The sequence below is a fragment of the Crassostrea angulata genome, chromosome 2 (assembly GCF_025612915.1).
Source record: "Crassostrea angulata isolate pt1a10 chromosome 2, ASM2561291v2, whole genome shotgun sequence".
Taxonomy (NCBI): domain Eukaryota; kingdom Metazoa; phylum Mollusca; class Bivalvia; order Ostreida; family Ostreidae; genus Magallana; species Magallana angulata.
In genome coordinates, this window is record NC_069112.1 from 25,628,558 (window position 1) to 25,760,770 (window position 132,213).

Below are 132,213 nucleotides of genomic sequence, written 5' to 3' on the forward strand. Positions count from 1 at the left end.
TAACAACTAAACTAGATCCACCAGAACATGTACATATGGTTGTACCTCTTATCATTTATCAGTTGTTTAATGATTTCATATGAATGTTTATTTTTTGTTGCGTTCCATAACAAGTTTTTGGCATGCCATACTTCGTATACATGTAGCGAGTAAATCATGGTAAACAATGTTGATTTGTTGTTAATGGCTTTTTGTTAATTAATTTGGCAGAACAAATTAATTAATATAGTATAAAGAATGTTGCCTTCTTCGTAGCAATATTGACGTCATAAACATATCGATCTGCCAGACATTCTTTTTGGATTTTATGCAACTTAATTTCATTTTAAAGGTCAGATGACCGTGATTTTTCTAAGATTGATAACAAAAAATTAAATAATTACAGCAAATGAATTTAAAAACTACCCAATATACATGCAGATAAACTTGGTTTCGTGAGGTTTATTTTCATACATTGCAAAGTAATTCAACATTATATGCTTGAAATGCCCTTTTTCGTAGGCTAATTTAAAAATGTTCACACCTTTTTTAACCGTTTTAATAATTTTACAAAAGTGATTAACACACGTATCAATATATTGTGGAATTATCATTATTCGTGGGGGACCAATATTTATTGCTTTCGTGGGTTACCCTTGCACATGAATTTACATCTTAACGAACGTATTTACAGGCATTTGTTTAGTATTAACTTACAAAATAAAAAAAATTGCTACCGAGAAAATTACGTCCTCACGACCCAGGAAAATGTTGGCTACCCACGGACATTGACCCCCCCCCCCTAGAATAAATATGATTCCACAGCATTTGACGTTACGTAAAACTAAGACAATTTATATTTCTTTTATTTAGCAAATCCGACTCAAATCGTATGCTTGATTAAAAGGTTCACTCTGTTGTATATTTTATACCCCCCCCCTCCCCCCTGGATAATGCACAGGAAATATGTATCAATTGATCTGAACTCTAATATTGAGATCGCATATAAAGATGTTGATTTCAATATTCAAAGAATTTTAAAAATGAAACTTAGTTAGAGTCGAATTTTTATGTTTTAATGATCTTAAAGAATAAAATAATCAGAGCAAGACAATGTTAATTTGCAACATGTATTGATTTTCTTTAAAATCATTAAAAAATGCTTATCACCTGCCATTAATCAAGTAACATTTCATGAGGTAAACGTTGAGAATAATAACAATAATAGGCACAAAAAAGGTTATCTTTTTAGTTTACAACGAACGCTCACTTTTGCATCAGCACAAATTTGGTTTAGTATATAACAAAGACAAAAAATGTCTATTGCATTTTTTAACAACAAAAATCGTTAAGTGTCAAAATAGAGTTTAAAAATCAGCCACTGAAGGTTTTAAGGGTAATGTTAAGTCGTTACTTCGAAAAACGTTATGTTTGTAAAATATAACAACAAACACACAATATACAGGGGAAAAAAACCGCTTACCTTTTCGTTAAACTTCTAAGAATATCGATTCATTTCTATCTCTTATCGTTTTTTGGGGGTGCCTATGTTTATTGTAACAACGCGATAACTTTCGTTAAATCTTGGCTGCAAAGGTATTTTGTAAAGGTAAGCATGTGCATTGGTTAATACTTTTAAAGAATGTAGTAGGTTCTGTGATAAAATAATCAATCCAACAGACCTGCAAGGGATTTATTAACACCCAACACTCTAAAACTCATATTCTGGTTCTCCCAAAAAAAGCGTAGACAGAACACAGAACTAAAATTCTGTTCATTGTAATTCATTAGACTTTTATGTTTTGTTCAATGACCCTTTGGTAAACAGTACTGAAAAATTTAAATCTCTACCATATATCTTTATTGAGAAAATGAATAATTAGTAGCAACAAGTTTTGCAAGGCGGCGCAATTTGCGATGTCGAAAACTTCCAGTCAATACGGTGTTGCTAACCCCCCCACATCGTTTACGATCACGGCATATGCGTTTTATTTTCGAAAATGTCTTGGGGAAAATTTTCTTTGGAAATGTACTCCAAGCGCACATTCAATATGAACTTTTCATGTGATTTTTAAAATTAAATTTTCTAGGTACAAACGATGTTACGATCTATCGACTTTAAAGTTACCCTGCATTACTTTTTGTCTTACGTCTGTTTTATTTGTCATTAAGCATTTTTACGTCCATTTCTTTCGGTCGGAGTTTTTTTTTTTCACTTATTGTCATCATAATCGTTCGAATATGTTCCATGTTGTTAGACTACTAAATAAATTCACAAAATGCATTTCTACGTAATCAACTTATTATGAAATAATATTTTTTTTAATTTAAGTTTTTATCATTTCAGAAGTACTTTTCCACGCATTTTTCATTTCAATTTGTTGAATTTAACTTTTCGTTTTTGGCATTGCTCCGCATGTCAAATTTAGAGGGAAGCGTATTAGGGCCGCAGCAGTATTTTTTATTAATTTGTTATAACAAATAAGTAATTTATTATAACAGATAATCAATTTGTTTCATCAAATTAGTGATTTGACAATTGTGATTACAGATTAGTAATTCGTTATAACAGATTATCAATTTGCTATAACAAATTATTAATGTTATAACAAATAAGTTATTTGTTATATCATATAAGTCATTTGATATAACAAATTATATATTTGTTATTACAAGTTATCAATGTGTTATAACAAATTATTTATTAGTTAAATCAAATTATCAATGGCATATCAAAAGCACAGAAGTATAATAGAATTGCACAAAAATCTCAAAGCGTTGAATTTTTTAATTATTTTTGATAAATTGAAATGGAATGCTCTATGATATTATCAATAAATTAATAATATTATAATAAATAATAATAGCAAAGTACTAATTGGTTATAACAATGTGCCAATCTGTTGTAACAAAATTATAATTTGTCATGACAAATTAACAATTTGCTATAACAAATTGATTAGTTGTTATAACAAATTATTAATTAATATTGCTGCGGCCCTAATACATTTCCGTAAATTTATGAAATAGCATACTTTCATTTCACTAATTTAAACTCAAACAATATTTGACTATAAAATATAACTTAAATGCAAATTACTTGAACCCTTTTTGGCACAAGTTTGTTTCATCTTTCTATGTCCTAGATTAACAGAATAACACCCCTTGCAATTGTCTACGCTGTTTTGGGACAATCCTCGTAAAAATATTAAAGAGATGATTGCATTTCAATATATACAACTACCAATATTTGTAGAATGTTTTTGAGGTTTGCAAATGTATTATATGTTTTTTTCTCGGATATATCTCTCCTGTTTTTTAATTGCAATTGACAATGCTTTGAAAATCAAAAGATGATTTGGATTTTATATGCACAATATCTTAAAACGTCAAAACTCTTTTTTTACCGGTTTATGATCAGGATTTAAAATCAAATACATAGAGTCTGTTTATTAGCTTTATTAGAATTTTTTTTTTTATTTCTCAAAAATACGCCGGTTTCTACTTCTAAATAAATTTAATGTTTTCAATCTTACGATGGGGGTGATATTATCAATCTCTTTTCTTAAAAGTATATTGTTAATACAGTTCTGCTAATAAATACAATTTTTTTCAGAATAGCATATTGTATATTCAGTTCTGCCAATGAATAAACAATTGTCATTCACGAACAACAAACAACAGTCGCACATGTTTTAAGAGGCCACATGTAAGAAAATGGCATACTGGTTGTTTAAGACAGGTGGTCTTTTATTCCAGGTTTCAAATTAATGAAGAACAAGAGGCCCATGGGCCACATCGCTCACCTGAGGAACAATAGGTATGATAAAATCAGCTTAATGGAGTCATAATACAAACTATCTGGACAATGTACAACAATACATGTAGATCCTGTATAAATAAAATCCATTTTCCCCTAGATATTCTTATGTTTATAAGCATTAGTCCCTTTTCTAACAGGATGATTATATAGTCATATCATATGTTGAGTATTGCAGTTCTCAAAAAGATCCTTAACAATAGTTTATATATGGGATATAAACTACATCATCCTCTGAACCTTCTCGTGAGGCCAACGAATTGTCCTGGGGCCAAAGTCTAAACAATTATAAAGAACCATCTGGCTGATTAATTTCTGAGAAGATTTTTAAAGATTTACCCTATATATTCCTTTGTTAAGCTTTGACCCCCCATTGTGGCCCAACCCTACCCCTGGGGATCATGATTTTCACAACTTTGAATCTACACTACCTGAGGATGCTTTCACACAAGTTTCAGCTTTCCTGACTGATTAGTTTCTGAGAAGAAGATTTTTAAAGAGTTACTCTGTTTATTCCTATGTAAAACATCGACCTCCCATTGTGGCCCAAACCTACCCCCAGGCTTATGATTTTCACAAATTTGAATCTACATTACCTGATGATGCTTCCACAAAAGTTTCAGCTTTCCTGGCTGATTAGTTTCTGAAAAGAAGATTTTTAAAGATTTACTCTATATAATCATATGTTAAACTTCGACCCCCCCCCCCCCCCATTGTGGCCCCACCCTACCCCCCCCCCCCCAGTGGTTATTATTTTCACGACTTTAAAACAACTTTGAATCTACACTACCTGAAGATGCTTCCACACAAGTTTCAGCTTTGCTGGGTAATTAGTTTATGAGAAGAAGATTTTTAAAGATTTACTCTATATTCCTTCGTTAAACTTCGATCCCCCATTGTGACCCCACCCTACCCCCGGGGGTCATGATTTTCACAACTTTGAGTTTACACTACCTGAGAATGCATCCACACAAGTGTCGGCTTTCCTGGCCGATTAGTTTCTGAGAAGGATTTTTAAAGATTAACTCTATATATATTCCTTTGTTAACTTTGATCTCCCATTGTGGCCCCACCCTACCCCCTGGGGTCATGATTTTCACAAATTTGAATCTACATTACCTGATGATGCTTTCACACAAGTTTTAGCTTTCCTGGCTGATTAGTTTCTGAGAAGAAGAGTTTTAAAGATTTACTCTATATATTCATTTGTTAAACTTCGACCCACCATTGTGGCCCCACCCTCAGGTGAGCTAAACAGGTTAAGTTTTCAATACAATAAGTTGTTAAAGTTGGTTTCTTGAAGAACAGACTTTGAAAATTTTCTTAATAAATATTGACAATTTTTTTACTTTTTTAATCTTTAGTTTTTAAGATATGTGTACAAACATAGAATTGTAAGCAAATCTCTTTATCTTGCCTATAATTCGAAGCTTAACACTTAAATATGGTTAGTAAATAGAAATTGTAAACAATTAAACACAAGAAACATGCACTTAATGTATAACAAATAAAGAACACAATTCATTTTTTCGAAATGAATCATATATATACATGTATATACCTACATATTTCCGTCAGCGATATCAAACTCTATTTAAACTGAATAAACTCGAAAAAATGCCGATCATCTCAACAAAACCTATTGCATTAATCTATCATTACGCAAAAGATAATGCCGAATTACCGATAGAATGAATTGTATTTCAGTATGTACCTACCCCTACATCAGATTTTGCTTAATTTGCGCAGGTAAACAGTTAACTGTTTGATTTACCGAAGTCTCTGTTTGATTTAATACGTAAAAATCACGAAATACAGACGATAGTTTCCAGGTTACAAAGCATAAATAATGAAAACGAAACGAAAATCAGAACAAGCGAATACCAACGTCATGTGTAAAAACTGTCAACGCATTGAAATATTTAGCCTCAATTTACTTCACAATATCGGCACCAATATATTTTGCATGTTTCAAAATTTCCCTTCATACGCGAACTGTTGCACAACAAGCAAATTCATCATAGTCAGATCGACCCTTTTTCATATGTCATGGCTGCTTTAAACAAAGAACCTCGTTTTAGAAGTATGGAATACGAGTCTAGGTAAAATGGGTATGCAAACCCGGGCCGTGGCAAAATAAAAGCCGGGGCAGATCGGCAATCGTCAATTCCAAATACGCATTATTTTGCAGCAATATTTACAGCGAATACAAATATACTAGTCCATCAAATATCCTGAAATTTTATTGAGATTGGCAGATTAATAACTGCCAATCTTTTGTTTTGCCCTGGCCAAGTCTTGCCTACCCATTTTACCGGATGCCGAGCCCGAAGCTATTAAACTGATTGAAACACGCCTTTCCTTTATTATTATTTTCGTAATAAGTCAGATTTGAAACAGAATTGCCCCTTAATTTTTGAAATTTATATTTTCCTTCCTATAAGGATAATATATGCTAAACTACGTTGAATTTGCCTCGGTAGTTCTTGAGAAGAAGATTTTTAAAAATGCACCCCCCTTTTTCTACAATTTCAAGGTTTTCTCCGCTTTGAAAACAGATCGGACTTTTATTTCTGCAATTTATATTCGCCCTCCCATAAAGATGCTTGGTGCCAAATTTGGTTGAAATTGGATAAGCGGTTTTAGAGAAGAAGTTCAAAATGTAAAAAAATTACGGACGGACAGACGGACGACGGACAAAATGTGATCAGAATAGCTCACTTGAGCTTTCAGCTCAGGTGAGTTAAAAACCATCGAGTACATTCATGTTTGCCCTATTGCACAGATTTGTTTATAGCAACTTTAATGGCGGCCTACACAGAGATGGGGAGTGCACTGTTCGGGTTGCTGAATAAACAGTTTATAGTAATTTTAAATGACCGTTTTATTTCAATTTATCTATCAAGGGATTAAGATCAAAATATTTTTTAGCGAAATACGCCCGAACAAAAATGTTCAGTTGATTAAATGTGCTAAACAAACAGAAGTAGCGTTTCCGTACAAAGGCTATGTACTGAACTACGATAGCCAATGTTTTACCTCTTAAAACAAAGTGTCAAAATTCCATTAGGATGTATAATAAGCACCCCTTTATTTATCTGATAGAAATTATCAAGCAAAAAAGTGCGTATTTTCGTGAAGTTGCTGTACAAGTTAAGTTGTTAAGCGCAAGACTGGCCGTTTAATAACTTTTTAATGACGTATTTAAATGCAGATATATAAACAACACAAAAATGGTGTTATAATCAATTATCTAATTAAATCCTTGCAAACTTCAAATAACAGATTCGATTATTTGTCATTAACTCATTATCAGCTTTCGAAGTTAAATTTTTTTTTCGATACGGGGTCACATGTCAGAAGTCAGAAGTCATGTCACAAAAGATACAAAATGGCCGTTACAACCAGGCATGTTGAAACCACGGGACCTCAAAACACTGGCCGCTGGCCGCGTTAGACAAGTGGCCGCTTAAATAAGTTAAACATATAGTGAAAACGAAACGGGTGGGATAAAAACTGGCCGTTAATGCTAGTGGCCGCTGATTAAAGGTGGCCGTAACAGCAGGTGCGACTGTAATACTATACAGCGTTAATAACAATTGTCATAATACTGTAACGTGTCATCATATAAAAAGAAGTACAAAAATGCATCACAACATTATACAGATACATTAATATAATGAGAAATAAAAATCATTTTTACCCAAAATATTATTATCAATACTATTATTATTAATGTACATGTAGCTGCTGTGAGAATATGAAAAAAAAATAAAGAGACAAAAAGTCCCATTTTCTCCATTTTAAGCAAAAGTTCAACGCAAGTAAATAAAAACATTCATGTTAATTTTTAAAAAATTACAACAGTAAAACATGCATGAATTACATTAACTTATAATCATTTTTTTATAAAACGACTCAAACTGACAGTTTTACATATTTATTGTTTTTTTTTTATATTTAAGTTTAGCAGAATATATGAAAGTAATTGTAAGCAATGCTGCATTTTTTTATTCGTTATATGTGGTTTTACCACCATATTGTTTGGTTCTTTTTTGCAATAAATGACCTAATTTGAACGTTTATCATATTTACAAATAGTTGATTAGATATGCAGTGTTATTTTCAGATGTATATTGTGAAAGTGTATGCTATTAAGATTTATTTTTTCTTTAGGTTTAGCAAATATATCCCTATAATTCAAAACAAATTAAAATATGTATTACTGTCGGTCTATCCAAGGTAATCCCTGTCTGAAAATATGGTGTAATAATTTATTGCTATATTTTTTTTTCTTATGGCACCTCGACCTTACTGATTTGTTGACGTTGTCTAGCAAACTTAATTATATGATCGATGAGGACCTCTCTCATCTATTAAGTTATTTCAGAAAAATATTTCGAAATGTCATTGTTATAATACAATCAATGACAATAATTCTTAAATTCTGGTTAAATCAATGTTGGTTTGGAGGGGTTTTTTTCTCTAGCGAATTAACTTTGTATAAAAATTTTGTTTTCAAAATTACAAATTGTTGAATTGAAAGATTAAAGGGACTTTGACACGATTTAAGATCAAAAATTTTATTTTTATTTTTTATGTATTAAATGGTTTACTTGTGCATTTTAAATGATTGACCTAAATATTGAATGTTAAAGTCAAGTTACAAGCGAGATACAGAGGTAAGAATTGATTGTTATGTAAACAAAGCTCGAGTCTTATAGCTGTTTACAAAAATGTAATGTAGAGAATTACCATGTCATGGACAATATGACATGTAAAAAACAATTTAAACTAATTCAATATCTTCATAAATACTATTATCAACAAAAAAAAGATACATTTGAGTGAAGCTTACACCAATTCAACACATATGAAAAAAATGACAATATTCGAGCTTTGTTTACAAAACAAAGAATTATGTACTCTGTATCCTGCTTATAACTTGATATTTGACTTTCAAATGTTGACATTATAAACTTCTATATTTATCAGTATAAACATTGAAAACGGAAAAATAAATTTTGAAAATTTTAAGTCAAATCGTGTCCAAGTCCCTTTAATGACATATATAGAATGGTTTCACTAATCTGGTTTGAAATGCAATTACAATGTGAGAGAAATACTCTAAAATCAGCTTACTGAGCCGTGAATGATGTAGATATTCAGTGCTAAAAATAGTTTATATATTAAATACGACAGCCAATAATATATACCCAAGGACTAAAACTGGCAATTTCGTAAAAGGAAAAAAAAATCAAGCAAAAGTTAGAATGATTCCAATGATTGGTTGTTACACAGCCCCCGCTTTTCGCAACTCTTCTGCCACAGTTTTATGCTCCAAATCGCATGCAACATTTAGTGGTGATTTATTACAAACTGTTTGATTGACATTTGCTCCCGCTTTAATCAACATCCGAAGTACATCTACATTTCCCTTATAGCATGCGACAGTGAGTGGTGTATTATAGCCATCGAATAGATTGACATCAGCTTTAAACCTAATCAAAATTTGTAGTACGCCAAAGTCTTCACTCCAACATGCTGCAGTTAGTGGAGTCATATTACCATCGTTTAAATTGACGTCCGCCCCAGACCAGAAGAGTTTACTTAATATATTCCAACGCCCGCTCAAACATGCAGCAGTTAAAGGTGTTTTATTTCCATCGCTTAGATTGGTATCAGCCCCATGTTTAATCAAATAATGAACTACCTCCCAATGTCCCCGATCACATGCTGCCGTAAGTGGTGTTCTTCTTGTGTCCTTGAGATTAACATTGGCTCCTGCTTTTACCAGTTCTTTAACAAGACTCAAGTTCCCCATAAAACTTGTCAGTGTAAGTGGTGTTTCTTCACCATATATTTGGTTGATATCAGCATTTGCATTTATCAACTCTTTTGCTATACTTAAATGCCCCAAAAAGCATGCACCTGTCAAACCTGTATCATTTCCATCCCGTGTATTAACATCGACCCCATTCGCTATTAATGTACTAATTATGTTTAAATGTCCCTCATAACAAGCAACTTTTAAAGGTGTTATAATATAAGTATCATTCTGCTCCATCATAACTGAGGAATATAAGTGTCTTTTGAAAGTGTAGTTTGAAAGAGGTCATCGACAGTTCCATTCGCTTTTATGATTTGATCAGTAATAAAATCCAAAATAAAAAAATGGCCATACCCAATCACCCAATTAACTGCCCTTGCATTATAGCTTTCAGGATACTGAAGACACCTGTAACATGTCATTAGACAACGGATGTACTTTATATCGGGCAAGTGTCCCATACTCTGTTCATGTATAAAATCCGTAATGTTAAATGCTCTGTTGAAATCAGACAGAAAAATGGATCGCAAGTATTCAAACGATTTATTTTTTAATGTTTCAATAAAAGCGAATCTTACAGGTTGCTCTTCAAAAGCCTTGTTCCTAAAAACAACATAAAAATCCCCCTTTTCAACGTCTTTGACCAAACGATCTGCAAAATGTTGAAATTGGGACTCTTCTTTCAAGTGTATACACAAATTAAAAGCATTATCTTCTTCATCAAATGTTGATTTGTTTTCTACATTGTCATCTTCGTTTTCATTTTTTTCTTTTTCGTTTTTTACTGTTTTGTGTGTCAATTTTTATATAACAAGCAATGTAGTAACTGCTCATGTATTGCAAAATCAGTTCTGGAAATCTGCGACCAAAATGATACGCAATAATTTCAAATAGATAGCTATGTATGAATATAAAGAAACTGCCATGTCTGTCTGTGTACGTGTCCTGCATTTCTGACAAAGCATCCAAAATTTGAAAACTGTCCGTGTGCTGAGGAACTTTGCATTTTTTCAGAAAATCCCGTTTCTTGCCATGCAACACCTCATTGTCTAACGTTTCTTCTGATAATTTATTCCCATTAGCCATCAATAGAACCAGTGCTGCATAATGTATTCTGTTTTCCGTTTCCAATTTGTCCAAAAGTTTTAAAATACAAGGCACTGGGGATTTGAAAAAACAGTGTCCGTAAGACTTAATTTGGTTTTCTTTGGAAAAGAAATTGCATAGAAATGGAAACATTTTTGATGTTAATGTCTGTTTGTCATAGGTGAATGGGGGTTTGTCTATTCTATAAATTGCAAGTAAATCATATTTGTCGTTTTCGTTTAGGGCGTTTTCTGCACTGTGAAAGGATACTACATTCTCTTTTCTGAACAAATCACTTTTAAATACTTGTTCGTTTCTATAAATACTAACTGTACAGGTCATTAGAACCTTAGTTTCTGAAAATGTTGGTTTAATAAGTCTATCTCTATATCTTTCCAATGTTTTTAGTTCTGCTCTTTCTAATACATACAAACCGAGCACATCGTCAATGACGAAAACTTGTGGATTTTGCGGATCACAATAATCTTCAATTTTGTTTTTATCAACAGTCGGTAAAATTTCGTACCCTTCTTTTTGAAGAATTAGGGCAATGTGTCCGTTTTTCCAGAGCCTGGGACTCCAACAAACGTCACATATGGTTGATTTCTGACTTGTTCTAACATTGCTGGAAAGTTGTGTGTTTCTAAAAAATCGTTGTCTTCTTTTATCCATTTGGTAATATCCCTTTCTTACACATCTAAAAAAAAAAACAACAACAACAACTTTAGTCATTACGACGTTTATTCCCCTTTTAAGTAAAGATATGCATATTTTGATGGACTTTTTTCTCATTGATATCTGCTTTATGGTTTCTATTTATAATGAATGTATCTAATTTCTGTTTAACTCATTATCATTATCATAATCATTTTATCATTTTGCCGTCGTTAATATTTTGATCAATTGTAGATGATATATTTTATTTTTAATTATTTATATGGATGTTTATTGATTGAAAACTTTTAAGTCTTTAAAGAAATTCTCACATTAAGTTTAACCAAGGACGCATTGTAACAACCGTTAAAAATGATACAACGCAACTTAATGATATGAATATCATTAAGTGGATATGAATATCATTAAGTGTTGCAATTGCAACGCATAAGGCTATAAGTTATTGCTTTAACAGTAAACATTGCCAACTACTGATATATCGCCGTAGTAAACTCAGGTGACCTATTGCTATCCGTTTTCGTCCGTCGTCGTGCGTTAACATTTTAATTTTTCTTAAAAAACTACAAGGCTGATTGTTACCATTTTTGGTGTGAGGCATCTCTATGGTACGAGAAATTAAAATTGTGAAATTCATGGCTCTACCAACCCCGGGGCGCTACATGTGGGGCCAAATATACAAAAAAGCCAAATTTTTAAAAATCTTCTTCTCTACTTCCATCCATGTGAGGCAAAAACTGGTTGCATAGTTATGATGTCCATGAGGCCCTCTACCAACATTGTGAAATTCATTGCCCCTGTGTCAGGGATTCAGGCTCTAGGGTAGGGCCAATGTGGCCATATGGTAAAAAGAAGTATTAAATCTTAGAAAATCTCCTTTTCTACTCCCATATATATTTGTTAAAAACTAAATGCATGATTATGGTGTCCATGAAGCTTTCCATCTAAATTGTGAAATTCATGATTCCTGGGTCAGGGGTTCAGGCTCTAGTGTGGGACCAATACGGTCATATAGTTAAAATGTATTAAATCATATAAAATGTTCTTCTCTACTCTTATATGTATTTGTTAAAAGCTATATGCCTGGTTATGATGTCCATGAAGCCCTCTACCAACATTGTGAAATTTATGACCCTTTGGTCAGGGGTTCAGGCTCTAGGGTGGGGCCAATATGGCCATATGGTAAACATGTATTGAATCTTATAAAACCTTTTTTTCTACTCCCATATATATTTGTTAAAACTAAATGCATGATTATGATGTCCATAAGGCCCTCTACTAAATTTATGAAATTCATGACCCCTGGGTCAGGGGTTCAGGCTCTAGGGCGGGGCAAATATGGCCACATAGTGAAACTGTTTTAAATCTTTAAAAACTTCTTCTCTACTCAAACACATGTTGGAAACAAACTGAATACATGGGTATGATGTCCATGAAATTCTCTACATTAATTGTGAAATTCATGGCCCTGGGTCAGGGGTTCAGGCTCTAGGGTGGGGCCAATATGGCCATATAGTAAACATGTATTAAATCTTACAACATCTTCTTCTCTACTCTCATATATATTTGTTAAAATCTATATGCATGATTATGATGTCCATGAGGCCCTCCACTAAAATTGTGAAATTCATGACCCCTGGGTCAGGGGTTCAGGCTCTAGGGCGGGGCCAATATGGCCATATAGTAAACATGTATTAAATCTAAGAAAATCTTCTTCTCTACTTCCAAATATATTTGTAAAAAACTTTATGTATGATTATGATGTTCATGAAGCCCTCTACCAAAATTAAGAAATTCATGACCCCTTTGTCAGGGGTTCAGGCTCTAGGGTGGGACCAATATGGCCCCATAGTAAAACTGTTTTAAGTCTTTAAAAAAATCTTCTTCTCTACTCCTACACATGTGAGCAAAAAACTGAATACATGGTTATGATATGTCCTTGAACTCCTCTACCTTAATTGTGATATATATTGTTTTGTTATACTTTCATGTTAAATACTGAAATTTGATTGGTTAAGACGCAGTTAATAATATTTACTATTACCCTCAGCGTTAGCAACGCACTTGGCAACGGGTTACATTAAAAAATGTTACATGCGCGAAAATTATGCGCGTACGGTTCGCTGTAGAATTCACGTTATTCCAATATAAAAGCAGTAAAATTTTCTTAAAATTTTTTAAAAAACATTCAGTATAACAAAATAAATAGTGCCTGTTTGGGAGGATAACAGTTGAAATTGACACCCCTAAAAAACCATTGTCAACCGACGCGAAGCGGAGGTTGACAATGGTTTTCTCGGGGTGTCAATTTATATAATATAGTGTTAATGCATATAATGTTTATTTTTTTTCCCTCTTTTCTCACTCATTTGTATAAAAAAAACATGACTTATAATTATGTTTACCAGAAAGTCCTTTACTGAAATTTTAATTTTTATGTCCCCTGGAGTATGTGTTGTGACTCTAAGGCAGGGCTAAAATGGATGTATATGTGTTAATGCATATAATGTTTAAAACATTATCTTATTTACTCCCACACACCTGAAAGGAAAACTAAATTCATGATTTTGTAGACCAGATTCTTAAGTTTTTCGCCAACATTTTAGGTTTTACAGTTCTTTTTGAAAGAGTTCAGGCAAGGGGGTGGTCGGCATTACAAATGTTATACTTTTGTACTCCATAATGAAACCTAATTAATTAAATGCATATATGAGACTCTTCGACAAGTTTGTGTATGGGTTACATGCTACTCAGGTGACCGTTAAGGCCAATTGGCCTCTGGTTTACAAAAATCATCCATATTCAATTAATTAAAAATCAATGCGAGACGATTTGGTGATTGTTTATGGGAAATCAAACTTAAGGTAAAGATTTAGTAAATGAAAGGTGCCTAATTGTTTATGTAATTCAAGATGCAAGTTCCTTCAATGATATTTCATAATAATTGCTTTATTCGATAGGATGAACTTGAGCTTCAATCTTTGGAAAACATGATGAAAAGTCATGCCATAAAATGTCATCATCAATGAAATATGAAGAAACTAAGTAATGCACATGTCAAAAATAAGGATTAGTATGCCTCCTGTCAGTTTGTCGCTATATATTCGATACTCATCTATTTTCGCATAATATACAATGGTTTTATATAGCGTAAGCATACTATGCCGAAATAGAGCACGGCAAATATTTACAACAAAAACTTTCCTTCGCCAACAGCGGGTTTCGAACTCTTGCCACTAAAAGCATTACGTTCTGAAGCCCAACGCGTTACCGTTACGCCACAGCAGCCGATGATGAAAATGACGTTATTTATATAAAAAAAAAAGTTGAAACATACGATTGACATCAAGCAATTAAAATTATTAATCTTCCCCAAAACACCTCATTATTAACCATAATTTTATAAGTTAAAGTTTTGATAAACTTTTGAACAAATGGATTAAACAATTTCAAAGAAATTCTACATCAGAATCACAAAAACGCTTTTATAAATGACGCTTGATAAAGAATGTACAAGAACAAAATTCAATGAGATTTCGTCTGCTTAACATTTAGAGTTTTCTTGGTAAGGTGAAACGTCTCTCGTTTCTTGAAAAGAACATAAACCTTTGTTGATTTTGACTTGTGCAACAACTTGTTGATTAGATAATCAATCAATTTGAAATCAATTGATTAATTTGAAAGTCTAAACGCTAGCTTTTCCGGTGATTATTTTTTGGGACAAGACAACACTCAAACGTCACAGCTACTTATAGCAAAGCACGTCAGTATATACAACACTCGGCATAATAATATCAATAGTGTTTTACTGTGCATGTACTATGCCTAAATAATAGACAGGGTTTGATACATAGTGCACTTGCCTCCGGCTCGTGCACCACGTATCAAATCTTGACTACTATTTATGCATAGTACATGCACAACACAACACTATTATATAAATATAATCGTCGCAATATCATTAAGAAATGTTAAAAGAGACAAAAGTCGTGTGCCCTAAAGTATTCTTGTATGTTTCATAATTTTATTGCCGGTGCAAAATAGTCCCCGAATTCGTTTCAAAATTTGGGGTGTTTCTGCCTGCGCCAGGCGCACATTTCTGTTTGAGATGAAAAACTTAGTGTACATCGTTTTCTGAGTAAAGGGCCCAAGCTTGATTTTCAGGCACAAGTGTAATTTCTTTGTAAATGTGTTGGTCCCATAAAGCTAGCAATCATCAATCGACGACATCTTAAGCGGATATAAACCCTTAAAGAATGAACTTTTGAAATGTGATCTCACCCCATTTTATAAACCAAAGTTGACCCCTTTTCGCAAAGTTAGCTAAAAGCTCTAAGTCTGTATGATAACATTTCAAAACATTTTTGTTAGAAAAAAAAATCATTATATACATGATATTAATAAAAAAATTGAATACTTCAATTCGAAAACCCGACGTCGCTGTTACAGCTATGTTGGTTTTTGTATCATTTTAATAAGAAGGCAAAACGTCAATCAAGCATGCAAATAGTAGTCGCGAGTCTATTATAGAGTGTTGGGGTGTTTATTAGTGGTTTTTTTTTACTTGATACCAAAGAAATCAATCTAAAAACCCTTTTTTTGACTTAGACTGACAAAATAGATTAAAGGAAGTGAATATGAATAAAATATCAAGGGCTACAATTTGTCTGTTTTATGTATATATCTGAAAACTATTGAGACATAGCTTTCCTAAATAGGAAGATATACCACTTAGAATAACTAATTCTTGCAATCAATAAGCGATGCCATATTGTTAAAATCATTACATCCCTGCTGGGTTATCACATAGCATTTAAGAGAGGGCAGCACCGATGCTGACGATTGCATTTTTACACACGCTTAATACCAAAGATAAAATGCCATCATCAAAATATGAATTGAAACCTGCTATGGATGTAGAGAGTTGTCATTTTTAAACAGGGTTTATGGATTTTGGATCTCAGAATGATGCATGCCCACCACCAGTTAATGTTGGATGCAACTAGAATGGAATGTCACTGGATAAGTGTAATTGCGACCTATTGTTTCTTGCACTCAAGAATTCCTTATTTAGTTGTTATGATTTTGAACATTATGTGTGCTACATAAATAAACACACACGGTGCACGGCTTAGCATCCTGATTTTTTAAATGTTTCTTAATTCTGTTATTTTTCTGACAGCATAAACCAACCGGCATACGTATCACAAATTCTAAGATCAAACAAATCATAGAGAATTGAAGATTTCTAGAGCATTTAAGTAAAAAGTAACGGTAAAAAATTGCACAAGGGAAATGAAATTACATTTTTATATAATTTTTTGAAATCCACAAACTTAAGTTTTTCATGATATCTGTATAAGTAGGCATATAAAACATACGTTATAAAGTGTAATTTGAAAAGGGTATGTGATGTCAACATATTTGTATTGTACATTTTTTAAATAAAGGAACAATAAAAGGAATAAATAAATTCCTAATTTAACCGACCCGAATTTTTCAAAGCCACTGTACTTATGCCGAATCAAAATCTATACTTTAGATTTACAGTGTATATACTAGGGGCCTATTGATTATTTTACATGGTCTCTTTCTCATCAGCAAATTATAGAGCAACATATATCTGTACGACACATCGCATTTCTGTTTTAGAAAGAAACTGTACATGTAGGCCTGAAGCAAAGAAGGAGGCAACTCAATTACTGAATAATTAAATCAAATCCATAAACCCTATGCATAACAAAGTAATTGATGAAAAGCATTATTCAAAGTACTATTCAAACAATAATCAAGTCTTCATACTTTAAGGTTCTTGTTTTTATTTCAGAAAAAAAATGCTTAAAAGTCAAGCTATACTTGATGCCCAATGTAAATATGTCGTTTGTTTTCTTCTTACGTTGACCGATAAGATTAGTAAATATATTTCCGTTTAAAACAATATCCAATGTTTATAGCCACAAACACCAACATATCAACGATAAATTAATCCCCCTTTGGAACAGACGACATTTAATGGGTGACCAGATGTGTACTGTAAATCATAAGTAATTTCAAAATACACAAAGTCTCAAATTATAATTAGCAGTCAATAAAATAATTTTGAGTCTAGACCAAATTTAGTACATTCTGACCCTAGTTCTTTCTTTCACTTTGTATATTGATCCTCATATGCAACTATTTATCTATCTAATATATATTCTCTCTCTGTCTCTCTTTGTCAATTTTCATATTTAAGGTAGAACTTGTGTAAAACAGTACAAGTGCATGTTGTAAAAAAAGTAACATATTACTAATGCTCGGCAAATATAGGGATATGAAATGGTGTTATTGTATTAAAAGAATGCCTTCAATTTTACTCACTTGTATAAATAAAAGGTTAAACTGCCACGCTTAATGATAAATTAGTTTGTATCATTAGCGGTAAGGTGTAGATATTTGCTTCTATCATTAAGTATTAGGACATCTATGCATTTGGGACGCCTGATGATACAATGTTATCATTAAGTGGGGATATTTCATTAGCAAGTGGAGATGTCAACTGTTTATGCAAAATTTGTAGCGCTGCAATTGCAACGTTTTTTTGTTGTTGTTTAAAGCACAATCAGTGACTTTATTTAAAAACCTGGCTCAAAATGAAAATCAAAACGTCTGTGTGATTTTTCAAAAGAAAAAAAATCTGATTGTTAGTCATTGTTCTTGTTAAGATACATAATTTTTTATCAAACACGTATGCTACATAAAAATATGGTCTATTTATCAAACCTATAAATGCATTCAATTTTTTTTTATATTCATATGAGTGTATCTTAAGTTATCATTTAATCAAATAAAAATTCTTGTTGATTAAAAAGGCGTTAAATAAGAAAAATTACCTTTAACATTTTTCGGAACACAATCGCTTTTCATTTCTTGTATATCGTCTGTAAAAAGAGGGAACAATTAAAAACAAAAGATCATTATGTACCTTGTTCATGATATATATATATATATATATATATATATATATATATATATATATATATATATATATATATATATATATATATATTGATATGTACAATTTATATAGGTGTGCGTTTTTCTTTGTGTTAATATTAAGACAGTTTAAAAATTATTGAAATATGTAAATTTCGTGGTTTTAAGGCAATTCACAATCACGTAATCATGAACTTGTGATACAGACAGACAGAAATACGAAATATTTTTTCCCAGATTATCCGTGTATTTTATTATACAAGAATGATAACTTTCTTAAGAAAAGCTGTCGATTACAAATCAATAGAATAGCTAGTTTACCTGAAATGGCAAGAAGCTCTTTCTTTACTTCCAGTAATTCTTTAATGTATTTAGCTTCTTCTTCGGGATCCATTGTGCATGATTTGAGGTTAACAACTGCGTCCTGATTATTTGTGGAGGTGCCTGCGTAGGTTTCTAACTCTTTAACGATGTCAAACAGTTCTTGCCATTTTTTATTAAAGTCTGTGTCTTTGATAGAGATTTCAGAACTGTGTCCAAACTCGTTTCTTAATAAACACAATCTTTCTATGTTTGCAGATTCACTTCTGTCTCCTGGTTTTGGATCATTTCCCCATTGGTTTATATGTGGCGTGAATGAACACAAATTTCGTAGAAGAAAGTACAGTAAAGTGATGTCAAAAGTGTCGTAATCTCCTCCATTTACAAGATTTTTTTGATATTGGTTGATTTTATTCTGCATCGGATGTTTGCAAAGGAACATTTTGAGCTTTTTAATAAGCTCTATTGGTTTTACCTCTTTTTAGCTCACCTGAGCTGAAAGCTCAAGTGAGCTATTCTGATCACATTTTGTCCGTCGTCCGTCTGTCCGTCCGTCCGTCTGTCCGTCTGTAAACTTTTTACATTTTGAACTTTTTCTCTAAAACTGCTTATCCAATTTCAACCAAATTTGGCACAAAGCATCCTTATGGGAGGCCGAATATAAATTGCAAAAATTAAAGTCCGATCTGTATTCAAAGCGGAGAAAACCTTGAAACTGTAGAAAAAAGGGGGTGCATTTTTAAAAATCTTCTTCTCAAGAACTACCGAGGCGAATTCAACGTAGTTTAGCATAAATTATCCTTATGGGAGGGAAAATATAAATTGCAAAAATTAAGGGGTAATTTTGTTTTAAATCGAAGTTATTACGAAAATAATAATAAAGGAAAGGCGTGTTTCAATCGGGCTCGGCATCCGGTAAAATGGGTAGGCAAATTTGGCCTGGGCAAAACAACAGATTGGCAGTTATTAATCTGCCAATCTCATTAAAATTTCAGGATATTTGATGGACTAGTATATTTGTATTCGCTGTAGATATTGCTGCAAAATAATGCGTATTTGGAATTGACGATTGCCGATCTGCCCCGGCATTTATTTTGCCACGGCCCGGGTTTGCATACCCATTTTACCAAGACTCGTACTCCATACTTCTAAAACGAGGTTCTTTGTTTAAAGCAGCCATGACATTAAACGAAAAAGGGTCGATCTGACTTTGATGAATTTGCTTGTTGTGCAACAGTTCGCATATGAAGGGAAGTTTTGAAACATGAAAAATATATTGGTGCCGATTTTGTGAAGTAAATTGAGGCTAAATATTTCAATGCGTTGACAGTTTTCACACATGACGTTGGTGTTAGCTTGTTCTGATTTTCGTTTCGTTTTCATTATTTATGCTTTGTAACCTGGAAACTATCGTCTGTATTTCGTGATTTTTACGTATCAAATCAATCAAAGACTTCGGTAAATCAAACAGTAACGTTTACTGTTTACCTGCGCAAATGAAGCAAAATCTGATGTAGGGGTACTGAAATACAATTTATTCTATCGGTAATTCGGCATTATCTTTTGCGTAATGGTAGATTAATGCAATAGGTTTTGTTGAGATACTCGGCATTTTCTCTAGTTTATTCAGTTTAAATAGAGTTTGATATCGCTTATGGAAATATGTAGGTATATCCATGTATATATATATGATTCATTTCGAAAAAATAAATTGTGTTCTTTATTTCCTATACATGTAGTGCATGTTGTTTACAATTTATATTTACTAACCATATTTGAGTGTTGAGCTTCGAATTATAAGCAAGATACAGAGATTTGCTCACAATTCTATGTTTGTACACAGATCTTAAAAGCTAAAGATTAAAAAAGTATAAAAAATTGTCAATATTTATTACGAAAATTTTCAAAATCTGTTCTTCCAGAAACCCACTTATTGAATTGTAAACTTAACCTTTTTAGCTCACCTGAGGATGGGGCCACAATGGGGGGTCGAAGTTTAACATGAATATGTAGAGTAACTCTTTAGAAATCTTCTTCTCAGAAACTAATCGGCCAGGAAAGCTGAAACTTGTGTGGAAGCATCCTCAGGTAGTGTAGATTCTAAAATGTGAAAATCATGACCCCTGGGGGTAGGGTGGGGCCACAATGGAGTGTCGAAGTTTAACATATGCTAATAAAAAGTAATTCTTTAAAAATCTTCTTCTCAGAAACTAATCGGCCAGGAAAGCTGACACTTGTGTGGATGCATCCTTAGGTAGTGAAGATTCAAATTTGTGAAAATCATGACCCCCGAGGGTAGGGTGGGGCCACAATAGGGGATCGACATTTTACATAGGAATATATACAGTAAATCTTTAAAAATCTTCTTCTCAGAAACTAATCAGACAGGAAAGCTGACACTTGTGTGGATGCATCCTCAGGTAGTGTAAATTTTAAAGTTGTGAAAATCATGACCCCCGGGGGTAGGGTGGGGCCACAATGGGGGATCGAAGTTTAACATAGGAATATATACAGTAAATCTTTAAAAATCTTCTTCTCAGAAACTAATTCGCTGGCAAAGCTGGAACCTGTGTGGAAGCATCCTTAGGTAGTGTAGATTCAAAGTTGTGAAAATCATGACCCCTGGGGATAGGTTGGGGCCACAATGGGGGATCGAAGTTTAACATATGATTATATACAGTAAATCTTTAAAAATCTTCTTCTCAGAAACTAATTAGCCAGGAAAGCTAAAGCTTGTGTGGAAGCATACTCAGGTAGTGTAGATTCAAATTTGTGAAAATCATGACCCCTGGGGGTAGGTTTGGGCCACAATGGGAGGTCGATGTTTTACATAGGAATAAACAGAGTTATTCTTTAAAAATCTTCTTCTCAGAAACTAATCAGCCAGGAAAGCTGAAACTTGTGTGAAAGCATCCTCAGGTAGTGTAGATTCAAAGTTGTGAAAATAATGATCCGCAGGGGTAGGGTGGGGCCACAATGGGGGGGGGGGGGGGGTCAAAGTATAACAAAGGAATATATAGGGTAAATCTTTAAAAATCTTCTCAGAAACTAATCAGCTAGATGATTCTTTATAATGTTAAGACTTTGGCCCCAGGACAAGTCTTTGGCCTCACGAGAAGGTTCAGAGTTTGATGTACGTTTATATCCCATATATAAACTATTGTTAGGGATCTTTTTTAGATCTGCAATACTCAACATATGATATGACTATAAAATCATCCTGTTAGAAAAGGGACTAATGCTTATAAACATAAGAATATCCAGGGGAAAATGGATTTTATTTATACAGGATCTACATGTATTATTGTACATTGTTCAGATAGTTCTGCAAGCATCAAAAAAGTAATATTTATGAGAACAAATCTATTAAAAATAAATTTCATTTTTCTTCAACATGTACATGTATATAAAGTGTGCAGGGACATTGACTTTGTTATAAATCCACAGCCAGTAACTCACAGTGAATGTTTAAAAGCAAAAGGTTTGGACATTAGATGTTATATTCATATGTTAAACTTGTAAAACTACGGGGGTATGAGAAAAAAAATCGAAAAATAAACTCTTGAAAAATCAAATAAGGCAAATAGTTGTTCTTTTCTCCTGACTACAAAACAAAATAAAGATAAGTATAAAATGTTGCAGTATTTACAAATATCCATGAAATAATCGACAAGTATGTCAATACCATGTATGAAACATATAAACTAGCTACAAAAATACGTTTGCATGGTGTGTTCCCGTTTTGCACACATTTGATAATTAGGTATAGAACAATAGGTGTGATTTGTGTTGTGATAGCAATTATAGTCTGCTTTCAATCAAAGAATTTACCTGGATTTTTACCTGTGTTTTATCACGCCTTACAATGAATTAGCAAACAGAATGTAAATATTTTGTTGTGTTTTATGTCTGATAACTAATAACTCACCATTTTTTTCATTTGATGAAATAAAGATAATGATATTTTTAGTCTTTAATTTTCGCTCACTGATAAGAAAAATAATGATTAGATGATTTGACTTTTACTTTTCTGTCCATTTATCTTAAATATATAATTAAATGAATATTGTGGGAAAATTCTGGTTCCAAGCCAACTGGAAGCTGATTCAATGGATAATTACATATATGATGTATAATTAAATGATGAATGGGAAAACTACACGTACAGTCATGGGGTACTCCGTGTCTCTTTTTACGACTTGACAGTCGTTCTTATGACACTACCGCTTTAGTATATATTGCGGGTCACTTTCTGGTTTTTCAAATCAGTAGCTATATACATGAAGCACAAACAATTTCGACAAAAATAATAATTTTAATATTGATTCGGTAAGTTCTTACGACATCACCGCTTTAGTATATCGCAGGCCACTCTGTGGTTTTTTTTTTAAATCAGTAGCTAAATACATGAAGTACACAAATTTTCGACTAAAATAATAATTTTAATATGGATTCGATAAACTTCAAACTGCAGAAGGTTGACCATGCATGAATTACATGTAGGTCTACATTTGATAGATTTTGTGAAAATATCCTTATAGTTTTTGAAGCATAAAAGATTGCCGATTAATCATCATACAATTTGTCTATTTTCTTCGATTATTCAAGCCATAGCATAACTGAAAAATATTTAGTAGCGTTTTCACTAAACACATTTCCTCCATTTATGTCAGCAAAAGCAATAATTAAACATTAAAATATATTTTCTCTTCAAACTTGTTACATGTACATGTACTTCATATAGACAGCATGTTTTATTTATTTTATTTTCAATTGCCCTCACTGGAACTGTGATATAGACTATAGCAATTAAGCAATTAACTCACCTGGTAAAATTCACGTTTCGCACACATTTTTTCAATACCTAATTTTTAAATGTGTGCAAAACGGGAACAAACCGTTTGCATATGTTCCCGTATTGTATGTATGAAAGTAAAAACCGTTCATTTCTTTGGTCAAGAAGATCCGACATCAATCATAACGATTAATATATCATCAGTTGGTTTAACTGCTGCGTTTAAAAAATGCACACATATGTAATTTATGGTTATACTAATAATTAAGAACAATTTGACTTTTTTGAATTAAGAAAAATTCTGCCTACACGGGATTTGGTCATGTAATCTACCAACTTCAGATTCTCAGGAAATATTTTTTTTTTTTCAAATAAGAATTATAAAATAATAAATATCATTTCATGTACTTTGATATAATTCTAAAATATGACGACACCCTTTTTTTTAAAAGGCATAACTTTTATATTTTATAATATTTCTTGATAGATATGTTAGAATTCAAAGAGAGCAACAAACGATGGTGCTGTTTTGGCTAACTAAGAAGCTGTGTAAATCAAAAGCAAGCTTAAGTATGCATTTAATCTAGGTCATTTTATATCGGTGCATTGATATGAATTCTTTACAGTTATTTCCGAGATCAATGAGGTACCGCAGCCATTATTCTCATATGTACCACGTACGTCGTCAGTAAATTATCAGATCAGAAATATCTATTTGTCTCGCACTGATCCTGAAAGCACAACTTCAAACCGTAAACAAAGTTTTAAAACCATGTCAATTTTACTTGTAAGACGCAGTCAAAACGGTGTATATTGCCTCAAATGTTCATTTTTTAGAGATCAATGCGGCTTTTCATAGAACCTCCCTAGCACATAAAAAACATAGCGTGTAGTAGTAATATTCGTATCAAATTGCCCTTAAAATATTAGGAATATGATTCAACGATATGTCATAAATAAGTGAAGAGTATTATAAATCCAAAGAAAAATTATGTCGCCTGCACGTGCTTCCTTTAATCGATACACATGTAAACATTACTAACAAAACCGTCAGGGTTACACGGAACAGCCGTCAAAACGACCTAGATAGTCTTTCTTTAGGATAAAAGATCCGTAGAAATATTGGGCTGTTAGTAGAATAGAAATAAATTCTTGTTATCATGAATGTTGCAGGATAACCTCCTCGGTCTCAAAATGTTGTTTGAAATATAAAAGACTCAGCTAACGTCTCGGTTTTATATTTGAAAACAACATATCTCGACTTCGAGGGTTATTCTGCAACATTTACAAAAACTCGTACAATTATACTGTATATAATGCTTCTAATTGTCCAATATTTGAGAAACGATAATACAATTATACATTATATATTTCTGTATATATATAACAAAATATCTTACTTTGAGTCTGGTTTCGTTATGGCATTATAAAACAACGCTTCTTAGAGCGGGGAGGTGGCCAGGGTTTTTCTTTTTTTTTTGCGCCTTGTTTGATAAGACCGTCCTTCTGTTTGACAAATAGTTAATAGTTGACGGCAAAAAAGGTGATAACACACTTTAGTTCCCAAAATAAACAGTGTTATCTATAAAACAAACAATGAGTCACTGTTTAAGCTCTTTTTTAAAACGATAGCACATAGAGCCTTTAAATCTGTTTCCCTTTAAACGCTAACTTTAACTCGGCCATTGAGGCATGACAAAAATCTTGTTTTCGATAACGAACGGAACCTAGCGCACAGGCCGCGCATTACACAGTCGCTTGAGATACAGGTGAAATACAGTTAAACGAAATTTGAGAGGATTCCACCTGTATCACCTGTATCTCAAGCGACTGTGTAGTGCGCGGCCTGCGTGCTAGGTTCCGTTCGTCATCGAAAGCAAGATTTTTGTCTTGCCTTGATGGCCGAATGGGTGCCGCGGTTGCCGCTTACTGCTAGGAGAAAGAATGGGTTCCAGAGGTCGTGAGTTCAAGCCTCGGTCGGGGCGAAAGTGAAGCTATATATATATATATATATATATATATATATATATATATATATATATATATATATATATATATATATATATTAATCCAGAGATATTAACAACTCAACCCCAATGCCCAACTGTGTCTTTGCTTGTTTGTTTATTTTTTTTTACAAACAGACTCAGCTTGGTCACTGAATTTACAAAAAACATTTATAAACTATATCAATATACAAATGCACATTGACTTTTTGTATACTCTAAATAAATACATATTAATATATAAACCAGCATGTTTGAACATTTTGAAGGATTTTTTTTTACTCCTTTAGTGTAATTCTAAATAAATTAAATAATATCTGCCGAAAAGCGAAGAAGATTTATTCATTTGTTAGAAAAGTATCACACACTGTCTTACATTGAACAGGAAGAATTCGACCTTGTAACCTAGTCACTGGTACATGTACTTGTACGTCTTCAATACGCGTTATATACATGGCTACAAACAAAATGTAAATAAATGCAGGAAGAGTTAAAATCACACCAGGAAAGTACAGTATCAAAAAACATCCACGGTCAAATTACCCCAATGATATCCTGGTGAATCGTAATGACACTCCAAGATACCCAACTGAAGCTCTAATGAACCCATGTTATGGTCAAATGTCACAAACTAACCTTGGTGTCGCCCTAACCCAAATGATACTAACAATGATCGCCCTGGTATTCCGTTTGTATTGAAATAAACCCTAGTTGTACCACAACAAGCTCCATCAATGCGTCCATGCTTCTTAAACAATATTATAGACCGCATTCACACCCATACTAAATACTAATAGCATCTTTTACAACACAAAATTGGCCTTAAAAGTATATTATAAACCGCATTGATTTAAACAATAAAATGCATAAAAATGCACGCAATTGTCTACGATGTGTATATCCGCTATGTTTCTATTCCGCATAAACAAAACATCAAAAAACGCATATTTCTGTTCATAAATACACTATTCACTCAATCTTCAGTTCATTACATAAAGTAAATAGACTTTAAAAAATGTTAATATATAAATAGTGCCTGTTTGGGAGGGTGTCAATTTCAACTGTTATCCTCCCAAACAGGCACTATTTATTTTGTTATACTGAATGTCTTTTTTAAAATTTTTAAGAAAATTTTACTGTTTTTATATAGGAATAACGTGAATTCTACAGCGAACCGTACGCGCATAATTTTCGCGCATGTAACATTTTTTAATGTTACCCGTTGCCAAGTGCGTTGCTAACGCTGAGGGTAATAATAAATATTATTAACTGCGTCTTAACCAATCAGATTTCAGTATTTAACATGAAAGTATAACAACATTATATATCAGCCTCTTACATCAAACAAATATTGAATTATTTGTTATAATGTGCAAATTACCAACGACTGTAACATTACAAAAAAAGTCAAATTGTTTGTTTATCACTAAAAGCAATCACTATTTATAGGTTAACTCTAAAATTTTAGACTTGATATTGGCTTGACAATCCCGGGATAATGATAATCCTTTGGCCAGGAATCTGCATCTGAAGTTTGAAAAACATATAAAACTAATTTAGTGAGTAAAAAATGAAAAGATACATGTAAACCGAGTTGAAAAGTGTCGAATTATTTTATATCTGAATGGTATTAAATGCATATATCGCAATCAATGGCAATTCCATATCTTTTGAAATAAAAACTATCTCTAATAACTTGTTTAGAGAACATAAATATTGAGATGTGGATGTAGTTAAGTACACTCACAGAAATAAGTAAATATTGAAAACATATACAGTAAAACACGGTTATAGCGAACAGGATTATAATGAATTGACGCTTACAGCAAAGTGATTTTCATTTCCTGTGACCTTATTACATGCTGTAAATTTGAAATATATAACAAATTACGATTATAACGAAGTAAAATCACCCGCCTCAGTCACTTCGTTATGACCGTGTTTTACTGTATCTTATAAATTATGATCACCGTTTAGAGGGGAATTCTTTCGAGCTATATAACTCCAGAAAGACAGCATGTTTGTGTCGCTTGAGCCGACCCAGATAGCATGTATGCTGACATCATAACTTAGGCTCCATGGTGTAAACATATTGTACGCTCCAAGCAGTGTACAAATGAATTGGCCGTCTTTGTTTATCAATTCCACACCAACATGTTTGACAAAGCGTCGGTACATAATTGTTCCGGTATTTGTAATTTTTTCGATTGTCCAATATATGAGAAACGATAATGACCCCCTGTGTTTGTGACGACAACACGAAATATATCAGACACCACAACATCTCCGTTGTTGTTCTCTGCTATAAAGGAAGGGTTATCATTTATTTCGTTTTTGGACTTGTCATATTGTATTGCTTGAGTCAGTTCTCCGTTGGTGTTATATCTATTTATCTTTGCTATGGGTTTTGATTTTTTACCAGGTGCTGTTCCTACGATTCCGACTAGTAAGTCTCCAGTGATCATAGAGCAATAAATGCACACTGGTGTCCACTCAAAGTCCGTTCTTGTGATAAATGTTGATGTTGTTTTTAAATCGCTTGAAAGTTTGGTTATTACAAAATCCGTATTTATATAAAACAGTTCACCGATACCGTTAACAGTGTGCAATCCTGTTCGGGAGGAAGACAGTTTGCTAGTGTGCTGTAAATAATACAAATCATTAAGATGATGCAGAGTTTCTCCTTTTGTAAGTGCCAAAACAAGATTGTTTTTATCACTGACCCAGACCAACTTCGATGAAATATTACATATGTGTGAACAACCATTGACGCCTGTAACTTTAATATTTCCAATTTGAATCGGGGCAGGCATTAGTTGCAACAGACAATCATTTCCTGCAAATCGTTTCCCTTTTGATTTTATTTGAATGTCACTCAGTACTACAGTAAAATCGTCTTTGTTTACCGAATCAGCAATTGTGAACACAATGTTTTGGGGAAGAAAGGGACTGTCCTGTTTTTCGAAAAGTCGTCTTTTCTTTAGGAATATAATGAATTTATCGTCTTGATCGATGGATTTTCATACTGATATTCATAGTTTTGAACTTTTGCTATATATCTACGCATTTTTATCATCTGATTTTGAATCTTATAATTCAAGACGAAACGAAATACTATGTCAACATTTGAAGAAATATTATCCAAAACATTTTTAAATGTCCGTGCTTTTTCTACAAGCTTTGTTTGAATTTCAGAAAAAAATGCATGACAAGTTTTAAAATTCATACTGATTCCTGACAAGAGAACATGTCTGTTAAAGAGAGTGTCATTTCCGATAATGCAAATGCAATTTTTACACTTATGGCGATGTTTTTTATAGGCTGTTCGAGCATCTTGTGATAAACGCTCCCGGTGACTAGTGCATAGGTTACAGATAGGTAATTCACAAGTCTCACAGTAAAATTTTGAATATCCGTCAGGGTGGATAGTACAAACTTCATCTTCCGAAAAGTTTCGTAGTTTCTCACGATAAATAACAACATCATGGTATTTCACAGACAGATTCGTGCTATGGATTTCCTGACATCGAGCACAGAAATCTCGTGAACAAAAAGCACAAGAGAACTGTGTGTCATTTTCGATTTTTAATAAAACCTTTTAACTCACAAACTATTCTCTATACAAGTTTAATTGAATTTAGATATGTCTATCCCTCTTTCAATGCTGAAACGTTCTAGACAAAAACCTATAAACACATATTTCAACTCTGAAATACATGCCATTTTATGTGACTACACACTTACAATCCATTTCATTTAGGCAACTATCTCACTATGACCTTATCGTTTTAAGAAACATACATGTCTTATGGATTATGTAAATGCAAACAATTTCAAAATGTGAAATTAAAATAGTTAGTTATTAACTTTAGATATGCAATTTATTTTATATTGAGACCTATATGAATACTATTTTGTAATAATAGGTTTATATGAATGGATGAAGCAGTAACTCTTGAACTATTTTTTAAATTTCCTTAAATTAGACAACATGCTTCTAAACCAAGACATACATTAGTCATGTATGCATGATACAGTACGATAGAAACAACAAGGGATAGAGGCTCATTTATACTATAAATTAAAGGCGGCACTATATCGACCAAAATTGCATATGATTATAAAATTATCGTATTATATTAAGGTTTACATATATATTTTAATCGCCATTTACAATTGTATTTATCTGGACAAGTTACTACTTAATACCGTGTCCATTTAAATACGATAAAAATCTACCTACTCTCATTTGATAAATCTTCTCACAAACAATTCAAAATGCAGTATACTCCATTAATTGGGAGCACTGAAATTGTATCCTCCTGAATTATTTAAAACGTCTATATATATACAAATTTTCCTGCTTAAGAAATAAAGAAAAAGGTATGAGTCATTCCTTTCTAGTGTCATATGCATGCTATCGATTTTTTTATCCTGCTACCCAATGCGGCCGTATCTCTTCACTGTTACTACGTCGTATTCAATACAAACGATTTGGACGTTCTTCTCTAAATTGAAGACTGTACTGCCTTTCTTCTCTAATGCACTGAATTTTCATCAAATAGACTCATATTTAATTGATTATTTACTTTTCAGGCCGTTACATGATTGTTCAATTTGAGAGAAATTTTTGCGTCCGCAAACTGTTTACTCACAATTACTTTATCGTGTGTTCAGTGTGCGTTTATGGTGCATCATCAAACGTTTGTCATTCACAATTTCGTATTCTCTTCTCTGCAGTTCAGTTCACATATTCACTCAAAACCATTTCAAACATATGGTAAATAACATTGAAATATACATATAAATTACGTCAGAGGTACAAAAGTATAAACATATATAATTATAAGTTGCAAAAAGTTATACAAGTTGAAACTCATGGAGGACAGACTACCTCGTCTATCTTTGTTATAAACATACACCATTTTCTCAACAATTTCATGTTACATGTTGTCATAAGGTACGAACATTTTAGCACATTTGGTCTAGCTGAAATGTTTTTATCTATGAAATTGTTCCGGACTTGTGATATTGCATCACATTCTAAAATATAATGAAATCCATCGGCTACACGTGTTGTGTTACAGAAAGGACAACATCTTTCATTTAATCGGATACCTTCCCATCTTCCCAGTTCAACTGGTAGATGGTGATTTGAAGTACACAATTTTACAAGAATTTTTCTGAATTTCAGGGGTAAAATATCTAAATACTTCTTTTTTTTATAACCAAAATTGGCTCTAAGAATGTTATATGTAACTTCTTTTGGTGAAAGATTTATATCAGAATGCCAATTTTGAATAAATCTATCTTGTAATCTTTGTTTAACTGCCATTGAAACCCATTTTTGGTTGGTAAACGATATTTAAAACCTGACTATGCCAAACATTTCATTAACCACTTTAGTTAAAAATATGACGAATACAATTGCTAATTAGTACTTGTTGTATTTTCATAGCCCTGCACTCGCGATCACCGTTAACTAAGTGTTCAGCGTGGGCCTTCACACGCTGCGTTTTACGCCGCGTGAATGTCGTTTTTGTTAAATGCAAAAGCTTACCAATTAAACCTGATAATCGGACTGTGTCTCGGGTATTGTACTCCCGACTACGACGGTCGCTATTGTGATCATTTTAAAAGAAGTGAGTTATTGCATTTTCTCTTGCTATGAATTCTATAAAAAGAAGTTCATTATTGCATTTTGTTTCCGACGAATCTTAATTATGCATACAATTTTTATTTTTGCTTATTCTCATTTGTTTAAATTTTATTCTAGAAATTATTTTGAAATTGTTTTTCCTACGATGCATTTTTTCCTGGTGTCTTTTTTAAGCAAGATCTTTTTACTTCTCCAATGTCAATTTTCATTCAATTTCATTGTATTATAAAGTGAATTTTCACCTTTTCCTCAATAAAATCATCTTGAATGGGATATGTATAATAAAGTTAGCTATTATATTTTCTTTTGGTAAGTTTTCTTAAATGGGAATGCTGTAAAAAAATAAGAGTTAAATATAAGATTTTAATTCATTTCAGGTAAACTCCATTAAAATGTAAGACATTTAACTTAACTGTGAAACATCAGATATAAATGCATCAGTTATCTACATATTTTTCCACGGAGTTATTTTTATCATGACTGCCATGGATTTCAATCATAGTCTAATTTTCATGTTTGGAACAAGTCATGATTAGATGATTTATTGAATATGACCTTTGGTTCCAACCAGACACTTTGATCTGTGCTAAATATCACGAACATTTCCGAGTAAGTTGAATTTCGCCGACAGCATTCACAGTGTCCGAGGCTGCTGATATAAATTACATTTACAGAAGAGACGATTTATATAGAAATAATGAGTCCTTTTAATTGTCTATTATTTAAAGCAATGCCGGGGACAAAATAAATAAATAAATGGAAAGTGAGCACAACCTAACGTGAGTACAAGCGATACAGCAGCATTACTACGGCTCTCGTTATTTTCTTAATGATTTCTTAAGCCAATTTGAGTGTTGTTCTTGCGAAACTATCACGCAATTAGTCTAATATCAATTACAGCAACAACAAAAAAACGCCAATGATAAAAATGAGGCGCTGAAAATAACCAAATTTAGTGTTTCACGTGTCGTCATTGTAAGTTGATTTCCATTGCTGCTGTCTTATATTATCTGCGAAGCCATATCAGTTACAAAAAATGAAGAGATTTTTTGTTTCTTTTTCTTTAAGTATTTTATTATTATGCACCTTCCGCCTAAATCGTTGACATACGCTTCACACACTTATTCCATTTATTTTTTACAGTCAATATGGCGCTGCGTCGTCCGACTTTTCAAATGACATCAATTATTGATAAGCATCAAAGTGATATACAAGTTGATGGTAAAGTATTAGTTGGTATTATCATTCAAGTATGCTCCTGAACAAAGGTGAACCAAGTATTTGCAATGTGGGTAGTGATTTTGCAGAGACCTAGGCGAATTTAGCGCATCTTTTCAAGAACAGATAATAAGACATGGGGTAAGGAAGGGACTCGGTATTGTGCTTTCTTATGTAGAATGACATATTTCTTATAATATACATATAGCAGGAACATTCAGAAGTGAAGTTTTACCAAAAGAATAAAGTTAAAGAGATAATCTAGGCTTTTTCATTACATTAAATAAATTATCACTTTCAATTATATTTTTATATTTTATATCCCATTTACTACTTATCCGAATCCCAGTTGTTAAATAAAGTTAAACCAATTCTAGGTTACTGATTATAATATAATTGAATATATTAGATACTTTTATATCTATATATTGCCTCTTAGTAATTTTATTAATGTAATAGTTTAACGCTGAAAAAACCCATATTATCAAATACAATATTTTGAAAGTGTGTGAACTAAAAGTACCTAATAAAATTTAAGCTTGTATTTTGGTGTTCTTTGATCTGGAGAACTTGAGCTATAAAAAACGCACATGGCAGTCCTCAACCTATGATAAGTTGTATTCGAGTGATAAAGCTGTTGACGGGATGTAATCCCGCCATTATAGCGACGGAGAGTGTACAATTACAAGTCCAGATGAAAGTATTACGTGGTGGGTGAGTCTGCAGAAACAGTACAGGATTAGCTTCATTAACCTGTATTTCAGGACGGATAATTCTACAGCACGTACGTAACGTAGAATATATGTTCACATAAAAAACCGATTGAAACATAAGAAGGATCAATAGTCAAGGAAATTTAAGACTGTACTGTAATATTTTAATATAAACTTTAAAAAGTAGACAATATAAGAAAGAATACTTTAGCAAAAGTAACGACATCTGGCTGAAAGTGCAAAATGGCCGTATCAATCGTGGGTATCTATAATTGTATATATATTGTATACAATTTTGATTAATGTTTTATTTGACAAACAGTTTATAATTTGGCATTTAACTTTTATATGTTCTTTGAAGATAATTTTTTTTATTTTAAACATTCAGTTTTCAGGAGTAGGTTTGCGCCATATTACCTCGGGTTTGCAGTGTACATTTCGAACACGTCCGACAAAGATGACGGTATATTGTGTTATAAAGACCCTGGGTTTATTAAATATACTTTACTGGATCACTTGACCATAAAATGTGAACACAGTGGGAAATACGTCATCTACTACAATGAACGTCGGCCTGGGGTCTATTACGGGCCTGATTATCGTCACAAAGCTTTTGGGGATTTGTGTGAAGTGGAGGTTTATGGTATTGCGTATTAGAATCACCCGCCATACTTTTGATAAATAGCTCGTTGCATATATATATTCTAATAGCGTCGCATTATAAACATAGAGAACATGTTATAATGACAACTGATAATATACACCACATACATGTACATAAACAATCATAATTTTGTCTGAAAGACAATTAAAAAAAAAAACTTTTGTAGGCCTACTCCTTGAATATTCCACTAATAACAAGTGCACGTGTACTCAATTTAAATCGTGTTTTGTTTTAAACTAAGGATGTCCAAGTCCTGTGGCGGATCTAGCGGAATGTTCAAAGCCCTGCCCTTCTAACTGTGAGACGTGTTATCCCAGGACAGGTTTTTGTATAAAATGTAAACCCGGATTCGAAGGTTCGGCATGTGAAGTAGGTCACTACATAAGCGTTCAGTTTTTTTAACGCAATATGCAGGCACGTAGCATCAGGGGGGGGCCAGGGGGGGCCCTGCCCCCCCACTTTTTCTCGCAGCAACACATTTTTTAAAATTTACATATAAAAAATTGAATTATCATAGAGTTGGCCCCCCCACTTTTTTAGGAGTATGTAAAAAATTGATATGAAAATAAGGAAATAAGGAATGAAATTGAAGTTATATACTATCCCAGCCCCCCCCCCCCCCCCCCCCCCCCCCCCCCCCACGGATTAGGATTTTGAAGATTTTGGAAAAGTTAAAATTTCCTTTTTTTTTTTTTTTTTTTTGCTTGTCAAGATTTTTTGGATGAGTCTGGCCCCCCCACTTTCAAAAACGATGCTACGTGCCTGGTATGAGCTCGTAGGTTTGTGATATTTTGAATATTTAAAAGTATTTTATTGTCTTTTTTAACTCTTAATGAAATAGTATTATGTGTGTTATCCTGTCTTCTTAAGCATGCATACATTTTACTCAATTTTAGTGTGTGATGCAATAAAAAAAGCTGTAATAACCACTGACGGTTTTTATAATGGTTCTTTCAACGAGATGTTTACTTCCAATGGACAGACATTTCTATCCACGCACAGTGGCTACGCACGTTTTTAGCTCACCTTGAGCTGAAAGCTCAAATGAGCTATTCTGATCACATTTTGTCTGTCGTCCGTCTGTCCGTCCGTCTGTCCGTCCGTCTGTCTGTAAACTTTTCACATTTTCAACATCTTCTCAAGAACTACTTGGCCAATTTCAACCAAACTTGGCACAAATCATCCTTAGGCAAAGGGGATTCAAAGTTGTGAAAATTAAGGGCCACACCCGTTTTCAAGGGGAGATAATTAGAAATTAATGAAAAATTTCGAGAAATTTTCAAAAATCTCCTTCTCAAGAACCAGAAAGCCAGGAAAGCTGAAACTTGTGTGGAAGCATCCTCAGGTAGTGTAAATTCAAAGTTGTGAAATTCATGACCCCCGGGGGTAGGGTGGGGCCACAATGGGGGTCGAAGTTTTACATAGGAATATATAGAGTAAATCTTTAAAAATCTTCTTCTCAGAAACTAAACAGCCAGGAAAGCTGAAACTTGTGTGGAAGCATCCTCAGGTAGTGTAGATTCAAAGTTGTGAAATTCATGACCCCCGGGGGTAGGGTGGGGCCACAATGGGGGGTCGAAGTTTTACATAGGAATATATAGAGTAAATCTTTAAAAATCTTCTTCTCAGAAACTAATCAGCCAGGAAAGCTGAAACTTGTGTGGAAGTATCCTCAGGTAGTGTAGATTCAAAGTTGTGAAAATCATGACCCCCGGGGGTAGGGTGGGGCCACAATGGGGGGTCGAAATTTTACATAGGAATATATAGAGTAAATCTTTAAAAATCTTCTTCTCAGAAACTAATCAGCCAGGAAAGCTGAAACTTGTGTGGAAGTATCCTCAGGTAGTGTAGATTCAAAGTTGTGAAAATCATGACCCCCGGGGGTAGGGTGGGGCCACAATGGGGGTGTCGAAGTTTTACATAGGAATATATAGAATAAATCTTTAAAAATCTTCTTCTCAGAAACAAATCAGCCAGGAAAGCTGAAACTTGTGTGGAAGCATCCTCAGGTAGTGTAGATTCAAAGTTGTGAAAATCATAACCCCTGGGGTTAGGTTGGGGCCACAATGGGGGGTCGAAGTTTTACATAGGAATATATCGAGTAAATCTTTAAAAATCTTCTTCTCAGAAACTAATCAGCCAGGAAAGCTGAAACTTGTGTGGAAGCATCCTCAGGTAGTGTAAATTCAAAGTTGTGAAAATCATGACCCCCAGGGGTAGGGTGGGGCCACAATGGGGGGTCGAAGTTTTACATAGGAATATATAGAATAAATCTTTAAAAATCTTCTTCTCAGAAACTAATCAGCCAGGAAAGCTGAAACTTGTGTGGAAGCATCCTCAGGTAGTGTAGATTCAAAGTTGTGAAAATCATAACCCCTGGGGTTAGGTTGGGCCCACAATGGGGGGTCAAAGTTTTACATAGGAATATATAGAGTAAATCTTTAAAAATTTTCTTCTCAGCAACAAATCAGCCAGGAATGCTGAAACTTGTGTGGAAGTATCCTCAGGTAGTGTAGATTCAAAGTTGTGAAAATCATGACCCCGGGGGGTAGGGTGGGGCCACAATGGGGGTGTCGAAGTTTTACATAGGAATATATAGAATAAATATTTAAAAATCTTCTTCTCAGAAACTAATCAGCCAGGAAAGCTGAAACTTGTGTGGAAGCATCCCCAGGTAGTGTAGATTCAAAGTTGTGAAAATCATAACCCCTGGGGTTAGGTTGGGGCCACAATGGGGGGTCGAAGTTTTACATAGGAATATATAGAGTAAATCTTTAAAAATCTTCTTCTCAGAAACTAATCAGCCAGGAAAGCTGAAACTTGTGTGGAAGCATCCTCAGGTAGTGTAGATTCAAAGTTGTGAAAATCATGACCCCCAGGGGTAGGGTGGGGCCACAATGGGGGTCGAAGTTTTACATAGGAATATATAGAATAAATCTTTAAAAATCTTCTTCTCAGAAACTAATCAGCCAGGAAAGCTGAAACTTGTGTGGAAGCATCCTCAGGTAGTGTAGATTCAAAGTTGTGAAAATCATAACCCCTGGGGTTAGGTTGGGCCCACAATGGGGGGTCAAAGTTTTACATAGGAATATATAGAGTAAATCTTTAAAAATCTTCTTCGTACGGTATTTGACTGTTGGGAAGAACTCGGTCAAGATATTTCCATTGCTTTATACGGCCGTTGACAGATTCTACAATCCAACGTATCTTCGTAATTAGTCAAGTGGTGTTGCTTTCCTCTACTGGGAGTTAGGATTCACCCTTTTTTACAATGGAAGGCATTTCTGTTCTGACGCCAATTTCGTGCAGCAGTTCGACCGAGTCTCTGAAACCGCGGTCAACGATAATGACATCATTTTCACAAACCCAATGTTTTAATTATTCAATGTCATTCTGAATTATGTGTTTCATGATTTTGGCATCATTGTTTTTCCCGTCACTGTAATAGGGGCCAATCACACTAAGAATGTATCCACTGGTAGAAACAAACACCATTGGTTTTACCAATGGTCTGTGTTTATGCAAACTGTAGCTCTTGCGTTGAAATTTAAACTGCTGACTTTTTGTATGTAAATATAAGTACCATCGGCTACAAAAATTGCTGGATGCATGCCCTGACCGAATAGAGATTGCTCTAATGGGCGAGTAGGTGACGATATGACTTCTTCTCTGCTGATGTGCTGGAAACCCAAGTGTGATGGCACAAAATGTTGCGAAAGATATTTTCGAGCTGATGCAATGGCACGTCGTACAGAGTCCCTACCTAAGTTAGATAATGTTGACAACATTTTATTTGGCATGCCTGTTCTCAGTTTGGTAAGGAATATGCCTAAACATATGCGAACACTGCGTGTACTCGATTCACGGAGTTGTCCTTGAACTTCCAAACAAAGGTCATCTAAGTTCCTCCCTGATATGCCCGTCAGAGTTAAGATGTCAGAATCTGATAAAGACTTGTCGTTGTCAAAATCGATTCGCTTTTCGTTCCCATTTATTGTAATATCTCGAATTTCTGTAATTAGGCTCATTAGATCTGAATGATTAAACATGGATGTACATCTAGATTGAGAGATCTGTTGTGTTGCTTAAGTATTGAAGACATTGTTGGACAAATGTTCAGGGCAGCATTTAGCTCCAACAGGCAATATCAGAAATTTGTCCAAAAACAGATTATGTCTGGCATTTGTTGGCACAACGACGAGTTTCGGGCCACAACGTTTGCACACAGCACACTGGGAACGGCTACCTCCCACTGATGGTATGGGTAGTGTTATACGTGGTGGTGATCGAGGAGTCGTCTTTGCTTGCTTGGTTGATGGAACGTATTCAGTTTCATTATTAGGATCAAGGTTCTGTTTATAAAACTTCTTGGAATTACCAATAGCTGCATTCATTTCTTGGGAACAACGGATTCTGGATTTGTTACATATTGACGCTTCCTGGATTAAATATTTTGGAATGTTCTATAAAGAATCTTTGGTGTAGGAATTTCCGTGGTTGCTTATTTTTTGGTCCAACCAATGGTCGTCTGTCTCTTACTTTTGGTTAAGATGAACACAGGACGCACGAGTAATATCTATTTGAAGACATGCTGAACAGCGTTTTATAAATATATGTGAAGTATAAATATCTTTTGTATGCAAGTAATAATTATTTGGTTTCTTAAAATTACATTACTTTAAACTTATACATGACAATATACCGTGTTGCTTTTATTTATTTGAATGAGGTTAAATTTGTTAACACCTATGTTATTTTGATGAAAAAAAAATTTGTAGTGCGCGGATGCTGGTATTCGAACTTCTGATAATCTAGTCGCAGTGCATGAAGTGCACGGATTTTTTTTTTTTTATCTTTTATTGATATTCAACATACTACACACTGTACATATCAATTCTTAAAAACAACAATGTCTAATAAACAAATGAATTTATACAAAAGGACAAGTATTAAAAATTGAATATCAACCCACCCTCTGTTTCTTTAACTAGAGGATTTTTGTTCAAAAATAATTTGGAGAAAATATTTCTTCTGTTTTCCTTGATACACAATTGGTAATGATTATATGAAATAAATTGTCTTAACATGTACTTTTGATAAACAGTTGTCGTTGTTTGTATATATTTAATCTACATATAGATAAAAAGAAATTAACAAAAAGTGTATTTACATTTGTTATACCCGTTGACAATGATGAGAAAAACATCTCATCAAATTTTAAAGTATTGAAAATATTTACATCTACATCTTTGAATACTTTTTCTAAATGATACACAAATAATTTGTTTATTATTTCATATAGTTCATTACAGCCAATAAATAAATGTATAATATCTTCATTTTGTAATGAGCAAAGTTGACAACAAATTGATTCTGTTTTGCCGATTTTAAATAATTTTTCATAGGCCACGCTGACAATGTTTACCGAAGGTAAAATTTATTACAAATACAACAGACATGATCCACACTTTTGCAGATTGGAGCATACGACAGATTATATTTGAATAAAATGTGTTATTTTAATAAAAGAATGATTAAATTTTTTTATACATGATTTTTACGGAAGTAATTCTCATTTAAAAAAAAATTGGACTGCGGTGTTAAGATAACGAGTGATGCAGCACGCCAGCATGCAGCAGTGGTTTTTTTTTTCACTGATCAACAAAGAATAAAAATGACCGCTGACCATTGATTCTAGACCCTAATTCTCTTTATTCTAAACTATATCGTTAATATTAAACATATTTAATGACTCTCAATCTTCAAACAAATAAGCGTTGGTAAATAAATCACCCGCTGGCTGCTTGTCTGCGAATCATGTATCTGCTTCACACTACATATGTATTTTACATAAATAATTGTGTTATAATTCATCATCGATTTGGATTTGATAAACATTGTAACAAACCTGGATGCTGTTCAGCGTTCTTGTGTTAAAATGTCGTATCTAAGACATGCTGTTTCATCGACTGTTGATCCTTTGTTGGGATTTATCTAATATAAGGACGCGCTAGAGCAAAATGTCGGCGATGTACAGGTCGTTGCTAAAATATGTCCGATGAAGGATATTCCTCACGTGTATTGTAAATAGTGCTGTATACATTAATTATATTTTGTATTGGAATGAAATTTTACTTGAGAACTCAGAATTTTGTTTTATAATGCCTGTTAAAATGTTAATAAGATACACTTTAACCAGAACTTTATTCTTAGAGAATATCAGAATACGTTATAAAGTATATTGTGGGACAGTATTTATGAGCAATTAAACATTTACTGGTACTGTACAAGTATAATCATCTTCACATATTCTTGGATTTTAAAACAACTTTGACTATTTCTTTAGTAGTAAATAAATGACGCAGTTTTCATAACCACGGAAGCAAAATAAGAAATGTTCTCTCTTAATTTTAATCAATTTTTTTCCTAAATTGATATGCGGTTTTTTAAAATTTGAACCCATCCACAAGCGTGTGCCCAAAAGATATTTAGCTATAATAAATATGAAGTTATAAGGAATCATATATTTAAAGGAGATTTTGGCACATGACTGTGGAGTGTAGGAATTTTTCGAAAAATGATTATAAAATATTAATTTTCTTGCCATTTTTACTAAACATGACGTTTCCATGACGATAAAATGACGTCATAGGACCTGCAGGTTTTCTTAATTTTCATATTTTCTTGAAGCATGCATTCAGTTGATTTTTTAATGATATTATGAGCAGTGCAGTGCAATTATTTATTATTTTAATCAGCAACTGTGGTCATTTTAAGCCCTTTTGCCATTTCTTCTGTCATCTTTTTTTCTTTTTGCTTGTTCTTTGTAATGCAATTTTATAAACCCATTATCTTTATAACTTAATCGTTAATTGAAGCTTTCCAGATTACGTACATTCCCGAGTTCTGTTTTGTTATACATCTCGCAGAATACACAACCACGTATATTGCATGAGATGGTTTGGCGTAAATTTTAGGCTATGTTGTTAGGCTATGTTTTTGTAGCTATGATATACACAAACAAAAATGCTACACAGACAATACTTAATCAAAATCTGTAATACCTTATTGCAATTATCAACACACAATCAACCATTAAACTGTTATTGTGTTAAATATAACCAGAAATTAAAACCACATTTGGTTCTTGTTTTGAAAAATAACTGTCTCCTCATTGGTCACTAATAATTAGAGACCTTACTTATTAAAATAGATTTTCATTCATTTTATTACTAACAAACAAAAGTCCACTGATACAATATATGAAAGTATTTGCTTAGTGCTCAATGTAAAAGCAGATGTATGAAAAATAAAAACGAAAACAAATATATTTAAGTCTTTATTTAAAAATATTTATCAATGATACCATTTCTTATCAATCATTGGAATAAAGTACAGGGTTTTTTTTGCAAATATTCTGACATATTTGTTTTATTGAATATTTGGATTAAATTTCTCGAGTATATAAATTCAATCATTGCAACTTAATTTCACTAACATGGACATGGTTTTTCTTTGTCACTTTAATTTTTATATTAACCATCAAAGGTTAAATTGTCAAGGTCAAATCTGAATGAACAATTGATAGCACGTTCAGCTGTTAGTGGTTTTTTGTTTTCATCCCTTTGATTGACATCAACGTCCGCCTTCATCAACTCTTTGATCACATCCCAATTATCTCCATCACACGCAGCTGTCAGTGGTGCTTTGTTTCCGTCGCCTTGGTTGACATCAGCACCCGCTTTTATCAGCATTTTGACTATGTCCAAATCTCCTAACTCACATGCTGATGTTAGTGGTGTTTTGCTTCCATCACTTTGGTTGACATCAACCCCACTATTTATCAAAAATAAGACCACAAGCAAATGTCCTTGTTCACATGCCGCTGTTAATGGTGTTTTATTTCCGTCGCTTTGATTAAAATCCGCCCCAGCACCAATCAACTCTGCGACCACAAAGGCATGGCCTCTTTCACATGCCATTGTTAGTGGCGTTTTGTTATTAACGCAGGAATTGACATCAGTATCGGGATTTATTAACTTTTTAATCACCAAAGAAACATTTTCTTGACATGCAGCTGCTAGAGGTGTTTTATATCCATCGCTTTGATTGACATTAGCCCCCGCAATTACCAACGCTTCGATCACACGTATATGTCTTCCCTCACATGCAGCTGTTAAGGGTGATTTGTTGCAATCTTTTTGATTGACATCAGCCCCCTCTTTTATTAACTCTTCGACTATATCGATATGTCCACGATAGCTTGCAAATATCAGAGGTGTCCCATTTCCGTTGCTAAGATTGACATCAGCCCCTGCTTTTATCAACTCTTTCAAAATGTTTAAATGTCCCATATAACTTGTAGTTGATAGCGGAGTTTCGTTTCTATGTATCTGATTGACGTCAACTTGACATTCAATTAATTCTTTAACTACACCCATATGTCCAAAAAAGCATGCACCCATTAAAGCGTTTCCAACATTGGAAATTTCATAGCCGTCAAACTTTGCTTTCTTAAATTCTTTGACTATATTCAAATGTCCTTCATAACAGGCAACTTGCAGAGGTGAAATAAATTCATTGCATATATTGACATCGGCACCCGCTTCTATCAGTTCATTAACTACGTGAATATGAGCTTTGTAGCAGGCAACTATAAGCGGTGTTTTATCTTCTTCCGTGATATTGACAGCAGCCCCACGTTTGATCATTTCTTTAACATCTTCTAAATGTCCACGAAAACACTCAACTATAAATGATCTTTCGTTTGTGTTATTCAGATCGACTTTTGACTCCATTTCGATTAACCTTTTGGTTATACTCAAATGGCTCCAATAACAGGGAAAGTTAAGTGTAGTTTTATCTTTATCATTTGGATCGATCTGAGCACCTGCTTTAATCAGCAATTTCAAAATATCAAAATAACCGCCATCACATGCAGCAATAAGCGGTGTTTTCCCTTCATGTTTTTTATTTACCTCAACCCCCGCTGATAACAGCTCTTTGACTATGCTAAAATGCCCCTTTTTACATGCAGCTAATAGTGGTGATTCAGAGTTCAAAGAAATATTGAGATCAACACCTGTTGTTATCAATTTTTCAACAATGCACAAATGATTTTCTTTGCAAGCATTTATTATGGGGGCGTTCAGATTGATATCAGCTCCTGCTTTTATCAGCTCTTCAACTATAAGTGCGTGTCCTTCCTGACATGCAGACTGTAATGGTGAAATTAAAACACTTTTTTTATTGACACTAGCACCCGATTTCAATAATTCTCTTACTGTGCTTTGCTGTCCATTTTCACACGCAGCTATTAAAGGTGTTTCAAAGTCAACGCACATATTGATATTAGCTCCAGCTTCTAACAGTGCCATGACAATATCTAGATATCCATATTTGCAAGCAATAATTAATGGATTTTTTTCAAAGTATACCATGCCTGAAGGCCAAACCCTGTTATTGAGAGCGTCTGTATTGACATGTTTGAGTAATATTTGCACAGTATCAAGATCGCCAGAATAACAACCGAGACAAAGCAGGCGACATTGCTCAACAAAAAATGGTTCATCATACGTGTCACAAATTATGTCACTATTTGAGTCACTATCTATAAAACTAGCTTCATCATCATCTTGGTCACTGCAACTACTGTTAACGTTATTATCAATGTTTGTCTGGTTTATAAATGAATAACTTTGGTGGTCTTCATTGTAGCGACTGAGAAACAGGTCAATAATGTTTCCATTTGTTTGAATCATTTGATCTAAAATATACTGAAGAATTTTATAATGTCCAAAAATAATAACCCATTGTATTCCCTTGAGACAGCTCATATAAGGATATAATCTGCCATGCCTACGTTCGATGATTGTATCATTTATAAGAAAATCATATTCAAACATGCCCAATCTTGTGTGTTTCTTTTCCTCATCACCATATTTTTTAGGTTCATAGTTCCATGTATCTACTTCAGAGGCGTTGTTTAGCTCAGATATAAGTAAAGTGTATAAATCATTATACGACTTCTTGTTCAATAATGCAATGAACTTTTGGAACACAGATGGAGTTTTCAAAGCTTCGTTACCGAACACGTCATAAAATTCGCCATTATATACGTCTTTGAACAGACGATCAGCTAGCATTGAATATTGGGGCTCATGCAGTTTTATACTTAAGTCGATGATAGTCTCACTTTCATGACTTGTTTGGATGCGTTTTTTATCTTCACTTTCTTTATCTTCTTCGCATTCTTCCTCTCTTTTCCTTTTTCTAGAGTTATCTTTATCTAGTTTGACATAACTAGCAATGTACTTACTACTCGCGTATTGCAAAATCAGTTCTGGATATTTACGACCAAAATGATATGCGATAATTTCAAACATGGAGTCGTGAATAAAAGTAAATTCATCGTCATTTTTCTTTGTGTAGGTTCCCTTCATTTCTGACAAGGCATTGATCAATTGAAAGTTATCTGTTGTAGATGGCACTTTACATGTTCTTAGAATGCTGCATTTCATCTCAGCAAACGAATTGTCTTCCATTGTCTCCTTAGCTGCATTATTGCCATTATCTAACATTTTTTCTGACAGTTTGTTTTTATTAGCCATAAGTAAAACTAACGAGACATACTGGTGCTTGTTATGTATTCTCAGTGAGTCCAATTCCTTCAGGATACATTCAATAGGTGATATGAAAAAAGAATTTCCATAAACTTTCAACTTCGGTTCGCTTGAAAAGAGTTTACATAAAAGAGGGAACATGCTTGAGGATGATGCCAAATTGTCCGAGGTCAAAAAATCTCTATCTAAAGAATATTTTTCAAGTAATTCTTGTTTGTCGTCATCGTTTAATGTGTTTTCTTTACTTTGTAAAAGAACCGTATTCTTTCCTTTAACCAGAACACAGTCGGATACCAATTCATTTCTAAAAACTGCCTCACGACACGTCACAAGGGTTTTCGTTTTTCGATTGATTGGATCTTTAAGTCTTTCGCTGTATTTATTAATCATATGAAGTTCGTGTTCGTTTACTCCAAAAACTCCAAGGACATCATCGATTACAAACACCTGTGGAATGTTTTGGTTACTATAATCTTCAATCTTGTTTATTTCCTTGATTGGAAAAATTTCATACCCTTCCTTTTGCAGTATTAGAGCAATATGACGGGCTGTTGCCGTTTTACCGGAGCCTGGAACACCGACAAACGTTACGTATGGTTGTGATCTGACTTGCTCTAGCATCACTGGGAAGTTGTGGGTTTCTAAAAACACTCTGTCATCCTCTTTCCACTTTGAAATATCCCTTTCATATAAAGCTGAAAAACAAAACCATGTGACTTGCTATTATTAATCAATGTACTGAAGTATTAAAAGCCGAGCTCTTTTGGTGTGTCTATGCTTATTGTGTAGTAAAGACTGAAAATCTCTCTCTCTCTCTCTCTCTCTCTCTCATTCTCTCTCTCTCTCTCTCTCTCTCTCTCTCTCTCTCTCTCTCTCTCTCTTATGGTTTTAATGTCGACAAAACGTCAGAGAGCGAGCGACCAAATTTTGTAAGCGGCTATAAACAAAAATATGTCTGTCTGTAGAAAAAAGTTCAAGAGTTGCTGACTTGAATTTTGCAACACGCGTTATATATTTGATCCCATTTCTTCCACGCGCAGCAAAGTAGTTCATAAAAATTCCTGCGCATTGTATGTGTCCAAAATGCATATTTTTGTTTTTAAAACACGTTATTGATAAGAAAACTAAAGAGGATTGACAAATTCTCTCGAAATTAAAAGAAAAACAAAATGCCAACACTTTTGACATAGCATGGCTCATTGTGTAACTATTTGGTTTATCGGAAGCTTTTACTTTGACGCTCTTTGTTTTTGTGTTTACTTTTAAAGTTGTGCTATTTATAGTAACATTGGCAATTTACCTGCCTACAGCCAGGACTTTCAGCGGAGCCCGGCTAGAAATCAAAGCTCAAATCGCAGTAATTTACACCGTAATTTAAATCTCAATTTAAAATACGTGTCTTTAAAGAAAACACTTTGGCAATTAAAAAAACTCATTTCCAAAAGGTGATGCTTGATACATCATATACAGCTATACGTTATGAAATTCTGATTTAAAAGTTGTTCCACGGGGGTGTTAAAGAAGCATATGGAAAAACTAGCGTCGTATTCTTACTGTTATACTCAAAATCGTGAGATCCATTAATCGTTTTGAATCAGATCAACTAAGGATCATCCTTTGAAAGAGATATCAATGCAATGAAATCAAATAGTACATTACTGCCACATCGGTGCATTTATTAACAGCAAATAAATAAATAGCTTACGTATATGCCTTAACCTAAAATGACACTACCCTGCGGTTTCCACAAAACAATAAACATATCAAGTGAATGCAAACCATCTCAGTTTTATCACAACTGCTGATTGAATCCTACCTTTTCTTTAATTAAAACGTTATATTAATCATCTTGTTTAAAAAAAACAAAAAGATTTCATATATATATATATATATATATATATATATATATATATATATATATATATATATATATATATATATATATATATATATTGGTTTGATACTGACTGACTACAAATAAGTGTTTTGTTTTTCCTGAGGACTATCAAATGACATACTTATTTTTTTCACAAAAACGCATGTACAAGATGCCTATAACTTTGTCCAAATTAACTCATTTAAACTTAAAATTACTAATTTCACATTTCATATACTCTTTAAAAATCTTCGCTTAACACATATTTACTATCAATGTTTTGTTTTGTTTTTGTTTCTTTTTTTGCTATTCAATTGTAATCGTTTTCTCCCTATTTGAGCAAATTGCGACGAGGCCGTTATGTTTTGTTCCAGACACAACAATGTGACGTCAATATTCATAGGGCAACTATCCTTATTTTACAAAATTGCAAGGGGCAGTTACTCCAGATTTTTAAAGAATTTATGGCATGTGGTTTCTGTATTTGAAAATATGAAATGTCGAAATGTGAAGGGGAAGCGTCGATCAATAATGGCCATATTGCCTAATATTAATTCTCAGTGAACTAACAAAGAGATATATGAGGAAATCACGTGCTATGTTTAAACCAACAAAAGTGTGACATTTCAGTCTGAGGGAAAGATAATATATATATAAGGTACATGCTACTAACATTGTATTTTTATGCTATGTTATTTGTTAAAATATGATTTCAAAAAATTTCAAAAACGAATATTGCATTTGTATTAGAGTAAAAAAATGGTTACCTTTTACATTCTCGGGAACACATCTTTTTTCAATTCTTTTTGTTCTCTCTGTTTATGAAAAAGAATTATAGTGAATACTTTGTGTATCTTTTTTTTAGAAACGAGCTTATATGTCTCTAGTTAGATGCAAAAGTATCATTTTAAGTATATTTTAGTAAAATAGCTACCTGAAATATCATGAATTTTTGTATCCAAATTCTGCAACTCTTTGATGTATTTAGATTCCTGTTCAGGATCCATAGAGCATTTTGTGATCTTAACAACTGCGTTCTGATAAATGGTTGATATGCGTAGGTACTTTTCCAAATCCTGAATAATGCTGGAAATTTCTAGAACTTTCTTATTGAAATCGGTGTCGGAAATTGATATATCTCTACAATGCCCGTACTTGTTTCTTATCAATCGAATTCTTTCAATGTTTGCTGACACACTCCTGTCACATAGGATTGGTTCATTTCCCCATTGTTTTGCATGAGGTGGAAGGTTGGATATATTCCGCAACAGAAAATAGAATAAAGTTATATCAAAGTCTGAGTAGTTTCCATTGAGTATGATCCTTTCTTGTTCTTTGGTAATTGGAGGTTGTTTTCGTTTAGGTAAATTAGCTAAATATGCCGTAAACATCTGTGACAGTGTTGACGGGGGAATCTCTTTCTTGAGAACATCACAGAGAACATCAGTACAAGGACCCAATATAATGCGGGCTACACGAGCAAGGTTGGTGGTTTCCCGCGTTGATGCATACTTCGAGTTAGCCATCATTTGTAAATCCCGGTACCATTTGTTCTGCAATTTAAAAGGATTTCTTTTTAAAAAGTATTAGGTCGTATCTTTTTTTAATTAGAAAAGTGCGCAGCATGTATAATGTTCCTCTTTTTTTCACAAATATGCATGTTTAGTTAGTAAATAGTTTAGGAGAATAATATATTTGACAAAAATAAAATCAAACTTATCGTTCTTTTCCATATAATATTACCAATACTTTCATAAATATAGTTTAGGGCCTTGGGAAGCATTATTTGCAGGACTTGAATTTTGATCTCTTTTTCACTTAATATTTTTACTCTCACAAATTCAAAATGGTAAGAGAGAATATGTTGTATAAAAAAATAATCAGCCTTAAATTGAAGAATAAAATAACATTCTATCAATGGTGTATTTTAATTGGTATAATATTTCTCATAGAAACGTTGAAGATTTACTAATTATATTATTTGGCAACAATTCTGGCAAATTTATAAACAGTGACACATATCTGGCTTAGTGAAGGTAGGTATCGTTTAAGTCTATTTGATATCCCTAAATAACATCCTATGTCTGTCCCATTTTAATATCATAATGACATTTTATTGTTTTTAATGCCGGTTTGCTAATTCTATCAGTCAACAATTATTAATTAACTTGTAAGTTAGACTTATATCGAATAGTTAGTCTTGATGAAAGATCTGATGTTTCTCTCACTGGCAACACAGGTATGCCGCAATTGTTGTTACCCATGTATTTAAAACTAATTCGCCATATTTCCCAAAGAAAAGTCATACTCTTCTTTGTCTTTTTATCTTTTTCCTTCGGTAACATTTTAACCGAAGTTTGTTTACTGATGGCATCAACGAAGCAGTAGATTCGATGATAGGATACAACCACTTGTTTTTTGAAGATATAAATTAAAATTTCTTGGTATGGATTCACAACAAAATTTAAATCATTATATATAATTTTATATATAGGAGTCGTTGACAACTCTTTAGATATGATTTTAACTATGTATCGAAAATGTATGGTTTATAAACAAACGTTCTGGAGATATTTTTTATTGTTAACAAGAATTTCATACAAAAACTATGAAATATTTTTATGCAAGAAAATTGAAAAGCTTGACCATGATTGTTTAAAATTATGCAATCATATTTTAACATAATAAGCTAATCTGTTTGATTTTCTTTAATTTAACAACAAAGGAAAGAATGTGTCGTATATTTACCCACCGATTTTAAATGTCTCTTCATTCTTTATGAAAAAACAACCGTTTTAATCCTTTGAAGCATTGTGTGATTTAAAAACAAATGTTTTATTTTACTAGGGATGTCTTTTTTGTTAAAGATTTGGCTTTAAATAATATTGTTGATTGATATCCTTTAAGAAAGTTTGCATGCAATTTCATTTCTGTTCTGAAAAAGAGCATTGATTTTACATGAACAATGGTTTATAAAACAGTTTATATATTTACGTGTTACTAAAGACTGCAGAGCTGTATATCAAAAACCACTGTGTATTTATCATGTCTTAGGTAGAAACTTGAATTCTTTAAACACCCTATAGATGTAGTCAAACAATGCAAATAAATATACAAGTTAGATCATTCTTTCATGTGTGACGTTAAATCAAGTCAGTATTTGATATAACGAAGTACTAGATCATTTCAAATACACTCTATACAATTTCATCAAAATCGAATATATTTGACTGAATTGCGACCTCTATTTTGAGACTAATGAATATGTTTTCCTACATGAACAATGTTTCCCTGTCACAGTTATCTTATAAAATTCTATTAAGATAAAGCTAATGAAAAGTACTTAAACTCAAAAGTCCAACAGAAATACAAACCAGAAGCAGTGCTAACACGGACCACTACAAAATCAAAGGCAGGATTAGGCGCTATGGAGAAGTTAGCATTTCCTGCTGACAGGTCACACCCATCGTGTGCATTAAGTCGTAATTCGGTCAAGACTATTAATCGTTATCAACACTATACCTACATAAACATGTTTTTGGGTAAAGCTGACACTTTAAATAAGGCAAAACAATTATTTTATGATTCAACAAGAAATTTACTTACCTTTTCACATTCAAAGCCTCTAGCGCACTATGTTACATTAAAAATATATTCACGTCGTGTTTATTTCTCTCGTTACCTGGCAAATACTATTTCGTGATCGTCCCATGATTTAAAAACCTTTCAGCATTTCCTTACGCTTGATTAAGCAGTGCAAAATATTTAAAAGGCCAATTTATGAAATGGTAGCGCTGCATTCATTTTATTAACAATGCGGCGTGTAACCCTCGGTCATATCAACCCGTTTCAAGTTCTTTACCTTAATGATTCAGAATTTTTTTTTCCAATTTGAAAATTAAATAAACAGCCGATGGGCTTCCGAGATATATTAAAGAAATGTATAGGTTTTTACTTTGTTGATTGTGCTCTCGGATTATTTCCTTAAATATTATATGGAAGAAAAATATCTGAACAAAATATGTTTTTATCACTATGAATATCTGACAAATGTTAAAAAATCCCAAGTTATTAATTACAAAGTGGGGCTAATTTGTAAATATTTAAATTTGAAAGTCAACAATGTTCTAAAACTTGTAAACCGTAGATTTTTTTAATGATGATTTGTTAAGAAAAATACTTGAAAGGCAGGTTTCTTATTGACTAGTTCCATCTAATGTATATCATTTGATTCTGGGTTTCATTTCATCGGACCTTGGGATCATCATACTCACTACAGGTATGTCGATGTAAGGGTGTATGGTAAACTTGGCGTTTCTCCAATTTTGTCGATTGACTAATCAAATTTCCTTTTTCCATTTTTGTTGAGCAGTCCCCATTAATTAATGTTAGACCATAATTAACATCTAATTATCTACGGACTCTTCCGGGGGGGGGGGGGGGTTCGATTACATAATTACATGTTTCAAGGTTTGTATTTTGACTATCAAAGACAAACTTTATCATCAGCGTTTTATTTTTCCATATTATGACATTTTCTCGGTTTTAACATTTACCTAGATTATGACATGCCCAATTGTGACAAAAAGCACACGGCGGGTGCCTCCGGTCAGCAGAGGATGCTCACTCCTCCTAGGCACCTGATCCTACCTCTATCATTTTGGAGGTCCGTGTTGCTCTGTTTTGAATTTGTATTTCGTATTATGGTTTTTTGAGAAGGTTGACGGTTTGTTATGTCATTTTTTTACATAATGATGTAAACATATCAGCATTTTCATTAACAGATGATCTGGATAAAATTGATACATGGGCTTCCACATGGTCTGTGCATTTCAACCCTAACAAAACTTGTAATAAAAACTGTTCAAGACGGTCAAGAAATAATCATCTTCCTGTTCATTTAGGTTTCAATGTTATTTATATTAATGAATCTAAAACACAATGTGATCTTTCAAATTGATGCTAGATGGTCATATATATATATATATATATATATATATATATATATATATATATATATATATATATATATATATATACGGAAAAGCTTGTTCAAGGTTAAAAATGCTGAAACATTAACTAGACAGGAGTGCATTAATTAAGATTTATTTTGCTTTTATTCGGCCGATCCTGGAGTATGGTAGTATTGTATGAGAAAATTTTTTACAAGAAAATTCAAATCTCTTATAAAATGGCCAGATAAAAGCAGGTAAAATAATTACAGTTTTTTTGGAAAAACTCATATCGGACTGCTCTGTATTCAAAGTTGGGATGCGAACCGTTATATAAGAGAAGGGAAGGATAAGAACTTTTAATATTCTACACGATTTTTATGATATAGCTCCTGTATTTAAACAAGATTTGATTCTGCCTTTCAAACCGCCACAGCAGAGATATAACCTTCGTAATATTGCTAACTTTAACTTCCTTATACCACAGTCAAGGACAGCTACATATTAAAACAGCTTCTTGCCATCCACTATTCAGTTAATATATAATGAACTATTGGAGACAAAATGTATCCTTTTCATCTTTCAAAAATTTAATTCAAATGTTACTGAAATATAAGTCGTAACTTTGATCCTTGAGGGGAGAACTAAAATAGGCATAGCCTGATGTCCAATTCTATTATGTATTTATTTGCATAATAAAATATTTGTTAAATTAAATTTCCATATATCGGCGTTTCCTCCAAAAAATGTAAAACATCAGAATATCAGTGGTTTTGTTGCAATGTCCCAGAAAAACTTCTTCAATTTCTAAGTGTTGGTATGATAACTAGCCTAAGGTCTAAATTAAACGTAACATTCAAATATTTCAAGTTTCGATAAATGTACTTTATTTGATGTCCACAAAAAATATATGAAGCATAAGTATAGCAAAAAGAGTAACATAGTACATAACAGTACAATAAAAACAACACATACATTGACTCCAAGGTCGTTTAGGTACATATGTACATGTACAATAATATAATCAATCATACTTCCTTTGTTAAGTTGCTACATGTATACACAGACCTAAATCTGTCTGCCAACAATTAAAATTCAATTTCGGAGTGATTCCTGAAAAATACTATTTTCCTTCCCTCTCTACAAAGTTTATAAATTGTGGAACATATGAGTTGAAAGTTGCTCAATCTTCGAAGATTTCGCAGTTCCCACTTACTGAGAACTACTAGTAATTGACATCCTGATTAAACTATGAAAAACAAACTTTTTTTATACAATTTTATCCATTGCATACACTTGAAACAATCAAATTTTAAATTAAACAATGAATTATTATAACCTTTACAAAACTTGTTCATAAAACTATAAAAGATTACCACATCATGTTTTGCTCAGCGGTTTTTGAGAAGTGGAAATTGTTCATTACGAAACGTTCGAAATTGAACAAAGAGAGATATGTTTTGTCACAAGGAAAACTCCAATTTTTTAAAAAACATTGAACAACTTCACATGCATCTTCGTTTAAAAAAAAACTTAGAACTCTGTATTTAACTTTATGAAAAAAACTACACAGCAATTTCAAAGAGCTTTTTTTTCGTAAATTTTAAGATGTGAATAAACTCATTTCAAATGCTTTGCAAAAATTTCAGGCAATTGATCTTCTTTATAGTTGTATACGAAGAATTTTTCTCCAACAGCTCCTGCGACCATCGGTGATAACCCTGCAAAACAAAACCGCTCGATAGTAAAAAAAAAACTACAAAATAATCGGAAGAATATATTATTATATTATATTATTCTTTTGTATGGTTATGAACAATTCGAATTTAAGAATGATAAATTAGCAAACATCATTCTATTCTGGAATGTTGTCTTTAGCGGGTAAATATAAATCTTAAAATCTTACTTTCTTCAGAATCAGAACGGAACAGACAAATAACATGTTTGTTGAGAGCAACCGCTCTTCCAATCTCGTATCCCACTCCTAAAGACTTCTGTGTTACTTCAGCAACAATGACTACCATGGGAAGAGAAAGAGAAACACTGATTTGTGATTTTATATAATTTGTTATGCAATGGCATTTTGTCAAATAGAAATACATCGATAAATACAAAATTAATCATTAAATTATACCGTTGTAATTATCATATACTAGTATTACAAATTTATGATAAAATATCCGTAATTGTTTAACGTGGCTAGCATATATGCAAATATCTGTTGTTATTTAGGGGGGTTATTTAACTCAATCAATATATATCACTTTGTAAAACTTCCTCTCGTTATTGCCTTGCATGGAAGATGATTCAAATATTATTAATCATATGACTTATTGAAAAATAAAGATTCAGCAAGCTCAGAGTTTAAGAACCTTAGAAGAATGGTCTCTCATTAATTTAGGTCTTTTTTCTCTTTTACAAATATTACCGTCACATTCATATAGCCAGTCCATGTCCCTATCATGTATAAAAACGTCAGTTAATCCCGCGTTGTCTTCATCTGCAAAAGTAAAACGAATCAATCCGCATTTGCCATATTTTATCCATATCGATTGTATACACTCAATAACTGTAAAAAATATTTTAAGTTTTATTTCACCGGCTTCAACTGTTGGGTTTGCCACATGTTCCGTCAAAACCTTGCCGTATGTCTTTAACTGCTCAACAATTCGTAGATACAAATCAGCATACTTTCTCCCTCCAGTGATTCTTCCGGCAAAGTAGATTGTATGTTTTTCAGTCATGGTATTCACTGTTATTGTCCCGCTATAAGAAATAGTTTTATTCAATGTTTCTTGATACATGTACCTTCTTTTTAAATTTAAATCTTTCCTTTTTAAAAGGTGCTATTGAAATAATCACCGAGTCACATTCGACAGATGATAAACGAATAATCATTTGTATTCAAATTATTACCCTGTTATTAGTTCTACTATAATATAAACAAGACCATTTTGGGAGTTGATTATTAATCAACTCTTCTATGCAGTTACTCTGGCAAACCGAAACTGAAACAGTGTTTGGACCTAAGCACAAATCATCACCGCTGACAAGACTTAATTCTTGAAAATAATCGATAGATTCGATGTAATGTATGCTGATGCATTTAAAATAATGAAACTTATTTAAGAATATCTTAAAAATAGTCAGATTTTTAAATAGAGCGAACAACTTAGATATTTTTGCAGTCGTATGTATATCTACGCCGGAGTTCACTATCTCGTTCAACCAACAGCTGTCTCCATAAATCACCGACAAGCAGAGAGTCAGTCTATATTTAAAGATCGTGTCATCAAGATATCACGACCTGGTATTGACAGAGAGTACCTCTTGCTTGTCGGAGATTAACGGAGACAGCCGAGCATCTGGTTGAACGAGACTAGAGCTCATTATTGCATGGATCCATACAATGTTTTTGAAATATTTCGATTACTGATTTATAGTTTGATGGAATCAATTCTATTTTTAAATTTTACACAACATGATTCATAATTTTTTTTTTCGAAATTATATTATAAAGTGTCCTTATTCAAATACAGACTATTAACTACTTGTCAAGCAAAATAACATATCGTTGATTATTAGAATAAACAACAATCGATAAAATCAACTCCCGTCAGTACTTCAGTACTTTGATTATTTGTATGCTTTTTTTATTTCTTTTTTTAAAACAATTATCATTACATTCCTTGACAATTAGTACAAATATGCACGTATTACGTTTAAATAATAATGTTCAAGTCAATCAACTTACAGTTAATGGCGTTCTTACTTGTAGGATGAAAATATTCTTCACTAAAACACAAGTATATCTAAATCCCAAAGTTCATGAAACTTTCAAAATTGAGAGCCAAGAGCATGTAAAACCCAAATAATGAAAATCGTAAGAACATGTTCAACTGAGTTCAAGGTGGTTTTCATGAAAAACAAATGTATCCGATTCCTTGATGGTTACCTTAGGATAACTTTGTATCGGTCATTGTTCGAAGATAGACAAAATTTCATTGGTTCGTGTACACAGCATTGTTAAAATGCAGCACGTCTTAAACAGTTGAAAGCTACCGACATCGATCGTTCTGGATGACTGCACACATTTTTTACCTTTCTCATAATACACCTTGTTTTTTTGTCTCATCGGTTACCATCGAGGTTTTTTTCCTCATGCCCTTATTTTTTAAAGATGAATCAAACATAATTACTCATTAGCTCGCTTGAATTCATTTGGTTGACAGGTAGAAAACTCAGGTAAATTGGTTGGTCTACTCTTTTAATCATAAAATTCTGAACAGGATTTACATTACCTCTGAATTTCTCTCAAAACTGTCCTATTATCATGACACTCGGAAAACACTTATCACTTAATCAGCAAATAGTTTTAAAATCCTACAACATGTTCTCAATACTACGAAAAATCAACCGAAAACATTTCCATCCGCGTTAATGCAACCTCTGAGTTTTACATGGTAAGACGATGCAATTTATGCATTTTTATTTCAAAAACAAAATTAACAGATATATAGACAATTTAATCAATTTTAATGAAGTTCTGTCGAATAATATTTACATTAATACATTCATTACTTACTACTTACGGGAACCGGTTGATGGTTTTATTAGTGGCTGTATTGACGACACCAAATCTCTTTTTTAACAATAGGTGAAAACATGCTCAGTACATTTAAATATGGTAAAAAAAAACTGTTGCTTAGAGATTGTTTATTTGACATTATCTAATGAATCATTCATTATGTAGATTATAATGTCTACGAGGGTCAATCAAAAAATACGAAGACTTTTGTCATAGCTATGTTACTTAACGCCATATCATTACTAAATTTGGTAGACACAATTTAACAATAATTTCAAACAATTTGCAAGAAAAAAAGTTAATGAATTCATTTACTTCTAAGAATTATTAAGAATCTAATCCTGCAAAAATGAGGTCACGGCGCACGGTCAAAATTTGTGTTATGTCAACAATAAACTATATAATGTTGAAAATAATATCTCTATAAATCGGGCTAAAAACCAAATAATATTGAAACCTCAATTTAAGTATTGTCATGGTATTCTATGTTCAAAATTATGACGGGATATATTGATTTTTCGAACAGATATTAGTAACTAAAGACAGATAGTCCTCTTTAGAATTGACTTAAAACATCAACGTCGCCGGACGTCACGGCGCAACGAGAAGTACTAACAAAACATATTTAACTCAGGAAAAGGACGATACAAGCTGTGAAAATGCTCAATGGTGCCAAAAATAAGTCAACAATTTTTTGCAAGTTTGTGTTTAACTGTAATAAATTTTGTAGAGGTGGTATTTTGAATATCAAACTGTCCGAAATAGAGTAGAATATCTGGAAATATTTGGTAAAAAAGTAAGTAAGTTATAATAAACGTCAACCGGCGTTAAGGGTTATCCTTACTGTAAACTAAGAGATACACGGTTAGAAAATGAAAACTGTGAAGAACTAACTTATGATTCTCGAACAAATGTGTGCAAATAAGATGTTAAGTGGTTCAGTGCCATTTTAAATTGTAAGGAGAAAGGCACAAGAGACTAAGCGTGATATAAAGATGGGTTTATCTATAAACTGTGCGTGTTTAATCTTGACGTCATGTTTTGAATGTTACCGTGCGCCGTGGTGACAAAACATGTTGTTTTTAAAAAGGGGTAACAAAAATACCGTTTCATCAAATGGACTAAAACTTCGCATATCAATAACATAAGTGTTGGTGCACAGATTAATCTGTTAAGTATGACTTTCATGAAAAATATATGATAGACAGCCACATTGTCTTCGTATTTTTTGATTGACCCTCGTACTTAAGACATATTTTAAAACATATCAAGATTTTGACTTTTTAGGAGCTAAATTATGCATCATAACATTGTAAATACAGACATCAGTCAAGGTGAGGGAATCGTTTCTGGGGCAGGAAAATGTTTTTTTCCGAAAGATACATGGATGAAAATAATTCCATTTCCCCGTGGTAGACACGAATAAGGAACTCTACAGAACAGTGCCCCTGTAGAATTATGATCGTGTAAAATAATGACCTGTAGAATAGTGACCCGTATACTTATGAACCTTAGAATAATGACCAGAGATTCGATACAAATTCACATCATAAACATTGAAATACCTCCCACTGAAGAAAGACCCCTCTTGTGTGGGTTTTTTTTTTCGTTGAGTATCTTTTTTGGAGCCTGATCTCTATTGCTCCGATATGAAAATGGACAGGAATCATATTGAACTCTTTTAACAAACCTTATATATAATTTTCGTTAAAAAATTATAAACTTTTAAAAAAAGATTTAGAGATGACATTTTAATAATCATGACCTTATAAACTAGTACCAGGTATTCAATTATAATACTAAAGTAATATTTTCTTTATATCGATTTATGCCGTTACCATTTTATAGCCAAGATCTTGTAGTACAATATTTAGTCAAATCATTAAATATGCAATGATTAACGATATGATACCATATGTTATTATATTATGCATATACATTTAATATGTCATCAATTTAATTAATATGGTTTTACACATATCATGATAAATTATAGGCCTATATCACAGTTTAAGAGGCGTAGGTGGTCAAAAAATTAACCACCCTATCTACCTTACCTTTTCTTACAAATAAAGATTAAGGCTATAAATTTGTATTTTTGTAAAAAATATGTTAAGAAATATTATCTTTTAAACTCTAATATTTTCTAATGTATCTATATAGAGACTTTCTTCTTAAGGAGATCTAAAATGGTATCAAATGGTTCCGGTCATCGATGCTTATCAAATAATGATTTTTAAATCTGTCTACTTACAGTTGGTGCCTGGTTGATAGTAGAATAAGCATTAATCAAATAGGCATGAAATAAACATTTATAAGTGTATGGCACAGGTTTCTTGAAGACTTGCCAAAAAAACTCCACGTGAGAATCGTGTGTTGGGAGTTATACAGCCATAACCAAGTAAATACAAGGATTATTTTTTACCAGATGCATCCGGTGTTATGCTGTTTACCTCTTAAGGAGATCTACATACCTGCTCTTTTATAGCAACAACGACAAAAGGTGATAACATTTAATTGTAGGGTAATTTCTTTCTTAAAAAACAAACACCTTCCATATTACATTTGCGTTTCTTACATCTGTGTTCACTTACATTTATGATCTGAATAAAGTATCATATTATGTTTAACACAGGTGGTTGGACCATAAGGCGAAGTAGAGAACATAAACATTTTGTCATACCTGAATGCATACTAACAATAATCCTTTTTTTTGCTAGATATATCTTAAAGAGGAATTACTTGTCCTGTAACAAGGACAATTTTCCAATGACTTCGTCAGCGAATATTTGCGTTACCTTTTGAACATGGTCCAACGCCTTTTTACATGTACAGACGCCCACGCATGAATTAAAAAAAACAGGAGGTAAACATGCACTTTAAACAAGATCTATTTTTAATTGTGCATTGTTTTCTTTATGGTTTATTCTGTATAATCAATAAAGAGTACTGCTGACTTTGAAGGCATAACTAAAACGGCATACTTTGATTATTCCCAGTAAACGGTCGTTTAAGACTTCTTCTAAAAAAAAAATTCAAGTAGAGTAATTTTTAAGTAATATTTGAAAATCGACACCTTCTTAGCTAAACAAAAAACTCGAGTCAGCTTTTCAATCATATTTTGTGTCACAAAATTGGTAAACAAGCATCCTTACGCTTTAAAAAGGTTTCAAATTAATACAACTTCTTCTCCAATGAATTCAGCTTGAAGAGTTCGACCAAAGTTGGTGTCTGGTTAACTTACTTTTCACAGTTTTCTGCTGCAGTTGGATACGATTCTGGCAACCAAAATAGTTTAAAGCAATATTTACTGCCTCCATATCTTGCTTCTGTAAATTCGTTGGGACACCATTTTAATAATACTCGAAAATGATGAAAAAAGACAAAGTGACAAAGGTTTTGGAACAAATAATATCATTTACTTGAAGAAATACCTTTTATGAATACTGTTTATTTCTTAAAAGGTAAACTGTTTTTTTTTCATTTTATTCTTTTTATTTATTTATTGTTTTTGTCCATCCATTTAATCTGTGAAGCAAATTAAAATTCATTTGTACCATCATATTTTAAAAATACGTAACAACGTGTCATACCTGTAAAATACAGATAGATTGATATATAATACATCATGAAACAAAATTTAAACATCCTACAAAATCCCTTAAAAGGTTTGCGATCCTCGCACATATATCATCAACTTTGTTGATCACAAGAAACACATGTATACTCTGTACAAATGACACTTTTTCAGTGAAGAGATTTTATCAATTTCATTTATCAAGAACACACTCTTAAGAAAAACGACATCAATGTTATAAAAGTTTGAACATATTTAACAAGTTTTAATTTCATTTACTTACTTTTAAGTAATTGGGAAGAAAAGCGTGTAGAAAAAATAACTTTGAGAAAAAAATTGTTTTAAAAACAGATAAACTGTTCTCTAATTTCTAGCAGTTGCTTAGTACATTTCTCACAGCGTAGTTTTTATTACCGTTTCACGACCGCCATTTTGACAGTTTTTCCAAGAATTTAGCTAACAATTTTGAAATGAAAACTGTGACATTTACAAAAGGTAACCTGTATATATTATTAAAGCTCAGATATCAAGGGTTCATACTATGTTCTGTGTCACAACCTTATGGTAACCATGGCAACACAATATAGTCACGAACACAACATTTGATGTATTTTGATTGTTTTTGTCATTATTAAAAACGAATATTAAATACTTTCTAAAATACAATTAATCAAATATTCATGCAATTAGCCAAGCTATGTGCCCCAACAATTTAGTTATAGTATTTTTTTAACCTTTGAATCTACCAATTTAGTATCTCAATGCTTTACCTTTTTAGCTCACCTGAACTGAAAGCTCAAGTGAGCTTTTCTGATCACGTTTAGTCCGGTGTCCATCTGTCCGTCTGTATGTCTGTCTGTACACATTTTACATGTTCGACTTCTTCTCCAGACCCACCGGGCCAATTTCAACCAAACTTAGCACAAAGCATCCTTGGGTGAAGGGAATTTACGTTTGTTAAAATGAAGGGGAGATGATTAAAAATCATTAAATATTTTTTGATATTTTTTAAAAATCTTCTCAAAAACATTTGGCCAAAAAAGCTGTAACTTGTGTAGAACAGAAGCATCCAGAGTTGGTGTAGATTCAAGTTTGTTCAAATTATCCCCGGAGGTAGGGTGGGGCCACAATGAGGGTTCAAATTTTTACATAGGAAAATAAAGAGCAAATCTTAGTAGGTTTAATCGGGTGACAGTTTTATCATGTTAGGTGCCTAAAAAATCTGCAATTTTAACCTGATTGAAAAGAGAATGGTTTGCATATATTTGTATAAGCGCAATAAATTTTATTTTCTTAAATATATTTTTTTAAAAAAGAGATGAGTGGAATGAAATGCTAATAACATGTTATTAAATTGAATTTAAGTTGTTATGATAATCGCATGTAGTATTAAAGTGTCAACTATTGTAGATTCCTTATTTTACACGAGTACTAAATTTCGCGACTCAACTGTTTTGCATCAAATCGCGAGAATATGAGATCGCGAACGCCGAATTTTTTAATCATAGTCTAATTTAATTATCAGAAAACTAAAAGCGACATTTTAAAACAAGCTAGATCTCTAATACGCAATTTGACGTCGATATTATTTCCTAGCGTCTATTTAAAAATCGACAGTAAACGGTCTACAATTAACTATGTTTGGAAGCACAATGGTACATACACGAAAACCAATACTTTAGAAGAATAATGTTACATTCGTGACCGCCAATACCATTGATCACATACTGAAATTCATTTGATTTCTCTGTTGTAGCTGGCATTTCGCTGGCAAAATCAGTTTGTTATTAGAAAAAGTAGCTAAGTTGCGAAATTCATAAAATTCTTATCTTTTTCTACATGCATGCCCTCATTTCTAAAGAGATAACAAATTTGACATTTTAACGCGTTCCTTATAATCACTACGGTTCTTTTCCTATCCATATTCAATGATGTTAATGCTCTTCAATTGGTTTCTCTTTTCAGTCCCTCTCTTGTGTTTGGCGTTCATTCCTGACAACACAGAAAAACTTACGTCTGTGATCGGTGAATTGACAGAGAGAATCGCCGATTTGGAGGTGAGATTGTCTACACAAGAACATATTAACATAAATCTGGAGTCACGGCTAAAAGTGCAGGAGAAAAAGAATCGAGAACACGAAGACCTCATTAATGCATTATCTGCTCGAACGTGCACAACCTCAAAACAGTCTGCTTTCAAAAGACAACAAGACGAAATGCTGCACAAAAACAGTTTTAACAGTAAGTCAAGTTTCGACAGGAAAAACACTGAATCTTCCGTTGCAATAACTTCTAAAAGGTCAACAGTTTCCAAAATGGGTGTAAACGAGCAAGTTATTAAACGTCGACATGGCATACATGATGCAAACAGCTTAATTAAAGATGTTCAAAACATTGACCGCGGTAAGGACAAGAAAGTAACGCTAGCATGTAAAAGAGGGGAAAAGTTGAAATGTTCTGTAGCTTCCATTATATAAATAGTGTTTGTTTGACAGGCCAATGCTTTTCGAGCGGTGTCAATTTCAACTGTTATCCTCCTAAACAGGCCCTTTTTATTTTATTATAATGAATGTGATTTCTACGGCTAACCGTACGCGCAAAATTTATGCGCATGTAACAATTCGTTGTTTTACCCGTTGCCAAGTGTGTTGATAACGCTAAGGGTAATAGAACGGATTATCAACTGCGTATTAACCAATCAAATTTCAAAAGTTAACAGAAAAGTATAATAATGAGCACTGGGATTGTATTGGTTTGTTTTTGTTGTTTTTTTGTTTTGTTGGAAATGGGGTTTTGAATCATAAAGAAGGCTGTTTTGATTGTAACTTTGTTTTTGATGTTTTCAGAAAGTAATAATTCGTCACATTAAAAGAATCATTTTTCTTGTTTGCTTAGATAGAGTCGCTTTCTATTCGTACCTTTCAAACACTGACATGCACCCCAAACCAAACCAGACGATAGTCTTCGATCACGTGGTCACAAACACTGGCGGGAAATTCAATTCCAAAACTGGAGTCTTCACCTGTCCTATACAAGGTGTTTATGCATTCTCGTGGACAGTGTACTGCAGTAATGGCGGCTATTTGATTTCCGAACTGGTGGTCAATTCACGGAGTGTAGGAGACATGCTCTGTAGCGGACAAGGGGACGACAATATCCGCCATACTTCAAGTGTAGCCGTGGTGGAACTTAATGAGGGTGACAGGGTGTATGTACGCACCCATCCCATAGCCGTGTTGAACGGTGTTCTATGGAGCGGCCCTACTTACTTTTCTTCTTTCAGTGGTTGGACTGTCATCTAGTGTACGTTCAAAGAATAATATTCAGAAGTTTGGTTGACGATATACGCTAGTTACTAGGATATGTATTTATTATTGTTTCTTTATCTATATCAAGAGGCGTGGAAATGGGGGTTACTGATCAATTGATTCAATATTTGTGAAATCAAAGTAATATATTAAGGTCTTATGGTGTAATTTTGTTCAGCTAAATGATTTTCCTCATTTAAATGGATAGTATAAATCTGAAGCTATCTTTCCAAACATCAGGGTTTTATTTAAATGGTGAAATGTATATCATACATTAATGTTTGTAAAAAAAAATGATAATTACACATCGTGTGTTACAAAGTTACTAATAACAGTTCAAAGTTTAGTAAAACACACAAAAATGATTAAATTATGATAAATCATAATCTAATCTTTATTTTGACAAACCTGCAATAGGAAATACCTGAAATAATGTTATCAGTTGTAAGCGAAGCCTTTATGCAGGCATGCTGCCTAACATGTGTACTTTAATGCTGCTGTTTTAATATTCTCATTGGGTTGTTAAACCGTTTAAAAATCATTTGCAAATAAGTTCAAATAAAAAAATCGGTTTAATATATAGTTGTTTATCAAGCTGTCAATGAATAAGTCAACAAAGTCTCTTTTTTTCAAAGATTATTTTTACTTCATTCGTCAGACTGACAAGTTTAAATATGTACATACATGACATACAATGACACAAACCTTACTTATATCCAAACCACCATCTTCATATAGGGAAAATGATTCAACAAATCAAATTCCATTAATCCTAATTGTTATTTCATGTTTGAATTTGTATGTAAAGTTTTCTTTACATTTTCCTTCTTTCGTTCTAGTACATGTGAATAATCCACTCCCCATTCAACACACGCACGGTTTTCAAAAGATTTAAACTTTTGCATAGCCCATTCTTATTTTCTACTTTTCAAATACAGGTAGTTTGCAATATTAGCTGACCCACTTTACCTTAAATTGACATTACATTATTATACCATCACAATTAATCATGTGCGGATCCAGAAAATGTTTTCGGGGGGTGGGGGTCTGACGGTTATTTGAGTTTACCGTGGGAGGGGATATTTATGCTAATTCTATAATGTAAATTTAAAGAAATTTAAATCTAACACAGGGTGAAGCTCTGCCATTCAATCAACTGAATGATAACTGAATGGTCTGGAAAGGTGACCGAATGGCACAAATATGCCATTCAGTCACATTTCAGTCACCTTTCAATTGACTGAATGGTAGAGATTCATCCTGTGATTTTGCCAGGTGTCCCCCCCCCCCACCCCTTACTCCAGATCCGTGCATAACAATTCATTCACCTCAGAGATCTCTAACCTGCAATAAACATTAACATGAAATCAGACATTTTTTTAAAGTTAGACCCAATACACAAAGTTAAAATAAATCAAGCAGGGTGTGTTACATGTTTGACTGAAGTATTGTCAAACTTATACCAGGCATTTATGGCATGACGGATCAATCATATGCTAAATAATAAATGTATATTGAAAACATTAGCCTTTATCATAGAAATAATTTGTCCAATTCAATGTATTTCAATAAAATTGTGTATTACCTAGTCGTTAATAATCAATCTAAAATATATTAAGGTAGACTTCTAGATTCTGAATATACGATAAAAGAAAATTCCAGCGACATGAGATAGGTAGAAAACATGAATTATAACATATAGAGGGTGAGTCTGAACCCTCCAACCAATTTTAAAAAAAATGTCTTGAATATACGTAAAATTAGAATTAGGCCTCGACCCCCCCCCCCCCCCCCCCCCCGAAACGCATGAAACACTTCATACAACTGTTTTAAAATAAAATCATTAAAATCCAACAAAATCCCAGATATGCGATATTAAATATCAAACCAACTCATTTACACGAACAAAATAAATAACTCTCAACCGAACGATCCGCTCCAGTATTGGATCTCATCACCTGACTGTGTCGAGTGTCTAAAAATAGACTGTAAACAAAACTATGTCAATATCACGAGTTGGTGACCGAAATCCCGGCGTCTAAGATCAATAGAACCGAACCGATTGTGACGTAACGGATCTTGTGACTCCGGTTCTTTGAATAAAACACCTGTGTTTTTGCTGTATGTCTGTCTGTCAGTATCGGATACTAGCCAGGTATGTAAGATTTGCTGTAGCTGGACTTTTTTTGTATTCGTGGATCTATTTGTACATGTATGTAAACACACAAGTTCAATTATTGGGTCACTGTTTAAATCTAGTATATTAGGGTTGTGTTTAATTTTATTTTGCAATTTTTGTTCATTAATTAAATAGTTAATCAACTGATGTTACATTATTTCTTTTTTTCATAAATTAAACTTTTTCTAACCACTTTTATTGTTCCTTGATCCATCATATTCAAATGTTAATACATGTTGTTATAAGACAAAATTGAATATTACTTCAGACTTAATGTTTGGTGAGAGAATGAGCGGTCAGGCATTTTAATTGTTGAAAGCAACTATTCACGCTTATAAAGTATATATATTTTTTATCAATATTTCGAACAGAAGAAATTGCACTGTTATCAGTTCTGTAGATATACAAATCATTTATAATTTTTTTTTTTTTATATTTCGGGGAGTCTTTTATTTCAACATGTGGAATATTTCAGTATTTTTTTTTCGTAAGTAAATACATGTGTTTGTTAGCATTATTTTAAATATTAGCAGAAACATGTATTATAATATAGTTTGTATAACGAGGTAACAAAATCATTCGGGTATTTGGCAATATTACAAGGGATTACGAGGGTTGTCCCAAAATAGCGTAGACAAGTGGCGTTATTCAGTTAATCGAAGACAAAGGAAGATGAAATTTGTGCCACAAAGGGTTCAAGAAATTTGCATTCAAATAATGTTTTAAAATCGAATATTGTTTGAGATTAAATTAGTGAAATGAAAGCATGTTAGATCAGAAGTTCTACATGCGGCGCAATGTCAAAAACAAAAAGTTAAAATCAACAGAATGAATTGAAAATTGGGCGGAAAAGTACTTTTCGAATGAAAAAATTCAAATAAAACATACACCGATATTTGATAATAATTCTATTATTTACTCAGAAAATGTTTTGGCTATAACAAAACTTTTAAATATTTTATAGCGCGTTTTGTGACAAGTTGAAAAGTTAAGTGGTAATAAAATGACGTTTTCAGCGTTTAAGGCGGCGCAGCAGTAACTGATACAATTTTGTAAAGACCATGAAATAAATCCTAAGCGGCTTTGGAAGTAAATGAAATTAACAAAATCGATGAGAAATGCGTTTTGTGAATAAGTAGTTAAACAACATTGAAAATATTTGAACAAGTATGATGACAATAAGTGGAAAAAAGAAACCCCGAACGATATCAATGGACGTCAAAATGTTGAACGACACATTTCGGTAAGACGGACGTTAGACAACAAGTAATACAGGGCAAGTTTGGAGCCGACAGATCTTTTGCACTTAGAAAATATTTAAAAACAAAACAAAACTAGAAATATGTATTGAATGTGCACGCAGAGTACATGTTCATAGATAATATTTTTTCTAAGACTTTTTCGGAAATAAAACGTAAATGTTATCGTGAACGATGTGGAGGGTTTAGCAACAACGTAATACTGGAAATTTTTGACGTCGTACATTGCGCCGCCTGACAAAACTTGTTGTTACTAATTATTCATTTTCTCGAGAAATAAATAAAGTACAGATTTGAACTTTTCAGCATTGTTTGCCAAATGGACATTGAAGAAAACATAGAAGTCTAATGAAATTGCAGTGAACAGATTATAAATTATGTGTCCTGTCTACATTATTTTGGGACAACCCTCGTATGTGTTCAAAATGTGAAGCAATGATATTTAATTTATTCCAAAAGTAAACATTTTCATTTAAAAGGTCATGTGCACTTATGGGTCCAAGTAAAAAGTGACCCAAAATGAAAATTCCAATTAAGCATTATTTTATATCTATTGATGTTTAAACTTTAAGAATCAACAAGTTTTAGCGCTGAATTTAGTGTATATAAATAGCACGAAGCTTTACTACATAGTAGGAGTCAGCCGACATTAGTGATTCTATAAAGTAAATCGAGGACGGGTATTCAATTCAAAGTCATTGTTCACTGTCAGACTAATCGTGTACAAACTTGTGGAAAAGACAAAACAGCCATTCTCCAGAAATGGTTCCAATTATGATATAATGTTGTCGCCAGCATTCATCACAAAATTATTATTTGCCGTTTAATGTATTTGGCTGATACTTTTCTCGGGAGATATCTACAGTAAAAATTACAAATTTTGATACCAAACAACATGCATTTGAAGTGTCAAATAACGGTGCGTCTTTTTACCCCAATGAACCCCAATGATACCCCAATGAACCCCAATGAACCCCAATGATACCCCAATGAACCCCAATGATACCCCAATGAACCCCAATGTTACCCCAATGATACCCAAATACACCTAATGATACACCTATGATACCAAATGATATCCCAATGATACCCTAATGAACTTTGAAATATTAATACCCCAGTGAAACTAAATGTGTGCATAGTTAAAAGATCTTCCGTGCAAGCGTGTGAATGAACACCGTACATGTATATAATTAATATCAAGGTTTTTTTTTTTCCTTTTTGTTTTTGTTCATTTTTGACCGAAAGTTTTCTTAATTCTTTTTAGCTCACCTGAGCCAAAGGCTCAAGTGAGCTTTTCTGATCACAATTTGTCCGTTGTCTGTCGTCGTTGTCGTCGTCGTCGTTGTAAACTTTTTCACATTTTCATCTTCTTCTCAAGAACCACTGGGCAGATTTCAACCAAATTTGGCACAGAGCACCACTAGGTAAAGGGAATTCAAGTTTGTTCAAATGAAGGGCCACGCCCTCTTTAAAGGGGAGATAATTGAGAATTATTGAAAATTTGTTGGCATTTTTCAAAAATCTTCTTCTCAAATACTATTCGGCCTGAAAAGCTTAAAGTTGTGTGGAGGCATCCTCAGATAGTGTAGATTCAAGTTTGTTCAAATCATGGTCCCCGGGGGTAGGGTGGGGCCACAATTTGGGGATCAAGTTTTACATAGGAATATATAAGAGAAAATCTTTAAAAATCTCCTTCTCATAAACTATATATTAGGCCAGTAAAGCTCAAATTAAAATGGAAGCATCCTTAGGTAGTGTAGATTCAAGTTTGTTCAAATCATGGTCTCAAGGGGTAGGGTGGGGCCACCATGGGGGGATTACGTTTTACATAGGAATATATAGAGACAATTTTTAAACATCTTCTTCTCAAAAACTATTAGGCCAGGAAAGCTCAAATTAAAATGGAAGCATCCTCAGGCAGTGTAGATTCAAGTTTGTTCAAATCATAGTCCTTGGGGGTAGTGTGGGGCCACAATTGGGGGATCAAGTTTTACATAGGAATATATAGAGAAAATCTTTAAAAATCTTCTTCTCAAAAACTATTAGGCCAGGAAAGCTCAAATTAAAATGGAAGCATCCTCAGGTAGTGTAGATTTAAGTTTGTTCCAATCATGGTCCCTGGGGGTAGGGAGGGGCCACAATTGGGGGATCAAGTTTTACATAGGAGTATATAGAGAAAATCTTTAAAAAAATTCTTCTAAAAACAATTTGGCCAAGAAAGCTCAAATTGGCGTGTAACCATCCTCAGGTAGTGTAGATTCAAGTTTGTTCCAATCATGGTCCCTGGGGGTAGGATGGGGCCACAATTGGGGAATAAATTTTTATATATAGAGAAAATCTTTAAAAATCTTCTTCTCAAAACTATTAGGCCAGGAAAGCCCAAATTTGAGTGGAAGCATCCCCAGATCGCATAGATTCAAGTTTGTTTGAATAATAGTCCAGGGGTTATGGTGAGGCCACAATGGGGGATGACTTTTTACATAGGAATATATAGAGAGAATCTTTAAAAATCTTCTTTTTAAAGACTATCTGGCCAGAAAAAGCTTAAACTTGTGTAGAGGCATCCTCGGGTAGTGTAAATTCAAGTTTGCAAAATCACAGTCCCTAGTGGTAGGGCAGGGCCGTGATGGTGGTTTGAATTTTTACATAGGAATAAATAGAGAAAATCTTTAAAAATATGCTGGGAAAGTTTTCGGTCCAAAACTTAGTACTTAGTGTGAAAGCACAGGTTATGCAGATTAAAGTTTGATGAAACCATGATTCCCTAGAGAAGAGTGGGGCCACGAAATGGGGGGGGGTTACTGTGAATTCATCAATATTCGTTGAATACCAATTTTCGTGGATTTCGTTGTTTAGTTGATCCATGAAATTAAATGTTCATTGAAATTCACTTTCAACAAACATTTTGTATTGATAGGATCATTGGCCACGAAATTATGTATCCTTGAAACTGTGGTTTTCAGAAAATCCACGAAAACTGATACCCACGAAAATTAATGAAACCACAGTATATAGGAATATAGAAAAATCTTCTTACAGGTACAACAACAAAAAAGGCTTGGTATTTACCAAAAAAAGAGGTGGATAAAAATTGGCAGATTTTCAACTTTTTTTTTTAGCAAGATCTATTGTACTTAGTTGCCAAGATATTTTGATACTGTAATGCTAATTTGATCAGAATTAAGGCAATTGTTGCTCAGGTGAGCGATGTGGCCCCTGGGCCTCTTGTTTTAAAAACTATTCTTTAAAATTAAAATAAAAAATCCAAACCATGGCTGAATATTTAGACGAGCTGGCAGGGTTTTAAAACTTCCACACTGAAATGGATGATATATTCAATTTGTTCCAATGTCAAATTTCTCTATAATTTTTTTATTACTGTCCCAAATAAGAATTTAAAGTAATTGGGGAGCAAAATTAAAAAGCAATTGGGGAGACAGGGGGTTATCTCATTCAACTTTCCTTTTTCTGCATTCATCATTTATTCGTAAAGACGTAGAAGTAAAAACTGAAGTCTTTCTCTAATGGAAAAGAATCAATATGTCTCTTTTTCTTAAAGTTATGTTGAACTAGCACAAATGACCAAAGCTCCCATCAGGACATAATTACAGGTCACAAACAATCTTTGAGTCAAATTTTAGCTTAAAAAATTCTAATAATTTCCCATCACAAGATGTGGCCCAATCGGTGAAAAAACGGCACGTAGTTGAAATTTCATTTGTTTAACATGTTGTTACATAAAATTCATTAAGTGTATCAATTATGAACATACTTAGTATCATTTAGGTATTTCAAAGTTCATTGGGGTATCATTGGGGTTCATTGGGGTATCATTGGGGTTCATTGGGGTATCATTGGGGTTCATTGGGGTTCATTGGGGTATCATTGGGGTTCATTGGGGTAAAAAGACGCACCCGTCAAATAATGTCAAATTATTTCAATAAAAAATCGGTTTGTGTATTTTTCAGCATGTCGCACGTGAATATTTCAATTTTACTACAATACTAAATAGCATTACGGTGATGAAAGAGACAATTAAAACTCATTTTTTATTTCAGCATCACATAGCGTGTTTTGTCAGTAAACACCTGTTGATAACAATATTTTCTTTCTTTTTTACCCCCGATTTATATATTGTCGCTGAAACAGTCCTGATTTCCGTAACACGTGTTTGACTTAAAAGTAAGCGATGATATTCAAAACAATATCTATTGATATTATAGTAATTGAATGTCATAGGCAAATTAAAAGAAAAATATATACAATTTACAATCGAAAATCTATGTGTTTTTTTAATCATCGATTATAAAATTGAAAATTGAGTTTGACGCATTTCAAAGCCTGACTTCCGTAACGCCATTTTCAACTAAATTCATGGCATTTGAAAAACTTATTCATGATGCCTTTCGAGAACACAGTATTCCGAAGCTATCTATCATCATCTGTAGAAAAATAATGTAATAGCATGGTACAGTGAGAGGAAAATTTACTAAAACCCCTGACCGGCATAACGTATGACATCCATAACAGTATTTTCAATCAGTGATATATGGCTCGGTTTTCCATCGATAATAATTTGGATTGTTCAGCGAAACAGAACATGAGTTTAGAAAGTAAAGGAACCTTGATATTCTTAACTGAAGCAATTAATATTTTGATACAAAGTGCATTTTTGAGAAAAATATGATGTGAGTGTGCTAAACTATCGAAAAAATATGAATCATTATGTGTAGATTTATCTGTTTTAGTTTATTTTTATTTGCAAGAGATATATCAGTTGCAGATTAAAACCAATTCACCTAAGACAATTTATCATTTGACAATATTTTTTAAATATTTGCTGCAGCGTTACGGATATCAGGGGAAAAAACAGATTTGGCATCTGTTCATTCCAGTGCTTCTTATGTATATTTTCCACGACGGATAATCTATTCTTATGTTTTAAAATCAACAAAGTGGTCATTTTTCATGTAATATTAGCATAATATGCTATTTATAGTTTACTCTATTGAAATATAGTGCATCAAGCTTATTGTTTTCTACAACATGTGATTTGATTAAAAAAAATATCAGGTGACCAAAATATATTTGGCTTTTCAAGGTTGTATTAATATGCATGCATGTTTATATCGAAATGGTATTATTCCCGGATCAGAATATTTGATAAATACTCTGTTCATGATTTTTTTTTTTCTAAACATGATTAGTTACGGATGTCAGTTTTTTTTAAGAACTAATACCCGAAATTTAAACTAGTAAGAGTTTATATATACTTGCGAAAAACAGACCTTATTTAGTTGACTTATTAGTAACAATACATATACATATGTATATATATGCATTAATACATTATATGCGTATATACATTAATGCAAAGCAGGCAAACATGGAGAAACATAAGTGAAAATCCGAAAAAGGTGAGATGTGGATTCAGTCAACCCATATTTTAATGGGGATAAGACCCCAGTTCCTCCAAATAAAAAAGGAAGTTTAGGAAAATATAACCAATAAATTTCATGACTATTTAAAACATCATAGGAGTAGATATTTGTGAAATTATAATCTCTGACATCCGTAACGAACCATCTAAGCTTTTTATCAAATATAAAAAGACAACTGATTTATATGTTTGATATTTTTACCGGTATATTTCATAACTGTGTTTGGTACATCCATCAGAGCGTGTAATTTTAACACAATTGGGTATTTCACTATTTTAGACAGATATTTCATGTCAACATTTTTAAATCTAAGTAATGTTGATTACATACTAATTACAGGAAAGAATTTTTTTTAAAAAGCGTGCTTATTAAGTTAAAAATGTATTTTCTACAATGAATAACCTGTATTTGATTTTTACTCTCTAATATTTGGTTGTAAAATGTATTGGAAAAAATATTTTCCATGAAAAAGGTCATTTGCTAACTTCCGTAACTTTGGGCCATTATCTTTAAAAATCCCTCTGACATCAATTTGAGATGTACAATTTCTCAACATCTCTATATTAATGTTCTGTTGTTTCAATATTTTAATTAAAATCATTGAACATATGAAATTGTTCCTAGTTTACATTTGAATTTGAATGAAAGATGATGCATTATTTTCTTTTCTATTGTTGAAAATAAAGATTTTCTTAAAATAAAGATATTTTTGAAAATATGTCCCCCTTAAATTTAAATTCTTCATGATTCTGTCAAATATGTCATTCGTAATCAATATGATATCAAACAAAAAGGCTAGTGATGTTTACTGTTATTGTACAGGCCGAGGATTAGTTGCATTAGTTCACTTCTGACTTCCGTAACAGGGTTTTTAATATGGTATTCAAAATCAAATATTTCGTGAACGAAGAAATTTTGGTGAGTCAAATTTCATAATTATATCGGCGAATAGTTGTACTTCAATATTATTACAATTAAAACACGAATATCAAAAGTTCATTTTTCACTGAAAGCAATCCCATATTTGGAACCATTTCTGGAGAATGGCTGAAAAGACGCATTATACATTTAGAAGACTCCTGTGAAAAAAAGTTTGCACAACATTAGGCAGGTACCCAAAATATGAAAAAACGTATGAAAATTTCGAGGATTTTCCTATAAGTGGCAGCTTTTACGTGCGTGACCCATGTTTGAACCCACTTATGGAATAAATTATTTCAAATAGTAACGTGGGTTCTACCTACATAAAAATTCCACTGAAAAGGGGCCTATTCTCTATAGCTTAAGTGCACTTGCCCATTTTTTATGAAATACGAGTCACCATGCTTGTAAATACTCTTTTCTCTCTCTCTCTCTCTCTCTCTCTCTCTCTCTCTCTCTCTCTCTCTCTCTCTCTCTCTCTCTCTCTCTCTCTCACATGTTAAAACGCGTTTTGATAATATCATTTAAATTGTGTATGTCTGCATTTTCATAGAATGTCTACTGAAAAAGAAACACTACAACGGCGTAGCCAGCCGGTACCAGGGGGACAACAAGCTCCACCAGCCCCACCAGCTCAGCCCCCATCGGGCTTCACACCCAACCCACAGGGCGCTAATCCAAACGGGCACCTGCCGCCACCATTACACGGGGCTAACCTTCCATCACAACCACAGAACCTACCACAAGGTGGCTATCAACAACAGCCGCAATATATATACCCACAAGTACCACAATACGTTTTGCCCCAGAACCCTTCGTTGTCACAGCAACCACCTACGGGATACATTCGTTACAATCTTAACCACCCAGTTCTGTTTCGTTCGACGCCAGCTCCAAAAAAATCCATTTTAGAGGCTTATCTGCTACTGATTGTGCTGGGCTTGTTCGGAGGACACCATTTCTACCTTAGACGTCCTGTGTGGGGTATTTTGTACTTTTTCTCGTTCGGATTACTTGGCGCAGGATGGCTGATTGATATTATTAGACTTCCGGTTTTGGTGTCACGATGTAATAACGACGCTTCACAACAAAACCCAAACCTAGCTAAGAAAAAGCATCTAGATGACGCATATGTGCTCTGGTTTCCAGGCGGTTTTCTAGGTAGGTTTTATTTTAGACAATAGTGAAAAAGCAAAAGGCAAAGTCAGGACTATATATTTGTTTTTCTTTGAAGAGCAATACCATTTAAAATGGATAAAATATTAATGGTTGAAATACATAAGAATAAAATATTCAATAATCTTATAAGAGTGGACGAGTGCGCGTTATATTTACAAGCATAGTAGATGGAAAGATAGTATTCATAATTCATTTGATATATATTTTTTTTAAGTAACGTGATAACAGCGTTAAACAACCTTCTTTTTCTATTCAGGTCTACATCATTTCTACTTGAATAACATTGGCCTCGGAGTTCTGTATTTGTTCACTTTCGGACTCTTCGGTGTTGGTTGGTTAATTGATGCCTGTCTGATGCCATACCATGTTAAGAAAGCCAACTCAAACATTCCAGATTGCATTGAGAAAAGCGCAGCCGCGACTTGCATCCTAGCTGTTTCTCCTGCGGGACTCCTCGGGGTTCATCATTACTATTTAAATAGAATCGGGTTCGGGCTTCTGTATACTTTCACTTTCGGTATTTTCGGTGTTGGTTACATTGTTGATTGGTGTCGTTTCCCAATCTTGCTCAAGCGCTATAACAAAAGTAAAGAAATTGGTCACACTTCCCACAAACACCTTGATGACGCCTATCTCCTTTGGTTTCCACTTGGATTTCTCGGGTTTCATCATTTCTACCTAAACAGACCTGTTTGGGGGCTTCTGTACATGTTTACCTTCGGTTTGCTCGGCATCGGGTGGCTGATTGATTTATGCCGGATGTGGAAGTTGGTAGAAAATTGTAACAAAGAAATCGATGAAAGAGTGCATCTTACCCGGAATAATCGGAGTGTAGCTAATCCCAACTATATTCCAGGACAGTATTATGGCAACATGCCGACAACAACTGGTAAGAAAATAAATGTAATTGTTACAAATTATAAACCCCTTCATAAATATGTATAAAACCCATTTTCAGTGCTGCAAAAGTATGATAATACACTTAATGCCGTTTATAAATCTTTTGGTAACTAGTCTCTGATATCCAAATTATTTCTTCGTGAATGTACAGATTTCTTTTTGTATTCTATGTTTTACCCATTTTAATGGCTTCCTTATATCTTAAATCTAGTTGGAGGTCACGTGCCGGTCAGCTACGGTCAGTTTGGTCCCTGTCCACCGGGATATTCCAACCCACATCCGGGGATTTATCCAACACAACAAAACGGTGAGTTGACAAAAACAATAGGTAAATGAAAACAAAATCACTGTTAACAAACATTTTAAGAAAATTGCGAGCATCGAAATGAAGTCGTCGCTAATAGACATTGGCTTTAAGTATCTGAAACTCACTTAATCGGAAAGATTAAGTGAAATTATCGAAATAAAAAAAAATTATGTTGATTGTGTCTTTAAGACAAAGTGTCATGCATGATTTAGGTTCATCCTAATTAGGTATTTATGAATGAAGTAATTTTCAAGGTTATGTAAAACTGAAAAGGTACATAAACTAATTCTTGCAGTCAATATTTAGCAAAAATTTCATCTATTTGAGCTGATATTCTACCAATACATACTCATGTAAGAGTATCTTTTTCAGTTTATAAGTAAATCTTTCAACAGTGGATAAAAAGGCGAATACATGTTAATGTACATATGATTACCGCTAAACTAAGAACGTTTATTATAGCATTGAATCATGATTTTTTGAAGTATACACTCTCATAACTGCAGCGGTGTGTGCATACAAATTGAGTAACGCGCGTTAGCGCGTTATGAAAATTTGTATGCACACACCGCTGCAGTTATGAGAGTGTATACTTCAAAAAATCATGATTTAATGCTTATATTTACATTTTTTTAACTTCTTGCCTTGTCTGCAAATGCGATTCATACCTTAAAATTCCTATCTTATCCTAAGGGTAAGTTAATATTAATGGAAGAGCCACAGTAACAGCCACAAGCGTGAACTTTGATTTTCGCTTGTGACGTTGCAGTGTACAGCGTTTAACGTTTGTGACGTCATAACAAAAACTCGTCAATTTGACCTTTGACTACTTGTTGCATTTAGAGGCATTTGAAGATCACAAAAAACTAATGGAAACTAACTAACACAGTAGAATGTAAATATAGTCCTTTATATCATCCAATTCTCTAAACACATCATATTATTCTTTAATCTTCTTTGAAAAAAAAAGAGAACAGAAACAAAGGGAAAACACTCTCACTTTGATTAATATATTTTTAAAGAGCACATTTTAATATCACAATATTGAATATGCTATTCTTTTTTTAACAGGATATGGTTCAGTTCCTGGAATGAATGAACAACCCCCTCCATACGAGGCCGCGTCAATTCCTACCAAAGGTCACTAGTTCAAAGGTCAAGGTCGCGATATAATGGCCTTTATGCAATCGACGTCACTAGCGTCCAAAGTTTGTTTTGGAAGTTTTTACAAGTGTATTTGATATTACATTGTAGTGTAGGAAATTTGTATAATGCATACATTAGATGATCTAGCTATATCCGATGTATGACCGTATTTTGTTATCATTTAATATTATGATGCGTGGAATTGTTTTATCATAGCATATCTGGTTCATGTCTGGGCTGTAAAAACACATATAGCATAGAATTACTTTACTTTAGGTGTTAACTGTAGTAGAATAAAATTATCTTTTGAAAAGGTTTTAATGCAACTACATGTGTTTTAAAGATTTAAGTTCTTGTAGTGCCATTACGATTTTATTGCCTACCTGTATGTTACATATACGTTTTGCTTGAGCAATAAAAGTGTTTTTATTGTGTTTGACTAACATACCTGCTAATTTCTTTTTAATATATACGCCTGTTATATCTCTACAACTATTAATATAGCTATGGATAATTATGCAAATGTCATAATTTCCTAAAGAAGAATAACTTCCTTGAGTTTTGATTAAGTGAGTTTTATTATATGATTAGTCTTATTGCCGACTAATTTACAGAAACCCCTTATTTTCACCGGTAACAGTTTACTCGAATTATATTACCCAAACATAGGAGCCCCTTGTGCAAGTAAAACAGTTTATTATACTAATATTATATGATAAATACTGAAATCTGATTGGATAAGACACAGTTGATAATCCGTTCTATTACCCATAGCGTTAGCAGCGCACTTGGCAACGGGTAACACAACGAATTGTTACATGCGCGTAAATTATGCGTGTATGGTTTGCAATTCACGTAATTACTTTATAAAAGAAGTTAAAGGTTTTAGAAATAATGCTTTCTTGCTTGATAGGCTAAAAACATTTACTTTTATGAAAAGGAAGCAAACGATATGTTCAATGTATATTGTTCCATTATCTGTTATCTCACAAACTTTGACCATAAAGCAATGTTATGGTTCACACTGTTCATACCTGCATTATGCTGATAAAATTACTATAAGTGTATAGTCATTTTGACGATATGTTTATAGGAAGTGTTCTATGTTTATAGGAAGTGTTCTCTGTTTGCTGGAAGTGTTCTTTGTTTGTAGGTAGTGTTCTTTGTTTGTAGGTAGTGTTCTATGTTTATAGGAAGTGTTCTCTGTTTGTTGGAAGTGTTCTATGTTTATAGGAAGTGTTCTATGTTTATAGGAAGTGTTCTATATTTATAGGAAGTGTTCTATGTTTATACGAGGTGTTCTATGTTTATAGGAAGTGTTTTTGTTTATAGGAAGTATTCTTTGTTTGTAGGAAGTGTTCTATGTTTGTAGGAAGTGTTTTATGTTGATAGGAAGTGTTCTTAGTTTGTAGAATGTGTTCTATGTTTATAGGAAGTGTTCTATGTTTGTAGGAAGTGTTCTATGTTTATAGGAAGTGTTCTTTGTTTGTAGGTAGTGTTCTATGTTTGTAGGTAGTGTTCTATGTTTATAGGAAGTGTTCTCTGTTTGCTTGGAAGTGTTCTTTGTTTGTAGGTAGTGTTCTTTGTTTGTAGGTAGTGTTCTATGTTTATAGGAAGTGTTCTATGTTTATAGGAAGTGTTCTATGTTTATAGGAAGTGTTCTATGTTTATAGGAAGTGTTCTATGTTTATACGAAGTGTTCTATGTTTATAGAAAGTGTTTTTGTTTATAGGAAGTATTCTTTGTTTGTAGGAAGTGTTCTATGTTTGTAGGAAGTGTTTTATGTTGATAGGAAGTGTTCTAAGTTTGTAGAATATGTTCTATGTTTATAGGAAATGTTTTTTGTTTGTAGGAAGTGTTCTATGTTTATAGGAAGTGTTCTCTGTTTGTTGGAAGTGTTCTATGTTTATAGGAAGTGTTCTTTGTTTGTAGGTAGTGTTCTATGTTTGTAGGAAGTGTTCTTTGTTTGCAGGTAGTGTTCTATGTTTATAGGAAGTGTTCTTGGCTATAGGAAGTGTTCTTTGTTTGTAGGTAGTGTTCTATGTTTGTAGGAAGTGTTCTTTGTTTGTAGGTAGTGATCTATGTTTATAGGAAGTGTTCTTGGTTATAGGAAGTGTTCTTTGTTTGTAGGAAGTGTTCTTGGTTATAGGAAGTGTTCTATGTTTATAGGAAGTGTTCAATGTTTATAGGAAGTGTTCTTTGTTTGTAGGTAGTGTTCTATGTTTGTAGGAAGTGTTCTTTGTTTGTAGGAAGTGTTCTATGTTTATAGGAAGTGTTCTTGGTTATAGGAAGTGTTCTTTGTTTGTAGGAAGTGTTCATTTGTTTGTAGGAAGTGATTTATATTTATAGGAAGTGTTCTTTGTTTGTAGGAAGTGTTTTATATTTAAAGGAAGTGTTCTTTGTTTGTAGAAAGTGTTCTTTGTTTATAGGAAGTGTTCTATGTTTATAGGAAGTGTTCTTTGTTTGTAGGAAGTGTTCTTTGTTTATAATAAGTGTTCTATGTTTATAGGAATTGTTCTTTGTTTGTAGGAAGTGTTCTTTGTTTGTAGGAAGTGTTTTTATATTTATAGGAAGTGTTCTCTGATTGTAGGAAGTGTTTTTATATTTTTAGGAAGTGTTCTCTGTTTCTAGGAAGTGTTCTATGTTTAAAGGAAGTGTTCTTTGTTTGTAGGAAGTGTTTTATGTTTATAGAAAGTGTTTTTGTTTGTAGGAAGTGTTCTATGTTTATAGGAAGTGTTCTATGTTTATAGGAAGTGTTCTTTGTTTGTAGGAAGTGTTCTATTTTTATAGGAAGTGTTCCTTACATATACATAGATAATGAAGCAAGCCGATACATGTATCACTTTGTTACAAAAATAAATATTGACATTTAAGGATGATGTTTACTCAGAATGAAAAAAATTCCACTGATAATAATGAAAAACCAACTATTTTGTGTTATAGACCTTGCATGGTAGTGTTATTCTTTACTTTCAAAAAGTAGGTCAATAACCTACTTTTTGAGTTAATGGCCATTGAATTTTTTTCTTTAAATTTAAGAAAAATCCATAAAAAAAATTACACTATGATTGAGATTTTTTTGATTGTGAAAATAATACAAATTGCTTAACTTATTAGCAAATGAAATACAGTTTATGAATGGTAGTGACATTAAATAGATACAAAGCATTAAGTTTTCATTCACAATTTGTATAGATATTCTGGTCCGAATTTCTCTATCAATTTTCAAGTTACTACCCATTTTTGAGTCAATATAACAAAAAACTGAATGATGATAACGCTAAAACATTTATTGTAATAAACTAGGTACATTGACCTTTCTCTGATTGCATAACGTTTATATGAGGTCAATGATCAAAATGTTGAGATATGGTGTCTTTAATCATTTTTGAGCATTTTTCAATATGTTTGTAGTGTGTGCCATACGATTATCTAAACGAAAAAGCAAGATAAAACCAACAGAAAATATGCAAAATTATGTTGACTACCAAATACAATCTTAACTTTAAAAATTATTGTACTACCAAAAATATTTCAGTGGAAAACAAAATCTTGAAAATTTAATCCGAATTTCCTCTGTTTTGCTAAAAGTCAAACTTTGTCAGAGCCTAATTCCATAATTTAGTAAACATATCGATATTGTTATGTCAAAAATAATTCATTTCATAAATACTTTTTGTATTTAAAACAAATTTTACTCATGAAATTGAACTTTTTAACAATCCAAATTTGAGAACTCAACCCTAAGTAAACAACGTCCTTAACCCAATATTTTACAAAATGCTTGGAATCATAACTGACTAATAAAAACATATGGTACTACCAGGGCTATTTTTGATCCGTGTAATTTTCGCCCCGTGTAATTTTCGCCTTTCTACATTTGCAAACAGTTTCGCCTAGTCTTGAAATCGCCCAGCTATTTGTGTTAAAAAAATAGAATAGGACACATTGGTATTCGCCCAGTCGTAAAATCGCCCAGTGACAACAAGGGCAAAAGGAGCGAAAATAAAACGGGGCGAATATTTCCCTGTATACGGTAATACATTCATAAGTACATGAAAGACATATGTTAACACAATATCAGTATGTTTTGGCACTACTTTATTTGAAGTAAGGGCTGATCTGCGAATAATTATTCATAGGAATGTCATTTGTAAAACTGTACCGCATAATTGTGCCAAAGATGGCAGTTTTGCAGCTGTATAAGATGCTGCTTTGTGAAAAACAAAAATGGCTATAAAATCTCCAAAAAAAAAAATAGTATTTCTTATAACATATTTGATTTTTGAAAAATGCATATCCATATTGGCGCTGTCATAATTATCTGCCATAGTGTTTTATCATACTCTTTGTAAGAGATATGTAGCCTACTAATTTTGTGCGCTTATACACGTCGAACAATTAAAAAAACCATTTTCATATGAAAGAAAAATATTAGAATATAAAATGTGGCATAGCAAATAGGTATAATTAATATTGAGTTAAAGTTAATCAAGAAGAAGAAAAAGAAGAGGAGGAGGAAAAAGAAAAACACATTAGACCTATAAATTGTATTGAAACATGACAGAAGGTCTTATTTTGTTAATAACATAGTTTTAAATAATTTTGGTAGTAACGTTTTCAACGATTAACACTATTTTAATAGAAAATACGGAGAAATTACTATGATACAAGGGGAAATATGACAAATAAATCATGTCAAAAAACAAACAGGTGGGTTGACATTAGTAAAGCCTGATTGTTAAGTGAACTAGTTTTATATATGATACCTGTGTGTATATCTATCTATTGTTTACAATAATCGTTGATAAACAAAATCATCACTCCCAACAAGGAAGTTACAATTACAGTATAAAGGAGGCTATAGATGTTTAACCAATAACCAAAAATGTTTTTCTTCTCTCAAATATGATATTTTTGGTAATTAACTATCGAATAGGAAAGAAAAAATCCAAAAAATTTGTAGTTCAACTATTTTCCTTTATACTTTTGCAGAGCTCTTCTTCATAAAGAGATAAAGATAGTCTAAACATGACCACGGTCTTCAAGCCCTCTTAAGTAATGTTTATTTCATGTGCATGTGAGTCCATTTTGACCCTTAAACGTTTTATTTTTACATTATTTTAAGCTGAATATTTCTCTTTATCCCTTTTTAATGGCAGAGACGGTGATTTATTTATTTTTTTCTCTTAACTGATTACAGCTTATTCAATAACTGTGTAGGTTAAAGTATTTTACTACTTTCGTTGTGTTCTGTGAATGAAAGAATTTTTAAAAGAAAAAAATATGCGAGTTAAAAATTCAAAATAACTTTTAATAAATTATTATATAATATCCCTTCATTTTAATTTCACTACATTTGGCTACGCTTCATATTTTACTTTATCATCAGCATGACAATTAAACTATCAGTGTCTAAAAATATAATGTTATTCAATTGTCTTTATCACGTGGATTTGATCGGGGAATATTGTACAGAATCCGGCGTCCAGGCAAATTGTGACGTCACGCAGGTGATTTGAATAAAATACCTGTGTATTTATGTTTGTATTTTTATCAGTGTCAGACTTCAGCCACGTAAGTAAAACTTGATGAAGCTTGACAATTTTAATTTTAATTTTTGTAGTAGTTTCTAAATGTTCAATTAGGAATTTTATTATTATATCATGTATTTGTTTATATATTGTTTTGAATGTGTATCTATGTTGATCAAATATATACCAATAATGCTGAGTCTGTCTGTATACTGTTTGTATTTTTTAATTAGCATCTTGAAGGTACTTAGTTTACAATAAACTAATTTCAATCAATTTTCATCTGAATTTCTTGTTTAAAAAATCCGTATCAATTAAATTCTTGAAGAAATGTGTTTATAGTTCGAGAAATAAAATTTATGCGGTAAATTATTTTCTCATGGGAAAAATACTTCGTCTCGTAAAATATATAATTTAAGGAAGATATCTCATTCATAAGGTGAACCATGATAAAAACAAAAGTGGTAATCATAATCTTAAAGCAAATGAGTTTGTTGAAAAAAAAAAAAAACGTTAATAAGAGTTGCAAAAATGCCGTTTCTGCAATACACATGTAACATAATTATTTAGCTCAATTTTGATGCTTGGTATTTTTGGCATTTTAATGTTCTTAGAATGAGCACAGAAATAGAAACTCAACCACAATGCACCGATCCGGGATCTGACGGTCAACAAGCCACAACAGACCAGTTCCCGCCAGGCTTACCAGTCAATCCGCAAGGTGCTAATCCGAACGGGCACCTGTCGCCGCCATTACATGGGGCTCACCTTCCGGCGCAGCCACGTAGTCTTCCACAATATGGATACCCACAATATGTCTCGCCAACAAATTCGCCAGACTCCCAAAAACTTATGTGTGAATACGAGGGGAACAGCCACAATCACGCGGCTATGTGTCCAGAGCCAACGTCACGGATACGTGTCTCCCTCACTGAGGCTTACTTATTGATGATTGTCCTGGGCATATTTGGGGCGCACCATTTTTACCTAAAACGCCCACGATGGGGACTTCTCTACTGTTTCACTTTTGGTTTACTCGGCGCTGGATGGCTTATTGACATCTTTCGACTTCCGGTCTTGGTTTCTCGATGTAAAAATGAAGCTTCTCATCCAGATCCAAGCCTTGCCAAGAAAAAGCGTTTGGATGATGTTTATGTGTTGTGGTTTCCAGGTGGTCTTATAGGTTTGTAATATTATACTGTAAAGGTGAAAAGAGTTACATGAATTATGATATATTTATCTATCGTAGATAGAATTATTATAGTAAGACTACACATGAAACTGATTCATGTACTTGTGTAAAGCTCCTTATTTTCCAACTTATTTTTGACCAGGGCTCCATCATTTCTACTTGAATAACATCAAGCTGGGAATTTTATATCTTTGCACATTCGGAATTTGTGGTATTGGTTGGTTAATCGATGCCTTTCTAATGCCGTACCATGTAAAAATCGCCAATTCTGACAACCAGGATACCACTGAAAAAAGATTTACAACGACCTGCATCCTTGCGATTTCTCCAACGGGACTCCTCGGAGCTCATCATTACTATTTGAACCGATTTGGTTTTGGGCGTCTCTATAATTTCACTTTTGGGATTTTTGGCATAGGATACATCGTAGATTGGTTTCGTTTTCCAGTTTTACTAAAGCGCTCTAACACAGCCAGGACAATGTGTCACAGTTCCCACAAACACCTTGATGACGCTTACCTTCTCTGGTTTCCACTCGGATTCCTCGGGTTTCATCATTTCTACTTAAACAGGCGTGGCTGGGGACTACTGTACATGTTTACTTTTGGTTTCCTTGGCATTGGGTGGCTCGTCGATCTTTGCCGGATGCGGACGTTAGTAGAAAATTGTAATAGAGACATTGACGAACGAGTGCATCTTACCGGAAGTAATATAGGTATACCTAACCCGACCTATATCATTGGGTAGTATAACAATAAAACGCCAACAATGACAAAAAACATGCTTGTTAATAAATTCTATGTAAATTACATATTTAAAATTGTGTATTCGGTTAAAAGGTACCAATTTAGGTACGCTGTTGATTCGGTATGATAAGTTCAAAGTGGGGTTTAGAGGTGGGCTTTTGTTTTCTAAATCAACAGTATTTAGCCTCATCGACCTAATTTTTTTTCGTTTATTGTCAGTCGGGGGTCACGTGCCGCTCAACTACGGACAGACGGGTCCCTGTCCACCGGGATACTCCAACCCACATCCGGGTATTTATCCAACCCAGCAGAACGGTGAGTTTGAATCACAAATTGACAACAGGGTAACAGACACAGGTTATAATTTGGTTTCACTGAATCAGATAATTGGAGTAAATATCAAAAAGATCGTCAAACCCAACAGCAACGTAGAGAATCTAAGTAAGATACATGTAGGTGGTGTGTTAATTTCACCTAGATAAAAACAGCGGATTTAAAATCTAAAAAAAAAAAAAGCATTTACCGAAAATTTACGTCGTAACCTTTGGCAAACACAAATATATATATATATATATATATATATATATATATATATATATATATATATATATATATATATATATACATATCGAAACCCGTCTCTCCCCCCCCCCCCCTCCACACACATACACACTGGAATATTTTTGAATCTGCGCATGTACAGGAACCGATAATGCACATAATAGTAAAATTAAGAATGATTCAATTACAGATCATCTCTGTTGCGTTATCACGAATTAACTCCGCAATAACTTCTTGTTTTCAATGAATGCGTTTTATTTAGCTTCTATAGCAATTTTCATCTTTACATATTTTCTCTTCGTGGTAACTTAAACACCTTTGATTTTTTAACAGGATATGGTTCTGTTCCTGGAATGAATGACCAACCCCCACCATACGAGGCCGCGTCAGTTCCTACCAAAGGTCACTAGTTCAAAGGTTAAGGTCATGGTGATTTGACCGTTATACATCCAAACGTTACAGCTGTCAGTGAATATTTTAAGTACAAGTTAACTATAAATTATGAAAGTAAATGTTATCTTATCAGTATGTTATCTTTGTTAACCGAATGTTTTATCACACTGTTGTATGCATTATTATCTAAAGCACGCAATTGAAGCTGAATAATAAAAGAGTATTAACTCGTGCGTTTTATACGTGAAACTTTCAAGACTATATTTAAAATTACTGACAATAAAAACATAAAAGGTCCACTAGATTTAGGAAGTGTATATTATAATTGTTCGTATTCCGTATATGTACACCACTGTCTTTAGTTTTTACTTATTAAGATTTCACTTGATGTAAACAAAATTAAATCAAGCTTGGTTTTTATTTTGAAACGAAGATACGAAACTTTTGGTTTGTTAAAACTTTGAAGGTTAAAATAGCTGCTGATAATTCATAAGTAAAATACAATTATCTGAAAATTGTGTTCTAGTATCCTTAATGCTAGCTGCTGATTTGTAGCCCTACGGTTGTACCATAGAGCTAAAGTATATTGTAAACTCGGTTTAATATATTTTGTTATCATATGGGCCGAACTTCAAAAGAAAAGTTCAATGCTTACGAATTCAAACGCGGTTTTTTTTATTTGATTAGTTACACAACAAAACGATGTATTTCTGTATGGTATTTATTTTTGAATGATCCCTCTGGGAAGTTAATATCACGTGATGCAATTCTGAATCATTCTTGCAAAGATAGATTTGAAATCGATTTCAGCAAGAAATATGAAAAAGGCAAAACCTTTTACACACCTCTAGCACTACCATCCTATATCAACTTACTTGGAATGTTTGCGTTCATAACCCTATAATCACTATGATTTTTGCTAAAATGTTTGATACTTGAAATATCAAAACTCAAAAATGGATAGTAGACTTACCAAGTTAAAATTTTTATTATAATAAGTAGTATTCTTTGACGACAAATATGACTTTACATGAACCATGATACGCAATAAGCATAATGGATAATTATAAAGAATGAATTATCATCCACGGCAGAAACCTCTTGAATGACACTTAACTATGAACATTGTGATGTTCCAAAAAAATAAGCAGTTCAAATTACAGATTTAACATCTGGAATTTTCTTATATACTTTAAGGAAGGATAAGGATAAAGATCTAATTGCAAAGAGGGAATTTGGGTCATTTTAAATAGTTCTGGTTTGATTTGCTTCAGGGCCAGACAAAACCAGTCGTGATGAATTTTGTTACTGTGGTATTAAGAATAAGAATTATCACCACTCCTTTTGACTGTTGTAATGGAAATTATACGTGCATTTGATTATCATATAAAGATTATGTCATTATTTTTTGAGCAGAATTTGTCGTAACTTACATCGACAAATTCTAATGTTTCTGAGATTTGTTAGCAAAAGTGCTTGGGGTTGATTGTTGACCCTTCATTTATCATTAGTTATAAGGTTGATACCCAAACCTTTGAACTATATGCAGGCATATTCTTCGTCAGAGGTCATCAGGCAATATTACTCCGAATTTTTTTAAATAGTCAAATAATTAGCAAGTGGTAAAAATCAAGATCGATAAACTAATTTGTGATGCATTAATTTGCATTATATTTTTCTTTATTGGTCATGTTTTATCGTTTTATTTAACACTTGTGCTTTAGGTATAGCTGTCCCTGGGTTGCACTAGTACACTATTGCACATGGGCATCAAGCCTTTGATACATCTATATGCTCTTTCAATTACTTAGATATGCATGTATCATATTCCATATCAATATAAGTTTTTGAATATCAAAATAAATGCTAATTCAGCGTGATATAGGCAATCATCAATACTTTGGTCTTTTAAAAATATTTACCGTTAGTATTTTTTTCCAGTCAAATGGTCCAGCGCCAGGATATTTTCACAAGTACACCTTTAAAAGGATTACCAAAAATACCGAAAACGGACCTATTAAGTTTGTTTTTTTATTTTTTAGTTCACGTTTGTAAAATCATATTTAGGTATGCAGATGTTTTGATCAACAGAATTATTGCAAATATAACAATTCTGTTTCAATAATATCCACGGATAAAAATATAAACGATCCAAATGTTCCAACAGACACTCGAGGAAATGGATAAAAAAAATTTAAAAAGTATTTCCCAAAAGAAAAATGACAAGAGCACAAGAAAATGAAGTATGTGAAATGAATATTGACTAGTTTTTTAGGCGTCGAGCTAATGCTCGACAGCCTTCTAGCGATCGTCTGGATTGGCAATCGTCCAAATTCATGGACTGCACCGCCTTTTAAATGCGCATAAGAAACAAGTTCCTTAAAGTATTAAACGTAATACACGATTTTTATTCCATTTATTAAACTAAATTGTGTACAAAAAAACCATTGCCTACCTGGTTATTGACAACTCATTGCATAAGTATAAATTTGCTTAATCAAGAAATGGCGGATGAATACAATCAGGTGTAAAAATTCACTAAATATTATTTTAGTTTATCGCTTACATTTTAATTGGAGAGCGTGCCCGATAGAAATAAAATTTGCGATGTAAATTTATTTGTTATCGGGCACGGTCTCCAAAATAAATGTAAGCGATAAACATATCTAGTAATTTAGTTGCTAAAAATAAACACGATAATGTAGTTGGTCTGGTCGAGCATTTTATAAAGATAGCACGTGTTGTGGATTTGTTTGTAAACAACCGTACCATAGGGAATCTTGTTTCAAACGGGAATTGAAATATTTCAATTCCCGTAAAATAAAAGTATGCTTTATTATTATAACTGGGGACATACTGTTAATGTATTCAAATCATGAACCTGTGAAAATTGTTTAAAGAAAATAATTTATTTGATCTTTGAAATTTCTTCGAATTTTGTAACCATAATGAGTTATTGAATTGTAAAAGCACCAATACCTATTTTATAAGAAAATAAACTTATTTTTGTTTTTAAAGCAGCACAAAACATAATTCATATACTTCTCTATTCTATGTCTAAAATTGTTTGATATTCGACTATCAAATTAACAGAAATTCAAATTATTGATATAATTCTATATAAAAGAATTAAATGGCAGTTCGACGCCTTTGTGGCCGTTCCGGCCTTTGATTATTATTAGCATTTTTTTGAGTCTGTATACATTTATGGAAGATGCAATAAAAAAAACCTATAGATTTGTTGTAGTTTTCATGAATATCTAATAGTATAGGCGGCATGTTTTCTTGTGTATGAGATGTGTAATATTGCCTTTATAATAGTAATAATTTTTCTCATATATTGATTGTTAAATTACATTTGAGACGTTGCTTTTGCTGTGTACATACACAAATATTTACACCTACCGAGCATGATTCCTTAAGAAATGAAGATAATAATTTTTCTATTGATCGACGTATCAAAGAAAAAATTGACCGGAAAACTTCATCAATGCGCGTAGCGCATTGATGAAAAAGTTTTCCGGTCAATTTTTTCTTTGATACGTCGATCAATAGAAAAATTATTATCTTCATTTCTTATCATTTAATAAAACATTTTCAAATAAAAAAATGTGAAGTGTCATTGATCAAACATGTAAATAATGTAAATGAAGCGGCGCGTATGAATACAAAACAACAACAGCAACAGTATTCAAAATGGATGCGCCTTCAGCTGATGCAGAGCTATTGAGCTGAATTTAATGGATTAAACACAAATAGTGAGTTAAAATCTGAACCGGCTGAATTGAAAACGAAAGGAAAATACATGCGATAGCTTGTGATATTATTCCCTGTGCAGAAAAACTCGTATTAAAACTAGTTTTCATGTGAGATCGCTGGAAAATGCAACTGGACATAACCATCCAAGGAAAGGCGATCGTGTACGAAAATAGCCGATATGTCGACAAAGAATAGTATGTATAAGCGACTTTTGTAAACGTTGTGGTAACTAGATAGCCAGTGATGTACTTAAATGGCATATCTGCCGCTTGGAATGCGCCGAAGGAGTTGATGCATTACTCATAGCTTTTCTTTACGACTCTATTTCTGATGACCGATCATGTACGTGTGTAAATTTGAAACTTATGATTATCGTTACCAAATTTGAACAGCAGTGCAGTGTTACCGTGAAAGTTTATAGGCCTATATGTTCGTTATAATATTCCTGGAAAAGGAACAGCCAGCCTCGCTGTAAATGTTGATTGATCTCAAGCAGACGAAATCGCGAGAAGACGCTTAATTTTCTATTTCGTGAATCAAATAATGTGTTTCGTTCATTTTTGAAGGTTAAACTTTCAAGTTTTTATATTCACAAGATTGCATTTTCTTTGCTGACAATAAAACAGACACAACTTTACATTTTGTTGACAGTGTTTATCTTGGAAATACCCGTTCTATAAATAGTGTTAGATCAAAACAGTTGAGAAAAGTAGATCCGGCAAAAATTTTATTGATGCAGGTATCAAAGAAATTTTTCGACCAATCAGAAGCGCCGATATCTCATCAAATGAATAAATATTAAATGATTTCTATATCTTACGGAAACTTATGCTATTTCATAACACTATAGAAACTGAGAGGACTGAGAACTACACACCACGTCTAAGGATTGGTCGAAACCTACAGCGACCTAAGAAAAATCACTGTTTGCACAAAATAATAATGAAGATGTCAGACTCAAATTCCCATAGGAGATGATGTTGCTGTTTCTTTTAGATAACATACTGATACACACTAACAGTCATTTAGTTAATTCAACTTACTTTTAAGGAAGGAGTCTTTTCACGTTTTCGACTTGTCAAACGTAAATTTGATTAATTGTTCATTAAATCAAGATGAAAGGAAATTAAAATAGTATATTTTTCTCTCTTTTTTACTATCATACAACTTGGCATAGTAAAATGTAATCAATGTTTAGAATGGAACAAGGACTATATTTTTGGCGTAATATTGGCGTAAGAAAATATCACATGTTGCGCAATTCAGAATTGCTGCAGATTATATATATATAATGAGTCTGTTTTAGCATTTTAAAAACAATAACAATAATGTTGGATTTTTTTTACTAATGTGAACTAATAATATGATACTTTGGTTTCAGAATATGTTTTTAAAATATGATTTGCCTATCAAATAACATTTTTATAAGCTTTTTAAAGCGCCCATTCTATACATTGATTTTTGTGAAAAAATCACTAAAATCAGTTTTTCTCTCTTATGAAACGGTCAATATGTTAGCTTTTCTGTCAACTTATATCTTTATATAAAGTCTTCATAATACATAAAAAGTAAAAATATTTTATTATTGGAAGCATAAAAAAATAATCAAAATTTCTTCAAAATTTAAGAAAATTAGAGGAAATGCGGGCTAAGCAATATCAATTTTAGTATAAATATTTATTCCAATTTAGTAGTATAAGCTGATAGACACTCTCATGGTCTATGATTTCATTGAAGATTTGAATCTTCAAATCTTAAACAAATGTCTACAGAACTATAAAGAGCTACACTTATTTTTATCACTCTTTACGTTGAGGAAAAAGGTAGTGACCTTGACCTGACCTTTATCCGAAAACAAAAAGGTCAAATTTAATTAAACTGATAGAATCATTAAGTAATATGATCCGTTTGACTGTGTCAAAATTTCATGCATTTCTTATTATAAGAAGTATGTTTGATAATCAAAAGACTCCTTCCTTAAGATAATTTTACTTACTTTTTACAATCAATTTATATGTTTGCTAAAGATGTAAACGTAAACAATTTTAAAATGCTTTCTTTGATGATTTATGCGGGTTTTGAAGATAGCGATCATTGCAGAATTATTTTTGTTTTTGTTTTTTTGCAAAGTCGCCACCATCATATCCCGCATGAATCACCAAAGAAAACATTTTATTGGTTAAGTATATCCCAGTTTTTTTTTCATGTTATATGTACTCATTGGACTCCATTAAAAAGTCAAACTTCTGAATGACTGAAATTTATACATGACTGAAATATACTGAAGATCTTAACACCTTTATAAATATGTTTTGACGTGCGTTAGCTTATATGATGTAATTTTAAAAGATTTTTATGATTTACAAAAGTTGTCCATTGAATAACAGATCAGTGATTTTTTTTTTATTTCATTTCAATTAAGATATACTATAGCTCTGCGAGACAAAGTAAAAGCTACATTAATATTTAACTGTTAATTTAAGATTTATTCTTCAGATATAGTGGGTCATAATAAATTACGAGTTATTCGAGTTTTTATACGTTATTTGCTGAAATTTGAGATGATGTTGTTAGGTATGTGAAATAGATAAAATGATAAGGCTAGCATAAGAATTCAATTACGTCCAATGAATTGTGTGAAAAATATTGGTTGATACTACTTAATTATACCTTTTCCATTGAGATTTTAAAAATAATTGTTCTTGCAGATGCATTTTATTGATATGGAATGTATCAACATGAGAAGTACATAATCACAAATTATTGAATCATGGAATCTATAATATCTAGTATCTACTAAAGGTGAAACATATCTAGTACTTGTTGGTAATTATCCTTGAATAGAAGGTTTAAGTTCTTAAAAATATTTGGTTGATCATAATCAATATTTAAAAGCAATTTCTGATTGACATGACAATGTATTATTATTATCTCTTAAAAATGCATCATAAAGGATCTTGTACTTCTACTCTGTCCCGAGTTTTTGCTTCCATCACATTTTGCTTGATATTTCGATAATCATAAATACCTCTGTACTCAAACTACATTCATCCACTATCATGAAAAATGTCCAGATAATCTGTTTTAAAACGCCCCTTCTACCGCTTCAGGTTTCAATACACATCCAAAAATAGAAAGACTACGGGATTTTGCATTGCATTAGCCATTAATAAGCCCGGATGATAACATTGAAAAATTTTGCGAGGTATCCCGAGTACTTCAAAATGTAGAGAAGATGTAAACATTTCCCATTATAAATCTCCGTAAGAAATTTGTTTTCGTTCCTGTGAACTATTATGAGTAAAAAATGATAATTGTTCAATAAAGATATCTTGGATATTTTCCCTTTTATCGATCTCAACTGTATTGTATTTCTTTCACATGTATGTGTATTTTTATTAGAAATAATAAAAAAAGGATGGAAGCAATAACATGGGACAGACTATTGTTATAATCTATGAGCATTGTGTGTAGTGTGTGTATTGTGACTGCATACAGTACCTACACTAGTATGTACAATACGTATGTGGATACTACACTGTACTAATAAGTGTAATGATACGTGCGTATTCCACGTACATGTTTTGACGCTGTTTTTATAAAATTGTCTTGCATGCTATAGACTTTATGTTATACTATTGTTTTGTCTGTCATTTGATTTCATTTTGACTGTATGCCAACATTGTGATATCAATAAACCATGAAATCAGATTGAATTTATTTGAACATATTTTATTGTATGAAAAAAGGACCAGGAACAAGAGTTATGTACAATCATGTCTACTAGTAATTTGTAATTTTTGAAGAAAATAAATAAATTTGTAACGATTTTCGCCAGGTCATAGATATTTTTATAATCAAAATTTAAAAATTATAATGAAATGACTAAAAAATGACCAAAAATCTATGCACTGAAATAGATTGTTAAAATTTACGAATTATTTTCTAATATCAAACTTTTTTTTTAAGATTGTGAAATATATACATGTACCTAAAATATCCGTGTGCCTATTTATATGATAAAGTAGGGTTTTTTTTAAAAAATTCTACTTTTGAAGGTTGAAATTTAATTTTATATGAATATCTTTAAATATTTACTTTGAAGTTCTGTATATTTCTTCATATGTTTTTATTGAAAATCTCTGACATTCAGTTTTCAATAGACCAATCCACACTTTACAAAAGTGATGTCCCTTGACCGCCATATTTAGGGTTTCTCACAGAAGATCTTAAAGTAGTTTAAAGGTGGTTAAAAGGTTTATGACTTTGTCATTTGACAATAAATTCCCTTTTTCTTGTGTATTTTGATTGCCCCAGGATGAGGCAACCCACACATCGAAGGAATAAATCAAAATTAAAGAGATTTTATCACAGGACGCCCAAATATTTGGTAGCATGAAGAAGGAACAAGTTGCTGTCCTTTAAAAAAGGACTGCAATACGTGGACCAAATGCATGAGTTTCCAACGAAAACGTGAAAGCCTTAAGATTATCAGATATTCCACCGACTCTAGCCGCCTACTTTTAACCACTATAAATGTGTACGTTGTATAGCCCTGACTTTTCATCTTAGAATTTAAAGGGTTCATACTTCTAAAATAATTATGATCTATATCAATGAAGATTGCATGTAAAGTATCAGACATTCGGCGAGTTCTACTATTTGCGCACACATTACGCTTCGCACTACTTTGTTAGCTATGTAGTGACAGCTTTGTGTAAATTAATTTCATATTTTGATGCATTTTTCTTGAGATCTTAACTTTTATAGAGTGACATAATTATTCAATCATCTATTATATACAGACACAAAATTATTCAATCATACTTAAATGCTTAAAAAATTTTTAATCGGGAAGTACTCTAGCCTCGCCTTACGGCCTACTATAAAAGTAAAGTTAAGCTACATGTGTATTCGGAAAACAACAAAACATTGCAAATTATGCTATTTGATGCCTGTTGTAGTTTCGGCATAACATCAACTTATTTCATAATACTGACAGTTCATATCACATGCTGATGATTTCTTTCAAAGGAATTCTTTGTTTCTGTACTGTTAACCGAAAACTTTACATTTACAGCGCCTTTGAACTTATGTGTGCATATGGCATGGAATCCCGATCCCGATTCAGATAAACGCGTGCTAGCCTGGTTCCCTGAGCTACTCATTACGTACAGGAACCAGGCTAGCTCATGCGCATGCTGAATTTTCCCCATAGCATTCGGTTTAACCTTGCTTATATATTTTCAAAAAGTTTATTTTTTTTTCCCTTTTGACCTTTGGGTTGACCCCGGGCAGGCTTGGGGTAATGCTAAATGTAATGGTAATGCATTGCAATGCATTACATGTTTTCAAAGTAATGCTAGTAATGTGTAATGCCTCAAAATTAGCATTACAAGTAATGCTAATGTAATGCATTACTTTCCAAAATCTAGTGTAATGCTGGCATTACATGGCATTACTTTGCATTACTATGCATATTTATGCATGTTCACTTTAAAAAATGTGATGAATAAATGAATAGCGGAAATTGAATTTGATTAAATTTATTTTTAAAGAAGAAAGAAATAATTCTAATTGAGAAAAAATGTTTTAATTGTACATGTTTTATCAAAAAAGGTTTTTTTAAATTCTTTTTTGAATTGTTTATATTACTAAAGATAACAGCACAATTTCATAACATTTTTAAGAGTGTTGTTATTAAGAGTTTTTAATCATTTACACAATTTACTCCAATTAGTTTGCACTTCGAGAAGAAATGTGTCAACAACACACTATGCCCCCCAGGATAATCTAAGTACATGTATCAAAACAATCTATTGTTATAAGAAGTGCTAAACACCCCAATCCCCTTCCCTTCAATTCAATTCAATTCAGTTTATTTCGCTCACACCATGGAATGGTACATGAGGTCAATCATTATATACAGTTCAAAAGTCAGAGGTACATTGTATAAATGAATAGATAAGTAGTAAATAAATAGTAAATAAGCATAAATATACAATATATACAATGAAGATAGGAAAAAGTATAATAATGGAGGACAGACTATTATATCAAACTGTATATTTTGATAATAAAATAACATAATTTTTTCAGGTTTGTAGCATTTGAACAAGACATAAGTTCACAAAACTTAATAGTATTTGGCGCTGACCAGTATTTTTCATCAAGATATTTACGTCTAAATGTCAATAGTTCTTTACATTCCAGAATATAATGAAATTCGTCAGCAATTTGACCAGAATTACACAGTTTACACACTCTTTGGTTTAAAGGTGTATTGTACCATCTCCCAGTCTCCACTGGGAAATGGTGATATGAAGTTCTAAATTTCATAAAAACCTTTCTGAGCCTAAGTGGCAATATATTAATGTAATTTTCATAATTAAAATTTTTCTTAAAAATCTTGTAAATTTGCCCTTTTGACGAGTCATTAATGTCACTAGACCATTTTTGGATATATTGGTCTTGTAACCTTTGTTTTACAATTGTAGAAATCCACTTTACATTTACAATATTTTGTTCATACCAAATGTTTGAAAAACCACACATATCTAAAATATTTTTAACACCTACAATCCAAGAGTTTGACATATTTCCCCTTTGATATTGCAAGACCAAAAACTTATATAAAACAGATACAATTTTGTTTTTGGAGTTTGTAAATAACTTTGACCAGTAGGAAATCATTCTGGTATATACATTGATACATAAAGGGAAACGACCTGTTTCCCCGTAAACCATATAGGATGGTGTACTACTTTTTAAATTAAAAACATATTTTAAAAATTTTAAATGTACACGTTCAATAACTTCTATATTTTCGTAACCCCAAATTTCGCACCCATACAATAACACTGGGACTACAATTTTATCAAATAAGTCAAACTGACAATCGACAGGTAAATTAAATTGTCTTATTTTTCTAATAACACTGTACATTGCTTTCTGTGCCTGTTCACACAAATGTTTTTTAGCTTTAGCAAATGATCCTGTTCTGGAAAAGATTATACCCAGATATTTAAAATCTTTGACATTTTCTATAGCAACCTTATTGTAATAAAACACATTTTTCGGTAGAGGGCCTTTTGAAAAAATCAAAATTTTTGTTTTGTCAGTATTGACTTGTAACTTCCATTGACTACAATATACATAAAATTCATTCAGTGCATTTTGGAGGTCTTCGGCAGTCTCAGTCATAATTACAGTATCATCAGCATAAAAAAGGATAAACAGTTTCATATACATAAATAATTCATTTTCTATAGCATCAGAAATACTCTTGAGACCTTCAATGTTTTTGTCTAATAAGAAATTCTCCAAATCACTGATATACAATGAAAACAAAAATGGTGATAGGTTTTCGCCTTGGCGAACTCCAACATTACAGTTAATAAAATCAGATGTGGTACCATCCATACTAATAAGAGATTTAATACCCTGGTACATATTTTTAATATAAACATAACATTTTCCACTAATACCATTTTTTGACATTTTGTACCATAATCCACTTCTCCAAATAGTGTCAAATGCTTGTTTAAAATCGATAAAGGCACAAAATAATTTCTTTTTCTGTTTCATAAGAGTTTCTGATAAAAACTGCAAAGTTAACGCATGATCTAGGGTAGAATAGCCTTTTCGGAAACCAGTTTGACTCTCACTTATTATATTAATCTTATTTGCATATGCTTCCAGCCGTGTGCTTAAAATAGATGTAAAAAGTTTACCAAGACAACTTAATAAAGTTATAGGACGATAATTTTCAGGTTTCGTAGGGTCCCCTTTGTTTTTATAAATAGGCTTTACAATTCCAATTAACCACTCGTCTGGAACAATACCACTATCAAAAATAACATTAAATAATTTTTTGTACACTGGTAAAAAAACAGTAATAGTAGAACAAATATGTTCGTTCAACACTCTGTCAAAACCTGCTGCTTTGTTGTTTTTTAAATTTTTAACCGCAGGCAATATTTTACCGTCATCTATTTCACAGTTAAGAAAATCATCAACATTTTCATAAGCGACATTTAAAAAGTAGTCATCATTATCTACAGCAAGCGACTCATCCTCAGTTTCACTAATACCCTTTATAAAATTAAAATAATCATTAATATCAACAGCACACTTTTTGTCTTTACATGTTGAATTTAAAATTTTCCAGTACTCTTTGGTATTTGTAGTACGCACATTCTTTATTTCGCTATGTCACAATAGAATAGGAGACAGACATGCACCTTTAAAAGCAAAATGAATGAATAATCTTACTTATTTTCTCTCTCTTTCTCTGTCTCTCTCTTTCTGTGTGTGTGTCTCTCTCTCTCTCTCTTGTATATTAATTACACTGTACATTAGTTTGGACTGATAGAAAATACAAGATTTATGTATTTAATCTATTATTCCACTTAATATATCCTAAGATAAAGATCGTCAAACAGTATTTTTCCAGTCCAAGATTTGACTGCTCCTGCAAAATATTTATTTATTATAGCCCGGAAGATGGATGCATTTAAAAGATGAACCCTTTGAAACTTCGATCATAGTGCAACAGCAATCTTTTGTCTTCAAGTGTCCTCCGTAAAATGAAATACGATTAAAATATATTAAGAAATATAACTGGGAAAAATCATCTGTTTATGAATTAATAAAATTAAGTGTCCAAAATTATAAAGATTTGTGTAATCTGGGGATATATCTATATTTAGCTTTTAAAAACCGCAACATTATTTCATAAATTGTTTTTTGTTACGCATGTTATCCTGTGTCTCTATTTCATATCTGATATTGTGTCATGCCAAATGTCTATAAATATCATTTTACTTATGTAATATGTTGTTCATATTGCCACAATATGATTATACATGTATATTGAGCAAATAAAGAATTACTCTTGTTTATTCATTGAATTTGAATCTGATACTGAGCATGAAGCTGTAGATATGTTAAAGAGTGTTGTATATTTGAAACATTTGCAAAAACTCTTTATTAGCTTTACTTTAAAAAAAAGTAATGGTAATGGTAATGCATTACTTTACTCATGTAATGGTAATGTAATGCATTACTTCAAGAAAATCAAGTAATGGTAATGGTTATTTAATGCCCAAATTCATGAAGTAATGGTAATGTAATGCATCACTTTACAATGTAATTCGCCCCAAGCCTGACCCCGGGGAACAACTTTTGCAAAGTGTGGATTAGATTAGTTCTGTAACTCCTCAAACCTGATCACGTCTTATGAACACAATTAAACGTCCAAAGGCATTTGAAATATTTATTATTGTACGATGAAATGAAACGTTCAGATGTACAAAACTAATTTGATAAGTACTTCTGAGATATAACCGTTGAATGATATCTATTCATTAAAAGTTTTCTCGACAAAGTTTCTGGCACTATGGAATCATTTTTAAACGGAGCTTGGACTTTGAGTAGTTTTGTCAAACAGCAATATGACATAGTCCTGTCTATTTCATTGCTGGCCACTCAGCCATGGCTCATTGAAATCAACAAGATTTGTCTGGTCTGGGTTTTGAGCTGAGATTACGCAATCTTTGTATATTTCACTTAAAACCAGCGTTGTTTTTAACTTGTTTTGACACACGTAAAAGATAGTTACATCCTACTGAGAGTCCAAGATCTTGGTAAGGTGGCTCACTACACCGTGAAATATTTTCTCAAATCTGCAGAAAAATACTTGATTATGATAGATATCATAATGGATAAGAAGTATTTTAGTCAAATAGGCAAAATATGTGCAATTTTGGATGAAAAATTACATTTTTAAATGCATTTTTAAATGCAATTAACATGAAGAAAATCTCCAGGCGGATTCGAACTCACGATCTGCGGTTCAGAAGCCCAATACTTTAACCACTGAGATAAGACAATACACAACCCAATTGAACGATATAAACAGTTTTTAAAATTATTAAAACATTTAAATCGCCATCTTGTGACGTAGTGTCTTAAAAAGTATAAGTGTAGGTGTAGTGGGGTACCTTAAAATGGTTCGATTTTTAGCCACAGAAGCGAACTTAATAACATAATTTAAACCTGTTCCATGTATCATTTAAAATCCTGACAAAGAGCGTATATAATGGCTAAAAAGCGACGACACACATACATTTCAATGAAAAAATCAATTTTTGCCAACTGGCGAACTTTGTAATCATGCATATTATATATATATATAAATATATATATATATATATATATATATATATATATATATATATATATATATATATATATATATATATATATATATATAGTACATGGACTCGAAAGCCGTCCCATGATATTATAATTTTAATTTAATGAAAAATTGATGCACTGTTTTATCCGAGGATATAAATATGCTGTGCTATGAGACGAAAGAATACAATCAGTGATCACAGCTCAGCTATATAAAATCAGTACCTAAATTTCGGAAATTACATAGCGTCAGATACTTATACTAGTATCTATTTTTACCAAAAGGTACTTTCCATTCAAGCACTGGTAAAACGAAATAATTTGAAAAGCGGTTATACCTCTTTGACTTGTTTCTGACAGTACATTGTAGAGTTGCCTCGCCCTTGTTTCTTATGTTTAATCACATTAACATGACGTTAACCACAATGTTTTGTATAAACATTGATTGTTAAAATACATAAAGAAAGAAATAGCTGATATGACCACCGCTTCAATGTTGTTTTAAATATCCGTTGATAGTCTACAAAAGGGGCCCTATGTTGCGATTGAAAAGAAAAATGTGAGGTATAAACATGAGGATTTGTTATTGCATAATTATGATGAATCCATATAGAATATATTTGATTTAGACTGCAATCTGATTGTACGAGGGTTGTTCGGAAATTATTGAGACATTTTCTCTTATTCTTTTAGTAAAAAAGATAAACCCTTGAAATTTCACCATAACGTAAATCAGGATAGAGATTATCAATGAGAAAAGTTTCTTGTCCATGGCATGAATAGATCATTCCTGGTAAGCTGGCCAACGTGCCTTCGTCCAGTGACCCGGCGCAACCGCAAACTTTTTGCAACGTCATTTTAACGCTTCTTATTGGTCATGTGTTTTAAACACCTTACAAACGAACGGAAATAAGAATTATTCTTTATTTCTCATCTTTTGTTTTCATTTCAAGATGTCATCATTCAGATTTTCTCTCATTCTTGGTTTTTTTAAAGGGCAAATCGAGATATTTTTACCCGAAACTCTAGTTACTGTGAATGTCTCCTGCAGTCATTTTTTATATATTTTAGAACTGTTGACAACAGTTAGCGTGTCGAAAGTACTTGATAATTAATCCCTTTGGCCTAATTCTAGTTAAACAATCAGTGAAAAAAATATGATGAACTGAAGCTCTATACCTTGTCTTGTCATCGTATAGTTTTTTAAAACAATTGCGTGGCCTTAAAAGGTCTTCTTCTGAGATTTCCACTAGTTTGACGGTTTTCAATGCGCCGCCTTGACGTCAAAATTCAATGTAAAGTCGTTGTCAGATTTCTATTGTTTGGTAAATATACGTGTACCATATCCGTATTTCAACTCGAACATCAGTGAAACTTAATCAAAAGTTAGTCGCAAAGAATAGCAAAATGAACATATTTAATTTGATTTCTTTTATCATTAACTGTAATTCTACGTACACTTATAACGTAGATGTTTAAGTTGTTAAATCTCCGAGTTCATGGCTGCGCCGGGTACCCCGACCACCGACTTGTTTATCTACCGTCATAAAAAAAATATTAAATATTCTTTTAATATTACTTTGTTTTATTATTTGCTGGCGTTTCTTCTGTGTCGATGCCAATTTTCACCAAAATCCGTCAATTAGAAAAGAAAATATTCAAGTTGTCTCAATAATTTCCGAACAACCCTCGTACATAGCGAATATAGAAAAACAATGAGCAGATCGTGGATCTGATTTTAATCAGATTGTTTTAGACTAACTGCATATAGCAATAAAATTTAATTTTAAGATAATACGGTATCATAAATAACAATGGAAAAGAACTTCAAACTTCTTTGTTCATGATCATCATATATACAAATATCCCTGAGTAAATGTCAAATTTTTTCGTTGAAATGGATTAAAAATCACACGCACCGATATGCTCACGCTTTCGTGCTACAATTTTTCAAATTCCACGCTTCATGCAACATTTTAGGGGTCAGTCGGTGTGACGTCACTAACTTTTTCGATTGGTACTCACATCCGATTTTCTGGAGGGCGGCGTGAAATCCCGGCAGGTGCGTGGCGTTTAACCCGAGTCTATTCAAACACAGAGACACATACACGTCCTCTAGATAAATGAACGGGACGTCCTTGGAGACCTTATACACCTTCTCCACGACGTTCATACTAGTCACGTAACCCGTACCGGAACAATATGGCGGATACAACTTATTGGGGTACATTTCGTAGGTCACTGACCACTTTTCGGTTTTAGACCTGATTGGCTCGCGGCTGAGGTTACAGTATCCCCCGATACCTTTCTCTAGCACAGAACTATATTTCGTCACTGCATCCTTCAAGGAATTCAAATTCACAAACATGTCGTCATCTGTTTTCATGAAGAATTTGGCGACCTTGCACTTGAGACTCGCCCACTTGAAGGCCATTATCGTTTTTAAGGTCAAATTATTATAACTATCTTCGAAGTCTTCTTGAATGATGTCACGATAGGTGGCGCTCTCCGTTTCCAAGGCAACCTGATCCGCGGTGTTTGACGTCGCCCCGAGCAGGAAGGCGTACCTGACGTCACCTGTATTCGATCTCGTATGCGTCAGCCATGTTTCTCGGAGCGCCTTCCTCCTGGCTGTGTTTACATGAGTTGTAGAAATGAGCACGATGACCTTGACATCTTTTTTATCGGCCCCGACACTGCATATTTCCTCGCTATCCAAAATATAAGTGTAATGATGCGGAAAGCACGAATCGCACACATCCGGGCGTTTAGACACAATTGTCCGGTTTTGTGCGGAAATCCAATCGGTTTTGACGACGTTAATCGAATGGGTTGGCGCTTTAGTGGCAAGATTGGAAGTCTGGAAATAAAGCACACGTTTTACATCCGTGTTGACGGTCTTGACGATGGGGGCGAAACTTTTCAGGTTGCTGTTGATGTACATCAGGTGCATTAAAAGAAGAACTGAGGACGTGGCAAGAACGTAAACAAAGTTCAACATCCCACACGGTGTACAGAAAAAACGCCTCAAAGGGCGCCACAAATTGAACGCCATGTTTTTACTTTCGTCAGCTTAGAACATCCATTGCGTCATGGAGGAGATGTTTTACTAACCAGGACATCGGCTGTAATGAAAAAAGGATAGAGTGTTAAATAATTTTCCTTCCTTTTTCCGGTTGTATATAAGTGGCGGATGTACCGATTGTAAGTTGTAACAAGGGAAGGGGGGGGGCAGTTATCACTGAATTGTATACTCTTCTTCTTAACATAAAACAATAATAACCAACGTTTAAAACTCAACGATAAAATTAAAAAGGCATAACCATTTAAAAATAAACGTTAGAATCTAGGTCTGAAATAACAAAAGCTGGTTTTATGGTTGTTAATACACACATATTTAGCTCTCCATTATACATATTATACATGTACCATGTTGCACAATGCACAGGAATCTATAGATCTACATTGTAACTATTAAAAGATTTTTTTTGACGTCAGGAGCCTGTGAAAAAGTAATATTCTGAGGAAAACTTAAACGGAAGAATTTTATAATTAAAACTCATCTTCAATTTAATTTCATTTAAAAAGGAAGTGTTTCTAATTTAGCGATATTTGCATTAGTATGGTATGTATAAGTACTGTCTTGTGTACTTACTTAGAACGTACTACATTTTGTAGTGACTCCTCATTTAACAGCTAGCGAGCCCTTCCAATTCATCTAGTCATCGATGACACGTGAAATCTCCAGTTACATCTTCAGATCCAAAATCCTTAAGTGAGAGGAAAAAATGTTGTTTATGTTTCCTCCAATACAACGCCACTGAATTAATTTTAAATGTGTGAAGTGCATGTACATGACTAAGAAGGGAGTACAAAGTACTAGGAAATGGGATGACATACATCGATTCACGTCACTTGACACGGAAGAAACTTATAATGTACAACACCGGTTGGGTATCTTAATTTTAATTAATCCACTAAAAGCAAGCAATTTAGATTTAGTGATATACATGTAAGCGTTTTTATAAGGAAACGAATTTACAAGGAAATGAATCACTTAAGAAAATGTTTTTTTAGGGCTGGAGAGTATTTGTATGCTCTCTCTCTCTCTCTCTCTCTCTCTCTCTCTCTCTCTCTCTCTTGTTTCCGAGTTTTACCGGAAAGGCCGGAGAAGTTTCGGTTGATTTTGCGATTGACCTGTAATTTGGACATGTATTGAAACCTCGAGCTGCCCAAACAATACCGAAAAGCCAGGTAGTCAACAAATTATCCTTCAAAACTTTATCAAAATTTTTGATACGATGTCTGAAGCCATAAAATTGTTCTTAATGGAGAGAAAAAAAGCAAATTTGAGTAGTTTCCTTTATATCGTTATACAGCGCTCTTCTTCTTAAGAAGATAAGTATACTCTAAAAATGGCCACTAAAAGCAAATTTGTTGACTTCGGAATTTGAGTAGTTTCCTTTATATCGTTATACAGCGCTCTTCTTCTTAAGAAGATAAGAATACTCTAAAAATGGCCACTACCATCCATTCCACTTAAATTAGCTGTGAAACCTTTAAGTGTTCCTTATATTGTCTGACTAATTTGATTTTCTTCCATTCTTTGTCATACATTTCTAATATTCCGCATTCGGAACTTCTCGTCTTAAGTGACTTACAATGTGCTACGTTCGCAAATTATCGCGCCTTTTCGGCAGAGCTAGGAAAAACACCTCCCTTTTCTACATAATGGTGTTAGTTGTTGTTACAATTTATCTCATTAAATGTCTAGACAAATCTACACATAGTTGTCTCTTCTGATGTGTATTTTAGGGATTAATATCAATGAATATAATCAAGTTTGGCTCAAATAACAGAAAATGATAAGTTGTTCTTAATTGTTAATTAGTAAGAGGAGGTAGGGGGTAACATGGACGCCAACGAAAGGCCCGAGAGGTTGCGATTGGTTGCTATTGCCACGCTCAAGGCTTCGAATTAGTCTAAGGTGAACATCTGTTGTAGTTATAAATAAGTAACCCGGATTATTTTTTTAAATGGCTGAATCAGATGTTCCATTATACCACGTACTCCAAAACCAGCTCGAGACTGTCAAACACAAAAATTAGCTCGGCTCGCGTCACCTCTAAATATTTTATTCAGGGAGATAGTATTTCTTTAAAAAAATACATGATCAATACTTATTATCATTAGACTAACAACAGTGTAAAAAGTAAAAGGCAAAGACAGAACTTGAGATTTCAAGCGTATAAGATCGAAACGTATTATAAATTATTATTAAAAAAAATTGTAAAAATGTTCTACCTTGCAGTCCGATTCATTATTGTTACACGCAAAAACTGAACACAATCGAATGATTTCACATCAGTTTATTCCATGAGTGTTGAACAAAGACTGACAGAATTTCTTATAAAATATCTTTAAAATAGAAATTAAATGTCAAATTCCCACGGACGGGATGGAGGTTATTAAAAGTAATGTGAAAATGCCTAGCCTGTTTATAATCTAAAATTTAATTGGAACCAAATCTGCCAAGTCCCACGATTTGAGCGATATGGTGCGAAAGATAGCAGGGAGAACTGTCAAAGCCTCTCCCCCATTCATAAATTACATCATTTGCTGACCTTACAAGAATTTGTAGAATTCTTACTACAATGAAATTAAGGTTAAAATTTACTCATAACAATTATATTCTCTTAACGTTAGCACTCTATGTTGATACACATGTATTCCCCCGGAAGCGCCATTGATAAATATCAGAGTAAATTTCGAAACATTGCGACTATCTCTTTTGTCCTTAGCAGACTTGTTATTTACGTTTGGCGATCCTAAATCAGTGAGGCTAACATCAGACCGGTATCATACCAAATGGCGTCGGAAGCAAATTGAAAGGGGGGGGGGCTAGACATCTCCAAAACATTTTTACAAGCAGATAAAAAAAATGCTTATGTTATGTCTGACTCGGCAAAAAAAGTAGGGGAGGGGCTAAATGTAAGACACCCCCACCCCCCGCCCCCCCCCGCCCCCCCCCCCCCCCCCCCCCCCCCCGTTCCGACTCTTATGAAACCGGTCTAACATTTGATATCAACCTGTTACATGAAGTCCCTCGGTAACGATACATATAACCGATTTATATATAAATGTAAGTAAAAGGTCGAAACTTATTGTTAATTATACTATATTTATATAGAGTAATAAAACAGCGTAAAAAACCTTCTACCTTGCAGTCTGAGTAATTATCCTTTGTATGTTTGCACATTATGTTGATACACGGGTATTTTCCCCCGGAAGCGACATTGACAAATATGATACCAGAGTAAATTTGAAACATTGCAGCTATATCCGTACCTTTGTCCTTAGCAGACTTGTTATTCACTTTTGGCGATCCTTAATCAGTGAGGCCGACATCAGACCAATATCATAGCAAATGACGTCGGAAGCATATTGAAGGGGGGGGGGGGGGCTATAGCCAGACCTCTACAAAATATTTTTCAAGCAGATAAAAAAAAATGCTTATGTTATGTCTGACTCGGCAAAATAAGTGGGGGTGGGCTTCAGGTAAGCCATGTAGACCCCCCCCCCCCCCGGCTCCTATGAAACTGGTCTGACATTTGATATCAACCTGTTACATGAAGTACTGATATTCTAGCTTTCTAACAGCCCAGTCAATCAATAAATAATTATTGAAATATACAGACAATGTTTTATTAAATTACGATAAACGAATATGCCAGTTGCAAAATCAATATTTGAAAAAAAAACCAGATAATTTTCAGCCCAAACAGCCCTCGAATTATATCTGGGTTTTTTTGTTGGGTTGCTTCTTTTTTTTAGGGGGGGGGGTTATACAGAATAAACCCTTCATTAATATGAGATACTGAGGGTTTAACAAGAATTTCGGATGTATAGAAACACGACCCATCCCACCCGCGGCCCTCATAAAAATAGTAGATCTATAGTCTGTGATCTTCCAAGCGCAGAGATTGTATAACGCAAGAACAAGATCTTTGATTACGACTCCACATTCCTTGTGTAAATAAGGTTCAAAACAAGTGATAAAAGGATCTAAATTTAATTTCCGATGGAAAATTAAAACTTTTAACCCTATAGCGAATGCAATAGGAATAAAGGAAATAACAAATTCATGATATACGAGTAAATGAAAATCGGTAAATTAAAGTTTTTGTTTGTTTTAGGTGTCATTTTGTTTTTTGTTGTTATTTTTTTTTTTTAAATTTTTTTTTTTTTTGGGGGGGGGGGGTCGGGGTTGGGGGTTGTTTTTTTTGTTGGGGGGGGGTATGTTTGGTTACTTTTTTGGGGGGTAGGGTTGTTGTTTTGTTTTGTTTTTGTGGTTTTTTTTTTTGTTTTTTTTTTTTGGGGGGGGGGGGGGGGTTGCAGGTATTAGAAATATGTTCAGAACAGGGCCTTCAGTTTTTTTGTGTGGAAATATACCTAATATCGAAAAAGACTGCTAAATTTTTTTTATATCTTTTCTGTTAAATAAAATTGAACACTGAGTAAACTGTTTAGTTCAGTAGTGATAGCTCGCATGTTGATAAAAATTACAATTGTATATCTAATATTGATTTACGGCATCCGGTTTTGTTTTTACAGAGTACTATTGCATATATTTAAAAACAAATCAGCTTTTAAATGTTATAGAATGTATTATGACCAAGCTGCAAAATGACATTTCCAGCAACAGAAAAAGTTGACTACTTCTGGGGTCTTAATCGGGGGGGGGGGGGGGGTGTCATGTCTTCAAACACTAGTGGACACCTTGTACAAAGCCACTCAGCTTGAAAGCATTTTAATTTGCTGCCATACAATGCAGTATTATGCGTCTTAGACCTGTCGTATCAATAGCTCAATGTATTCTTTCTTAAAAAAAGCGATTTGTCTGGAGAAAATATTCATGACTCTCAGTTATTTATATAAATAGAATTTGAGACCGACTTGATTTTTTTTAAATTAATAAGAATCTAACCTCTCCCCATTACACAGCCAGCGATTAATGAACAGCATTTTTTTGTAAAAAAATTTTCTTTGATAAAAAAAAAAAAATAACCTCGTCGTTTCAGCACATTATCACTGACGTTTGCCACTACACAACAAAACCAGTCGGGGTTTTTTTTTTTTTTTTTGGTATCAAATGAATTTTCACAAATTATTGGCAAGATTCCCCCTTCTCTTTCTCTCTCTCTCTCTTTCTCTCTCTTTCTCTCTCTCTCTCTCTCTCTCTCTCTCTCTCTCTCTCTCTCTCTTAATATTTTACACTTTTGGTCTGTTTCTGAAATATATTCAACTAAAATTCCCATGAGATGAAGTTTCATTCATTTCGTGACACAAAGCAACCTCTCTCTCTTTCTCTCTCTCTCTCTCTCTCAACAGTTTTGTATAACAGGTCCATCTCTTTACATGTTTTAACACAATATCAATATGAAGCCAAACAAAGTATCCAGCTCAGAAAATCGGGCACCTGCTACATCATGTAAAACCGACGGTGGCGACTTTGGACAATTAGCATTCAGCTGAGCACTGTTAAAGGACAAAAAGTCCCCTAATCAGATGACCAGGGCTTTACATCCTTACCTTGGATAAGAAGAATAAATGTCCAATCACCCGAAAACTTGTTCCTTATTTATAAATAAGCGACCGTATTTTTTCGACACATTTCTTGGATAAAACAGAGCAAAGGTACCTATTGTCTTGGTTTTCAGATGAAGTTGATGAGAATCAACCGCTGTACACAATTCGATCGATACCAGAGTCAGAAACCTGTTGCACTTCGGGAAGGATTTATTATTAACGAGCAAGGCGTGTTACACAGGCTTAATCGATCAATAGATGAGAGAGAGAGAGGCGGATGGACAGAGAGAAAGAGAGAAAGAAGATTACCAAATTGTTTGTTCCCATTGTTGATGGAGTATGCAGAAGGTCCGAGTTACCGTGAACTGCATATATATCTCGGGAGTTTACGCATGCATGCACTTTCTACAGGGAGAGCCATTTTTTGAGGGGGGCAATTTACAAGTGACCTAAATCTCAAATCTAAAGACCGAAATTCATTGAATAAAGAATGGTTCGCCTACGAAGTCGTTACAGGTATATTATCCTTTGCAATCGGTTGTCTAAAAGGAGATAATGAGACACGTGTTACTATATTAGAGATTCGAATTTCAGATTGTGATGGAACAAATTTACTCAAGATTGGTGACTGGCCTGACATTTATGATTTTATCTTTAAATCTTTTGAACTCAGGTCCCGAACGGAATGTCTTTAATTTGTGTTCTTTCATTGTTTACTAGATACAATACTACGTCGGACTCTGAAAAATTCATTGAGTGGGGGAGAGACAGAGGGATTTTGAAATAGAGATTACAAAAATCGGGCTTGGGGTAAAATGCTGACGATGGACCCTCCACTTTGGAGGGTCCATAGTGGAGGGGGTGGAGCTTGGTATGTCAGTCTTAATTCAGAGTCCGTTTGATCTGTCATTCCAATTAAGTTATCAGCAACAAAATGGGGCACATTGTTTTATTTATATGACTTTTAAACACAAGCACATAAAACTTCTCTCCCCTAATTGACGATGACAAATGGTGGCACTTTCATTTTGGTGCTGGGTTTATTGTTCATTAGTTCTACACAAAATGTATATACCCGGTAGTAAAAATATTACAGTTGCATTATTGCTGAAATGGACAAAATTTTTAAAATTTATAACAGCTTATGAATTTTATTCTACAAAAGTGTAAGTCTTGTAAAAATAATTAATTTATTTTATATTACATTTCCTTTAAATGTCCCTATGTTCTGAAGATAATTGTGCTGAAATGTCTAAATGCACTATGACATGGCGAGACATTTCAAACACCGGACATTGTCTCCGACAACAATCCGCATTGTTAATACATATTTTGCAACGAAGCTGACACTCTTGGTGACTTGGAATTCGGACTCGGATATTTCCGATAATCATACTGTTTGAGAACAAGATCATTGGGTGGTTTTCTAAAATTTTCTGTGAATAATTGTCCACATCCATAGCATTTTTTTTTACTATTAATATATTAACATTTGTTACTCGGGGAAAAAAGATAAATCTCTCCCAACGTTGAGGTGAGTTAACTTCCTGTTCACAGTCTCAGTGGACTTAGAATAATTGTTACACAAACATAGAGTAATTTATGTATCCTGATAAAGTTCATTTGAAGTTGCTAAATTCATTAAATGTAAGGACCTCCCTCTCCTTTTTTTTCAATTTCTAATAAACAACCCATATGTTTTAGCTATTAGGTGCATGATGAAATTGGAATGACAGATCAAACAGATTCTAAATTAAGATTGACACACAAAGTTCCACCCCCTCCACTATGGACCCTCCAAAGTGGAGGGTCCATCGTCAGCATTTTACCCCAAGCCCAAAAATCGTATCGATAAATTATCAAACTGTGGCTCCACTGAGCATTGAGAGAATATTCATGAGATAAAGAGAGAGAGAAAATGAGAGCAGGAGAAAATACTGGATGTCCAAGAGAAAATAAAGAAAAGACGCTGATTACATTTTTTATCGCCTTATCTGTATCTCACTTGAACCTTAAATTAGAATGAGCGCGTGCGAAGAGAGAGAGAGAGAGAGAGAGAGAGACTTATTCGTGACTTACCTACTACAAAGTGTAATTACTCTAGCTTCCAGGTTATCGGTTGAAGTGACTTCACCTGTGTAAAACCATAGTTTGAGTATGAACCTGTATTCGTGACCCACCTAATAGATTACACGGTTTCCCAGCACCCAATCGCGTGTCCCCATTGTGCTGTCTCGTTGACCATGCTAAAAAATGCGCTTGAATTATAAGATTGTGAAACAGTTACATTGTCAGCTTACAGTCCGTCTTGATGAATTTAAATAGCGTGAAACATCTTTAAATCGTTCTTTTTAAACAACTATTGTGACCGAAATAGAAAAGTGTAATTAAGTTAAGAATTTGGGTCATGGGGCAAGGATAAATTGACAAGTTAAAGGATTTATATATATATTAAGTATATATATTTTTTAGTAAATTTGATACCGTTTTTCTGCATTTAGTTTCAATGGATTCTGTTTAAAGCGCTAAAAACCTGGGTCATCTCTTTGACAATTAAGCTTATGATCATTTCTAATATAAAGATAACGCAAGGACAACGTGAAATGTGGCTGGCATAGGGTAGGGTAAACATTAATTATGGTCAGAACTAAGTGTAACATTAAAAGTTTAAAATCAAAGATTCCTAAACTTAACTGTATGTACAGGTCATACTAATTGAGAGGTCGAAAAAGAAAACATGTATGAATACAAAAAATTATATTTATATGGACACGAATTTCTTGTAATAAGATTTGCAAGTAGCTAATTAATTTACTGGGCATGGTGAATCAAAAATGGTATATATCCCTATATATATTCATTAAATTATTAATTGAAGTGACACATTTTGAGCCATCCTCATATTTGATTTAGTTTACTATCGGGTAAAACGGTTAAAGTTAAGTCAGGTTGCTTTCGATATTAATATTAAAGTAGGTGAATCAATTATTTTTTGTTTTAAACGAGAGAGAGAGAGAGAGAGAGAGAGAGAGAGTTAGTTTAAACTCAGTTTTAACGTGTTTTTTTTTTACACCGGCGGTATAGGCAAGAAATTAAAAATCGAGATCATTAGTTATTAATACATGTACACGTTTATTGATATATGCAGGTCTGTTACTCTACGAGAAAATTCGGGTTGACCAGCTGTTGACATGCCACATATCAACCCAAATTTTTCCCACAACATAATATAAATATGATGTTACACTTTTAAATTGAATATTGAAAACTTGATTGAATATTGAAGCAAGATTTTTCCAACACGCTTTTAAGTAATTTTAGAACCGAGATTGAATTACTATAATTTAATACCCTTTTGAACAATGTAAACCAAAAAGAGATTACTCTAAGATAAAATCACTAAATATATTTAGATTTTTAAGGTAGATTTGGTTGGTGGTAGAATAGAATTGGTCTGTTGAGTAGCCAGCCTCTTCCCAAACAATTTTATTGGTTTTTTTCCGAATTTAAGAAATCATTGGCTTCAGACCTGTTTCCACGCCGAGTCTAAATTCTCCTTTTTCATGTGGAGGAAAAGGGGTGCAGAGTTGCGTCATGCCACTTTGAGTTACACTGTATAATATATCTTTAAAGGGATAAACCTCCACTTTTAAAAAAAAAAATGATACGGACTACGTGTTAAAACAACCATAGTGGGACGGCACACACACACCTACACTGGGTCAGGTTCTTGGAGTGCTTCACAGCCTAGTGGTGATCAAATTAAGGCATACAGAATGCTTCGGAACTCTCCAACATCTCCGTCCTCTTAGGCAAACGGAACGTTTCGGGCATTTTTCATACATTAACAGTATAAATGAAAGTTAGTCTTACTCAAAAGGAAATCACCGTTTTCAGATCATTAGATTTGCCTATACATTCTTTTTATTTATTTTTTTATATAAATAACCAATAAAAAAGTTATCCCCCGCAAACAAAATTATCCCTATAACCCCCTCCCCTTCTTCCGGCAAACAAAATTATCCCTAGTATAACCCCCTCCCCTTCTTCCGACAAACAAAATTATCCCCGGGCCTCCCTCCCCGGTCCCTAGGGAAAAATAAAAATAAGTAAATAATTGTGAAAGGTTATTTATCTCACTATTCAACTAATATAGATGGAGAGTAAAACAACGAGTTGATGTAAAAAAAAAAAAATAAAAATCATGTAGTACAATGTTTATGCTAATGTTTGTTCTTTAATGAAGGTTCGAATTCCTCATATGCTCAATTTTGCTGTATTGTTTATACGATATCTGGAGTGATAGCTTCCGAGTTCGAAAATGAAAATCAATCAAATCAAAACTGTCGAACACATTGCTATCTTCGATCGCAAATTCAAGAAGAGTTAAGCGTGAAAGGGGGGGGGGGGGCTGTCACTACTTAAGCCCTCCAACTTAATTAAGTGTTCATTGATAGGTTAAGTAAAGGAGTTAGGGAAAAGGTGGGCTATTTTATTCTCAATTTCCTGATAAAAAGTTATTTTACTCCTAATGGATTATTTTTTACCAATTAAGATCTCTCTCTCTCTCTCTCTCTCTCTCTCTCTCTCTCTCTCTCTCTCTCTCTCTCTCTCTCTCTCTCTCTGCTTTCAACTTAATTTCTTAATCTTTATCACGTCAAAATGTTGAAATATTTTCTCTGAGATTGTGTGCAGGATTGACCGATAACGATCTGAAAATTCTTTAAACACTACCCTTTGATGTTGATTTACCTGGAATTTACCTATAATTCCCGAAATTATACACCTCACCTGCATTTTTTAATCTGTCACACTCTTTAATAATTAAATATCCACAGTTTTAATGCGTCAGAGGTTATAATTACTCCATCTTATCTCTAGACACGTACGGGTTTTTTTGTCTTGGACTAGAATGTGGTTTGATCTATTTATACGTCATGTTATTACGCCATGCGCAGATCTAGAGATTGAGTTAAACTATTTTAATGAAAATTACATACAAATAAGGCCTCGGACCCCTCCCCGGCAAACAATCCCAAATTCACCCGGAAAAATTTTCTCGATCCGCCGATCCGCGTATGGATAACGCCACTGTCATAAGAGTTAAAGATATTTAAAATGATATACTTGGCATTGTGAATTTTCAGACATTTATTTACATATATATACAAGGTGTTTTTTTTTTATTTTTCTTCTGTATAACTATTCTATATATGAATTGTGTTCATGAATATAGCCAAAGCTAGACAAAACCAGATCTAGCCAGTTTTAATCAACTTTCCCACGTATATATACCAGGTATAAAAACATAACCTTCCTTGAAATGTTAAGGTAACTCCGTACCTATAAAATCATGGGTTCAAAATTAAAAACTTAACTTTTTTTTAACTTATTGGACTTGAATTTCGTCAAAAAATAAATAACATATATATATATATATATGTATCCATACTATTTAAGATGTAAGGTAATTAAAACCAAAGGCTAAAATTATCATCTGAAAATCACACTTTTTTTGGTTTAAAAATTAAATGTAAGTGGATGGATACTTGTTTGTCTATATAAATTGTATTACTTACTATGCCAGAAAACTTAAATTAATCTAAAAAAAAGAAAAAAATTGTTTACATTAGTAAAATTATAGCATCTAGATATATCACTTAGAGAAAAGTAGAAAAGAGTTATTTCCCTTTGTCATTATTGAATTATGTCAAATATAAGGATGAAAAACGCTTATTAAATATCTCCAAGTAAACAATGATTTGAGTTTTTGATGTGCACCTATAATAACATAGAAATTACAAATCTACCTGCAAGAATTTTAATGAATTCATGGTTTATGTAAAAGGTATGACGTCACAGGAGGGTGGATTTACTGTAAGTTGCTGTCATATTATATATCTAAATTTATATCAAGCATTTTCCATAACAAAGATTGTGCAGGTAGCAGTTATTGAATTACAAATAATTTTTTTTTACATTTAACATCTGTAGGCCTACAACTGCATGTGTGAATTGTTTCTATATGCACCAGAGTACCCCCTTGATATTCATTGTGTATACCTGTCAACGATATAAATACTTTTTGTTCTCATTGTGTTATAAGACAGAAGGATTCGCCCTTGTTGTTGCGTCAAGATTCACGTAATGAGAAATATAGCCTCCATTTTTTTCATTTATCCTGGCAGACGGACAAAAAATAATAGTTATTGAATTATACAGATATCATCTGAATCGAACATCCGGGTACTGTTTTCAAAGACCACGCACGGCTTTAACACTTATCTCTGGAATTTTACAGATTTGGGACCCAAAGAAAAAAAACCTGTTGCACACTCCCAGCATTAATTCGCGACCTTCAACGTAAAATTTGAAGGAAACAAAATGGCGGACTTAAAGAGACGGCGGATCTCCGTGATCCAAAAACAAGATAGTAAATAAATTGTTCATTAGGGCTGAATTATTTGGTAGAAAGATGTTTTTGCTGATAACTATTGAATTTTTAACAAAATATTTGTTGTTTATTGAATGTGTGAGCTAACGGTCTCATATAACTGAATAAAAGGGCGTTTTTATATCATTTGGAATCCCGAATTAAAGCAGTTTAGATAGAGTAAGCATGAAGTAACGTGCCTACAAAATCATGTAAGTATTTATTTGATTGAATGGTCAGTAATTACAAAATATTAAAAATGGGAATAAGAACTATGTGTATGTTTCGGAGAAATAAGGGTTTTTTTTTAAATATTCTGTAGACATTAGACAGACAATGCAAACTTTTCATTTTCTAAATTTTCACTGGCCTATTCGAAATATATGTTATAGCTTTAACAAGAATTCAATACGGTTTATTTTCGGCAAACACTTGCAGAATTGATTTTATGGTTCTGTAAATACCGCCATATTGGATTTGCATTCATTCAATTCCATTGCCTAAAAGGCAAAATCGTTTTATGACCGTTAAGAAGAAAAAAAAATCTTGACCTACATATGATAAATGTTATAAATCGTAACTGAGAGAATATCATTGGCATTTTTACCATTTTATTTATAATCAAAGCGGTTATTACATAGTACATTCAGTGGAAGGGGGGGGGGGGGTGCTGTGCCAACCCTAAAAATTCGTTACAAGCGATACGAAGGGAAATCACTAAATCAAAATAAATAGGGGAGATAATTGGCTCATCAAGCTTCTTTTTTTCATAAAAAAAATATCAATTTTCGAGTATTTTATTTATCAACTAAAAAAATTAAAGACCCCCCACCCCCGCATTTCCCCTGTACTAACTGTAGCCTGTTATGTTTTTTTCTGAACTTCAAAGAGCTATATCATTATTAACACCTTTGACATAAAAATCAAGCACTTGTTACGTATTGGTTTCTATTTGTGAAGATAGGTACATACATGCGCAGATCAGGGGGGGGGGGTGGAACTCACATTCTTAAAATTACATTATAGAATTACCAAAAATATGCCCCCGGCTAACTCAAATAAGGATCGGACCCCCCCCCCCCCGGAAATATATGGATCCGCGCAAAAGTACATGTAATCTTTAGGAGGGTTGGTGATCAACAGCACCACCATCAGATCCTCCCCCCTATTTATACTAGATATGATTTTTGGGAGTTGATTTTAATCAACTCTCCTATGCAGTTACTCTGGCAAACCGAAAGTGAAACAGTATTTGGACCTTAGCACAAATCATCACCGCTGACAAGACGTAGATTTTGAAAATAATGAATAAATTCGGTGTACTGTATGCTGTACCATTGTTTTTCAAAAGAAACGTATTTATAAATACCTTGAAAATAGTCAGATTTTATATAGTACGAACAATTTAATTGTTTTTTGTAGTTGCATGTATTCCTACGCCAGAGTTAAACATAGTCTCGTTCAACCAGACGCTCGGCTGTCTCCGTAAATCTCCGACAAGCAGAGAGTCTCTCTTGGTTGTCAGATATTAACGGAGACAGCCGAGAGTCTGGTTGAACGAGACTAGAGTTTAATGTTGCTTGGATCCAGACGTGTACAATTTTTAAAAAACATTTCGATTACTGATAAGCAGTTCGATGGAATTAATTCTATCTTTAAATATTACACAACATGATTCATACGGGGTTTTCTCGAAATTCTTGTCGGAAATGTGCGAAATTCAAATACAGATTAGAAACTACTTGCCAGGCAAAATAACATATAGTTAATATTAAAATTGATAATAATCAATAAAATCAACTCCCGACGGTACTTAAGTACTTTGATTTTATATCTATAAACTGTCATTTATTAAAGAAATAATCCATATATTTTAGTTCTGGGATTTGAACATTTTGCTATATCTTTATAAAGAGATCTCCTTCGTAAGGATATCAAAAGAGGCGTATCAACAGTATTGAATCATAATACAATCCGAAAGCTACTTCCTTTCTTACAGCTCACACACATCACTATGACGTTAATTTTTTTAACCAATCAAATAAAGCGTAACAACTATGCAGTATTGAATCACAATACAATCAGGACGTCATTTCCTTTAACACAGCACACATCCGCCACTGTGACGTTAAATTTGTTTGACCAATCAAATAAGGCGTAACAGCTAAATTTGAATCATGGTGCAATCTAAACGCTATATCCTTTAACACAGGTCACACCCACCTCGAACCAAGGAGAGCCTGCACCGTCATTTAATGACAACCCTCATAGACCGGTTTCTTGACGGAAGCAGAAAGGAGGGCCACAATTTCATTGCATGGAAGACCCACTTCAAGCGCTACTGCAACATGCCAGCCCAAGAGGACAAGGGCCTACGCTCAGACTTCAGCTATCTGGAGAGGCGGGGCTTATTGTCTGTGGGCCGCTACAGCATCCTCAATAAGATCTTCCAGAAGTTCGACCCTCGGGCCGTCAGTTTCATCAACAAGGTCTCAGAAGAAATGGCTGCCTTGCCATCGGAGAATAGGATAGGTGAATTAACACAGAGTTTTACTTATAAAAATATGATACTTTCTCAATTTCTCTTTCCATTGTTATCTTCTCAGAACTCTCGAACTCTCTCTCTCTCTCTCTCTCTCTCTCTCTCTCTCTCTCTCTCTCTCTCTCTCGTAGTCATGTAGTAGCAGAAGCTATGAATGAAATGAAGTAGTAGAAGAACAGTTTAGTATTATTTAAAGTAGATGTGATTCGTTTTCATTGAATATTTCGCAAAAAAAAGACGACAACCCTAAAAATCGATGCATATATACTTCCGGTCGAAAAAGCAGTAGAAAGGGCATTATGGGAGATCCTCCATGACACTGTTACATACATAGAGTCAACGCCGGATCCCATTGCTACTACAGACGAAACCATTGAGCTGTTAAACAGCAATTCCACCGGGGGAAGCAAGAAAAAACCAAAACTCAAAAACCTTATAGACAAATCAGTCAAACTGATAAAAGAACTGCGTGACGAAAAAGGGTCACCCAATCAAGTCAGCTATGACGTCATCAAAGCCATATTTCATCTGTATCAAAAAATGCGAAAAACGAACCACCTCAAAGGTTTGAAGGTCGGACCCAAGGGCAACTTCACATTGCTGGCGGACTTTTCGACCGAAGTTGACCTCAAGAGCTGCCTTACTGAAGGCACAATGAAGACTTTGAAGAACGACGTGTCTGATTTTTTTGCTTCAAGTTACAACTGGCTCGGAATCGACATGAAGTACGGAAAGGTCATTGTAGAGGTCAAAGAGGTGAAGGCCACGGAAGTCAAGGCGAAACTCAAACCAAGTAGTAAGCTTTAATCTTTGATCATACCATGTCTTATGTTTTTGGACTCAAAGTTTCACTGATCCTTTGCCATTAAATTTTTCATCCATATCAAACATTTACGCGTGACATATTATGATATTTTCCATTCACACAAATAATTGGTTGAATATTATTTATCAATTATTAATCATTTAATATTTATTCGTTTGATGAGATATCGACGCTTCTGATTGGTCGAAAAATTTCTTTGATACCTGCATCAATAAAAATTTTGCCGGATCTACTTTTCTCAACTGTTCTGATCTTACACTATTTATAGAACGGGTATTTCCAACATAAACACTGTCAACAAAGTGTAAAGTTGTGTCTGTTTTATTGTCAGCAAACAAAATTGAACTTTATAAACATAAAAACTTGAAAGTCTAACCTTCAAAAATAAACAAAACACAATATCTTATTCACGAAATAGAAAATTAAGCGTCTTCTCACGATTTCGTCTGCTTGAGATCAATCAACATGCATTACTGCGAGGCTGGCTGTTCCTTTTCCAGAATAATTATAACGAACATATAGGCCCATTCACTTTCACGGTAACACTGCTGTTCAAATTTGGTAACGATGATTTTAAAATTTACACAGTACCCTACATGATCGGTCATCAGAAATTCAGAATAAGCATCGTTATGAGTACAATGCATCAACTCCTTCGGCGCATTCCAAGCGGCAGAAACTAGTATACCATTTAAAAGTACATCACTGGCTTTATAGTTACCACAGCGTTTACAAAAGTCGCTTATACATACTATTCTTTGTCGACATATCAACTATTTTCGTCCACGATCGCCTCTCCTTGAATGTCCAGTTGCATTTTCCACCGATCTCACATGAAAACTTGTTTTATTACGAATTTTTCTGCACAGTGAATAATATCATAAGCTATCGCATGTATTTTCCTTACGTTTTCAATCCAGTCGGTTGAGATTTTAACTCACTATTTGTGTTTAATCCATTAAATTCAGTACAATAGCTCTGCATCAGCTGAAGGCGCATCCATTTTGAATATTGTTGCTGTTGTTGTTTTGTATTCATACGCGCCGCTTTATTTACATTATATACATTTTGAATCAATAACACTTCACATTTTTTTATTTAAAAATGTTATATTAAATGATAAGAAATGAAAATAATAATTTTTCTATTGATCGACGTATCAAAGAAAAAATTGACCGGAAAACTTTTTCATCAATGCGCTACGCGCATTGATGAAGTTTTCCGGTCAATTTTTTCTTTGATACGTCGATCAATAGAAAAATTATTATCTTCATTTCTTAAATCAATCTCCTGTTTGATATGCTTTAAACCTCGGGGGCGGATAAAAGGTGTGTTCCCGTTTTGCACACATTTGATAATTGAGTATAGAACAATAGGTGTGATTTGTGTTGTGATAGCAATTATAGTCTGTTTTCAGTCAAAGATTTTACCTGGATTTTTATCTGTGTTTTATCAGCGCCTTTACGATGAAACAAGAAGAATATAGATATTTTGTTGTGTTTTAGGTATGATAACAAATAACTATCACTATTTTTTCATTTGATAAAAAAAAGATAATGATATGTTTAGTCTTAAATTTCCAATCACTGATCATCTTCACAAAGTCAAGACGTTGTGAAGATGATGTGGTACACCGTGTCTCTTTTTACATCTTGGTTGCAAAATGTGTAAAACGCATGTTTATAATTAGTTGATTGGTATCAACAAAAAAATATTATGAAAGGAAACAGATCTTTCTCACAAAATATTTCAATTTTTGAAGTAGCGGCTTTGACAGTAGTTCTTATGATATCACCGCTTTAGTATATATTGCGGATCACTTTCTGATTTTTCACATCAGTAGCTAAATACATGAAGGACAAAAATTTCCGACAAAAATAATAATTTTGATATTGATTCGATAAGTTCTTATGACGTCACCGCTTTAGTATATATTGCGGGTCACTTTTATGTTTTTTTCCAAATCGGTAGCTAAAAACATGATTGTCATATCATCATACAGTTTGTCTATTGTCTTCGAATATTCAAGCCACAGCATAAATGAAAAATATTTAGCAGCGTTTTCACTAGACACATTTCCTCAATTTATGTCAGCAATAATTGAATATTAAAATTCAATGTAAATGTACTTTTATGCAATTTATATTGTAACATAAAATAGATGTAAATATCAATTGGGAGTACATGCATATGTTTTACTTAATATTTCATTGTCAATAGCCCTCACAGGAACTGTGATATAGACTATAGCAATTATGCAATTAACTCACCTGGTCAAATTCCCGTTTCGCACACATTTTTTCGATACTTAATTTTCAAATGTGTGCAAAACGGGAACAAATAAAAATATCCTTGGGGTCCAAGAGAGGATTTAGTTTGCCTTGGATGGGGATGGGGAAGGGCTTCAATTAAAACATATTTCTGTAAATCTACATTGTTAAATTAATATTAATATAAAGTAAGATTTTCAGGAGGGAGGAACAGACTCCCTGATCCCTTCTAGATTCGAACTTGATCTTCATGTGGTTAATTCCATTGCAGCTATCCCACTAGACATTAGGACCCCGGAGAGAAAAATCCCCGTGCCCACCTTACACGAGATCTGTCACCTGACCTTTGTTCTCCCTGACCTACTTTGGGCCAGCGACTCCGAGGGCACCATCATTCTCGTCAACCCCCAGGGTGAGGTTTTAGACACGCTGAACACGCAGTCCCATGAATGCGGGAAACACGCCGTCACCAACACGGGTGAACTCCTTTACTTAGATCACGGCTGCGTGATGAGGCACGTGATCGGTCACGGCTCCAAACCGCTCGTGACGGAGATCACGTTCGGCGGATGGTGGGAGTGGTCGATTTTCTGCAGTCACCAAAATGGCGACATATTCGTTGGGATGACAGACGAGAATTTAGATCACGGGAGAGTCGTACGATTCAATAAGCTCGGGAAACTGATGCAGACGATAGAATACGATGATCGTAACAAACTCCTGTACAGCGTGCCGAGGTATATTGTGGAAAACGTAAACCGTGACGTATGCACGTCGGATAACGCTGGAATCGTGGTGGTGGATAAAACAGGAAAACATCGCTTCACGTACGACCTGAAAGTCCCTCACGGTCTGTGCGTGAACTCTCATGGACATATCATTGCGTGCAACTGGACGTCCGCCATTCACGTCATCAACCATAACGGGCACCTGCTTTGCATCATGGGAGTGGAAACAAGAGACGTCATTTCCCTTTCTATTGATGAGGAGGACAATCTGTACGCTGGGTCTGATTCCTCAAATGTTGTCAGTGTGTATAAGGTTTCCCTTGAAAAGATGTTTAGGAAATGAAAACATCCGAAAAGAGGGGAATCAATTTCTGCTTCTGTCTCCGCTTCTTAATACCGTGTTCAAAGAACGCTGAATTTCTTCTAATGATCAGAGAGGGGAGTGTTTATTAGTTGATATTTACATTTTTAACTGTCTTTGTCTGTGATAATATTACGAATCAATTTTGGAGCCAGTGGCCAAATAATTTAATAAAAGATGAGCGACACAAAATGGTCGTGTCTTAAATGCATAGCACACGCCACATGAAAAAAAGTGGTCTTAAAATGTTGTTTGAAAGTGTAGAAATTGAAAAAATATAAATATTAGTCATTAGAAATTACTTCTCAAATATTATTTTGATTAGTTCGGATAGGGTGTGGTCAAGTCTATCATAAAGTTCTGCAATTCTTTATTCCTTAAATGGTTACATGTAAAAGAGTACGGCCGAAGTAAACAAACACTAGTTTCATGTTCTTTTATAGAATATTTTAGTTCAAGAGACATTATATGGACTATATAAGGAAATTATTAATAATAATTAAAGTTCGTGGTTTAAAATTTTAGAACTTGGAGTTTGTTTACTTAAAATTCATTTTGCACGTACTGTAATAATTAAATCTGTATCAGACTATAAGATTAGTTTGATTTTTTTTTTCTAGCACATAACCGGATACATTAATTTAAACAGTATTTCATTCAACAGCCATTTACGCCACAAACTGTAATTTGACCTTTAAGTTTACAGCAGGTAGGGGATTACTTTTGTATTATTTTGTAACGTAACATAATACGACAAAGAAGAAAACAAGTTATCCATGTATGTAAAAAGATAAGTGTTTCAATCTATGATACAGATGGTGCAAAAATGGTCATAAATACTTTCGTCTTACCTTCGTCTATTCTGAGGAAAATGTCGTGATGGGAAAGATTTTAACATCAACCAGCTTCCAGTTTCTTCGATCAATATTTTTTATGTAAACATTATTTGATTCAAAATAGTATATTGAATTGTTTTAGGCAGCAGGCACAGGCTATTTCTCTCCCTAAACTATGTTTAACTTTGTGATACTCATAGCGAAGAAAAAAACTCTTGACTTTTCATATTTGTGCACGAAGTTTAAGTTTTATTATCGCTTTAACAAACAACTAACCATGTAGTTGAGATGTGATAAATTTAAAGTAGGTCGAATATTAACCTTTTATGATTGGTAAGGTTGAAACAGGTCGATATTAGGCCGTAATAGTAAAAAGAGGGGGGATACTGCCCCATTCACTATCAGACTGATGATTTGTAAATCATGTTTAAAGTTGGTTCTCTAAGGTACATTTTATAGGTGTATTTTTACTTGATCAACCCTTCAATACTCTTGCCAACAGTGTAAAACTTGTTAATCATTTAAGATTGAAATATTTCTACGCAGAGAAATTTTTTTTTTTGGCTCTCTCTCTCTCTCTCTCTCTCTCTCTCTCTCTCTCTCTCTCTCTCTCTCTCTCTCTCTGCTGTTAGTTATTACAATTACTAACACTTCTTGTTCAATTATTATTTGATCGTTTGAAGAAAATCAAAGGGATTTTTTCATAGCATTTTTACATTTTTTAATTTTTTTAAGCCATTATTTTTGCTCTAATGGCAAATTGTTTAAATTGACAAGGGGTAAACATTTTTGATGTGATATACTATTTCTTTGGGAGCTATCCAAGTCACGCACAATTATCCGTCCTCAATGGCTATCCATTTTGTTGTGCAGACATCGTATCGCACCTGGAAACTTATTGTGGTAGGTGTCAAAACTATTGTGGCATTATAGTGCATCTTACTGAAGTTTTAATTTTTTTTTAACAAAAGTTATTTCCATTTGATTTTAGTTTAAGCATTTTTAGCTCACCTGACCTGAAAGCTCAAGTGAGCTATTCTGATCACATTTTGTCTGTCGTCCGTCTGTCTGTCCGTCTGTCTCTCTGTCTATAAACTTTTCACATTTTCAACATCTTCTCAAGAACCACTGAGCCAATTTCAACCAAACTTGGCACAAAGCATTCTAAGCCTAAGGGAATTCAAAGTTGTGAAAATTAAGGATCATGCCTCTTTGCAAAGGGAGATAATTAGGAATTATTGAAAAATTTCGAGAAATTTTCAAAAATCTTCTTCTCACGAACCATAACACCAGGAAAGCTGAAACTTGTATGGAAGCATTCTCAGATAGTGAAGATTCACAGTTGTGAAAATCATGACCCCCAGGGATAGGGTGGGGCCACATTGGGGGGTCGAAGTTTAACATACGAATATATAGAGTAAATCTTTAAAAATCTTCTTCTCAGAAACTAATCAGCCAGGAATGCTGAAACTTGTGTGGAAGCATCCTCAGGTAGTGTAGATTCAAAGTTGTGAAAATAATGATACCCCCGGGAGTAGGGTGGGCCACAATGGATGGGGGGGGGGGTCAAAGTTTTACACAGGAATATGTAGAGTAAATCTTTAAAAATCTTCTCAGAAACTAATCAGCCAGATGATTCTTTATAATTGTTAAGACTTTGGCCCCAGGACAATTCTTTGTAAAATAGATTTTATTTATACAGGATCTACATGTATTATTGTACATTGTCCAGATAGATTGTATTATGACTCCATTAAGCTGATTTTATCATACCTATTGTTCCTCAGGTGAGCGATGTGGCTCATGGGCCTCTGTTTATCTTATTACCAAACTGCATTTTTTTAAAAGGAAACACAGAATACTAAAATAAAAGAAAATTACCATTTTTATTAAAAGTTTTGTTTATTAAAACAAATAAATCAAACTTCTCGCACATTTCATTACATAGTCTGAGACGTGTATCTTAACGTGTTGTGCTACAATGTACAATCTCTTCAAGCGACGGAAAACACCTTGGGCGCGTTTGATTGAACTGACTCTAGTAACTCGAGGGTTATGTTGGTGCATGCGCAAAGGCTGGACTCTATGAATGTGAATAAAACGACAAGTGTTGCTCTATTGTTAAAATTGGCGAATAAGTTTTCTCCTCTCAGCTGACCCAAGGCTAACTGTCTTAGATTTACATAAATTTAAATAATTTTAGAGTACTTACCATTACAAGTTTAAAGGGGCATGGTCACAATTTTGGTACAAAATCATTTTTTTCGATTATAATGTTTACAATGCTTCAGTAAGGCATTTTTAACAGGCAACCAAAATTTGAGTGTCATTCGTTGAGTTATAATCAAGTTATAGAGCTTAAAATTCTTCGCAATGTAAACAAAGCTTTCATTTCTTTGGCCCTCTGAGACGTTTTACCATCCAACACATGACAGTCCTTTGTTGGTTTGTTTGTCAGCGACCACTACAATAAATACAGAAAACGCTCTAGATACCCAATTGTTTTATACAATGATAGGGATTGGACAAAAAACAGACAAGAAATGATTTAAATGAAAAAAAAGAAGGTAAAAAAAATTCTCCATACCCCTCCCCAATTTAATGAAAAACAACACAAAAACAATTAACGCCATACAATACACAAATTGTTAATGAATTTGTTTAACTAATCTAAATGATAAGGTTAACCACCCCCCCCCCCCTCCACCCCAACCCCTTTCGTACACAGAACAAGTATCTTACAATGTTACATTGCACTCAGTTTATTTACATTGTGTGTCACGAATTACTCAAATCTTATATATGTACATTTGTAATATTCTTTTCTTGAACGGCGCTTTTAAAACTGTCACCATATACACGTTTTTCACAGCACAGAGATAACGACGTCATGGACGTGTATATATCTGTATGTTCGGTATGTTTGAAGTTTCAAGAGTCCAAGAATTTACTAGTCCAAATTACTTACAAGTAATTCTTCCTGAAACATCCACGCCTCTTTTCGTTTGAGGTTACAAGACCAATATTTCTTTCATAATTAATAATTTACTGTTACTATTGAGTGACTTTTTCTAGGTGTGTTAATCCCCCTTAAAACTTAGCGAAACTTTTAGGAATTGTACCTTACACCTATTCTAAATGTCTGTCAAATTTGAATTAAGATAAACAATATTAAAAGAAAGTTATAATATCCGGCGGCATGAAATCTTTTTTCCGAGAAAAGAAATGTCGACGCTTTGATACTTGTGTCCAATGAATTAATGCTGGACTTACACTTAAAATCTGTGTTTCCATTGTTATCAAACTGTGAAGGTACCGAATGAATTCCTAAGAAGGATAACTCTTGGTTTTTTTACGCACAAGGTTTATTTGAATTAATTTCGCACTGTACGTTTCTCAGGACTTGGACTCTCCGTGGTTATAATAGACAAATCAGCAGCAATTAATCGTTTCTGACAGCATGCAGTTCAAAACAACAGGAGAACGTATATCAGTTGGGTAATTGATTAATTTAAACATATTTTATTGAGTAATCAAATGGATTAGGCAACAGGCAAAGTTTATATATAAACCCTCTCCAAATTACAAAGTCAAGAAGTGGTGTTATAAAATAATCATAGAATATAGTATATAGTATAATTTACCAGTTTACAGAGTGATATATTATTGATATTTTATGTATACAAGACAAAGGATAATTGGATAATAAATAATAAGCTTTACTTTTGTCATATGATTATAAATTGTAAGTTAATTTGTTGTTTAGCATATACATGACACATTCATTCCTACATTTATAAACCCATCACCTCATTCTTTCATACCGACAGACAGACATAGAATATTGGTGTCATGATCCAGCCCATTTGAGAGAAACAGTGATTAAAAAAAGAACTAATAAGTAAAAAAAAAAAAAAAAAAAGTTGGTTAACTGGGAGTCTAGGTCACCTTCCAATCAACATGTTTAAATATTTTCAAACAGATGTTTCAAAATTCGATTTCTTCAATGAAATCTTAAATTAAATTAGCGAATTATTTTTACACACAATTACCACTGTGCGATATAGAATTCAGAGATGAAAAAACCGTTGCTATGGCAACGAGCTGAAAATTAAGGAAAATACTATTGTTTTAAGGCATTTGTTAATAAGTATTACTCATATAAATAATTGCCGTTGCTATGGACTTTGCAAAAAGTAAACATTTTTGTGTGCTCTTCTACGATGAATATTTCTAGTAGGTGAATTTTTACAGATACCAACAAAAATCTCTAAAATCAGGAAAACCAGCCTATCGAAATAACTATTAATTTTTACCATTGTTTGCCCTTTTTTCATTTTATGACCTTTTTACCAGAGCAATAGATGTCAATTTTCATACATAAAATTTATATTGCATTATAATTGATAGGGATGCTAAATATAAACAGTTACCTATTTTGGCTAATTAAACAACGAAGAAAATCAATTTTAATAGTTTTTTAAAAAGATTTCCACCGTACCATAATATTTTTAAAAAACTGGTAGGTGGAACAATACTCCACGTGAAGACCGCAAGTGCGGCTAATGTGAAGCCAATCAAATTTGCGATGAATTTCATTATGTTTTAGAATGTAGTGCACTGTCACCTGTAAGAAAAAAATTGTTTAGTAATTATTATCTTAAAAACCCAAACATTTTAAAATTTAGAACACTTATGTCATCTTCAAATCATATAATACTTATAAAAATGTGTACTTTAATTAGAAAAATATTTGATTTGGTCGGTCATCCTTGGTCACGATTTTTGTCCAAAATTATTATCCCGATTTTAATAATTACAATGCTTCAGTGATGCATTCTTAATATGCAAACAAAATTTGAGTGTCTTTGTTGTGTTATTGAAGCGAGTTACAGAGCTTACAATTCATTGACATGTAAACAATGCTTTTGTGTACATTTTGAATGTTGAAGTGAAAATTTCAAATTTAGACCTAAAATGAATGTGTTAAACGTTAGGAGGTGTTTATATATGCTTCAAATGAATGAGAAGATATAGAAAAATCACCTTGAATAAGGGTTTTAATTGATAAATTGAACCTATGTAAACAAAAACAGGGCACGAGCCTTGTTTACATGACACAGATTTGTGAGCTCTGTATCTTGCTTAAAACTTAGACTGACTCTCAAATTTCATTTAATCATTAGAAATGCATTAAAAAAGCATGGTAAATAATAAAAATAGAAAATAGAATTTGACGAAAATCGTGACCATGTCCCTTTAATGCATGCCGTATGAAAACCAGAAATCACAGATATAATGTATAAATAACTGTATGATAAAGTGAAAAACGTCTTATCGGACTGATCTGAACGTGAAAGAGTTAAGGGGGCTGGGTGGACAACAAGTTAACCATCAGGGGTCATCTCAAAGTTTGTTAATTTTTAACATAGGACCCTATGGGATTAACAAGTTAACCATCAGATGTACCGTGAACTTTGACATACATTTATCATAACTATGGGCATAAAGTTTCATTCAGTAGAGAAAAAAATTCAAATATTTTAGCTTTAAAACTTGAACATTTTTCTTTATCTTTATACATGTACATGCAGAGCTTTTTATTCTTAATGAGATTAAAAAAGTCTTAAAGTTAATATGCCCATCGAACCCTACTACAAAGTAGTTATTTTGCAGCAAGGATAAAATGTTCATAGAGTATTCATGGGGCCATTTGATTATTACGAGGAAATATATTTTATCAGCAAAATATGTATAATATTTTGCAAATTGCCGAAATGTTTATAATTATTTGAGTTATTTCAAGAATTTGCCATATTTACATTTACATTTACATATTTTCATTTAATCTTTTTACAGCAATAAATATCATGATAGAAAATGCATTATAATTAAGGATGTTAACGAGTATAGTACTTGACTATCTCTCGTTCACAACGATCATCGACAAAAATTTTCTCTTTGTTATTTGAAAAATTTAATACATTTTATTTCTTCTTAACACGGCAGCTTTTGGGCCTAGGAATATAAATACAGTGAAAAACGTCCATTATAAATTGCCACGGACGGGCGATTTTGCTTTGTTAATAGATTTTTTTGTGAAGTTAAAATTATGTAATTATTAATTAAAACAGCAATTTACATATCAATTAAAATTGAAAAAAAATTACCTTCACTGTTGTGAACTGTACAGCAACTATAATCGCTAAGGACGTCAGTACTGTGAAAGAATTTATAACGCAAGAGAATGTAATATCTGTTATATAACTATGCCTGCAATTATAGAGATTTAACATACAGATCTCTTAGTTTCCCTTTCCGTGCATCAGAAAGAAAAACATGTATCTATACTTGATTTGTTTTGAGGTAAAAGACCATCTATTGAATAAAAATGAGAGTTCTTTCTGACATCACTTTTATTTGATTGTGCACATCTTGAATATAAATAAACCAAGCTTGTTATGAGATATGCTTTTATCAATATCATTTTACAATATGAATGCAGTGCGTGGTTATAAAATAACATAATATGTAGTCATTATTGGATCTGCTTTGGGGTAAACTGAAACCCATCTGCATGTTAAATGGAAATAAAATCTATATTTGACAATTCTCTTGAGATCCCATCCTGGATAGACTACGCTCGTTTCAAAGCATGCTTCTTTATATCTATGATGTTAGTTTAGCTTACTAAATTAATCTGAGATTACGGAACAGGGATTTAGGGAACTGAAGTCCGCATGGAAATTCAGTCTGTGCAAAATAGGACTGCTTACTATTCCCTCGGTGCCAAAAAGAACGCTTCCAATATCACAACCCGTGGGGACCTGGGATGGTGTACGGCATTCACAAAACTAAGACTCTTTTTTTGTATACAAGCTTTAAATGAAAACAGGTTGATTAAAATATACTTAATATTGGTAACAAATTCAGAACATAATGATTGCATGAAAATAGTCTAGACACACGTTTTTATGCTTGAAATATACATCGTAGAAATAAGAGAAGCAGTTATTATTATGTTTCCTGATAATACCTTTTATGTGACATGTGTTTTCTTCTTGTTTTATCACAAACGATATTTGTTTACATTTATAAGTCTCCTATTTGGGCATTTGTAGATTATGTAATTAATTGGTGCTATCGCTAGGTCAAGATCCTAAATTTAATACTATCTGGGTAGGATGATATTTAAACCAATCAGCGTGGCTCCTCTAGACCACGTGATCATTCTTGTTTTATTTACTAGAGGGGACAGCCACGCTGTATTTTAAGAAGATCATTTGGGAAAACCCTCCATCCACCCCTTTCTTCCGCCATAATTATAATTTTCACTTTATTTCTATTTTCATGTATTGGTATACTATGTATCTTGTCATTGCGTGTATCTTGTTATTTTCCACCCTTTTTTGATGTTTGGCATATATCATTGCCTTGATTTTTGATATGTTTTACTATTGGGGGTCAGCATATTGCATAATGTACTGCCAAAGACTTTACACAGTAGTCAGTTGTTTTCTAGTCTATGCTGACCCCCTTGATGGTGTATATATTTATTTTTCGTCATTTACTTCAATAAATGACATGTGTTCATTTCTATACCTGTTTTGTTTTCACTATGCTCAACATCAAAAAACTAAGTGCAGTTGTCTTGGCTTTAAATAACATAGGAACATAAAGTATATTATCAAACGTTTGCAATTGTTCATTACCTCTAGAGATAGAAAAAGGTAGATATACAACGGCAGTAACTCCATTAAATTTTGGAATGTGTAAATATTGTGCAGATAAAGTTTAAGCGGATGAAAAACACTTTTAAAACATTGTGAATTTTAATCTGTTTGCGCTTCTTTTATTTCAATTCATTTGCCCAGTTTGTTTGTCATTAGTTTCCCTAATGCTCACATAAATGTCGAAATGTCTGAGGCGTAAAAATCTGCCAAAATCCACAAAAAAATGTTCTACAAAATATTTTAATTGTATTCAGGACACATCTTCTGTGCTGAAAGAGATCATTTTTGAATTATATACACGTATCTTTATATGATTTGTATTCATAAATCCCTTCGATGTATTTCATATGCCTTGACTATAATATACCTTGTTCGAAGGACCCACGACCAGTTACAATCATAATGCTTTTGTCATAAATACAAACAAAATGGCGATCTCCGTTTAGTCATTAGCAAGTGTCTCGTTACTAATCCATGCTGTTCTGTTTATGTGCCCCTAATAATGTTCATCAGTGGGCATCAGAGCAATAATTTCTTTTAAGACCTACCATCGCCATATGCTAAATGAACATAAACTCTCGGTTAGCTCATGTCTATCGAATGTTACAAACCCTAATCAAAACAACAGTTGCAAAATCATCAACCTTCCGTGCAGTTCATCCACATTATCACTCTCCACAACACGAGCTCAGTCTGCCTCTCTGTTTTCCCACAGGAATAAGTCGAATTGCACTCGAAAGAAAAGCCCCATATAACGCTACATGCAGTTGTTTGGTCAGCACCAATATGTCATCAGAAATTCTCGCCAATTCCATCTTCAAATACTATGTTTTCAAATAACCGGATTACTTTAACGGAAGCTAAGCTGATCGCCACCGTTTTTATTGAGAGGACGTTAATACTTTTTGTAAATTTCCACTAAATTTCGTTTTCACAAAATATGGTTATTCTTATTTATATTGTTGATTAAATGTATAGCAACCCTGTAGAATATTTTATGTGACGCCATTTTAATCAAAGCGACTTCCTATACTCTGCCTGAAGATAATTACTCGATATCTATAAGTAACTCATGGTTCAAACAATGTTCATTCAAAAGAATGACATTTGTTCAAGATTTCTTCTTTCAAACGCCCTCTTTAACTTATTAGCTAAAATGTGATGTCCACAGTGATTTTGTATTGCAAAGGACCCGGATTTTAACTTTGAAAAATTATGTATACGATGCCTGTTAAAAACGTGTTTTCATGCTATAAACACAAGAAGTATTGGTTTCCAAACCACACGACGTTTTGTGTCTAAATCTTGACCATTTACAGTGATAAATTGCAACATTTAGGTATGAATGGGCCAAGACTCCATCTTAAAAGTACTTTAATTAAAAGAATAAGTTTTCATTCTTTTTTATAATTGATTTATTAAACTTGAGTCTAAACCCAGTATGGGTCAAAATTCATATTTTCCCAAAACTTCAAAATATTGTTTATAACTGCCAAACTATAAAAGTTATTCACCTTGATTGGCATGTGTGAACGTAGCTCAATGTAATAGGCGGAGGACTTTAAACAGTATCTCTGAGAGGGTGTTCGAATCATATCCTGTTTTAATTCTACGCATTTGCTTCCTTTTAAGTGAAACATGGTTTTTCGAAAATGTACATAGTATATAGAATTAATTTTTTTTTAATTAAACTCTTAAGAAAGCGGCAAAATATATTTAATGATCTTGTCCACTCCAAATAACGTTTAGTAAACAAAAGCACAGTTAAAGATTGTTTGAGATCAAGTTGTAATGTAGGAAAATAATCATAGAAATGAAAATAGTAAAAGTTTTGTTAATGGTCAGATGATGCAGTTCTATATTATAAATGTACCAATGCACACGTTCAAATATAAGATTCCTTTATAGGAGATTAACATAAGTCGTTTAAATATCCTTAAGGTGCGGGGGTTTCAACAGGCATTGTACGCACTTCTACTTTATGTTGATTTTGAACGATTATAATTTATATAAATATACAAAGGAAACATTATGCAGGCCTTAATCAAGAAAAATATTACATGTAATCTTTGTTTTTCTATCTTTTTCTCCTTTATCTATTTGTTACCTCTCTTTCTCTTAATTATTTAATCAATTCAACGATCAATGAGTCAATGAATCACCATACTTACCATTATCCTTTAAGTACTACTTTTTAAATACACATCGATTTAAAAAAAATGTACATAGTGTGTATATCTCTCAGGATTCTCCAAAAAAAAAAAAATCCTTAATTTAAAAAAAAAAAGACATGTAAGATTAAAATATTTTTTTAACCTTTTTTTTTATTCATGCATGACTTTGAACTCGAAACATTCAATGTTTTCCTAATTGTCATTATTGTTCTGAAAAAAAAAAATACCGATTAATTGATGCAGTACGCATTTCATATAATGTAAGTTGGTTTGATTTAATGTTAGTTTAAAGAGCAATCAAAATTTAGAATTTACAGGTCAAATTTATCTTACAAGTCGGAAGAAATTGTGTGATTTACAATCTTGTCAAATAATGTATTGAATGGAAAAATGACCAATATCCAAAATTTCTTTTCTGTTTAAAAGGAAACACAAACAGAAAAATGATAATTGCTTTTCGCTCAGCAAGAAGCATTTTGTTGTCTCAATAGAATGTAATAACAAGAGGCCCATGGGCCACATCGCTCACCTGAGGAACAACAGGTATGATAAAGTCAGCTTAATGGAGTCATAATACAATCTGGACAATGTACATTAATACATGTAGATCCTGTATAAATAAAATCCATTTTTCCCCCTTGGAACTCGGATAGCCCTGATTGCTGCCAATATTTACAAGAGCAGACTTTAATCACCGCTCCTGCACATATATAGGGACTCAACGTTACGCAGGCAGGGATGACTGCACACCTACGCAACTCAACAGGTACCAACGTTAACGCAAGCAGAGATAACGCAAGCAGGGATGACCGCATACTTGCGCCAACAGCTCAACCTAACGCAGGCGCTGCAATCAGCACCAATACAAGCAGGTATGACCGCACACTTGTATTAATGCGATACAGGGCAGAAATGACCACACATTCTGTATCGTTGGTTAGAAAAACACGAAGATTAGATAGACCAGGGATGTTAACACCCTCAATCTCTCTGTACGTGTTCAAGTTTATCCCCAAACAGTCGCTCAGTACAAAGCAATAGACACTGTCCCTATATATGTGCCGGCCTAAAATAATTCATAGTATCTAAAAATTGGAAATCAAAAATAAACAAACTAATCCAGCCTAACCCAAAACTACTTATGCAAAACAACTTATATACATTGAATATTTATTATTGTATAAAAATAATCATCACAATAATTGGTTAACAGTGGATGCATTAATTAAAATAATCAAGAATCAATAAATCAAGGCAATAACCCAAAACAGTAATACAAAAAGATTCTAATGAAAAAATAGCTGCCTGCTTCAATTTTATAGTCATATCACATGTTGAGT

At 33.1% G+C, this 132,213-nt stretch overlaps 7 protein-coding genes, 1 long non-coding RNA gene and 1 pseudogene across 18 annotated transcripts in view; 5 read left to right on the top strand and 4 right to left on the bottom strand.

The window, feature by feature from the left end:
- The first annotated feature begins 32,395 nt into the window (after positions 1–32,395).
- On the top strand, positions 32,396–34,774 carry LOC128174081 (uncharacterized; annotated as a pseudogene).
- Positions 34,775–41,144: 6,370 nt separating this feature from the next.
- Positions 41,145–47,765, bottom strand: LOC128171755 (uncharacterized). Its single transcript, XM_052837520.1, has 3 exons — positions 47,171–47,765; positions 47,004–47,051; positions 41,145–45,055 (listed from the first exon to the last, which is right to left on the bottom strand). The coding sequence occupies exons 1-3, from the start codon at positions 47,763–47,765 to the stop codon at positions 41,274–41,276; spliced, it is 4,425 nt and encodes a 1,474-aa protein (XP_052693480.1). The 3' UTR covers positions 41,145–41,273.
- Positions 47,766–52,488: 4,723 nt separating this feature from the next.
- LOC128171796 (putative 2'-deoxynucleoside 5'-phosphate N-hydrolase 1) lies at positions 52,489–58,172 on the bottom strand. 3 transcript variants are annotated; one of them, XM_052837584.1, is made up of 5 exons: positions 58,031–58,172; positions 53,788–53,954; positions 53,617–53,688; positions 53,095–53,205; positions 52,489–52,909 (listed from the first exon to the last, which is right to left on the bottom strand). In XM_052837584.1, the coding sequence occupies exons 1-5, from the start codon at positions 58,060–58,062 to the stop codon at positions 52,809–52,811; spliced, it is 483 nt and encodes a 160-aa protein (XP_052693544.1). In that variant the 5' UTR covers positions 58,063–58,172; the 3' UTR covers positions 52,489–52,808. The 3 variants fall into 3 exon arrangements, with proteins under 3 accessions (XP_052693544.1, XP_052693546.1, XP_052693545.1); XM_052837586.1 differs by lacking the exon at positions 58,031–58,172 and adding an exon at positions 54,961–55,131; XM_052837585.1 differs by lacking the exon at positions 58,031–58,172 and adding an exon at positions 54,943–55,129.
- Positions 58,173–61,281: 3,109 nt separating this feature from the next.
- Positions 61,282–63,245, top strand: LOC128171782 (complement C1q-like protein 4). Of its 2 annotated transcripts, none has more exons than XM_052837567.1 (2): positions 61,282–61,756; positions 62,249–63,245. In XM_052837567.1, exons 1-2 carry the CDS (start codon positions 61,282–61,284, stop codon positions 62,653–62,655), a joined length of 882 nt encoding a protein of 293 aa, XP_052693527.1. In that variant the 3' UTR covers positions 62,656–63,245. The 2 variants fall into 2 exon arrangements, with proteins under 2 accessions (XP_052693527.1, XP_052693529.1); XM_052837569.1 differs by having other exon boundaries at positions 61,282–61,594.
- A 1,414-nt stretch (positions 63,246–64,659) lies between these two features.
- On the top strand, positions 64,660–76,441 carry LOC128171765 (uncharacterized). The gene is made up of 5 exons (XM_052837547.1): positions 64,660–64,816; positions 73,018–73,625; positions 73,900–74,532; positions 74,755–74,850; positions 75,922–76,441. Exons 1-5 carry the CDS (start codon positions 64,785–64,787, stop codon positions 75,996–75,998), a joined length of 1,446 nt encoding a protein of 481 aa, XP_052693507.1. The 5' UTR covers positions 64,660–64,784; the 3' UTR covers positions 75,999–76,441.
- A 5,704-nt stretch (positions 76,442–82,145) lies between these two features.
- On the top strand, positions 82,146–86,437 carry LOC128171768 (uncharacterized). 2 transcript variants are annotated; one of them, XM_052837550.1, is made up of 5 exons: positions 82,146–82,713; positions 82,865–83,437; positions 83,688–83,783; positions 84,363–84,446; positions 86,364–86,437. In XM_052837550.1, exons 1-4 carry the CDS (start codon positions 82,146–82,148, stop codon positions 84,437–84,439), a joined length of 1,314 nt encoding a protein of 437 aa, XP_052693510.1. In that variant the 3' UTR covers positions 84,440–84,446; positions 86,364–86,437. The 2 variants fall into 2 exon arrangements, with proteins under 2 accessions (XP_052693510.1, XP_052693509.1); XM_052837549.1 differs by having other exon boundaries at positions 84,363–84,431.
- Positions 86,438–100,201: 13,764 nt separating this feature from the next.
- Positions 100,202–109,196, bottom strand: LOC128171773 (beta-1,3-galactosyltransferase 5-like). Of its 6 annotated transcripts, none has more exons than XM_052837553.1 (3): positions 109,050–109,196; positions 102,037–102,151; positions 100,202–101,506 (listed from the first exon to the last, which is right to left on the bottom strand). In XM_052837553.1, the coding sequence occupies exon 3, from the start codon at positions 101,434–101,436 to the stop codon at positions 100,309–100,311; it is 1,128 nt and encodes a 375-aa protein (XP_052693513.1). In that variant the 5' UTR covers positions 101,437–101,506; positions 102,037–102,151; positions 109,050–109,196; the 3' UTR covers positions 100,202–100,308. The 6 variants fall into 6 exon arrangements, with proteins under 6 accessions (XP_052693513.1, XP_052693516.1, XP_052693517.1 ...); XM_052837556.1 differs by lacking the exon at positions 109,050–109,196 and adding an exon at positions 106,974–107,129; XM_052837557.1 differs by lacking the exon at positions 109,050–109,196 and adding an exon at positions 104,730–104,747.
- A 4,262-nt stretch (positions 109,197–113,458) lies between these two features.
- Positions 113,459–121,449, top strand: LOC128171808 (uncharacterized). Its single transcript, XM_052837594.1, has 4 exons — positions 113,459–113,615; positions 115,616–115,935; positions 116,175–116,741; positions 119,313–121,449. Coding segments are annotated over exons 1-4 (1,689 nt in total). The 5' UTR covers positions 113,459–113,613; the 3' UTR covers positions 120,113–121,449.
- Positions 121,450–131,004: 9,555 nt separating this feature from the next.
- LOC128171817 (uncharacterized) overlaps positions 131,005–132,213 on the bottom strand; it is a 5,591-nt gene continuing 4,382 nt past the window's right edge. For both annotated transcript variants that reach the window (XR_008242147.1, XR_008242148.1), the window contains exon 4: positions 131,005–131,083. This is a non-coding gene — a long non-coding RNA (uncharacterized LOC128171817). The remainder of the gene's footprint in view (positions 131,084–132,213) is intronic.

Excerpts from the sequence above, each read along its gene's own strand:
- LOC128171768 (XM_052837549.1), top strand. The coding sequence starts at position 82,146 with ATGAGCACAGAAATAGAAACTCAACCACAATGCACCGATCCGGGATCT. Across the intron at positions 82,714-82,864 it reads GTTTCCAGGTGGTCTTATAG|GGCTCCATCATTTCTACTTG; the intron begins GTTTGTAATATT and ends ATTTTTGACCAG. Across the intron at positions 83,438-83,687 it reads TCTTACCGGAAGTAATATAG|TCGGGGGTCACGTGCCGCTC; the intron begins GTATACCTAACC and ends GTTTATTGTCAG.
- LOC128171796 (XM_052837584.1), bottom strand. The coding sequence starts at position 58,062 with ATGCTTATTCTACTATCAACCAGGCACCAACT. Across the intron at positions 53,689-53,787 it reads AAACCCAACAGTTGAAGCCG|ATGAAGACAACGCGGGATTA; the intron begins GTGAAATAAAAC and ends TTACTTTTGCAG. Across the intron at positions 53,206-53,616 it reads CTGGCTATATGAATGTGACG|TCATTGTTGCTGAAGTAACA; the intron begins GTAATATTTGTA and ends TTCCCATGGTAG.
- LOC128171773 (XM_052837553.1), bottom strand. The coding sequence starts at position 101,436 with ATGGCGTTCAATTTGTGGCGCCCTTTGAGGCGTTTTTTCTGTACACCG.
- LOC128171808 (XM_052837594.1), top strand. Across the intron at positions 115,936-116,174 it reads GCCATCGGAGAATAGGATAG|AAAAAAAGACGACAACCCTA; the intron begins GTGAATTAACAC and ends GAATATTTCGCA. Across the intron at positions 116,742-119,312 it reads GGCGAAACTCAAACCAAGTA|CTATCCCACTAGACATTAGG; the intron begins GTAAGCTTTAAT and ends ATTCCATTGCAG.
- LOC128171755 (XM_052837520.1), bottom strand. The coding sequence starts at position 47,765 with ATGATGGCTAACTCGAAGTATGCATCAACGCGGGAAACCACCAACCTT. Across the intron at positions 47,052-47,170 it reads AAAAATTCATGATATTTCAG|AGAGAACAAAAAGAATTGAA; the intron begins GTAGCTATTTTA and ends TTTCATAAACAG. Across the intron at positions 45,056-47,003 it reads TGTTCCCGAGAATGTAAAAG|CTTTATATGAAAGGGATATT; the intron begins GTAACCATTTTT and ends TTTGTTTTTCAG.
- LOC128171782 (XM_052837567.1), top strand. The coding sequence starts at position 61,282 with ATGATGTTAATGCTCTTCAATTGGTTTCTCTTTTCAGTCCCTCTCTTG. Across the intron at positions 61,757-62,248 it reads TGTTCAAAACATTGACCGCG|ATAGAGTCGCTTTCTATTCG; the intron begins GTAAGGACAAGA and ends TTGTTTGCTTAG.
- LOC128171765 (XM_052837547.1), top strand. The coding sequence starts at position 64,785 with ATGTCTGTCTGTCAGTATCGGATACTAGCCAG. Across the intron at positions 73,626-73,899 it reads GTTTCCAGGCGGTTTTCTAG|GTCTACATCATTTCTACTTG; the intron begins GTAGGTTTTATT and ends TTTTCTATTCAG. Across the intron at positions 74,533-74,754 it reads CAACATGCCGACAACAACTG|TTGGAGGTCACGTGCCGGTC; the intron begins GTAAGAAAATAA and ends TCTTAAATCTAG.